The sequence below is a fragment of the Durio zibethinus genome, chromosome 12, assembly GCF_047325235.1.
Source record: "Durio zibethinus cultivar Kanyao isolate XHJ-2024 chromosome 12, ASM4732523v1, whole genome shotgun sequence".
NCBI classification, from domain to species: Eukaryota; Viridiplantae; Streptophyta; class Magnoliopsida; order Malvales; family Malvaceae; genus Durio; species Durio zibethinus.
Window position 1 is genome coordinate 103,397 of NC_143173.1, and position 107,046 is coordinate 210,442.

The following is a 107,046-nucleotide window of genomic DNA, read 5'->3' on the forward strand; positions in this document are numbered from 1 at the left end:
CATGAAACTTACTTCTTAAGGCCTTAGCCCTTAGCCTCATTTTAAGCAACTCGTATGTATGAACACTCAGCATCATGTATTTCCCGTCTCAGGGACTTGAGTGTGCGATTCTAACCACAACACCTCTCTACCGATTGGCCACTAGGGTCTAGCAACGTGCCTGCCTGTTAGCCCACTCATCCCTCAGGCTCGATGGTGCCCCTCCTACACAAATACCATTTCATGATCCTTTTGGCTAAAAAAAAAAAAACTGAGAGGCATAGTAAATGCTACCGCCTAACCCCATGGTTCAACGTGAAGACGCGATATGAGGCTTCTCAGCCCCAATTATCCCTGGGTTTACCATGACCCGAGGAAACAACGTGCCACACATGACCCTATGATGCCTGCCCACTTAGACACCACATGTACTTAAGAGTAGCTCACTTCAGACTAGCCAGGCTTGTGCCTGCCTGCTAGCCAAGAAAAAGTAAAGAGTTGGCACTAATCATCACCCTATAAAGAGTGTAAGAGCTTTTAGGCCTTCTATCAAGAATAGTAAGAATGTCTGAAATAGGGACACTTTTCTCATAAGCCATTTCAAGGCCTTTCTTCACCCAACTCAGGGCCCAGTGACCTTCCTCTTGATCACTAAAATTCCAGCATTCCACTCGTTGCTCCATTAACCCGCACATGGCTTCGATCGATAGCACCTGACTGGCTAACTGGCTCCAAGGTGCCAGCCCACTAGCTTGCACTTGCTCGTGCATCTTGAAGCCTGTGGCTCACACTGCCCACACACAATATTAGCAACATGTTCTTGTGCTTAAAATGTTTGCACATAGCTCTAGGACCACTATCCTACCATCATGACCTCGACTGTTGCTCAGCTTAAAGGTAGTCATGACAAAACTAAGGCACACCAGGGCCAGACCATGACATCGCGCCTGCTTCCTTCTTAATTAGTTCAAGTTTGAAATAATACTTTGGCTACTACATGTACATGACAATGCCATCATGGTTGGATTGAGTAGTTATTTACTTCATAGCATCAATCAAAATTCAAAGGTGCAAGGTTGGCGCACGAGCTTATTACACCCATCATTCTTCCCCCCTCTACAGAAAACTTTAGGTGGGGTTGCATTGCATGAGAGTGACCTGGTGTAAAAACTGAACAACATTACTCTAATAATCAAGTCAATTTACTCATTAGATAATGCAGAATGTTGACATGGGAAATAATTGAATGATGCAAATTTGCAGAAACAGCTCAAAAGAAAACATTATAACTTGTTCTGTTATTTTGAGCGTAACGGACTGCTTCATGCACATTGGTGGACCTATACCATTCACACGAAAACTGGAACTACCCCATAACCCATCCCTTACATTCTGAGACAGAGGACTACTGTTAATCTGAATAAAAAAAAAAAAAAAAAAGCAACTCCAACAAGAAGTACATTAAATTAAGCAGGCTTGCAACTTGATAGCGTATCAAAGACACGAGAACATTGTCCGTCTACCAAGAAACTCACAGTTGATGTTACCAGACAAATGTTTTGGTAACCGCAGCAAACTAGAATTTTATTCACATATTAACATGAAGATTCTGAGAAATTTTCAAGCACCAGAAGAAATATTTAGAAAAAAAAAATACATAAGATGTATGTGCTGATATACATTTTTTTTTCGTTTGCATATACTTATCTGTTTATTAAAGCCTTTCAGTAAACATGCATCCTTCCATCCACCCTCATACATGGCCAACAACAGTACAACCGCATTATTTCTTTCCTGGATATAAAGATGAGTGGATACAGTATGTCACTGACATAGAGATGCGAGTACATCCAACAAGGAAGCAGCAAATTTCATTTGGGTCTCCTCATCTATAGTCAAGAAGAGAGGGACATGCACAAAGAGTGATTTGGTCCCATTCTGCTCTGCAAAGCAAAGGGAGTGATAGTAAACATAATTGCACACAAACCGTCCTGCATCATTGGAAGTCATCACCTCATGTCCCTTCTTTACTAAGGCCTTTGTAATCTCCTCAACAGGAAGAGAAGTCTGCACAGAGGTAACAGAGGAAACTCTTTTAAGGATGGAGGTAAGATCTGAAAGAATATAGTATCACATGTAATTTTAACCATGCCAAGCAAGAACAGCTATAATTTAAAGACAACCATAGTACCTTTCGCACACGTGAAATTCCACCATCTGCAGGAATAATGGGTTCTTTCTGCATACAATACAGAACTTTTAACAAAAGGAAGAAAGTTGGAGAAGAAAGAGGTGTGACAAATTGCACATGCACCATGAAAGGGGCAAAGGGATATATCTAACCTGAGGTTTCCATCCCATCTCATCAGGGCAACGAAAAGTAGCTTCATTCATGGCTTGATGCTCAATAGCAAATCTATTTGCAGCACTATTAACTCCAAAATGTAGCTGAAGAAATATTGTAAGAATGGGAAAGAAACACGAGGTGTGTATTTCTAAGGCAATGAGTTTGATTGCACCAAAGACAAATCATTAAGATAACATTTGTTGACAAAATCATTTATAAACAATGCATCAAAATTGGCCTCATGTATTGCAAGTGTGCTTTGCTTGTGTACTGAAGGTAGCAAAGAAGTGCAAAGAAGATGGCTGGAAAAAAGGGCCAACCTCAGATTTACCAGATTGACTAATCATAGAACCCAATATCCCATAACATGCATTTTTACTGTGACCTGAGATTTTACGGTTTTCCACTATGGACATTTTTATAAGAATAGAGGAGAGGCTGGGTACTATGTGAGAGTTATAATTACAATAATAATACCCTTTTTTATGCATAAAGCAGGTAGCTAAATGCCTCTGCCCACTTCATGCAAAGCTAAATGGAATTATTCGATAAACTATTGATGATTTATTGCTGCTAGTGTGCTATAATAAGAGAATTTCGACACCATGAACAGGATCCATTTTCTGCCCTCCAGCGAGGCAGCCATGAAGTTGATATGCATGCATGAAAAAAGCAATTATTACACTGTAGAAGTAGAGTAACTAACCCAAATAATTCTCCCAGAACTTGAAGATTCAGAATCCTTCCCAACTAAGGCAGATTGTAATGTCTGGTATAGTGGTGTGAGTGCTCCTTGTCCTGCAGTCTCAAGAACACTACAACTGCCAAGAATAACAGCTTTTGGCAAACCTTTCTTTTTTGTATACTCTTTTAAATTACCAACAATTGTTTCAGTGGGATTCTCTGAAACTCCATGAAATTTCTTAAAACCAGTCACATGGATGGTTACTGCTGTTGGCCCTTCGGACCCCATCAATAACTAGTTGGATGATAGTGACAATGGGTTAACGGATGAAACTGATATTCTTATCCAAGCAGCTGCATTAAGCAACAGTGAACTTAAGTAACACAACCAGGAACTTATGAGCTAAATGAAACATGAAATCAGGAACTCCTCCCAGTTTCAAAATTGAGAATTTTCATGGTTATCAAATTTGAACTTCATTCCCCTAACGTGTATGCAAACCATATGTAGTTGTCAATAACGCTTAAGCTGTAATTCAAAATTATCAAAAGATAGTAACAGGGCAATGAGAGCTCGAGTTTTAGCTTCAAGATTGAACTCATCAACTGACCTTCCTAACAATGAGATATATTCAGACACTAAAATTCTGATGACTAATACTCCATAAAACTATGTGTAACTTCATAAAAGCTTAAAAACCCAAATTTTTTTGAAGCCTTGATAGCAAATGGATACAGGATAAAGAAGAGAAGAGAGTGACTATTCAAGTTATCTGCAGAAAGGAATAAAAGCAAGCTGAGAAACAAAGTTAAAAATCAAAATTAGGAGAGCAAAAGACCAGAATACACTTTTCAAACCATCGATGAACAATCTAAACTCAGATAATCCGATCTAAGACCAATCAAATTAACGTATAAAATTGAGAATCCAACAAATATCGAAACAAAATAAACCCAATGCTTAAAACCCTAAAAGCCAAGAAAGAAAATTGATCAAATACCCAAATGAAAAGACATGAAAAGAAAACCCAGAAATCTACCTGCCAGAGTTACAACATGTGATATGAAAAAATTGACGCAGAAAAAGTAAAGTTTAGCTCACCTGCAATGTTGACGAAAAATGCAAGAGAGGAGAAAATATTACGATCCAACCACCAGTCCTTTTAAAAACAAAGGTAGGCCTAACTTATGAAAAAGATTCCCACTTTTTTTTCTTTTCTACTGCTACATCTATTTATGTCTTATTAGTTTATCAAAGACAAGGGAGCTAGTGGAGGGGTCACTTTCGAAGAAGAAAAATTGTATATACATTAGGTGATAATAATTAGAATAGGTGATGAACCTTTTATTGGTTGATGCATGAATCTTGATGCTGATGGTCATCATTCATGGATCGAACTAAGTTAAGTTACGTTCTTAGTAACATGATTCTGTACATTCTATTCTACCTAGCATACTACTTCGTAAACTATAACAAGAAAAAGAAAAGACCAGAACTTATATTTCTGTCTCGTCTCTTGTATTTTATTTTATCCAATGATTTGTCGTTTCGCTTCCACTTTGCTGTGCATGGCTTTGGCTTATGTTTGGTTTCTATAAGAGGACATGCTACTTACGTTTGAGGCCGGGAAATCATATATAAATATGTATATATATAAAATATGTTTGAGGCTGCGAAATCATATATATATATATATATATATATATATATATATATATATATATATACACACACTAGTTTTTATGATATGTGCTATGCACATAATTGTTAATCAAGTTTAATTATTATATAGATTAATATAATTAAATAACTTTAGTATTTTTTTATGGTAATGAAATTACAATAATCATTATAATACTAAATTAAATTGAAGGAAAGAAAATGTGAATTTAAATTCAAAAAGTAAATAAATATAATATAAAATTTAAAGTAAAGCTCCAATAAGAAATAATATAATCTTTAAATATATAATCGAAGATAAAAAAAAAAGAATATAACAAAAATTTTAAATATTTAATTTTTTTATTTTGATTTTTGTATTTAAAAGTTTTTTTTCTAGTATTTTAGTATTAAGTCTTTATCTTCATTCATTTTTTACATATATTTAAAAATTTTTCAATCCTAAAAAATTTTATTTTATCACAAACAAATTGAATTTTATAAATTTTTTCCTACTTTATGCTTTTTTTTAGCTTCTTTGGTGTGAATTTTTGTCTTTAGTTTTATGAATTCTGAGGGATTCAATCATTATTGAACTCATTGAAGCCTTGCTGTTTGAAATAAAATAACTATATTATATAATGCTTTGTTTTACATCATTGACTTTGATTTTAATATGTACCGATCTATTTGATAAAAATCATTTTGCAAGTTCATTTTACAGTAAAAAATGTATACTTACACGAATTTTATTAATTAAGAAATATTAATTTATAAACATGTTCTAAAAAAAAGATGTAAAGCAATCAAAAAGATATTTGTCTAAATTTAATAATCAATGAAGTTTACTTATGTATTTACAATGGATATTTACTAAAATTATTTTTAATCTCGAATCTTGATTTCTTCAAAAGCTACTAAATATACATAATTTACAAAAATATGTTACAATAAGGGTTCAAATAACACTATTCACTTACAAGGTATATTTTATCCTAAATCAAATAGCTTTTAATGTTATTTAAATATTGAAATATTTTTTGCTATTAATTTTGGTTCAACATTATTATTGTTGCTAACTAATGAAATATAAGAATTTTAAAATTAATAAGATATAACATTGTAGACAACTTTAAAAAAATATTAGCCGACAAGCCACGCCATGCTGTGGTCTTGTTTTAACTATGAAAATAAAATTTTTGGATATAAAAGAAAAGTTGTTAAAATGATAAGAGTTAAAGTCAAAATTTACATCATAATAATAAAAAAGATTATTCATAATTATGATAGATGATCACTTAAAAAGTTTGTAAAATATGGTGAGGCTATTCAAGCACTAAAAACTGAGGAGGGACATTTGAGTGCGGTGTATGTACATCACTTGGTACTAGAAAGAATTATATCTCGAAGGAATAAGCCATAAACAATCCAATTGAACTGCATCAGAGTGTAAAATATCACTATAGTCTCTGTTTGAAAACAATAAATTACCCACAAATCTAAAGATTTCAAAAAAGAGCATTTATGTGCAATGGACATTATTCCCAAACTTGTAATAGTTGAACACCAAATTAAACTCAACTTTTCTAGTTTAGAAAAGCCATCAGCAATTGCTGTCAAACTAGCATATGTCAAACAGAATTATTTGCAATCCTATTCCTTATACCAACTTTTTTTAGTCGCATAGTGCACATTGAGAAATATCAACAAGTTTTCATCTCTTTCATGTCTTTTCTCTTATAACGACAACTTAAACTACCTCATTAACTATTTATCATTTAGCCCTTGCATTTATTATTTCCTTATTGCATCTTCATTAACTGTCATTATAACTCTTATCATTTTAACAACTTTTCTTTTATATCACAATTTGAGTTTGTGAAAGTTGGTTTATCATGTCGGAATCAAATCATTTTATTGTTTTAGTAACTGATAAGACCATCAATGCCTTTCATCTTTGCTATACTATAATAATAAGTTTTATAATCAAGGTTACTGCACCACCTACTAAAAGGGAATTCTGTTATTTTCTTATGCCAATACAGAATTTCATAACATTTCATTTTGATTTCTTCCACCATGCAACAACAAAGTAATTATATAACTTATTGAGTTTGATGTACTGAACAAATGTAGTGAAATGCAGGGATAATAAATGAACAGATAGAAAGTGCAATAAATGGTAAAAATTATTGATCAAATGCAATCTAAAGTCTTTTGTATATTAGGCACATTTTTTCTTTACTTGTTATCCATGTGATAGTTGAGCGTTGGTTCTTTCTCATTTTTGTTATAACAAACAAAAATAATGTATCGTATCAGTTAGATTTTATTTTTTGTAAAATGTTATTCATATGTAATTATTTGTTGAATAGTGGTGTATTTTGTTCTTGGTTTTTTTACTGAAGATTCTTTAGAGAATAAATCTACAAGGCAGGCTATATAGGTAAATCAGGAAGCTAACATCAACAGGGAAGGTTTTCTATGATTGATAGGTCATATGAATTGTGTAACATATTTCGTCTTTCTTTAAGGCTTGTTTTGTCATTGAAATTTGAAAAACTCTCATTTTTTATTCTTTATTTTCGAGTTCATTCAATGGTTTAGGATGATTATAGGATTTTTTAGTGCTAGGTCAATGACAATCATCATTGATCCTTTCACCAATCTCTTGTCAAGACTTTCAAAAAACATGAACTGCATAATTCTCGTATGATCATCAATTGTTATTGGCAGTTGCCTCTATAAAAAAATATTTATAAGAGATGTAAAAGGAAAATATGTGTAAGAACACAACGGTATTTTGATGAAATAATTCTTACTTGGGATTAGGGACTTTTTCATGGTGTTAATGCATCAAAATTTTTCATCACATAGTATAACAGTTCTATTGCATTTAGTGAATAAGTCATAAAACCACCTTTGAGAAGCATTAATTTCAAGAATTCTTACTAGACAATTAAACTTGATGTTCTAGAATTATAAAATGTATAGTTTGTATAAAAAATGTTTATGCAAACAATGTGTAAGAAAAAATAATAAATTTTTAAAAGGTTACCCTTGCTTCACTTGAATCAACTTCAAACCATTTTTCAATTGTCATTTTGATTTGTTTTTCTCCTCTTATGTTGGTAATCTAGGTGTAATGTCTATTCCAAAGGCTAAACCTTGTTGTTTTGATTTTCAAATTAGTTCCCATTTGTGTGCCACATTATAAAATCAATTAATAAATTTAAAAAATGAATCATGACATTAGTGCACAATAATCATAACTAAATATAATGATTTCAACAAAACCTCAATTGCAAATTGCTTAATAGACAACAAGCAATCTAAAAAACTTTTATCCCACCAGATACAACACATTGGCAGTATGTCCCTATGGATGCCCAACATGTGATCCAACTCCACTACATTCAATCAATCCAAAAAATTGCTATTTAGTAGGGTAAATACAACAAAAAACAATTAGAATATACTTTCATATGTACTATAGAGGAAGAGAATCCAGAGAATACAATAAAATAAAAACATGTCATTAAGAAAAAAATGAACCTATTAATTAGGTGAAAAATTTAAGCTATTTTTATGAGCATGTTAAGTTTATATAATTTATTAGCAATTTATAGCGCAATAAACCTTAGCTATCATTGTCTTCCACATATGATAAGGAAAGCACACATTCAAAAATGAAAACAGCCTTGAAATCCAACTCGCCCTTCATTCGTTTAAAAAAAAAAAAACGATAACAATAATAACAAACTTGTTGTATCTAAAATGCTTTATAAAGATAGCTAGTGAAAATATGGATTGCACACATGCTAGGTAAAATATGTATAAAGACATTATTAATGTTGTCCTTGGTTTTTAAAACCAAGCTAGAAAGCCATAAAATGAGTGCCCATACTAATGGCCTTTACAGTAGCAACTAAAAGGATGAATAAGTTAAAATGATTCATTCACTAATTAAGATGTATGTAAGAAACCATGCAATATAATCTTAACTCAAAAAATGAGAGGGAAATCATAAAAAGCTTTTCATTCCTTGGATACAGTAAAAGTTCAATCAAGAAGATTGTGTCTGCATAATAGAAAAAATCTTGAAACATGAAAATGCATCAACTTCATTAGTTTTAAATACTATATTTTGATAAATTTCTCAAGAATAAGACCAATTTCATAGTGATAAAACTGACAAAAGATAATAATGCAAAATTATTATAACTATAATATGACTTACGCCATCTAAATATCAAATACCAAAAAAGAAAAAAAATCCAAAATTATAATTACAGATCCCATATTCTTAATGATAAATCCACAAAACAAACATAAATGTTAAAAAAAAATTGAAAAGATTACCTTGTTGATAAAATGTTTGTGTTCTTCAACTTGTTTATCGATCCAAATATCATCTTCTATTTATTTTCACTAGCTTTGCCAAACAGAATTTAAGCACAAAAGAGATAAAGAAAAAGAAAAATTAAATTAAAATGAAAAAAAACCTATTAACAAATAACAAAAACCATTGTTCACACTTACAGCAGCAAAAAATTTATTTTTAAGGTGATCTTTCTTGTATTGCTCACGAAACTCCTTTGTTTTGGACAAATTTTTTTCTTCTACTTTTAAAGATTAGAAATACAACAAACTTTTGTAATTTAATAAATCAAAAAAAATTTGCATGCAAAGTAAATATATATATATATACACTAAACATGCAAAGAAAGAAAAAATGGGAAAGAAAAATTACCCATTTACAAAAAATTCAATCTTAGATAAAGCTATTGCAAAAAATCCAATTCAATTTTGATTTTTGTCTACTTTTTTATTTGAAAGATAATAGATTATATTAGTTGATAGCACATGCAAAAAAATCCATACATAAGAGTAAAAGTAACTTCCAACACAAACTCAAACCAAATTTATACTGAAAACATACCTTCATCCGCATCAAATAAAAAGATAAAAAATAATCAGACAAACATTACAATCACCATTTTCACCAAAATCGATACTATCATATTTTCTCTGTCATACGCAAAACTTATCACAAGAATCATAACTAAAACACACATAGAAAAGCAAAAATTACAATCCTCATAATTTGTGAGGAACTTATCAAAAAATAAAATAAAAAAAGATAGTTTTGGCCAAATGGTGAAAGCCTGGGCTAATCAAGCAAATATTTGGATGGCAAAAGAGGAAAAGAAATAAGAAAAGAAGGAAAAATGAAGAAGGAAGAGAAGAGGGGTAGCAACTGGTGAATGGGAGAGAAAAAAGAAAGACAGGAAAAGAAAGAAAGAAAAGTAAGGTACGAGAAAAAAAATAGCTTTAGAAGCTTTTTTTCTCTTTTCTTTCCTAAATTTGCCCTCAAATTTTTTTTTATGACATTGAAATACTTTTTTAAAGTATGGTACAATTATGACAAGAATTAAAAAATATTTTATATATCGTAACATGTACAACCTAATAATATCTAGTTGGTTTGATGAATCTTGAAAATGTAAAATCCCAAGGATTAATAAAAAATTATGTAAATTATATAAATCTTTTAAAATCATTAAAGGTGGTGCTGAAATTGTGGTCTCTAGATATTATATCTTTTATTCATTTATTCATTCAATTGATAAATATTTTTTTATAGATTCATAAAAATCATATAGAAGATTGAAAGATGAATCATTAAAAAATTAAAATGATAAGGAATATTTTTTTTGGTTGAATTCTATCTATGAATTAAAGTTACAACTAGTTTAGTTACAATATAGGAGTTCTCTTTTAGGAAAACACAAACTACAAAATCTTTGTTGAAATAATTAAATAAAATGATAAATAATAAAGATTCTTTTTGAACCTTCAAATTGCTATTTAAATGAGTTTTTATTCATCAATTTAAATTAAATACTTATTTTACATTTTACATTGAATTGACCATTTCACCTTCAATCACGATAATTGAATAAAAAATGGCTTATTATGAACTGTTAAGAAAATCTACTTGGGGATAACTTTTATATAAAGGTATAGATTCTTATATTTTAAAAATAAACTTTGTTTTAAATCTTTTATTAAACTTTAAAATTAATAGTGAATATTTTTTTAATATTTGAATATCTTTTTTAATTAAAATAGAATAATTTTTTTATGTGATGAACAGTTAATCATATATCTAGTATAAATCATATAAAAAACATCATTTAATTGATATTATTATAAAATTTATGTTGATGATCAACATAGAGGATCCTCTTATGCATTACTGTTAAACTACCTCGGAATAAGATTTTTCCAACATTATTTGCTCTATATTACAGTGGTTTTCTTCCTGAGGTAGTGCTACTCTAATGTCTAAAGAGTTTGGTTTTCTATTATCAAATTGGCCATTCATTTCTTATGGATTTTATTTTTTTCACATCATTAGGCTCTTTGAATGGATTTTTGAGTCCACCAAAACAAAAGTTCTCTTTGTATTAAATGGAAAAGATACATCAATACAATGAATTACTTTATTTCTCTCACATGCATTAACAATATTTGATGTTGCAAAATGTGATAAGTGTTTCTCATCCTTCAATATATCATTTACATGACTGCAGAATGTTGGTATCTTTGGTAATTCCAGAAAGAATTTGACAAATGAAGACTTAAGATCCCTCATTGCTTCAACTTTAACTTGCCACATTGATCATCAACACGGTCCTCATTCATATTACGATATGTCCCCTCTGTGAAATCTTTGTCTACAATTCTTAATCTTTGTATTATAAAGATTCCATAATTTTCAAAAGGAATTTGCTTTTAGAGCTCTATTATGTAGTTTATTCCAGATTGGAATGGTTTCAAAAGGTGATAGGAGAAGGTTCAAGAGATGGAAGAAGATATACTCTTTGTTAACTAATGGGAATGAAGAAGTTTCATCAACTTATTAGTTTTTGTTTATTTATTCATTCTTTTTTTATGGATCAGGCAATTGCCTAATCCTTATATTTCGTTGGCAACTTACTTAATGATAAGCAACACATATTTAGTGGAATGATATTAATAAGAACTTGTTGCTTATGTTTAGAGATGGCAGTACTAATTAACTGTGCACACCTGCAAATCTGTTTTGGATTTCTACAAACTAATTTCTTGTTAAGAAATTTTTCAAGTGAAATTGACTGTTAGAGTTTAGAAAATCATAATTGCATTCATGCTGTAGTTAGCTATGTATGAAAGGTGTTTAGATACTACATTAATTATCAACAATTTAGTGGTCCTTTTATTTTTTCTTATCATTTTCTTGTAATTCCCTACCCCAGGCAAAATTGTGGGGACAAGATAGATGCGTTTCTTAGTAGAATATTCTACTTTAATGGAGGTTATTATTAGGAATAATGACTCAAATCTCATAAGAGATTTGTTTGAGATTTGTTTGAGATTTGTTAAATATTATTTGATAGACAAGAAGACTTGTAGAAGAAGAATTCTAAAAGGAAAGAGATTTTTAATAGGCAAGTTTGTATGGTTATAAATAGGTGAAGTCTCTATAAGGTTAGATATGAGAAAAAGATATAAGAAAGTTACAGGATTTTGTGGGGTAAACATCCCATAAGACTACTAAAGATTTACGTCTTATGGGTGTATATGTTTGTTTGTGAGTGAACTAGAGGACACTCAGAGAGTCCACATAAGTATGATGTATGGGTGTATATGGGTATATGTTTGATTATGTTGAAAGGATACATATGTGTATGTATTTGTTTGGGTTGAGAATACTCCATCGGATTAGAAGAAATTAAAAAGGTCTATGGGTATTGATTGTTGAGTGGTTGATATATTTTATTGTATGTTTGTAATTCTCTATAACGAGTGGATCTTATTTTTCATTCGTGAACGTAGATTAGGCTTTTCAGCCTGACAAGTGGTATCAGAGCTATGATGAATCGGGTTGGCATCGGATTAGGTTCGGGACGGGTTTTACTCATCCCGAACCTGACCTGACTTAATGCTTTAATAAACCCGAACCCGATCCTACCCAAAATTTTTTTTTGTTTTTTCATACCCGACCCTGACTCGATATTATATAAATCGTACCTGACCTGACCCGACCCGACCCGAAATTAATAAAATATTATTTTTTAAAATATAAAATATTATTTTTTAAATATAAATGTTTAAAAATATCATTATATAAATATATATAAATAAAAATTAAAAAATAATTTTTTATATAATATCGGTTCGAGTCGGGTTTGCCTAAAACCCAAACTCGACCTGACCCTTATTGTTTTTTAATCTTACCTGACCCGACCCGAAACATGAATTTTAAAAAAAAAATTGACCTCATAGGGTCGGATCGGAACCCGTCGAGGATGGATTGGATTGTCGTCCCTAATGGTGGTCCCCAACAAGTGGTATCAGAACCGAAGGTTCGAGATGTGGAAATAGTTGAAGGTTCAAGACATGAGAAGAGCATGGTTCGAGATGTGCGAAGAGGTGGAGCCAAGCATGTATAGCATGAAAACAAATAATTGATGGAATTTGAGTCAAGGTGGAGATTGTTAGGAATAATGACTCAAATCCCATAAGAGATTTGTTTGGGATTTGTTAAATATTGCTTGATGGACAAGACGACTTGCAGAAGAAGAATTCTAAAAGGAAAAAGATTTTTAATAGGCAAGTTTGTATGGTTATAAATATGTGAACTCTCTATAGGATTAAGTATGAGAAAAAGATATAAGAGAGTTGTAGGGTTTTGTGGGATAGACACCCCATAAGACTATTGAAGATTTATATCTTATGGCTGTGTATGTTTGTTTGTGAGTGGACTAGAGGAGACTGAGAGGGTCCACATAGGTATGATGTATGGGTGCATAAGGGTATGTGTTTGGTTGTGTTGAAAGGATACATATGAGTATGTGTTTGTTTGGATTGAAAATACTCCATAAGACTAGAGGAGATTGAAAGGGTCTATAGGTATTGATTGTTGAGTGGTTGCCATGTTTTATTGTATGTTTGTAATTCTCTACAATTACTAGATTTTGTTTCTCATCCGTGTGGACGTAGATTAGGGCTTTTTAGCCTAACAAGTGGTATTAGAGCTATAGTAATCTCCAACAGTTATGACAACAAATAAGGGATGTCTAAGCTGAATGCTCGAATGGAACAGATTGAGGTAAGCAAAGTTAAAAAACTCTAAGTTTTCAACTCATGCATTTTGTTTTACCTTCCAATCTTCAAACTGGATGCTTTGGAATTTTGATAATTGATTCTTTAACATCTTACCTACTTCAGGGGAGATATCGAGCAAACAGGATATTCTATCTTTCTGTTCCACAAGAAGCATTTCTGGACGTTGCTTTCTCAATTGCTGATAATGCCAAAACAAAGAAGAGTTGGAATCGTATAATAATTGAGAAACCTTTTGGATTTGATGCGTTTTCTTCTCAATGGGTTAAAAAATCCCTTATTTCTAAGTTTGAGGCGAAGCAAATTTACAGGTGCATATGCATGTTGTTTATCCTTTTGTATTAACAAACTGTTCCATCCATTATCATAGAATTTATACATATTCATTACTTTACAATTTAAATCAATCTTATTACAGGATAGATCATCGCCTTGGGAGGAACCTTATTGAAAACCTCACAGTATTAAGGTTTCCAAATCTAGTTTTTGAACGATTGTGGAGTCGGACATACATCCGTAATGTGCAGGTAAACCGGGTTTCAAAAGTAAATACTATTATTAGTCCACATGTGCTTTTATGAACACACTGTATGTTCATTACATCTCTTTTTTACTTTATTCATTGCACTGTATGGGGAAGGAGTCCGAACTTCGAACTAAAGATCAAATAGGTTTACAACTAACATTTTTTTAAGGAGATTATTACATTCAAGATATCCCCAACCCCTCAAAATATTGCTTCCCTTCAATTAGATATGATGTTTAATTAATGGCCACTGGAATCCACACATTTTTGGTTAGCGGACATCATTTACTGCAGATCCTTCTTCAAGAAATTGACTTTGGGAAGCGTTTTTTTTTCTTCTGGCATGGTTGGAAGCCTTGCAGATTGATGAGTTGTAACAACCACAGGGCTACAACCCGCAAAAGGGAAGTAGGTCCCAGTTGTGGTTGTAGCTGACGGGGCATAAGGCAATTTTCTTGCTTTAAGTTTCTTTGAACATATAGCCACAGCTAACAAGCCCAAGATAAAACAAAACTGAAAGCAACTTTATTTTCAAGTGGTAACAACCATTTGTCCCATGCAGAGCCCAGGTGTTGCAAGAAATCCTGAATAGTTTCTCTGCTTTCATGCAGGGATTTTCTTTCGCTTTCTGTTGAAACTCTTGCCCTCCATGTATATAGAGGGAGCTTTCCATTTCTCCATTTCAGATTATAAGTATTTTCTTTTCTGTCTTTCCAAAGCTTTCTGTAACTCTCTGGGGAGCTAACTAGTGGCAATATCGGCTCTAGAGAATTAAAGAAACAATGTTGGGTGATTTCATGCCATTCTTGGCCAATGCTCTTGTGCAACTAGGCTATGCAGGCATGAACATCACATTAAAGCTGGCCATGAATCTGGAATGAAAACTTTTGTTCTTGTTGCATACCGGCGAATCTTTGCCACCATTGCCATCACCCATTTGCCTATTTCTTGGAGCGGAAGTGATTAATTTGTTCATCAAGAACCTATTTCATTAAGTTACCACTTACCACATCTTTTGGCCATTTCATTTATTGTTTCTGAATTATAATGCGTAATATATATGTTATTCTGCTTGTTAAGAAAACTGTCAAGTAGGGGTGCACCCAATTAATGGGCTTTGAACTTTTCACATCAGCATTAGTCAATCTACTTTTTTTTTTTCCTTACAATTTTTTTTGGGTCTAAGTCAGAATTTCAAGTGGATGTCTAGGAATAGCACTGATGCTTTTATCTGTTTATAATAAATGGATGCAGAAAGGTTCCGTTTTCTTTTTTTAATGTTAGTTAATTAGATTAAGCTTTCTTGAAGTGCCTTTAATGAAATGGAATAGGACACCATTACAGGCAGTACAGTTCGTGTTTGTTTTCTAAGAAACAGCAAGGAAAGAATAAAGGATATGTTAGTACTATTTACAACTTATATACAATATATAATACTATAACTGTTCTGGAAAAAAAAAACAAAAGCCTCTGTACATGAAGCCGTAGTTTAAGTCACACAGAGCGCTCTGTTAATCGAACGGCTGAAAGGAGATGTATTTGATTTGCAACTTCTTCGAAAAAGTAAGTTTAACTCCATGCATGGCTGCCAAGTCATTTGGTCTATTGGCTTTTCGTTAATGCAATTTTCCAGCAATTGTCATCTGAAGTGACATTAATTGAGAGCTTTTGAGGAAAAAGGTTTACACTGATTAATAACATCAGTTATATATGTATGGTTGCCATGTATTCATATCATATATACATTTTAATTTTTTCCTGCTTTTCTTCCCTAGTTCCAGGCTGATTATATATATATATATATATATATAGTTCCAGGCTACTTATACATATATTTATGTTAATTTGTAGGTTTAATTTTCATACTTGTTATAGAAACCTTAATTTGTCACTCTTTTTTATGCAGGAAAACAAGACCCAAGATCACTAAGCGTATTCTTTTCAAGATTTTCTTATGCTCACTGACAGAGTAAGTCTTTTGTTCATGTTCTTTTCACTTCAAAAGTTGTTAGAAAGCTCAAGCATGCGCATCCTACTTTGTATCTTTAGTTAAGGTGGCCTTTTGCATTTCATTAGGACAATTATTGTTCCTTTTCTTCCTTATTATGAAAACTGCTGTAACTTAATGGCCAACTTCAAAGTAAACATGAATATATGCACAGCAACAGCAAACGAGGTTTTTCATTTTGTAGGGCTGGAAAATTCTACTGCAACAGTTTGCATGCGCATTGAACAATGTACTCCCAGCAGCCACATTTGTTCTCACAGCTCTTTACAGATACCGGAGTCATTTCTTCAGTAATCCAAGTCTTCAAATATTCATCAATTACTGGATATAGTCACCGGGGACCACCAAGCATTAGCTAGACTTCAGTTTTTTTTTTCCCCCTGATAATAGATGACTTTAATTAATTACTAGGCAAGAAGCTGTGGGAATAAAGAAGGCATCTGGGCACGCTAAGGTATTAGGTACTTTAGTATGTGTTGGTGGAGCCATGTTGCAATGATGTTACCATGGACATACCGTTGGCATAGGTGAATCCAGCATTCACTGGAAATATGCTGATGATATGACAAGTAAAAGCTCCAAAAATGATCAAACTTCTTCCTGGGTCCCTTTCTAGTAATGGCCAGTGCTGTTGCTTGGGCGGTATGGTTAATCCATATAATGCATACTTGTTCCTCTTATTGAAAAAAAAAATGTTGAAGAGCAACTTTTTGAAAGTTCATACAAAGTCCATATTTTAATTTGCATACATATAATTCGCTCAAAAATTTCAGGGACAAACAAGCAAGAACTTTGCAGCTTCCTACACATGCACAGCTCTAATGTGCTTCATCATCAGCATTGAATGTACAGTCATAGGCATCTTTTCCTATCACAAAATATCTGCTTGGTCATTGAGCTCCAGTGTGAGGCTTATTGCCGGTCTGTATGCGGTAAGCATAAGCGTGCATGCATGCATGGTTCACTTGGTTAAGAAGTTAGTAGATTTTGATTGATGAGTAAAATTAAACAAATTATGTTTGAATATTTCTGGGAATTGTGCGTAATGCAGTAACATTGCCTCCTGTCCTGGAGTATCCAAAAAAAGGGTCCTCTCTATGTGTCAGTGTTCGGCCCCTTGTTGCTTGTTATTGTAGCTGTTGGAATCTGGGCCCTGCTTCGTGAGAAGTTATATGTTGGAACGTGCGTAAACCAATGCAATTATGTACCATTCCGCTAAGTAATTGTTTATGTTTCCAGTTTAATTTTGTAAAATGTAAATGATTAATAATTGTAAGGATGATTGATCAGAGTTGTAGGGTCAGATCTGATTGTTGGTGGACTCAATGGCGTTCTGTGGGGAAAGGATAGGGAGATTAAAGAGATGAAAAGCAAGGATTTAGAGAGAGGTGATCAAGCACCATTAAGAAAGCATGACTTGGAACTGCAGTTGCATCCACATGAGAAAGGAAAGCATTGCTTAAGAAGAATGGTTGTGGTTGTGGGTGCCTGGGTGGAATTGTCATAGTAGTAATGAATGTATGCCTTTTGGTTTTGGATGCAGTTTGTTAGTGATGATGTATTCTGAGAGAAGAATGTGATGATGCGTCACTTCTTTCAAAATTTTCAAAATTCAAATGGTTATTAATGTTCAACTTCATTAAAAGAAAAGAAATTCTAATGTTATTATTTGGCATTCCAAATAGAAGAATTACTTGAGCTAGCTTCCAAAAATTATTAATTTCATAACAAATAAATAATTGTTGAGCAATACATAAACACAAACTAAATGTGCCATATCCAACATTATCAATTTTTATTAATGCTTTAAAAAAATGTCCCAATTTACCTGAATACTAAGTTAATACTGTATATGATAGTTAATCTCCAACACAAGACAATTTGCACAAGACAAACGACAGCGTTACAATCTAAGGGCTCGCAACGTTAAGGAAACAAAACCCAAAATCTCCGCTCCTTTTAAATACCATTGTCCATCTTTGAGTTGATCTTGATTAGATGTAAGTTTTAACCTTCTTTCTCTTCCTTGTTACTTGTTCGATATCTCGCCGTGTACAGTCCAAATCTCTCTCTCTATTGCCTTCTGCTTCTGCATGTTATTTTCTCATCTCTAATCTCTTTTTTCTGACTTGTGATTTTCTATGCTTGTGTTTACATTTCTGTGTATATATTACAGTCTTTTGCGTTGCTTTGGGCTGATGGGTCTTCCACTATTTGATTCTACATCTACATCTGGATCTGGATTTTATTAGATCTGCTTATTTTTCCAGTTGGATCTTCATTTCTATGAAATATACTACAAGTATCAGCTTTCTACAATATATATTGAAGATATATATTGTTTTCTGCAATATCCTCTTCTTGTGTTTGATTTGGCTTATTTTTCCCTTCATTGATGTGCTCATTCATTTCATTCGAAATATGATATTGTAGCTGATTTAGATCTGGTTGTTTAGATTGCTATTGCTTTAAAAGAAATTCTTCCTAATGTTATTTATCTCTTCCATTTTGGGCAGTGGCATACATCTATCTATAAATGGGAGCTTTCTTGTATTATATGTGGCTATATATAAGTCAAATGGTTTTTGTTCCTTTTTCCATAGTATTAATTGGATGAATAAATTGGGATTGACCGTATCTTGTTTTTTGGGTCAGCCAAGATAAAAGGATGGGGCTGTCTTTTGCTAAGATGTTCAGTCGGCTGTTTGCTAAAAAAGAGATGCGAATTCTTATGGTGGGTCTTGATGCTGCTGGTAAGACTACCATCTTGTACAAGCTCAAGCTCGGAGAGATTGTCACTACCATTCCCACTATCGGTGTGCCCCTTTCTTTGTTATTATTATTATTATATATTTTTTTTGTAATATTTTAATAATTCGACCATTAATAGTGATGCATGTTGCTACCTCACGCAGGGTTTAATGTGGAGACTGTGGAATATAAGAACATTAGCTTCACTGTTTGGGATGTTGGTGGTCAGGACAAGGTAATACAACAGGAACTCAAATTTGTGGAACAAACCATAATATTCAGGAATTTACTATTATATTGTTTTCCTGGCCCTTACTGCTTGATAGGAACGTTATAATTTGCCATGTTATTCAATTGTACAATAGCAGTTGCTGTTACAAGTTACAACTGTCGAATGTGCTTATGGACGGTCTTATGCTGATGACATATGCCATCATCAGCGTATAACATAATCATAAGCTGCATCTACTAATGCCACCTTGTCTTTCAAGTTTTTCCTTTGGTTGTATAAGGAGAAGCTATCTGCTTTGTGGCTGACACATAAGTTTTCCTCTTGCTGTATTTAATTTTCCTTGCTATTAAGTGTGCTTATGGACGGTCCTGTGCTGATTAGATTGTTATCCGTCAGCACATAACATATTTATAAGCTACATTTACTGCTGCCACCTTATGTTTCAATTTTCCTCTTCACTAAATGAGGAAGGCTGTTCGATCTGTGGCAAACATCACATGCTTATTTAACATCACATGCTTATTTATGTATGTATCTTTTCCTAGCAATCTTGGTTAGTGGTCTGTTGTGTGCTATATCAGCACATAACACAACCTTATGATATCTTGATTTATAGAGCATAGTAGCTTAATGCTTTGAGTTTTTTTCCTTAGGCTATTGGAGGAAGGCTATCTGCATTGTGGCAAAGATGACACAACATTTATGTACTTGTTTGTATGTATATTAATTATCTGTAATCATTTTTAACTTGTAAGCAGTTACAACAGTGTTTAGGAAATTGCTTTTCTTTTCAATTTCCTGATATGTGGAACCTGGTGCTGATAGTTGTGCTGAATGGTGCCAATGGTGATGCAATGCCAAGTCAAATCTGGCTTTGGTTTTTGTTGTATTTTTTTAATTTATAAGTGCAATCAACATTGTGTCTTCTTTTTAATAAAGTAATGGTGATGTTTTGTATGAATTGTTGGTTGCTTTTTTTAGTACTTGCCTTTACCTTTACTCAAATTAAGGGTTAAATATCTTGAGTTTGATCACATGTCATGTTTTGATATTTTTTATGGGCACTTTCAGATTCGACCTTTATGGAGGCACTATTTCCAAAATACCCAGGGGCTAATCTTTGTTGTTGATAGCAATGATCGTGACCGTGTGGTTGAGGCCAGGGATGAGCTTCACCGGATGTTAAATGAGGTACCATTTTCCTTTATGGCATGTTGCTGAATGGTATTTGGTATTAGGCAGCATGTTGTTTGAAATTTGGATAGTTTCCAACTTTGTCCACTTTTGATTACCATATATAACTTTAGTCACCCCTAATTTGTGTTGGGCACTGCCATTGTTGGTTGCATTTTCTTTAATGTATTGAATTTTAAGTAATGAGAGAAGGGTAGAGAATTGTTAGGGCTGTGGTCTACGTTAGCTGATTATACACATGTAATTACCTTTTCAATCATTTTGTTGCTTCTCATATGCGTAGGATGAGCTGAGGGATGCTGTGCTGCTTGTATTTGCAAACAAGCAAGATCTACCAAATGCTATGAATGCTGCTGAGATAACTGATAAGCTTGGTCTTCACTCCCTCCGTCAGCGCCATTGGTAGTTTATTATTAATTTCTCCCCAGTTTGTTTATCTACAAATGATTAGGACATTTATGTGTTTTGTACTCAAAATATTTTCTGATAGAATGTGGTCATTCTTGTGCCTCTCACAGGTATATCCAAAGTACATGTGCCACCTCCGGTGAAGGGCTGTACGAAGGACTGGACTGGCTCTCCAACAACATAGCTAACAAGGTAGGTTCAGACTGACATGTGCATCCATTGTGGATATTGTTCTGTTCTAATTTATTGCTTTCTTTTTATTTTTCCATGGGTCGAACTTTCAGTGACATCTCACGCAGCAATCGTGGAGGCTATTTTATTTTATGTTATTGTATTTTTTTCTTTTCCTTGTGACTTCTACAAGTAAAGATCGATATTTTTAGTGAACTAGATGTAGGCATTTTGCCTGCCTTGTAGAGTGTTTTCAAGTAATCTTTGTTCAAAGAGTTCAAAAATTCATTGTTGACGTGTCTATGTTCCCCGTACAGCGGTACTTTTCAATGGATGATCATTGGTTGATTCTTGTTAGCGTTAGAAAGCTTTGAGTTGACGGAGTAGGAAGAGGGAACCTTTTTAATTTATTTTGACGAGGTAATTTCATTTTATGTGCTCACATACATCACTTTCTCTGATCCGCCTTTTCATTTGTTTAACTGGGGATCCGAGTATGGGAAATTTTCCTTTGGATAGTGGTGATTATCCTTTATTCAACAACTTAAAAGTAACGCCTAATTAAAACAAAGTTATTATCCAGAAAATTCATTTGCTTCAAAATTTCTTGAATTCAAGTTTCAAGAATCGGGTTTTCATCTAATTGTTTTTGGTATTATGATTATATCAAATGAAATAAAATTCAATGCCTTTAGATATAAAAGGAATTTAGTGGATAAATCATGAGCTTGATTTAATTCGAAATTCACTCTTATTCGATGTCAAATTGATTTGAAATTTTAAGGTTCAATAAAAAAATCATGATCTAATTTAACAATTAAAAAATTTAAAATTTGATTTAGCTTATGAACATCTTGAATCAGATATTAAAATGTTTAAATTTAACTTGATTTAATAATAAATGAGTCAAGCTCAAAGGTCGATTAAATCCACCTTCAAACTCATGAATATCTTAATTTTAAGATGGCTTTAATTCATTCGTCCATGCAAGTGACTATGATATGCAATAAACAAATTGCATTTACAAGTTTTTTAATCACCAAATTTCATCGAAAATCAAATTAAGAAAAAAATAATTAGACAAACGTTGGTTAATATTTGTCAAATAGCTGATGATAGCAGACGTCTTGGTAGTACATAGGACAGAACAGGCCTCTATGACTGAGTAGTTTTGTTTTATCTAATGAACCAGTGGGTGGAGGGTGCAGTGCAGGTGTCCTTGCTTCATGACGACCTTTCTCGGCCCATTGGCCTTTCGCAAAGGGTAAAAATTCGTTCTGAGTTGTGGCCCAACCAAATGGAATAGTGTCATCTGTGCTTTTTGTGCACGTAAATTCGTCCGTTTCCGGTTTCTTTTCCTCATCAACAACAGAGGAGAAGTTGTAAGGAAACAGAGTTTGCAGTTTTCTTATTCTAAATCATGATCTTGATTTTAATTGTCGTTTTTGCCAATTTTGCAGCTCACCTGTGCAAGCCCACCAAACACGGTGAATTCAAGCCTCCCCAAACTCTAAGTTTTATGCTATTAAAGTCCCATGAATCATGATGTTTCTAAATTTTATTTTCTTATTTTACTTGTGCTGGCATGTACTTTTATTTGAAAAATCAGTCTCTCAGACAAGGTGATGGAGATTTTAATAATAGGATATTAGTGCATTGTCGGGTGATGTTCAGTGTTCTTTCTCGGAGATGGCAACATCTTTGGCACTTTTCAACTGGTAGTTTTAACATAGATGCTACAAAGTTAATTTCGAATATCCTGTTGGAGAAAAAAAAAAAAAAGAAGCTATGTACAGGCTGAAGAAGGAAAGGCGTCTAGACCTAGATTACATCAAGCTTCAAGCATAGACCAGTTATGGATACGCTTTAGCTTATATTGATAAATGGATTGACTTTGCATTCCAGAAGATAAGAAGCTGGAACTGGATTTCACATGTCTCCGTGGTTTCCCACAAGAATGTTTTTCATGCAATCCAATCCCTCCTGAATCATCTGGAATAATAAAGTTCCTGACTTCGCTTAGTTTTGTTTGAACAATAATGGAACCTTTTTGGTCCTACGATCACTATTGAGTTCTATCCGATGATAAATCAAGACCTTCTCTATCCTTACCACAATAATGTACCCCACGCACCTGAAATCAAGTTGCATTCCTGGAATACGCCAAACTCTATTTATCATATAAAGAATTTGTGACCCAAAAAAGTATACCACTCCTAGAAATACTCGTTTCCTACCCTTGTTGTAAAGATGAAAAAACAATCTTGATCAGCTAGCATAAAGATGAAGGAAGGACCATCATCTGTCATTTTGATTTGTTTTTGGTTTTTATTTTTATAAAATTTCTAATCATAGTTATTAATAAATAAGCAAGTTGTTGACAAGCCACCTGTGTAACATGGCTTTCATTAAATTAATGTTTCTAGGTTTTTTCTCTCCATCTGCTTCACGAAATTTTTGGAATATTTAACGTATAGTTTAGATGATGTGGACCATATCAATTGATTGGTCCAAGAATAAAGTACTGACTGTAACTTTTTTGAACACAATCATTTTGAGAACAACAAGCTTCCCATTGCAATTAAATTGTAAATTAGCAGATTTATAGTTATAAGTTTTTTAATTTCCCCATGTTTAAATTTTCTTACCAACCATTAAAGAAAGAAAGAAAGAAAAAGACGGGGGGGGGGGGTAAATATCAAGAGAAAAGCAAAGAGGAAGAGTTAGAGGTGAAGGAAATTTTAAATATACTTGTTCACAGAACATCAACAAACCAAGTTCAACCATTCATATGTAATCCACGCCAAACTGTTTTAATTTATTTTTAATAATGATATAAGTTGTTGATGCCATGAAGTTAAAGAAAGGAAGAGCCACCACAATAAGTTGTTTATGATGGGAACATTATTCACGTATATCATATTTTCGAAAGTTTCTTCAAAATTCTCCGGAACTGGACAGATTTCTATATAAGAAGTGAAAACGCAGATAGTGTATGCTGTGTCTACACAAATTGAATTAAAGGCCTAAAAGAAAGAACCTGCTAAGCTGAGTGAAAAACAAATTCATTGACATAAGTTGCAGACTGGATTGTTAGAAGCGTATCTTCAGTGATGCTAGCAGTTGGTGAGTCTGCAGGGAGCCCGTTTTCACAATTGTAAGCCAATGTTGTCAATTGACCCAGGTCATTGATCTTCTTGAATTGCTTCTGAAGTGACAACTAGTGGTCAGCTTGGAGCTTGTGTTTCATGTCCTGGTAAAGTTCCACACATTTGCCAAAACTACTTCTCAAACTAGGGTCAGTAGAATTTATACGAAATCCCAAGAAAGTATTGTAAGTTTTACTAAATTGTTTCATAGCTAGCTCCAGTGATATTACTGAGAGTAAAGGCAGGTCTGCTGATTTCGTGCGTGGATCACTTTCTAATATTTTCTCGCAGGTTTCCTGATTCTGAGTTTGGGAGCAAACAGTGGCCAGGACGTCTTGAATGATACCATAGGAATGACACATGAAATAAATGCTACCAGGAGAATAGCAGCAGAGAAAACATGGTTACCAGAGGCCATTTTCGTTTTTGAGGTGCCAAATTAGAGAGATTAAAGAATACTTTAAAAGGTCTAATTTGCATTTCTCTGAATATATCAATATAAGTAACAAAATAAAATATGTTACATGTATCCTAAAGTCAATTGGACTAAATTAATGAGATTCAGCATAAGAATAAAAATACTGAAAAAAACTATAAGATAAATAAATATATATATATATATATACACACGAATATAATTATATATACTTATTTATTAAGCGAAAGTGAAAGTGAAATTTTTTTATGAATTATTAGTTGTTAAATAAAATCATAATATGAAAATTATTCATTTTTACAGTGTAAATCTTCTGTACCGAATGCAAGAATTCCTTGAAAGTTTGATAAGGTTGAAATTTTGTTAAGAAACTGAATAAAGATTCAGAAAAGTCAAAAAGAAAATATTGTGTTACAATTTTTAATTATTACCAATCAATGTCACTTAATCAAAATCTCAGCTAGCGCAGTCTTGGTTTCCTTTCATAGTCAAATCTTAATTTGGAATAATTATGCATTCATTTGAACGATATAATTACTCCAGCGCTTAATTTTCTTGCAAGGAAAAGTTTTCATGGATAGTTTGTTCCGACAATCAAGGAAAATTTTACTGTCTCCAAATTCAAAAGATAATGTTACTGTTCAAACCAGTCAAAGATATAAGGATTCAAATTGCTTGGGTCATCATTATAATCCATGTGATATATATGTTACAGCAATTTGAGGTTGCAATAAATAAATGAAAGTCAATATGGTTTTGAAATTTTTTGAATGGTTTCCAGTTTTAATAATCTGTTTTCTAGAGGAGAAAAAAAAAAGTCTTGAATTCATTTTACAATTATCAAAAATAATTTTTATAATATGGGGTTTACTTTTCTAGTATCATTAGAATGAGAAAAATTAAGTGGAGAAATATTAGGCATTAAAAATAGATATAGTAAGTTGTATTATTGTATCATGTAAAATATTATATTTGTATCATATTTTATATAAAAATTATATATCATAATTTATATTGATATAAAAATATAAAATATAATTTTTTTATTTTATTAAATTAATTTATGATTTATTTTTTTAATTTTAAACTGTGTTATTTTTATTTTTTTTATTTAATCATTTTCATAACGTATTATTATATCATATTTTAAATTATCAGATCCAATTAAAAATTTTCTATTGAATTTTAATCAAAATAAAAAATGAATATCTGGCTGCAGTATGGTCGTAGCGGTTTCCATAGGAATATGAGGAGAATAAATGTTATAAAGAAAATTTTATATACTGAATCAGTTCCTCGTAATCCTCCGGGCTTTTCCATCTCATCCGGTGTAACAGACCCATGAATCCCTACAGTTAATTGCATGTGAATCTGATCAATGTCCTTTTTGTTGAAGATGGTCATGGTAATGCCCTCGTCAATGAAAATGCTATTGATGTTCAAATCCAACATCTCACCCTTAAAGGGATACTGTAGTACTTGAACCAATAGGCCAAAGACTATATATGTTGTTTTGTATGATGGTTGATTGATTTTTTTTTTTTTAAATTTTTTGAAACATGTTATTAGATGGTTTTTTTGGATAAACAAAATTAAAATGACCATGTCACTCTCAGGATATTGGGATCATACTTGAATAATATATAGTACAACAATGAATTGTCGACATTTTATAATCACCAAAGCTTACATTCATAAATTACACAATGTGTTCATACAGTACTTGTTCTATCCATAGATACAATCTAGAGGAGAAACCCATTCTCATGAAATACTGGATCAACCAAGATTCATTTTCTCCGTTTTAACTTTTAATATTAACTTCCAAACCCAAGTAAAGAACCGATCAACCTTTCCCCATACAGAGAATCCAGATTCCATACAGATGGAAAGGAAAGGAAAGCCAACGCCATGCTACAAAGCATTGAAAATAGTTGAACTATTTACCATTTTATTAATTTTTAAATCTTCTCGTTTTGGTTTGTACCCTTTAAAAAGTCCTTGTCCTAGTTTCTTTTTTTTTTTTTTTCAGTCCTTAACCTTCTTCTCTCCCAATAAACAGTACAAGAGTTAGTTTGATGCTAAACGGCCTTCTTCTCTCCTAATAAATAGTACAAGAGTTAGTTTGATGCTAAACGGTAGATAGAATTGGAAATTAATGAAGTTAAGGGAGTCCAACCTCTGTAAACGCTGTCAGAAAATTTTATTAGTGAGGAACTCCCGATTAACTTATGATCCTTATTGTCAAATTCATTGAATGAACTACAAAATTTAAGAAATATATCCCAGTATAGAAATATTCATTTATATAATTTAAATTCAAAACGTTTACAAACAGAACTAGAAATATTCATTTATATAATAAAGCAACCACAAGGACAATAGTCCTTAGGTTCCTGATAAAATCTGTCCATTTAAAAAGGGAAGGACAGAAAAACAACTACTAAGAAAGGCACAAAGAACACATTTACACCGCTAAACAACTAATTATGTGTATAGTAATCTATATCGCCACCAAAGGCCACAAACTTTAAGCAGCGGATGGGGCGCTAGTATAGTGAACAACGCCAGCCTCTGACAACGCTGCCAAAAATGGTTGCAGGCCTGTTTGCTCATCCTCATCAGCTTCTTCTTCAACAGAAGCCACAGCATTTCTGTAGTCGAGCGATTCATCATTGTAAATGTCCCTCCATTTTGTCACCAGCGTCTTAATGTCTTCCCTGTCCATGTTCTCTTCTTTGCCAGTATACCTCCACGGTTTGGAGCCAGCAGCACAGTAGTGAACAACCTTGGCTTTTTCTAGCTCAATGTTCTCTGGGTGGCGCCATAGCATGGCCATGACCAGGTTGTAAATTGGAGGGATGGGCCTGTAAATGTCCCTAAAGAATATGTTCAGATAATCCTGCAAAAACAAATAATAATAATAATAATAACACAAGACATCAGAATCAGGACTGAGAACGGGAAATTATTAAGTATCAAATTACAAAATTCGACGTGGAATTTAATTCTTACCTGCTCAGCAAAAGGGGTAGGAGCGATGACTTTGAGAGTACTCAAGAGGTCATCATAGACAGAAAGGCTGGGTTCATACACAAACATTCCAGCGTTGAAGTAGAGAGGGGGTTTAGGACCCAGCTGAGAAGGCCACTGGACCTTATCAGGGCACTGCTGACAGTAGCCAATCTTGTACTGTGGGGTGTGGCTCCAGGTTTTCTCACAGAAGCAATCCATCACAGCATAGAAGTAACCATCTTCCATGTCAAACAAGTGGTCTATGTTATCAAATACTAGGATGTCTCCGTCCAAGTATATCAGCTTGGAATACTCCACAAACTGCAATTTGAATTATATATATAAAGAGTAAGAAAGTTATTCAATTTGTAGGATCCGACAAATTTTTTACCAAAAAGGTCATCTTTTTAATCACACATTTTTTTATTTTTAATAACCCCATGAAAAAGGCCTAAAATTTTGATTTATGCCAAAATATAAGGATAGGAAAAACTCTTACTATTAATTAAGCAGAGGAAGCATATACACAGTTAGACATGTATTGCCATAAGTTTGGAAATGAGACTCGCTTGTTTACCTACCCAACTCCACTTCAAGAAAATGAAAAAGTGGAAAACGAAAAACATTTTTTCCATAGTAGTTTGGAAAATTGAAACATCGTATGACAACAAGGAAATACTTGTCATATTCTCGGAAAATCCAAAACAAACCAAACAAGTTTTTAACTGAAGTTCCAAAAACAACCTTAACAAAATAACTATTCGTAACACGTGGCACTATCCCCAGATCTTTCCCATGAGCCCAAAACAAGATAAAAAAAAAATCGACAGAAAGTTACGTATAACAGTACCACATGCAAAAACATACCTCCCAGATACGCAGCTTGGAATAGTTGATGACATAGTATGCCATGGCAAACTGGGTCTGGTTCTCAGGTGGATATACAGGCTCGATCTCCTTGACTATGCACCCCTGATCCACCAGAATCTTTCTGTGATCTTCTGGCACGTCCGGCAAGGTAGCCACCACGAGTGGGTACTTGCTCTTAACCTTCCTCAGTCCCTTGGCTAACCCCACCACGCCCATAACGTAGTCCCCGTTCCCTGCCAAGAACGTAACATAAGCCCTTTTGGGAGGAGGGGTTGGAGCCTTGGCTGTTATCTTGACAGCTTTGGTATTGGTGATATTTGGTGCCATGTTTGTAACCGGAATAACGGGTTTTCGATCACAAATGTGAAAAAAAATATGCTTTGCTTATAGGGTAAAAAGGGTACGAGTTTTTTTTTTTGTTTTCTTGTGTGTGTGTGTGTCTCGGTGTTTAAGGTGCTAAGAGTGATTGGTTGGAAGGAAAATGAGTGTAGGAATTTAATTTGAGAGAAGTGGCTGTATGGTATGTAAGAGAAACTTTGTTTGTGGCTTGAGTGAGGTTCTTAGGTAGGGGGGGAGGGGTGTTTATGTAGGAAATGGATTGGTTTACTGTAGTAAAAAAAGTATTTATGATGTTGTGAAATATAATAATTATAAAATTAAAGGAGTCCGTTTCTGTTCTGTGTGTTGCAAAAGTAAGATTGTGAGGTGTGACTAACTAATGACTAAGGTAGTGAAATCCACGTATATATTGATTCTTTGACCAACACTGTTAAGCTTACCTTATGGCTTAAGCCTTAAGGATAAAGAAGAGGCTAAGGGGGCGTTTACGGTGAGTGTAAATAGGAGTGGTTTTGGTGTATCTTTGATCAGTTGTCAGCTTCCAACGACTGATCAGATTGAGAAAATATTTAATCTAGCAATTAGTGAGAGATTAAATTTTGGAAATGGACGGTGCACGAAAGGAAAGTGGTAGGAAAGAGCGAATTCATTTATTAGCGAAATTTAATATTATATTGATACTAGAATATACCCTCCCTAATTAATATTTGTTCCATTCCATGTTCATTGAACAGGAGCGCGCCCCTATCAATTCTTTGATTAACACTTTCAATACTATATTTATATGGTTTTAGACGAGTTTTTAATATCACACATATCTAAGGCTACCTTTGTCTAACCCTAAATAATTTGATTTTTCCCCAAATTTGTTATATATATGGTACAAATCAACCAACTAAAACAAAGGAAAAAAGCTGAAATAAAAGATATTTTATTATTATTTTTTACTGCAATTATATATCTAGAACTCATATTTGATATATAAAATTATTGATAAGATAATAATTATCTTATATCATATTTAATTTGTATTTAAAGATAAAGATAAAGATTACGAAGATGATTAATATTTTCTTGACATAAAATTATTTAATCTTTCTCAAGTAGAGAAGATTATTTTTAATTTTTTAGATTAAATTTACATGTTTAATTATACTTTTAAAAATTATATAAATTTAAAAAAAAATAATTTTAATAAATTAATAAATTATCTTATTATAATATTTATATATATTAAATATAAAATACGATAATATTATTTAATTTAATATTATTCATAATATTATTTTATCATATCTTATTATAATTTTAGATATTAAACATAAATTAATTGTTTAATAGAATTGTGTTAATATATCTATCAACCAAACACTTCAATTTTAGAGGTGATTCTTAATGCAACGTCTTTTGTTTATTCATTAATTTTACCCTTATATTAAGGGTGGAAGAAAAATCATAGTCTCATGAAGTTTTTTTTTTGGGTTGCAAATGTACGACGCTTACTTTGATTTAACAAAAAAACAAAATGAAAAAAAAGTAAAGACGAAAGAGGCTTAGTTAAAATTTTATTCACAGCTTAACGACCCCCACCCGGCATCTACCGACTAAGGCCATATCCCCCCGCACAAAAGCCATAAGGAAATTATCCACGTAGATTTCGGATCACACGTGGCGCATTTCAACGTGGGTGGTTCGGGGTCCACTGTGGTATAGCCACGTAATCCACTGGAAGCCAGGTGGCCTCCTCAGAGGTGTTGTTGTTGTTATTCTATTTTTATTGGCAAAGTCACGTAGGGTCCACTACATCTTTTGTGTGTCGGTCCCTATGGGGTTATCAGATGCCATGTGTCAGCACTGTTGTCAGGTGGCTTTGTTTGAATCAATGGTCTAATGACTCCAATCAGAGCCATTGCCGTGACTTTTTTTTTTTTTTTTTTAATTTTCTAGTTAAGTTAGTTACTCCAAACATGGCCTACAATTACATTAAGATAATGAAATGTTTTATCACCTAATATTTAGCGATAATGTTGTTTTATTGATTTTTGACTAACCGACCAAATTTCTAAGATAATCTTTTTAAAATAATCTTCAATTTTTGACTTTTGACTTTTAGAACGAGAATATATTATAAAATTCTTGTGTTTTTTCTTAATCGAATTTGTATCGTTACTTTTGGTCTGCTATCCAAGGATAAAGGAAACTATTAAAGGGTGGGGATTTCTTTTTCCTTAAGTTTAGCCACTAACTCGTCACATCTTTGGCATAGTTTACGCTTTATATCACCAAAGAATTATTTTTAAAGGTGAAAAATCTAAGCGTACTTTTCTCTCTTAATTCTCCGGATAATGTGGGGGCAAGTTTACGTCAGACTTTCTTTGATAGTAACTTGTTAACTACTCTACCTATCTACATTAATTTGGTGGGCAAAATGTGAAAACCCCATTGCTTTGCCAACTGCTAACCCGTGGTCGGCATTAACTAATGACATTGTCAAATTCTTGGCTTCCTTGTTCGTTGGTTGGTGTCGGAACTTGGATTGGATGACACTGTCAGGATTACAAGAGGCTGTTGTTTCAGAGCAGGCCATTGCTTTTTGGATCCAATAAGGCCTTTGGACTCTACGTGTTTTTAAGGTATTGTCACACTGATTTAGCCCATACCATGACAAAAAAGTCTGCCGACATATCTCTCCATTTCCTTTATCCTTTAAAAATTGAAACTTTAGTAATTGCTCGAGCGTACAAGGTTCAATAAATTCAGTGAACTTTTCACTTAAAGATCTCAAACCTTTCTCCGGTCTATACACACCTAGTCTGCCAAAGCTTGATGGATTAGGACAGTAACCATGTAGTGTCTGTTAACAGTTAAGACTATATGTCTATCTTACATAGGCAAAGAAAAGTCCAATTCCACCGATGTTGATGTTGTGCAAATTTATACTTCAACTTTTGTGCTGAAGAACATCCAAACTTTGAAGTTCTGCTGAAGAAAATTTTTTTGGATATTGAATAAGATTAGTATTAATTCTATAAGGTTCTGAAAATGATAGCTTTAGATGCTAGAAAGGGGCTGATGCCACTGGCCTGGTTACAATTCCACATTCCAAATTGAGGGAAAACAGTGCATATATATATCAGTTAAACATTTTCTATACGAACTTGAGGGAAATATAAGGGAGAAATGACAACGCCAAAATTTTATGGTGATGAGATGAATGGTCTATGCCTGGAGAACAAGGCTTTTGCCAAGTATCATGTCATCAGTTGAGAATCAGCCTCCTTCCTGAATGTATACGAGTCTGCAAGTCCTTCCAGCAGGTCAAATTCAGATTTCCATCCCCGCACGTGCTTTGCTTTCTCAATTGATGCAAAGAAATGCTGCATTATATATATCATCTATATATAAATGAACAAGGTGATGATGATATTATTAAAACATGTTCCTTGATGTAGATTAATACAATGACTTGGTCTGTACTCTGCAGTCCATCTTGTTGCTATAACCATAAGAGATTGGGAGTAGTTTCTGATGTTACTATGGCAAGAAAATTACTCTGAAAAATTGTCTGATGTAAATTTCTAGTCACTTGGTCTGCAGCCAAGTTTGTTCCTAAAACCAAAATGGACCAAGTCACCACTATTTCATAAGAAAGTTGCAGCCTAAAGGTCTATTATTTTTTGGAAAACGTAACTTGATAGTTAATTTCTGATGTGACTATGGCGAGAAATTTGCAATGAAAAGTCTCTACTCTTGACCAATGCAGATAGCAATACGAACAGACGTTTTAGCATTTCTCACGAAACTTCTGCCATTTTGTAAATTTGAAAAATAAGCATATATGAGAAAGGTGAGCCAAATGAAATTTTCAAACAAGGTGTTCTGCCAGGAATTCAAGTTTCTTCAGGAACATAAACTCCATCCAATCAAATGGAGCCTTATCCTTTCAATTTCTCTTTCTTGCAAAGACTTAAAAGTAATTTATTTACTTTATTCTTCTGAAGTTGTGAATGAAATTTTTGTCAAGATTTACCTAATCGCGGAATGGGAATGCCTTCTTTTTACCTAAGTAAAACTCCTCGGGGTTCCGGTTCAGGAAATCCAGCTGCTTGGGTGGAGAATAGCAAATGCAGTAAGTAGTATTCAGTGGACTTTAATCTCTTCTCATGTACTCTTATCAATTCAGCAAAAAAAAAATAAATAAGGATGGAATTACCTTGCCACATGTCCTAGCTAATCCATCAAAAGTGACATATTTTTCTCCTGAAATGTTGAGTACCTGCTTTCTGGCTTTTTCATTACCAAGAACCTGGAGTTCTACAACTATGTTTCATCATTCTCACTCAATATCGCAAGGGATAAAAATCATTTAAATTGCTTATCCTACAACAGAAACTTTATTGGACAAGCACATTAGATTTTGGCTACATGGATCGGAAGCAACTTGGAGAAATAGTACTTGTGCTGACCATTATATGTGTCAGGACTCAGGAAGACTTAACTGACTGTCTAGGTGCCATATTGGATCCTTCCAAGTTCCAACTAATTACTAGGAAGCAGGTGCTATGCTTCTTATAAAACATAGTAAAACTTGCAACTCAACAAGATAAATTATTTTCTGAAATAGATATAAGAGACATTTAAAAGTGACATCCATGTGCAACTTAAATAGCAAACATGCAGTGGCCAGGAGGCTTGCAGTTTCACTAACCTTTACATGACCAAGTTGGGTTATTTGCAATCCAGAGTTGGGAATTGGAATAGGGTGCCCTGCTGGTGGAAGGACCATTCTTCAACAGGATTGTAATTCAAAGGGCCATATATGTAGACAGGCCTCAAAGAAGTCCAGCTATGACATGCTGCTTCACTCACTCTCTATCGCTCCCTAAGCCTAAGCTTGCTTTGCGTGTAAGTTGCAACTGAAATTTGAAATACATTTAGTAATTCAGGATTTGTTCTATGTCCTAACAAACAATGAGGTTAAGACAATGTCCAACCTCACTTTGGTTATATCCACAGGCAGCTTCCCTCCCATTCAATTGGAGTGTTGCATTGCATTGTAAAACAATGGAACAGTGCCACAAGCCAAAACAAACAAGCCCAAACAATCAGTTAGTTCATCAAACTCAAAACACTTTTTGTTTGGAAGGTCTAGGCGGCAGCGTGCCTGAATGACCTTGAGTTGGAGTCTAATCAGCAATCATAATTTGTTTTCCGAGCTCAAGGACTTCTGAGGTCAATAGTAAACTAAACTGGGGAAATGTTCTTGCCCAATCATGTGGTCTCAGTTTATTAATGTTGATTTTGTCTTCTTCCTAAAGCCCAAAAGAATGAGAAGTACATTATACTTGAAAAAAAAAATAAAACAAACCAACCTTTAGCTAATCAGAAAAGAAAACTACTTATTCAAAACCATTCCCTTCAATATAAACAAACGATCTAATTTGAGATGCTTGCCACAATAATCTAAATCTAATTTATTTAAAAAAAATTAAAAATGTCTAGTTTTATTATAATTAGTGCAGGAAAATAAATGGAGATACAATACTACTAAAAAATTGATTAATGTCAAAGAAGCTTTTAATTCTGCTATCTTAATCTTAGTAGTAATAGTAGTAGAAAAAGCTTTTCCATTGGGTCTAGGGTGGTAAATAAAAGACTTGAGAATTGAGTTTGTAGAGTAATTCCTCCGATATTAGGGACCTTCTTTCGTAAATAACCCTTATTTTAGCTGCATCTACAAAGAAAACCAAGACAAGCTCAAGAAAAATTTCTCTGAAAAAAATTGAAAAAAAATCAATTTTTGTATTGAATCCCTGTAAATTCGCCAAAAGATTTAAAACCCATCAAATTCTTGCATCCTCCCACAATGGATTTTAGTCAGGTGAGTCCATCCATCTCTCCCTTTCTTTTTCTGTTTTTACTAGTTTATCAGATTTCCTTGGTTTGTTATTACTTGTTCTAGGTATGACGCTTGTGGGTTTAGTATTATTGGTCTTATTCAATTGGTTGATTGCTAGATCTGAGTCTTTTGGGACCCTTTTGTATAGTTGATCATAAAAAACAGAAGAAAACTGACCATTTGTTAATAAATCTTCGTAAACAACCCTTGATTGTTCAAGGTAGATCCTGATATCCAACTTTGGCCTGCAAAAAATTTCAACTTTGTGTTGCTTCAATAATTTGGTGGAACAAAGATGGTGAATTGAACAAGCTTAATTACCACTGTTTATTAGCGTTGTGTATTTGTTTGGAACATGAAAATTAGATAGAAATGTTACTAATTCGAAAGCCAACTGTTTATTTGGGGCTTAAGAGTATTTGTTTGATTCTTTCTGATGATTTTAAATTTATTCCTTTGTGCAGCCTCCTGGTGAAAATTATGCCAACCCCAAAACGTGTTTCTTTCATGTTCTCTTCAAGGTCAATTGTTTTTGTGCCTCTAATCATCTTGATCTGGTGAATCTGATTTTATGCCCTTTGCAGTTTTGATGTTTAGTTTCTTGTTTCCTACAGGCTGCAGCGTTGGCCTTTTACATCCTTTCTGCTCTCTTTCTCGACAACTTTGTGATCATTTTTGTGGTGACTGTTCTTCTTTCTGCCCTTGATTTTTGGGTGGTTAAGAATGTGAGTGGACGTATATTAGTTGGTTTGAGGTGGTGGAACGAAATTAATGATCTTGGTGAGAGTGTGTGGAGATTTGAATGTCTTGACCAAGAGGTGAGTGTTTCCTTTAACCAAACCATATATGTAGTTTCATGTATAACATTACCAAGTCTCTTGGTTGTTCCTTGTTGTTGTCTACTTTAGTCCTTGGCCCGGATGAACAAGAAGGATTCATGGCTGTTTTGGTGGACCCTTTACCTTTCAGTAAGTTTATCCCTTGCTTTAGTATATACCAATAGAGTTATGTCCCAAATGATAAAGTCATTAATTCATTATTTAATTTTTCAGGCAGTTGCTTGGATTGTGCTTGGAATATTCTCTCTCATAAGGTTTGAAGCTGATTATCTCCTTGTTGTTGGAGTTTGCTTGACTCTCAGCATTGCAAATATAGTTGGCTTCACAAAATGTCGCAAAGGTTTGTTGTTTATTATGATAAACAATGCTTGGTTGAAAGGGTTATCTAGTATAACTTTTAGCCATAGTCTAGCTATTTTATGTAACTTTTTCACTAAATTGAGACAAGGAAATGGCATCCTGATTAATAACTTAATTATGACTTAGTTTAAAATAATTTATGATGCCAAGAAAATTTTGAGTAGAGACGAGTTTCCAAGTGAATATTTGTTGTATGTGATGCAAGATAGGTTCATTATAGGTGAAAGGTTTTCCCAGTTTAAATTTATAACTTAGTTTAAATATCTTTTGGATATTTAGATAGCTAGTTTTGTCTTGCCTCTTACATGTTTCCTTGAGCAAATTATGATTATCTGTGGATACTGTAATGATCTCAATTTTTAAGAGAGGAAGAAGAAAAATATAGTCCTTCATTTTTTACCTTTCATTTGGCTGCATGATTGGTGCTATTAGATTGCATAAGGAAATCGACCATCAGGGGTAGTGACTATACTTGGTGTAAACCCAACATTGGCTACCATATATTTGCTTTTCTTTGCACACATATTCTTGGTTTGTTGCAGGTTTCAACTTTTGATTTGTTTCTTCCTATATATTTAGTTTGAGTAATGATATAGGTGATGAACTTTAATTATCAAGACTATAGTTGGTGAGATTGGAGTGCATGTACCATTTTTTAACAGGCACCATGAGGTCCATTCAGTAAAATATTGGGAAAATTGGGATTTAGGATGCAACAGAATTTGCAATGTTTCTATCCCTAATTAATTTGTTTCTCTCCTGCATATTTTTTTCGGCTTATTTTTCACCCTGTAAATTAACAATAAAATATTGTTTTCAGATGCCAAGAAGCAGATTCAACAGTTTGCCTCCCAGACCATTGCGTCGAGATTTTCTTCCACTATACAATCAGCATTTAGTGTTGTCTGAATATTCAAAAGTAAAATACAAAGAATGACATGGAAAAGAAAATGCACTCGAAGAGAAGGAGAAGTTGAGAAGTGTGGCATGTAACCATTTTTGTGAACTAGGGTTACAAATCGGACGTCTTTTATGTTACCTCTAATATTTTTGTAGTATAATGAATCTCTCAGAAAAAAAGTGTCAATAATAAATCTTCTTTCACTTGCTATATATTAGTTGTCTGTATGATGTATTGCAGTCTTTCCTGAGATGTTATTGATTTTCAATTCTTTCAACTTCTCTTCCCTGGGCATCAAAGAGGCAAACAATAGCATTTACATTTTCCATTCTCTCTCTCTCTCTCTCTCATATGATTGATCCATTCTAGAATATATTAAAGCGTTTTCTTAAAAACGGTTTAATCCATTCTCTTTTATGCTTTTCCTTCTTAGATTCGGACACCATTTTCCTTTGTCATGGAAGGACACAGTTCTCTCTCAAAATCTGTATCACTTATCTTTGGATAAATATTAATAAAAAAAAAATTTTAAAAGAAAAGAAAATATATATAATTTTTATTTGGATAATTAAACTTAATTAAAAAAAAGAATTTTAATAATCATTTTTCGATAAAAAGTGAAAAAAAAATAATTCATTATAATAATTTTTTCAATTATAATTTTTTATTACCTGTGATTTTATAGCATTCATGAACTATAATATATTTGTTATTTTATCTGATCGCATAATTATTATTATATCAATGATTTTTAATCAAGTAAAACAGAAAAATATTTTACAAATATACATTAATGAATTTTAAGTTAGTCTGATATCTCGTAAATTTAAAAAATATATTTATTTATATTTAATTATTCATCAAAATCAAATCACCAAAAAATTATAAAAAATTTTTATATTAAAAGATATATATGAAATTTACTTTAAAAAAAAATATAACTTTGAACAAATTATAAGATAATTATCATCTATTTAAATTTTTTGATTAAATTTTTAATATTAATAAAAAGATAAACTTTAAAAAAAATAAAAAATTATTTAATTTTCACCTCTTTCCCTTTCTTTAAATTAAATATTTATTCAAATAAAAAAATAAAAATTTTATTTCCTTTACTTTCTTTTTCTTTTCTTCCTCTCTCCTCAATCTAAACACAAATGGTTTGTATTACAAACGGTGCAGTAGTACAGTCATATATTCATCAATCACCCCAAGTTGATTCTTGGCATTCAAAGTATAAATGACTGGGATCAACAGAGCCTGAGCTTATATTATGGCTCCTACCTGGACTGTATATTGTTTAACAATTTTCTTTATCACAAAGCAGTACAGCAGGACATTCCCTATCATGTTTGTGTTGGCCATTGCTTTTGTGCTTTACCCTAAACCCTAAAACCATAAATTTTATTCCATCTGATTCAAATTTGAGAGTTTCCAAGAGAAATTTAAAGTTGTAAGCATTCAAGTGTTTCTGGAAACTCTTTATATGAAACAATTGTTAAGTGTGATAATAGACTTCTTCTGTCACACACACATACAGATATATATATATATATATATATATATACAAAAATTTTCCCATATTTGTAAATTAAAGGACCAATATTTAGGTCCAACTAGGTTTTGGTAATTAGTCCACATGGTGCAATGCAACACAAAAACGATTAGATGCTTCTGCTCTGCCCTCCTCTTGTTTAAACTCATGTCAAAGTGATTCAATCATTAATACAACAAACATCCTTTGGCTTTATGGTTATAATGCACACTGCTAGAAGAGTTGTTCTACTTTCCATCAAACACTCCCTTCAATGGGTCCAAAACTACTCTACCGGGACAAAGATGCCCTTAACCCACCTATACAAAGGAGCAAAAGGCCCCGCCATATTAGCCACAAATGTCATCAAATCATTCTTTGAAAAGGGCTTGATCAATGACGCACGTGTTCTGTTCGATGAAATGCCTGAAAGAGACGTGGTTATGTGGACGGCCATGATTGCTGGCTACACTTCATGCGACCATCATGTCCATGCGTGGACCTTGTTCTGTGAGATGGTAAATAGGGGGGTGAAGCCCAATGCTTTTACTTTATCTAATGTGTTAAAGGCTTGCAAATCCGTGCAATGTCTTGCATATGGAGGTTTGGTTCATGGGATGGCTATAAAACGTGGCTTAGAGGGTTCTTTGTACGTTGATAATGCACTTATGGCAATGTACGCTACTTGTTGTGTTAGCATAGAGGATGCATGCTCTGTTTTTAGAGATATGAAAATGAAAAATATGGTGACTTGGACTACTTTGATCACTGGGTACACTCATAGAGGCGATGGCTATGGTGGACTTCAAGTCTTTAGAGAAATGTTACTGGTAAGCTGTTAAAAAAACAAGTGTGGAATTTACGAATTTATTTGGGTTTATGCTGCATTATGGAAACTTCCCATGTTTTATTTGTAGTACTAGACGTTTTATGCTTTATTACCTTGGTAGTTTAAGTTATCTAGTTTAGTTTACAAATGCTGCTCTCTCAAGAATGTGAAACAACCTTAATATATTGGGTTTGAATTAGCATGTCATGAAACTGTTTTAGTCATTGCTTTTGCATTTTTTTGTGAACAGGAGGAAGCAGAGTTAAATCCTTATAGTTTTTCAATTGCCGTTAGAGCTTGTGCTATGATAGGCTCAAATACTTTTGGCAGGCAAATACATGCGGCCATCATTAAAAACGGGCTTGGGTCTAATCTCCCTGTAATGAATTCTATACTAGACATGTATTGTAGGTGTGGTTTTTTATCTGAGGCAAATGGATACTTCCATGAGATGACTGAAAAAAACCTGATCACATGGAACACCTTGATAGCTGGTCATGAAAGACTAGATTCTAAAGAGTCCTTGAATGTATTCTCTCAAATGGAGTCAGAGGGTTTTAGTCCAAATTGTTTCACATTTACCAGTATTACTGCTGCCTGTGCAAATTTAGCAGTTTTGAATTGCGGGCTACAGGTTCATGGAGGCATTTTTCGCAGAGGCCTCCAGAAGAATGTGGTGTTGGCTAATGCCCTAATTGACATGTATGCCAAGTGTGGAAGCATAGCTGACTCACGCAAAATTTTTAGTGAAATGTATGATAGAAATTTGGTCTCTTGGACTTCTATGATGATTGGTTATGGGGCACATGGTTATGGGAAAGAGGCTGTTGAGTTGTTTGATGAGATGGTCAGGTCTGGAATTAGACCTGACAGGATAGTGTTTATGGCAGTTCTGAGTGCTTGCAGCCATGCTGGACTTATAGATGAAGGCTTAAGGTGTTTTGAATCGATGAGTAATTATAACGTCACCCCTGATCAGGAGATTTATGGGTGTGTAGTTGATTTGCTAGGCCGTGCTGGGAGAGTTGAGGAGGCTTATCAACTGATAGAGAGCATGCCATTTAAGCCTAATGAATCTGTATGGGGTGCACTTCTTGGTGCTTGTAAGGCACATAAGCTCCCAAATTTGGGAAAATTAGCAGCTTTGAAGGTGTTGGATTTGAGGCCAAATAAGGTGGGGGCTTATATGATTTTGTCAAATATATTTGCTGCTGAGGGTAATTGGGGGGAATTTGCAAGAACGAGAAAGTTGATGAGAAGAACCGGGAGTAGAAAAGAGCCAGGAAGGAGTTGGATTGAGGTAAGAAACCGGGTTTACAGCTTTGTTGTTGGTGGTAAGGTTGGGTCTAACACAGAGTGGGTGTATGAGGTTTTAGAGTTGCTTATTCTACATATGAAAGCAGGATATAGGCCTGATTTAGATTGTGTGGTACATGATCTAGAAGATGGGACTTGAATAGGAGAAGCAGAAGCTGAACAAAACCAGAAGAGTTTGTTATCTATGTAAATGGACTGAATTCCTGAACATAATCTGTTTCCAAATGAGCAGAGCCCTAAGTTGGGTAGAAATGGAAGCTTAGAAAATTTTCCTTTAGAGCAGGAGTCTTTCTGGAGAAGAGGGCCATTTTTGGTGAGCCTAAAGCCAGTAGATGGAAAAGAAGAAGTTACTGTTGAAAGGAGAACGCAGCCTGTACTTTCTTCCCTTGAAATCAATTTTTCAACAAATTGCTTAGGGAATCAGTTTGTTTCATCTTGTATAATCTTTCATTTTGATACAAACTCCTCTTCATTTGTTACTTCTTGCGTATAGCTGAGGTTAAATATAGTAAATTAAAAAAATAAAATGCTGTTAAAAAATTCCTGAAAAAACTACATAACAAAATCAAATCAAATCGAATCAAGCATGATTGAAGTTATCATAATCGATTCGATTCTAATTCCATTAAGCGCAAAATCAATCAACTTTTTCAATCTTATGCCTAAACTAAATATTTTGTCAAAAAAACAATAATAAAACTTAAATATAAACCGGTTTCTGGGGTTAAAAGTGGAAATTCAGACACCCCCTTAAACGCTAACGGTCTTAACCCCCATTTAAAAATAAACAGCAAAAAACATTTAGGAACACACTTAGCCGACGAAGAAACCCTGCCGGAGCATAAAATTACCGGTGGGCTGTCGTACGCGCTGTCGCCACCAACACCCAAACACTGCCGTCGATTTACCCTAATCTCGCAACTAATAAAGGTTTCAACGGTTTCGTGATTTTAATTTTGATACGAAGTTCTTTCTCTTTTCAAATCGGATTGTAATTCTTCCAACTTTGATTATCCACAGATATATATATATATATATGTATAGAGAAAGAGAGAGAGAGAGAGAGAGAGAGAGAGAGAGAGAAAGAGAAAGAGATTTTCTTAGTGTTCGATGAATTGGGAGAAAAGGGCGAAAAGGTAAAACAATTTCAATATCTCAGAGTGCAGCTAAAGAACATAAAGAGCAGCTTGAAAGGCTCCAGAAAAGGTTTCTTCTTTCCTTTCTATGTTTTTTGTTTCTTTCTTTTTGGGGCTTCTGAATTTTTATCTTAAATTCTTCTTTTTATGTTTTGTTAGCTCATTGCGGAAAGTTTCAACATTTTTTAAATTGGTTTTTACGGGATCCAGATTTCTATGAGTACTTGCAAGAAGATGGCAAAGAGCTTCTTGCGTTTGATGATGAGGATATTGATGTAAGTTAGGCAAATTATGTTGGAGTGTTTATTGTTTCAAATGGCTGCAGAAATTAAGGTGCAATTTCAAATGTTTCAATCTTTTTGTAGGATGATGTTGATGTTGATGTTGACATGGAAGATGCAGAAATCTAGATGTGTGATGAGACTCATGAGCATGATATCGCTGAGGAGGAGGAGAAACCATCCTAAAATGTTGTAACTACCGCAATGATTTATTTTTGGTTTAATTTAATTCGAGAGGATGGAAAACTAAGCGTGGTTCGTTGTCTAATGAAAGCTTTCAGGAGTCAGGACCGCTTGTCACCACGGTGATGATACTGGGGACACATCAGCAAAGTTTACTGTCATCATGTCCAGAGGGTATTTAACAAAACAATGTTGTTTACACTATCTGAAATGGATGGAATTCTCCGCAAATTGTTGAAACTTCTTGCTTCTGGTGGAAAGAAAGAGACCATAAATGAGCTAATGAACACATAACAATGGAAGAGCTACAACCAGTTAGTGAAGTCATATCTTGGAAATGCCCTACACATTTTGAACCAAATGCTGACATGAAAATGATATCATTCACTTTAAGGCGTCTCCAATATTCATCTATATTTTTGGCTGCTTTTCCAAGCCTTTTGAGGAAATAAATTAAGGTATGCAGAAAGGCGAAAACTATATGGGATTTTCTTCAAATTCAATGATTTCTTTGAAGTTGGTGCTTGTTTTATGGTCCACTTGTGGTTGTAGTCTTGAACAAGCAACATTAGCATTTGGAATCTAGAACCCTTTTGTACCTTTCATATGCTTGTATGTGTGAAATTCATTTATCAGTTGGGATAACTTGAGGCTTAATCTATTCCTATGTTGAGGATATTGTCTTAAATGTTTTAGGAATGAGGAATATGCTTGCGAGCAGGTACCGAATGCAGTGTTTCTTGGTCTTTCATTGCTATTTTATTTTATTTTATTTTTCATCTTTCATTACGTGGTAAACAAGAAATAAAATTTTCCTTTTTTCCCAGGTAGCACTTCACTTTTGTGGTATAGGGGGTGATTTCTCCCTGTTGTCACCTTTCCATTTCTTAGGGATCTTTGTGTTCACCTAGGATCTGATTGTTTAGATGAGTGTTTCAGAGAGATTCGCAAGGCCTATGTTTTGAACTGCCACTTCGTGAATGCGGTAAAATTATAGCACATCCAGTTTCTCACCAATTGTGTCATAGAACTTATTCGTGTGGACCTTCTAACTGCATATCAACATGCATTTGTTTTCATTAGACAGTTAGCAATGCTTCTGTGGAATGCACTCAACATGAAAACTAAGGTATCATTTGCACTTTTCTGCTTAGAAAAGTTTACTTCTGTAATCATCCTTGTATCACCTGTGAATTAGAGTGTCTTTGAGTAAATATTGCTATTTTTAAGACTCCTGTCATTGTCCTGTTTAAGCTTGTTAGCTGCATAATGATGTTTGTGTTCCATTATTTTGTTATAACAAGATCTATTGAATGCTTTGTCTTAACATTCTTGATTCGGTATCACATGAAGATTTACTAAGCATTTTGTTGCTCGTAGGATGAGAAAAAGATGGGTACTAGTCCTCTTTCACAATATGTTTTTAACTCTGCGCCAAAGTGCAAAACAAAGAAATGATTCAATGATGGAATCCAGGTCTATTGTTCATTCTCTTTGATTCATCCTATCTATATTATAACTGTTTTAAGACAACTACGTAAATAGCATGCATGTAATTTTCAGTGTTCTTGTGGGTGAAAGGCTATCTTTGGGAGTAAGCTTGATCAGATACCAGCTAGTGATGAAGAAGATGATATCAGGAACGATGAGGGTGCTTCTGTTTTTAGTTCTTTCTGGTTACCAGGAGGTGATTCCCGGTATGGCTTGTCATATTTGCCTCTCTTTCTCTCTCACACGATTGTGGAAAGAGATATGCATGCGAGTGTGCACTCAATATTTTCTTTCCCATCAATGATTTTTTACTGCAGTTGTTGTGTTAGATTGCCAAACAATATTGTGGTAAAGTAACACCATTATCTTCCAAAAGGGCCAAGCCTCATAAAAAGGAGGAGAAGAAAAAGAGAAAACAAGAGGAAGGGGTGGATGAGGATCAATATATTGTGGAAAACTTGGTGCCTAGTTCAGATGAAGATGCGTCTTTGAGTGACTCCCCATCTACTGGGGAAGATGACAATGAAGAGCAGCTGGATGGCACAACCAGTCAGCGGAGGAAGAAGCAAAAACCCAAGAGTTTTTCAAAGAAGAATGTAAGATCTCATGCAAATAAACCAAAGAAGAGAAAAAGAGCTAGTTGACGAAATCTTGTCACTGACCATCGGATGGTCATTTGTATGTGTTAGTGACTGATTTTTCTTTTTCTTTTATCTTGTTTACTTGCTAGTAGTGATCCATGACATATGAACTTTGATGAATGGATTAATTGAAGAAATGAATACTAACTTATTCTTAAATCATATTCTTTTATAGTTTAATATATATTATATAAGATTTTTGTTTGGGGGGTGGATTGAGTCATAAAAAGTAAATACCTCCCTCACTCCAAAGCCAAACCGAAACCCCTATTTCCCAAGGCCTCCTTTTTAACTCCCAGTCATTGGCTTTGGCGTATTGATTTATGGTTCCAAAAGGAAAGGTTATTATCTTAAGATGACGACCCATCAATCTTCAAATTTCAAGAATTAAAGTAGTCAAATCATGACTACTCTTTCACCCCCAAAATATACTCTAAATAAATAATCAGAGTACAATTATCACTTCAAAGGAAAGGCATCGATTACTTCCAAATTCCAATAGGCTGTGTTGAAGCAACAACGCAACATAAATCTCTCATGTCCTATCTGAAAATACACTATCACGCAATACAATGCAACATTGGTTTTCTGAAATTGTAATTTTTTTTATTTTGATTGATAGCTACTAATGACATTAGTTAAAAACACTGTAAAAGACAAGCACATCCAAAAGGTGAGGAGAAACCATGAAGGAACCCACGGATGAAGCCTTCTCCTATTGGAAGTTGAAACTCCTCTAGAATCTACACCTCCTTCACTTCCACAGCTCCATTCATTTCTTTTCCTTCTTCTTCTTGTTATCCTTAACTTCACCTTCAATCTCAAAAGCTGATACAGGAAAAGATCTGGACAACCCTGCAGGGGTCTTGAAAGTGATTTTGCCAGTCGCTGGATCATCAACATATATATCACTGATTGTGATCCAAATCAAAAGCTCCTTGGTCTTCACCCCAGTCAGCCTCTTGATCTTGCTTTGCTCAACAACAGCTGTGACTTCAGGTGCATACGAAACAAGCTTCCCAATCTTGTCAAACTTGTGGGTTATGCTCTTCTTTTGTTTGAGCCACACATAACCAGTGTCCTTCAGATACCCGCATTCCTCGATGTCTTTCAAGGGCAAAAGCCCTCTAGGCATGCCTACTTCCTGAAGCAAAAACTTTGATTTCTCTTGACAGCTCTCATCTCCATGGTAAATTTCTGACGCACTGGATTTCATCTCTTCCGTGACCAGAGACATCCTTTTCTAGACCTAGAAATTCAACTTGTCGAGTAGGATGCAAAGGAAAGAGAATAATCAGACAAACGGTCCTGATATAGTTGCAAGCTATTTATCCACCCTTCTGCTGCAAAGATATTTCCATAATGCCATTGTGCAGGCCTGGACAATGATTTTGTCTGACCAAAGTTGGGTTTGGCTTAGCCCGGCCATGATGGGCTGCTGCTTGTTATTCTTGCTAGTTTGTGTGTGAAGAGAAAGGAGTCCAAGATTCTGGTACCTATCTCTGCATCTATGACAGAGTTGGAAATTTATTGGTGAAATTAAAGGAAGAAAAAGGGTAAGCTGAGGGTGTTTGCTAATAGGAATACGGCATTTGTATTTTATGTGGGAGTGGAGGGGAGGGGAGGGGGAAACCATTTGTTGAAATGATGTATCACGTAAACATGTGACATACAACTTCTCTAATACTGGAATACTGCTATTCTATTGGAAAATCACAGATGTTGGAGCTTTATACGTAGCTAAAGTAATGGAGGATTCCTCCTCAGATGGCTGGCTGCAAATGAGGCTTATCAACTCATGCAAGTGATGCAACATCTGATTTACTCTAAGAAGCTTCAGAGTTTGTAGTACTTATCATTTCCATATGGCATCGGGCATTGGCAGCCCCATTACATTACGCTGTAAGCAGCTAATATTTCTACTACTAGTTGACTAGTTCTACTGGCCAGCTTGTCCACTTCTGATTTAGAACAGGACAAGCTTCACTCTCAATGCCTACACTACACCAAAGCCATTATCGCTAATTCAGATTTAGCACAATCACAAGGAATATAGAAAAATATAGATACACAAATCAAGTTGAAAACCCTTTCAACATATTTCAAATACTACTCAATATTTAAAAAAAATAAAAAAGAAAAAAGAAAAGCAAAAGCCTATGTGCCAGAACAAAAACCCCGACCCCTTGGCAGCGATGAAAAGTAGTAACAACTACAAAACTAGAGATTAAATTCCCAAAATAACCACTTCAATAAAATTTGAAGCCACCAGGGTTAACGCTGGGAGGGTTAGATCCAAAATTAAAGCCTTGCTGATTTTCAATCCCACCATCTCGGAGATTCTGTTCATCTTCTTCTTCAGCCCAGTATCTCTCCAAGATATTCACAGCCTTCTCATAAATCTCATGGTTGTCATTAGTTTGAAGGTATTCAATTTTATCCAATCCATCACATTCATCAATCATTTGAGCACATAGATTGATTCCACCATTCATTCCCCTTTCTTTATCAGCCTCACCAACCTTTAGAATGTTCTCCAGCCCCTCAAGGCACACAGTCACAATCCGTGGATCTGGACAGATTAGTAGATCGCAGAGTGGCTTAATGCAACATTGGCTCGCCAGGAATCTGCAAAAAAAAAAACAAAAAAAAACACAGATTGTATGAGGTTTGCGCATTCAAGGCAGCCTCTTTGTCTTCGAATGTCTCACGTACATTTATTGAAATATTTAAGAACAATTATCAGGTTACTCAAATGAGGACCAGATAAAATTATTTTCATTACACATTACCAGAAAATTATGGCCAATAGAGCTGTTATTCACTTGTTAAATATTATATGTTGACAACCTAGATGCATGACCTAAAAATTGATAAATGGTATTATCATCATATTCAGGATAAAAGAAACAGTAAGAGAAAAGGCTAACAGCATTTATTATCCTGTTAAACTAGCTAATTTAGTTGAGCAAGCTGACAGCTCATGTACCCATCATTATCTGAGTATACATATGGGCAACATCATGTTGATCTTGCATTTGGACAATATCAGCCTACATGCATGTGTGTCTCTTGTGAATCTATGTGTGGAGGTTTGCCGGCGTTCATGTGTCTTTTATAAGCATGCATGAATGTGTGATCTAAAAAAGAAAAAACAGAAACGTAACCAAAAAGGGAGCAAGACATACTGAATCTGCTCATGAGATCCTCCAGATGTGGCATTTGAGATGGCCCATGCAGCCTCCTTAATGTCCAATTCTGCATGTTGGAGAAGGTGTACAAGAGGAAGAATAATATTGGCCTCAATAACAGCCTGTGCCACAGAAAATCAACAAATAATCAATAACAATATGAGTGCCTCTAATTTTAAAAGACACTGCTTCAGAACTAGTATTAATTGAAGTTACACTCCAAATAAGCAACGCTTCAATTGGCTGTGGACTAAAATTAGCAACATGTTATTGACACCTTGGAATTTTTTGCCAACATATAAAAGCCATAATTGACACTTCATAGGCAGCCAAACAAGATGATTCTATCATCATACCTTTCAGGCCACGGCATGTGTTGAGACAATAGAATCTTCATAAAAAGAATGGGCACAGAGAGAAACTATACCTGTATTTAAGCTCTATTCCCTGCTTTTATATTAGAGATTGTCCAACAAGCTTCTTTCTTGATGTTTTTTTTGTGATTTTGTACGAGAAGTTGATAGAGATGAGGTAGCACCTTGTTGTCAATCACAAACTGAAAAATATACCAGAAGTTACTTTGCAGCTTTTAGAGGAAAGAGAGAAAACCACTCCACAACTATTGTTATCTTTGCATAACAATTACATTAAAGTTTTGAATTACTGATTCCATTTAAAAAAATGTAGTTTGTTTACCATATCCTAATAATTAGATTAGAGATGATCTATGAGCAATCCAAATGAAACAAATAAGTGAGTCCATTAAACAAAAGACAAGAAGAAGATCAACCAGCATCTAAGAACAACAGTAATGATGCCAAGACTGCTGTGAACATGCATAAATGTCTTCATACCTGAGTCTGATTATCATCACCAGTGACAATGTTTCCCACTGTCCGAAGAGCAGGTATAAGAACTGTAGGTGATGGATGACTGGCACAAATGAATTTTGGTCAGCACCATTAGTCAAAATCTTGCAACAAGTATAAAACCCACAAAGTATATAGACATAAAAAACCTGTGACAGAAGCAAAAACTATAGGCGGTAGCCAAAATGAGAGGGTGCATGATATCTATGCTTAAAAAATCCTGAGAGGGATGGCAACATAAGTTATTTACATTCATGTATTCCGTAGACTATTCAAAAGCTTACACTAGAAGTTCCACCAGTCGTGGGCAGACCCCAGCTTCAGTCACAGTCTGAATTTTGTCATTTGGGCCATCTGAAAGATTAGTGCCTAGCAAGCATCTGTCAGAACTTCTTCATCATTCATCTAGATAAGTTCCCGTAGAATGGGTAATGCAGGTTTGACCTGAAAATAACATAAGGATTGTTATCACAACCTCCATGAGTTACCAAAATTTATGGTTCCAACAAACAACAATAAGCAAACTGTGAAATCTTATCCTATTACAAATTCCACAGAAGCCTCCCACTGTCTCTACCTGCTGAAATGGCGTTGGTGGCTTGCCATGGCAGAAATTAGATAATGTCCACGTAGCATTCCTCAGCATGGATAATTTGGAGCGTTCACTTAACTGAGCAAACAATAGCATAAATGCACCATTATCAAGAACTAGATCTCTACAGCTATGTGAATCACCAGCAACATTACCTAAAGCCCAAACAGCCTGAATGGAAAATAGGCTAAGTGAGGATAGCAAACGCATCACTTGCTGTTGCAAAGGAATAGTTAATAGAACGCATGCACACAGAGTAAAATTTGGGATGAACAAAAATATCGACATAAAACAGGATGCAAGAAATATATAGCATATGGATATAAATTCCAGAATAAGTTAATTTAAATGGGAGAAAAACAAAGCAACTTAGGAAAGGATGCAAAATATACAGCTGTGTCAGGGAAGGTACTTGCAGAAAATGTAGAACTAAAACATTAACGATCTAAGCTATATGGAAAGTAGGAGAGCTTTATCACCCTACATGGTTACAGAAGATAAAGATGATTTATTGAAACAAGAACTTACCTGCTCTCTAACATCATCACTAGCAGAGCTAAGCAGCTGGACAAACACTGGGAGAGCACCATGTTCAATAACAACCCGTGTGTGCTCAGAAGTGCCAGAGGCAACATTGGTCAAAGCCCAGGCAGCCTCAAACTAAATCAAAGGGAAGTTAGACTCAGCAATATAAACAAATTATTTCAATTTAAACAAAAGAAACAAAACATTGTACTTGCAATGGGGGCAGATCCTGCCTTCTGAGAAACTCCACAAACCAAGGGACAACTCCAGCTTTGATTACTTCATCAATTGGAGGACTGCGCTCTACAAGGAAAGTTAGATGAAAGTCAACAATGTAAATGGACATATTCATTAACAAAAGAACTGTTGTAGGAGTAGGAATTAGGGAATATAACTTACCTATTGACAATAGCTTCCTAAACTCAGTTGTGGCTTCTAATTGTGAGGCAGGATCATCGGACCACACCCGTTGTACCATCAAAGGAATACTTTCCAAATGTTAGATATCATCAGGAATATTATGTTCAGGATCCAAAATGAAAAGCCTAAATTTCCATTTATCCAAAACAAAAGAAAAGAAAAGCCTAAATTTCAGTCGATCAGGACCATAACAAAATCCTTTCCTACACTTGTTCTACATTGAAGGAGAATTGATGTTTGGATATCCTAACTTCAAAAACATTATGTCAATAGAGTAATAGACATCTAACTTTTCCCAACACCCGCAAGATGAAAGAGATGAAAGAGATAAGATCTAAAATGCTAAGTCTTTCTCCTTACCTAAATCAATTTTATCAGCAATAAAACTAAACAGCCACCAGTTATTGGAAGAAAACACTCCTCTACATGCTTCACAGAGAATATCAGAATATTATCACCCTACTTTAGAAAAAAAATTCACAACCTTAAACGCCCTCTTTCCACTTTTTTTACAATTAACAAAAACAGGAAGCTAAGACAAATCCTTCAACCAAAAGACAACTCAAATCTCAAAATCAATACAAGAAAAAAATAGCTACCCTATTAAGTAGGCGTAAAAAATTTAAATATTTTAAATAAAAGGCCCCTTCTTTTATCAAAATATGTCTACTTCTAACATTATAATCACATACCAGTAAAAAATTATTAAAAAAAAAAAAGGAAGAAGAACTGAATCAAGTACAGTAAATAATTATTAAAAAAAAAGGGAAGAATAACTGAATCAAGTGAGTTTAATATTTCCATTGAGTTAAGAGCCCAAATCTTCATCAAATATTTTCACTTTTCTAACTGAAGGTACTAAAGAAAAATCCTTCCTTTCTGATCTTAAGAATTAATAGTTCTATTGAATAATAACAGCAATGATAACTAAGATAAGTAGAAACAATAAGCTTAATAGAATCAAGATCCCAAATTTTACCATCAATCAAGAATTCAAAAAGAAATCCAAACAAAAAAAAGCACCTTTTTCTCAATAGCGGCAGCATTTTGTGGCGCATCGCGCAAAGGCTGCTGAGACTGAAGTACAAGGCCTTCTCTCCGTTTTTTAAGGAGATTGTCTTCGCGCTTGTTCTTCCTGATCTCAACCAAATTGTCCTCTCTTCTCCTCCTGGCTTCTTCTGCATCCACCCTCGTCTTGTAATCCTTCTTCCGCAGCTCAGTTCGGGTCCTTGGCCGAAGAGACATTTTCGTTTTTGAATGCTTGCTTGCTAGCTTTGTCTTGTGTGTCGTAGAAATGACACTGAAGAAGAAACGAAAGGGATATCGTAGGAGGGCAGTGGTGGCGGGTGAAGGCCGATGGAGATTTGAGAAAAGAAGAATCGATTTTTCCCCTTTTTTTTTTTTTTTTTTTTTTTATGCTCCAATGGTAACTAGATTTTAACAAAACAAAACTAACAAAAAAAAAAAAAAAAAAGGAAATTAACACAAAAACTTTTTTATTTGAGTAAATAAAACGGGGGCGTTTTAAGTAGCCCAAAAGTTCGTCTACTGCCTCAAAAAACCCCATTATCTGTTCGCTGCTAAAGAGAAACCTAAAAAACTTTGCCTGTGTCTGCAGATCAATCCTAACGATGGCATGGATGCAAATTCTGAACAACACAAGGACAATTCCTATTTCAAATCCCTATGGGTTCTCGAGATTCTCCTCCAAGTCCAGTCCTTCTGTTGGTAAGATCTCTTTGTATCTTAAACAATAGCAAGAACAGTAAAAAGGAAACAAACCCATGGCTCTGTTCGCTTCCTCGGAAACTAATGTTGGAATATTTGTGTTTTACTTGTTAGTTTTGTTGGTTTTGCCTCTTTAGGCTTGTTTCATTTGGCCGTTTGGTTAGCTGATGGGCTGAAGTTTATATTTTGCACGCTTCTAGTATTGTTCAGAAGAACGAGGAAATGAGAATAAAGTTTGGATCTTTTTTTAATGGTTCACTGAACTTGAATGAATAGCTAAATGATGCTAATTTGAGTTGGCTTGGTTTTTTATTTCTTTTATTTTATAAGAAAATGGATGAGAAGAAGTAGAGATAAAAAAAAAGAGATTTGGGCTTTTTGATTCATCTTATTTAGATTATTAGGATTCTCAAGCGATGTCAGTTTAAAAATAGCTACGTAGACCTTCCTCATTATGAACTTGGTTCCGCCTTAGTAATAGGCTGAAGAAAATTACCTGAGCTAAGACAGATGACAAGGGTCTTTTTTATACTGGTCTTGTAAGGAGGATTTATTTCCCGAGAAGTAATTCTATTTTAAGTGTCATTTCTTTGGGATAATTGTAATCTTAAAATGACGAAAAATGAATTTGAGAAGTGATCATGTTATTGTTGCAGTGAAGGTTGGAATACCAGAATTTCTGAGTGGAGTAGGGAATGGCGTTGAAACTCATGTGGCAAAGCTGGAAGCTGAGATTGGTGACTTTCAGAAACTGCTTGTCACCCGCACTCTTAAGCTCAAGAAACTTGGAATTCCCTGCAACCATGTAATAATTCCCAACTCACACTCTAAACTGAAATCGTGTTTAATATGCATGCTTATGCTTAGCAACTGCATGAAATACTTATGCATCCCAGTTTTATGCAGTTATAGTTGATTATCCAGTTATGCAGTATCATTAATATTTTATCTGTACTTTTCTTTTTTTTGTTTATTGCTCCAACAATGTTACTCCTGGTTTAGGAGATAAAATTCTAGCATAGTGCTTATCAAGCCGGACACTGCATCTAAACTTTTAATGATACTGTTCTTTTATGGCATTATTCTATTACCCTTTGTTTATTATTTGCTTAATATACTAAATTAATTTGAGTAGTTCATTAACGTGTACTACTTAGGATCTACCAAAGCTTAAGCTTATGGATGTGGGCTCTGACGAATCGTTTGAAAGATTAGGATAGAATGTAATTAAAGTTGTTATAATGGGTTAGCATCTGCAATTTAGAGTGTATTCTGATCTCTTAGATAGGACATTGTTGGGATGGGCAGTTTGTTCATTGGCAATGGGTTAGGCTTTACTTTCTTGGTATGAGCAGGTGATTCCTTTTAAACTTGTATCATAAACTTTGAAAAGTTTTCCCCTCTATTTTGTTAATTCTCTTCAAAAGGGGAAAAACATTTTAATAGGTTGTAGAGAAGATGCTTTTAATGTTTAGTTATGGAGCATGTTTTGCTTTATCATGAACCTAACACTTTAGATCCTGTAACTACAATTACTAGTTGTTATTTTAAGAGTAGAATCTTGGCATATATTCTTGATATTTGCTGAGTTGAATTATATTCATGAGCAATTTCACTGCCTTATTGTGGCAGTTTCATCCATATTGCCTAACAAAATTTGACACCTTCAATAATCTTGTTATCATATGACGTTTTTATTTATTTGTTTGATTTGGGTGTAAAAATCTCTGCTATTAAAGGGTGGATTAAGAATATATGTGTTTGTAGCATTATCATTTCATTTCACAAGGACTCAGTTAGTCACTCATGGTTTTTGATTTTGGTCTTGCAGAGGAAGCTGATACTGAAATATGCCCACAAATATAGGTTGGGGTTGTGGAGGCCAAGAGCAGAGTCCATGAAGGGCTAATTAAGCGGTCTAATCCTTCGGGAGGTATATTAAGAAAAGTATGGCGAACGGATGAATGTTTCTTTGTAAGACTGAATAGTCTGAGATTTTTGGCCTCCATTTGTAACCATCGGTCACCTTTCTCCTCGTTTCAATGGACATAAGCTTAGTGATTTAGGTTAAAATATCCAATGCTTGGCACACTGAATTTAGTGAAGCAAAATGACTTGCTTCATATATTCTTCATTGATTTCTTCTTTTCTTGAGCTGTCCGCTTCCCCTATCTGGTGTTTCAATATTTCGATTCCATCTATTTACTGAAATGTTGTTAGCATCTATTAACAGGGAAAAAAAAAGGAAAGGGTATGAAAACAAATAACAGGGTACTTTAATAGCAAATCTGCAGTATTTCTGTGAAAAACCATAGCTGCTTGGATGATGGGTTGAGCAGGTTCCAAACCCTCGTATCCACAAGCATCAATTCGGGCTGCTAAGGGCTGTGTATCATCCAGGCGTATATCCCTGTTACAGCCCTTTCCTTTTTGCCCTGAAGATGGGCAATTTCTTGACATATAACTGCTGTTTGCAACTCTAGCCTCTTGGGAGAAGTTGACTATTGATAATAGTAAAGGCTGCTTTGGAGGAACTAATTAGATACAACTCTGCAACTCATTCGAAAGCTTTATGAACTTGAATCAGATCAACATCCAGGACCTTGTACATACAGGATGGGCAATGTTTTAGTAACTTTTAAGCTAGTAATTAAAGAAGCTGATTATGGAGAGCTCTTGTTCCGAACCAAAGAAAACAAGTGGTGAACGAAGACTTGAAACCTCAGCTGCTTGTGGGTTACTGTCCAAGCCACCAGGGATCCACGTGTGGGGAATGTCCCAATGGAGCCCCGACGGCTGTAAAGATGTTGAGACTCAAACTTTTTTTTACAAGACAAGGAATCATAATTAGGACATTGTGTGCCAAAGAGTGAGGCTCCGAGTTTCATTTACGCGGCAGCACCACCGCACCACCCTTAACTTCACATTTGATGATTGCCAACTCATTAAGATAATTTTACTATTTTAACTTTAGAAAAAAAAATTTTTATGAGATTTTAATTAAATATAAAATTTTTATAAATTTAAAATTTATCATTTTTAACAAATATATTTTTGTTGATACCAATTATTAAAATTTTTTAATAATTCTAACTAAATTGAATTTTTTTAAAAAGTCTCTTTACCTATTTGTCATTATAAGTTTTTTCAGTTAACATATTAAATTTTAACAAAATTATATAATATTTAGTAGTATTATTTATATAGTTTCGGGAGTTTCAACTTCCAAATATTAATCAAATATTATTTTTTATCATCTTTCGTAATATCAAGAAATAAAATATTTAATTAAAATTTCATAAGATTTTTTTAAAATTAAAATAATAAAATCAACTTATTTTTTATTAAATTAAAAATTTATAATTTTTCAATAATAATATTTTTCATTACACTAATTAATAAAAAATTTTAAAAAATTTTTTATAATGTTTCTTAAATTTCCACTCTTATAAATTTTAGAAATTTTATATAACATTTTAGAAATTTATTTATGATAAGTTAAATAATTTTTTGAAAATTCATTTTATATAAGTTAAAAAAATTATTAGACATGAATATTAAAAACTTATAAAAAGGATAAATAATTTTACTTACAAAATTAAAAAAATAAAATTTAAAAAGCAAACTTGAAATGCATTTAGAATTTCCCAAACCAAAATTTAATCTTTGGATGTGGCCTAAATGCCAAGAAACACCTTCCTCTTTGACAACATTTTGTCCTCTTCTGCTTTTGTTTTTGGGCCCCCAACCCTATATGTCCCTCTTTTATTGTTTGGCCTCCTCCCTATTCCCTATGGTCGTTGCACTTTTCGACAACTCAGAAGCTGTACCTTGTTTATTTGTCCTTTACTGCTATTCCTTTACCTTGTTTTCCGTGATTAAGTCAAGATTATACAAAGGAATTTGGATGAAGCAACTTCCAAGCCCAATGTAAGGGCATGCAATTGGTTAATGAAGCCACTCAACCAAAAGTACTTAGAAATTAGCGAAGCTCTTTCTATAAGAAAAAGAGAACTTATCAACTGTGCAACACCTTAATTTTAATATGATGTTTTGGTAGAATTTATATATGATTATGAAATAAGTAAAATTGCATAGAATTTATATTTGATATATTTTTAATGTATACATTTTATATATTGTTATTAAATCATATAATATCATTTCATTAATAAAAAATAATAATTTTTAAAATAAATATATAAAAAAATTATTCATTAATAAAATAACGTCATCTAATTCATTTTATAAATGTGATAACATTATATTATTTATTGATACTATATATAATTTATATATTAACAGTACATTAAATATAAATTCAATTACATTTTAATAAACTTAACGATATATATTTTCAAATTTTTATTTCAAATACCAACTGTGAGCGTATGTGAGTTGAAGAGGCAGAGATAGGGAAGACGATAGTAATTGGTGTTTACAGAAAATCATTGTTACAAGCCCTTAAACTTTTGAGTTTTTGCTAGATTAATTATATATGCAAAACGTGGAGAAAAGTAAAATAAATAAAAAATAATTAATCTAGTAAAAACTCAAAAGTTTAAGGATCAAAGGTCTTTCACCTTATATATTATATTCTATTTAATCATCAATACCATCTATTGAATGATGGCTGTGATTTGCAGCCATTTCCTGGAGAATAATGCATGCAGTACTAGAACTAGAATATACAGTGGTTGATCCGACATTTATAACATGACAGCGGTTGTCACATGGCATAACCATGCCAAAACCAGGTACCACCAAGAAAGTACTGATCTGTAGCACGCCATGCTGGAACACTTACATATATAACAACTTACAACTGCAGGGAAAACAACAGGAAGTCCGATAATGAAATTTCTTTTGCCACCTGCTCAGCTCACCCTTCTGCCCTTTGTTTTTTTCCATGTTTTGGAGGTGAATCATCATTCATCTATCCTCTATGAACTATATATATATATATATATATATATATTATGGAATGGAACCATTTGAGCATGCATGATCTCCTAATTAACAATCACAACGTTTTTAATACAGGGGCAACATTTATGCAAATTTGGGTAATAGTCATTAGGGCATTCCAGTCTCATCACGTCACATAAATTATTTTCGGTTTTGAGTTGCTTAAGTTTTAGTAAGGCATATACTTATCATAAAATTGTATTTCAAATTTATGACATAGAATTTTTGATCGATCACTATCAATATTTGAAGGACTCAAGTTTTTAATTTTATTTAATGATTTCCATGTGTGTATGTAGTGTGTGTATATATAAGGTTATGATTCGAAAATTGTAAAACATCAAACATCAATTCCAATTTAATTTTGGAATTCAATGTGGTAGAGGCCATTGGTTGGGGTAAAAAATTAAGGATACATAGTAAAATTATGCAAATAAATATTGACATTAATTTGGTCACCAAAGATGAAAATTCAAGCTCATAAATTCTTGTTTAGTCTTTTAAGAAACCATAACAAACAAGAATTCACAAGGAATTAATTTCTCTGTGAATTCATACTTGCAAAATATATAGTGGGCCTCATGCTCCCATGCAAGTTAGGTCAGTATCATGCATATGCACCCACAAAATGAACAGCTTGAAGAAAAAAAATAAAAACATATCTTGGAAAAATGGAAACAATTTAAACCAATTGAAGAAAAGAAGTTTATGGCTTTATTGCATCCCAATATGTAGTGAATGGAAAATTACCTCAATAAAGGTAATGTCGGACAAAGCCCCGATCTCTTCCTTGCAGGGCACGTAACCCTGCAAAGAAGGGACAGCATTAATTTTCTTTGGCAAGGAATTGTAGTTTTCAATCCATGCATACGTACCAATGCATGCGTGGCCTGGCTAGCTTCACACGGTCTGGTAATTTACCTAATTCAAACACTTCCTTTTTTTTTTTTTAATCTTATTTTGTTCCCTTGATTTGGTTTGCCCAACTTACTCTTTTTTGTTGTCCTGTTTGAACTCTGAAAAATTGGGAGCACCTGACCTAAAGTTTATGCATATGATTTCCTACAATAAGTGAACCTTCACGGCAACTTATTGCCTTTATTTTGTGTGGTTTAGAGTTAGGGTTCCTACTTCCTAATTATAAGAGAACATATGCATAAATTGATGCTTTTTTTTTTATTTAAGTTTCTTGCATTTCTTGATGCCAAGTACAATATTTTTTTTATTCATAAGAGATAAATTCATGATTTGGAAAATTATCATATTTTTAATTAAAATACGTGTACAAAGATCGATTAAAATACAATCAAATTAATTAGCCCTTAATTCTACATATATATAGTATAAAAGCAAAATCCAACAAATAAACCAATTATCAACTTTTAATTGGAGGGAAGTTGATATAAGCTTGAAGAAAAACCATTAAAGTACAAAGTAAGATTCATACATGAAATATAGATCTGATCTCACTTTTACCATTTAAACATGAAATGTATAGTGGTTTGAAGATCTCTACTTGACCATTGAGGTAATGTTTTATTGGCTAAGATTCAATCTTAATTTAAAAACTTTGATTTTTTTTTTTCCTTTTGGAAAGGGAAAAGAATCAAAAGATGGTAATTATTCAACTAATTGGCAGCCGATTACTTGAGGTAATGATGGAGAAAGAAAAGGCAGACCGGATGAGCATGGTTGCATTCATATTGTTGTTTAATCAAGGCACATGGGAGCATGTGATCGAAAAAATGGGCATTAGGCAAAGCATGAGTCAATGAAAACATGAAAAAGTAGTAACGTGATTTGTTGGACAAAAGAAAATCTACAAAAAAAAAAAAAAAAAAAAAAAGCCAAAAACCAAGGCATGTGGTCCTTGATTTTAACCAATTTATAAGATGTCCAAATTGCAAATAGTGGCTCTCCCAAAAAATGGCCAAAACTTCTGTTGATGTGGACGCCACTTGCACATGCCACATGTCTCAATCCCAAAATCGCACGGACAGCTTGACTTTCACGTTAGCACACGTGTTAGCCCTTAAATGCGAAGAGGAGATTCCTATGATCGGTGATCATTTGCCCCTTCTTCAAACATTAAATTCAATTCAAACCTCGTTTTACAACATTGTGGCAATGTGGACAAAATTGCAAAGTAATGCAATTTCAATTCAAAAGCTAAGCTTTATTTTCTTTTGTCTTTTTCTGGGTTTTGGGCAAATTAAATTTCCATTTCTTAAATGGCCTGTAAAGTTTTGAAGGGGGGTTCATAGGGCACATGCATGCCATTTTGAGGGGTGGGTGCACTTGAAAATGTAGGGCCATGGAGGAACATCACATGTGCTTCATGAAGAGCACATGTTGTTGTAAGGCTGTTTTGGTCATAAAGCCTCCCATTTGGCCTATGCTATGCAAATGCAAATATACACACACACACAATAATTTTTATGTACTACTCTTTTGGGGTTATATTTAAAGTTATATAAAAGTGACAATATTTTTGCCGTACAAGATTACTGGCTACCAATAAATCTACATTGATTCCCCTTATCCTTTTGCCGACACAAATTTATTTTTATTTTTGCTTCCAAATAATTAACCAAAGATGTGATTAATTAGCTAATAGGAACAACTTGAAAAGACTTGGCATTTTTTCTCTTTCAATTCACTTAGGCTTAGAATTAAGAAATTATTAAATCCCAAATCTTGTATTTTTGGTCTTTTTTATTTGGTTGACATGAATATTACTATGAGAGTGAGTGTGTGACGGTTGAGACAGACATGGATTTGACTTGATGGACTCTAAAATTTAATACAACAAAAATAATTATTAACTTGGTAAATGCTAGTTAGTATTTATGACATTTAATAAACACTTATAAAAAAAAATGACAACAATTCTTTGCATTACCCTTCCACCCTTGTTTTAACTACAAATTTACTTCAACATTCATTCTAAAAAAAAGAAAATCCATTAATTGGTATCTAAATTCTTCGATTATTCAATTTTTTTGGCAAATGCTAATAACAAATGGCGGATTATTATTATTATTATTATTATTATACCAAAATCAGAACTTTTGTATCATGGAATCAAAGACTAGCTGCCAATGGCATTTTACGTTTTATTAATTGATTAATTAATTAATTGATGCTTAACAAAACCAAAAAAAAAAAGCAAAAGAAAATTTACTGATAAAAAAAAAAGAAAAACTCGTGTATACAAGAAAATACACGAATTTAAAAATCTCACTAAAAATCAAAGTTTTCGAAAAATATACTAATAATAAATAATAATAACACCTTTTCACGATTTCTTACGGGTTGACATTAGAGCCAAGCCGATCAGCAGGCGGCTGCGATCCACCGCCAACGCCGTCGGCGAGAAACTCGGTAATAGCCGTCATGACCCGAACTTGCATCTGTAAAGCCGCTATGTAATCGCTAGTTTCTTCTAGAATGTTCGAGAAAGATAGTTTCCGGCAACCGGGAACAAGCCTTCCCAAAACTTTCAACTTCCTTTCAAAAACCGGCAGTTTCCTCTTCTCTCTGTTAATCTTCGGCTTCTTCAACCTTGTATTTGCGATGACCTTCGCTTTCCTATGTTCCCTCATCTTAGCGCCAGAACTGAGTCGACTGGTGAGAATTGCTGTGCTCCAACGCGTGGTTCCCTTGGCGGAGACGGCCAGAACTCTGTCCGCCGTTTCTCGAACTTCATTGGGGGCAGCAGAAGAGGATGTCCGACGAGAACGACGAAGAGCTTCGATGAGCTTGGAGGAGTAGACCTGTTGCTCTCTTTCGGTTCTCCATCGCTTGATTCTTTGGTTGACTTGGTTTCGATGAAAAGATGCTGGCGTTTCGTTCGTTATCCTCCGTTTCTTCCTTTTAAACTCTGGTGAGGTGTCAGGGCCAGGTTCGAGGTCGGATAACAACGAAGCCATCGAAAGTTAGAAACTTCAGAGTAATTGCAGAAAAGGAGTTGGAAATAATGAGCGGAAAGAGAGAAAAAGAGAAAGAAAGAAGGTTTTTAATTTTATTGTTTTCGACAGGGAGAGAGAAAGAAAGGGGGGAGTTCATTTGAGAGGCGGGCGGCTGGATGACTTATAGCCTCCCTGGCTCTGTCTTTTTTTTCTTCATTTAATTATTTTTTAAATATTAAAAAAGCCGGTAAATTTTATTTTTTATTTAAATAAATTTTAATATTTTTATTATATTTAAATAAATTATTATTTTTAATTTGGTTCAAAAAATTTTTTATTTAAAATAAAAGATTGATTTATATTAATAGTTTATTTAAGTAAAAATTAAAAAGTAAGGTTTTATTTAAATACAAATTAAAGTTTTAGAATTTATTTAGGTGTAAAATAAAAAATAAAAAATAATTTAAACATAATAAAAATATAAAATTTATTTAAATAAAATATTGAAATTCAAAAGCTTTTTATTATTTTAGTCATTTTTTTACTCAACAATATTTTTTTCTTCTTCTGCTATTACACAGTAACATACTAACATTTACTTTCATTTACTTCTTTTTTTTTTCCTTTAAATGCATTTATGTTGATTTTAAAAAAGAATTCGGCTTGGAAAAAAATAAAAATTTATGTTTTTATAGATTTGAGTAGTAGATTTAGTGATATTATTTTTTAAAAATAATGGTATAAATTATTTCATGAAATATATTGGTTAATGAAACTATGATTTTTTTTTTTATCAATTTCTCTATTTTATGTTGAAAAATATTTATCAACATAACTAAAAATACAATAACAAAATTAAATTATAATGTCAGGATTCAACATTGATCTATAATATATAATGATAAATTAATAGTTATCATGCTCTACGTTGGAGAACAAATTACTACTGCTAGTAAATTTTTTTTTCACATGGATTGATACGAAATAATAGTAAATACAGTATATATTCGATTATTTATTCATCACATTACTCACGTGCATCATTATGTCATTCAATAAAAGTAAATATTTTTAACTGTTGGCCCCTTTTCTTTTCACCGAAAATTGCAGGACACCACCCACATTTTTTTAAAAAAATTTCCTTTTAAGAACACAAATATTTTAAATTCAATAGCAGAAATTAGATATATTCGTTATTTGGTAATAAAATTAAGAAAAAGACATGGAACGGTATGTCTTCTTATATTGCAAGACCAGTAAGTTGAATTATTATTATTATTGTTATTATTATTGTTTTTGTGCTGTTGTTAATATTATTATATTTGTTTTGGGGTTATTTTGTTGCTTAATTTCAATGGGGTTAGATGGCGTGGAAATGGTTTATTGGATAACAAAGCTAAGTGTTGGCCTTCCACTTATTGGCTTTTGGTGTGGGGCTAATGGAATTTGTTTTTATTCTGAAAAATGATTAGTGGGTGATGCACAAATGCAAGAAAAAAAGGACACAGAAAAGAGAAGGCATGTGGTTGATTTCATGGCACTTTCTTTCTTTCCTTTTATATTTTAGTTTTATGGAGGCTTTTGCTCACCTTCCTTTGTGGGTTGTGGACAGGTTTGATTCTTACTTATCCTAATTTGTCTTAACTACTTAATCACAGAGAAGCCAATTAGGCTTCATTTCAGTGTCCTCCAGCAGTTCAAATAAAAAAAAAAAAAAGATTCTCAGAAGAATTTGATTGAAACTTGATAGCTAGATCAATAATAAATAAATTAATTCAATAAGACAAAACAATTAGGTTTGTTTGCATTTATACTTCCCAACATGGTTTTCGAATTAAGTAACAAAATGTTTAATGATATATATATATATTAATGTAATAAAATATTAGTTTTCTTGCTTAATTAATCATCATAATTTTACAAAAATGTTTCAAAAACTTTCACCTTTGGCTGTCTCCTTTTTTTCCTTTCATTTAATTTATCTAAAATGGTCAGGTGTTCCATGTTTGACCTGTAATATAACACTTTTTCAGCCTAGGCCTTTGCACTTTATTTATTTATTTATTTTTCAATAGAAAGATTATTGCATTATTGCTAAAATTTTTTACAGCACACTCAACTCATATCAACAGAACCTTTTGAACCACAATTATATTACTTGCAGTTGAGAGGATGATGATCTTGCCCTTGGGTGTCGGACCATCGCCAAATCTTCTCGAAAACATTAAATTTTGTGACACAAATGATGACGATGGTGATGTTTTCAGAGAGCTTAAAAAAATTAATGAAAAACGAATGTATTGTTGTGACATGATATGATTAGAGCTTGGTAAAGATTGTTTTAATCCATTAGAATTCGGATTGGGATTGGGATTGGGATGCTATATCATATCATTGTCTTCTTCATCAACAAACGAAAATGATACTGTTTCAAATAATTTATAGCACGGCCATTGTTTCACCAATTAAATACAAGTTTGCACGCCTGCCTGCCTTGCTCATCATTCCATCCTTCTGTATGTTTGAACACCATGATGATGGTGATGATCACCTTCATAGCAAATAAAAAAAAAAAACAAAACAAACAAAAAATTATAATTAAGTCTGGTACCTCAAAAGGGCCCAATATTTTACACTCAAGTATTTTTTTTAGATTTTATCAAAATCTAATTCATTCTCCAAAACATTTTAATGGTACACTCATCAAATTAATTTGATACATTCAAAATTTTATTTTAAAATATTTCTCACAAAAATCCTATCTTATTTGATAAAAACAACTAATACCCTTATCAATTGGATTAACCCTAGACCCTTACGAGCGATGAGAAAAAAAAAATCGTAACGGACAGGTAAAATATAATGTGACAAAAGCAAAATGATAGTAATTGGAATAAAAATAGGACATGGCCCATGGTAATAGTCCAACACAACATGGTGGGCCTTGCGCCTTGAATCTATGTTGCTCAAACTGTATATTATTATTATTATTATAGTTATAAGCTCCACTCAGCTGAATGCATAATTTTCGTGCTAGTATGCGCCTTCGAATGTCTTCAAAGGGATAGCGTGGTCAGGATCTTAGGGGAAAACTAGCTTAGCTGCAAGCTACTTGTTGAAGTTTTGGGCTTCACATCATACACAAGTTTGATTTCTGCAGCCCTAGACTCCGGAACTTCCTCTTGGAAGGGCACCTCAAATAAAAGTGACTGGTACAAGCAGACCTCATCTTCTTTGCAATAATACACCTGCGAAGACCAAGACAATTTCATTACTTGCTCCAAACCAAAAACCCTGGAAAACTCAGATTGTTTTTTTCCATAGGACACTACTTTCAGCCATACTTTTGTTTGTGGTTTTTACTCTTTGTCAAATATATATTTTCAAAAAATTGATTTCCAAAGTTTTTCCATGGTTAATGTAATCTATAAATAATAAACTTGCAAAACAGGTTCAGGCAACTTTGAGCAGACATTGAATAACGAAGTTCCATTTAGACAACAGAGAACACATGCAGGCAAAGTGCGCAGATACGCATTTGCAACTATTGAGCCTTTTCTTCTGGTTTGACCAGCTTGGTATAAAAATAAGGGGCAGGGAAGAGGGTGGTGACTGAGAAAAAGTTTTCATTATTTCCTATAATTATTGTGCTTGATTTTCATAGGCTTATGGCTAACAAAAGCTTCCAGTTACAGGAGTCGAGTTCTTCCTTAACCAAACCCTTTTGCTTGCAGGCTTTGCCCCAAAATTTGATGTCAATCTCTGTCAAAAACTTTTAAGGATGCCGTACTGCATTAATGCTCAGAAAATAATAGAAGGGCCCCACAAACTGATTTCACAATACCCCAGGCTATGTGCTGCCGCTGTATGATTCGCTAGCAGTCACGAGCAGTTATTGAACGTCCTAGGTGGCTATGTCTAAGCATGCAAAGGCACAGAAGCTGTACTGATAAACAAACACAGAGCTCTACGTCTCCTAAAACTGTTTTTGATTCCAGTTGTAAACAATCTTTGCTTTCAAAATGAGGAGTACCTTGCAATTAATTCTCCCTGTAAAAGCTGAAGAAGATGATCTTCTAAAGTGAAGTGTCGCAGATCCCTCTGGACTAAGATTTCCATCCAAGGGATCAATAGACACAGCATTTTCAGGTTCAATATCAACAGCAAATTTACTCTGTGCTTCCTGCAATTGGAATCAGGAGGCAAAACATTGAGGAATATACCTTAGACGATCATGCTACTATTTTAATGTGACAAAGATAAGACAAGAAAAAAGTAAAGAAAGGGTTAGAGCCCTCGGTGAGTCATGTGTGAATTAACTTTGGGGGAATTTGGGGGGGGGGGGGGAGGGGAGAGGGGAGGGTGAGATAGAGACCTTGGAGAAATGATATTCTTCAGGTAATGATACTTTAAGATATAAGTTCCCCTCACTGGATGAACCGCCATTAACAACAATGGTCTGTGTGTCAGCTGATGGTCGCCTTCTAAGGCGTCTCAAAGATTTGGATTTTGGTGTAGGCGGCTGAACTCCTTTCAGCTCTAAAGTAAAGATTTCAGCATTTGCCTTGTTTAAATCTAGATATCTGATCACACTGTTGTTTGTATCAGCAATAAAAAGTCTTCCTACAAATCAAGAGGGAAACACCGTCAATACATGATTGTTGCAGTACAATTGAAGGCATCAAAGTTGCACTTAAAGCAGAAGAAGATAATAAAGGTCATATGATAAAGATTTCATCTACTCTGATAAGAGCACACAATTTTAGGTAGAACTTAAATATGTCAAGCAACTGACCAACTCTGTAGGGCAAGTTCCTCTCCATTGCTGAAACATTTTGGTTCACCTAACTGTAATTCATACTTTGTCTCCAATATATGCTATAAAACAATGTTTTCATTCTTCTTGCAATAATTCACGTAGTTCTTGCATTCAAGCAATCTGAGATAAGGACTTGAATGTTGACACTTGACACTAAATTCCAGGACTAATCGCCCTGTGGGATCCTCATATGAAGATTTTTTTATTCTAGGATGACATCATTCAATGGGATATATAGCTCAACTCTAGAACTAAATAAACATTATGGTGACAACCTTCACACAGAAAAGCTTCTTTCAAATTTCTGATGTGTGCAATGAAGTTTCACTTCATAATAAGGTATTAAAAAGATATACTATGGTATAAGCTATACGAATGGGAAAGAGCATCACCATTTTCTGCTTCAATGATCCCTGATGGCTCAGAAAACTGCAGGAACATAATAAATCTGTTAAATCATACTATTTCCAGATAAAAGCGTGTAGAAAATTTCAATCATCACTTGCTACTGCATAACCTCTTCAGATACAGTTACAATTTTGCTGTTCTAACCTGAGCAGCAAGGGCCTTTCCATCCTTGAAACCAGCTTTGCCTGCCCCTGCCAGTGTGATAACTCTTTTACTAGCTGGATCTAGTTTCTTGATCTGAAATTTTAAAACCAAAATGAAAGCTGAAAGTGCACGTAATTAGCCTAAAGCAATTCCTAGCACTTATCAAGTCATAAATTTAAATATAGTACTAAATTTAAACATTGAGATATAGTAAAGTGGAAAACTTTGAGTTCTATTTCTAAATCTAAATATACTTGCTAATTGCTAGGTTTGAATCATACCAAATGTTACTTTCAGGGTTTTCAGTTCAATGCAAGAAGAAACAAAGTTCTATCAGAATTTGTGCATTCCTACCTGGAAAGCCCTTAATTAAACAGCAATGCAAATTGGAATCAAGATCATGGCATTTTCACCACTGAAGAAGGCTGTGTATAATAAGGCCATTAAGACGAAGAATGCAGGGGGATTAAATAAAAGAGGCAAAATTAACCTCCTTTTTCCTAGATGACATGATGTCAAGTAGCTGTATGTAATAAACCTGTTCTCTAAATAATTTTTTGTTTACCAATTGATAGCTTCTAAAATTTGGAAAAACCTTTGTTGACTAGTGTAATGAACGAGGTTCTTAATTCTTCTGAAGAATAATCCTCATGTTTCCTGTATACTGAAAGAATAAACATTTTGAGGACACGATCAGGATAAAAGGAAATCCTTAGTTCATCCGCAAGCCAAGAAGCCTTTGTTCCAGGAAAGCTTTGCATGTAGCATAAGTACTACTCAAACAAGTGAAGCACCGGTACTCACTTTCTAAGCTTTAAATTGTGCAATTATGTAGAGCATTTTCACAGCCTTTACAAGGCATGTAAAGTTTTAAATAATAAAATAATAAGCATAAGTTAACACTGGATTTCAACAGTGATTCTTTAATTCTGGAAAAATGGACATTAACCTTAAATAATGAATCATGATTTCTATGTGGTAACATATCTAGAAGTTCAAGCATGATTTTTGAATGAATGAAATAATTAGCATTCATGAAAGAATAAAAGCAGGGATCTGCCTTGTGGTTGTAACTATCTGCTATATAAATCTGACCATCCTTTGCACATAGAACACCCAGGGGATGCTGAAGAAGTACATCAGACCCTACACCATCATGGTCTCCAAACTGTAATGGTCAGTATGCAAATATTATCAGTAGAATATAATACCTCAACAAAATTCCATGAACTTTCTCAATGTATAAACTTTAAATATTATTGACTTCTTTGTGTACTTTTTATCTGCTCTGTCACTAGACTTATCTTGTAACAAACTGGTTTTTAAATTAGAATACCCGAAACAAATTGTCAGAGAAAACTGGGTCACCACCAGCTAGCAATCTTGATCCTCCTGTTTTCAGATCAAGAGCTCGAATGGAGCTACTCTCACTATCAGCTATATATGCCTCCATCAGATCTGAAAAGAAACATCGAAGTAAAACAGTCCTTGAAATGATCAAAGGTAAACTAAAACATTTTAATAGTGTTTGAGAATGATGACAACTGTCAAAGTATTCCAAATATTACCAGGAGACAGTGATATTCCAGAAGGTTGTGCATAAGATGTGTTTGTAGAGCTACCCAATGAAAAGAAAATAAAAATGTTAAAGACAAATTCATGTAGCATATAGTATTGGTATATGTTTGATATGAACAAAAATTGCAGTGTATGCTAGCCAACTCTAGAAAGTACATTCACAGAGAAAGATGGAAAATATGAAATATGAAGACCTAAAAAGGAAGGACAGGACTAATAGTTGCTCCTACTATCATTATTTGTGCATTACCTTGACCCGTTTAAGTTCCTTTCGAAGCCATTACCACTAAATGCTTTAGTAACTCCATCTTGTGTGTTATGCTCCCAAATTTGATGCTGGCCAGCCATTGCAATGTAGACCTTTTCATTGACAGGGTCAAAGCAGACATCCCAGGGAGAGTTGAGGAGCTGAAAGGAGATGGATACAAGACTTGAATTACAAGGAAAGAGAAAAATCAAGGAGATTTGAGGTGAAGTTAAAGTGTTTATATATGCATCAGGGAGCAAATTAGCATTATGGAAATAATAAAATCAAAACAATATCATGCATCCAACTTGAGAAAGGACATTGATTGTGTAACCAATGAGTCATATGAATCCAGGTTAAAGATAGGTCCTGGAACTCAAGGTTTTGTCGTCTTGCCTGAGAAGTCCCCTTTTCTCCTCCTGTATAGTCAGAACCTTTCATTCCATTTCCAGCAAGAGTTCGCACCTTCTCACTAACAAAATCAATTTCCCTACAGTAACATTCATTAAACAACAATAGTGGATTAGTGCAATTCTTTTAAAAAGTTCATATTTGAAGGTAAACTAATTAGCATTTATTCATCTTTATTTTTGGATAATTACAGTTATTCATCTTATAGTTATGAGAAATAGGAATCTTGGGGAAAGAGAAAACTTCAACAGTAAAGAAATAATTTCTTTTAAAAATTTTGTGCTACAAGTACTCTGCATAACAAATAGTTTTAATTCCTTTATTTAATACTCTAAATTTCGTGCTTTATTTCTTCCATGTAGTGGTCAGTATCAACCAAATTACATCACCGTTCAGAAAAAGGAGGGCAAACTCATATGAAATAGGCCTGAGTTCCACTAATATGTCTTTCTGCTAAACCAAAATTATGGATGAGCTGTTTTTTAGGTCACAAAAAGATTGTTAAGTTATAGACATCATAGGTGGTGTATCAATAATGCCATTCAACATCATAACAACCCAAATCTAGTGATCAAGTATGAAAATGGGGTAACTACTGCTTGGAACTTTGGACAGCTCAAATATCCATCTTTACTGTTGGGCAGCAGTATTAGCTCATGTACTGTTTGTTTCAAATTTTACTAGTGCATAATCATGAAAAGACAAATCCTAAATTTATCTCACTGACCTAAATAGCCTCTCCACTCGTCTTGATGAAATTACAGACAATGTACATAAACCAATCAGAAAACCTAAAGTCCTCATTTCTTAACTATCTCAACAACAGAAAGTAAAAACTTATCAGGCTTTCAAACAGTAAAATCATAGAAAGTCACCGCACACCTTAAAGCATGATTTTCAGTATCTGCAACATACAGAAGATTCTTCTTTGCATTGTAAGCCAGGCCCTATAGAAACACGTAATACAAGTTTAACAAAGATGAAGCAACAAAACCTCAAGGAAAAGGAAAAAGAAGAAATATCCTATACTCTAGACTGTAAACACAGTGGTCAATGATTGTAGCTGTAGATATTAGCTTACTCCTCACCTGAGGGTGATTAAATGTAGCATCATCAAAGAAGCCATCACGTAAGCCCTCCTCTCCTGTGCTTCCAATTTGGATAATAAAGTTCCCATCTAGATCAGTTACCACCTGAAAACATGATTTAGTGGCATTGTCAAATGCTCGTATTTCATAGCAGGTTCACATAGGATGCCACCATTAAAAAGAGAAAATAAAAGAGTTAAGATGACAGCATCATAGCAACTTAAATAGTTCGATAGCCTGGCAATGCAATATGGAATACAAGTCAGAAGAAACTAATACAACTTTGCAACATATAGATCTGCTAGTATCATTCTTCCTAACATCAAGCACTTTTCCTTATGTGATTCTTACTTTTGGAAATATGCATAGGTGTCACACGTGCATTGACGTGCATGTGAATGAAGCACTTTTCCCTAGGAACTTGAATGCATGTCAACTTGCATGTCATGTCATACCATACCAGTGAGTAAGAGAGATAGAAAACCTACTATGCGGTGATGGTTACTATCTGAGATGAACAGCCGGTTGTTAAGAATATCCATTGCCAGCTTTCCAGGAAACTTCAAAGGAGAAGTAAGCAAGCGAGGGTCATTGTCCTGTTCCAGGTTCAATGGTATTGATGTGTAGTCCAACAGCTTCTTTTGACCATAAAAAAGAAGAGCTGCCTCCACCAAATAGTCAAGATCCTTGCAAAAAAATAAAAAGATAAACATTTTAGCTTCATTTCTTGTTTATATACCAGAATGTTTAATATATTTTCAGTGAAAGAAATGCATCAACATTACCTTTCGGTGGCCTTCACCTGATATTTGTGCTAATAGCTTACCATTGGGTCCAACAATGGCAAACGTAGGCCAAGAATTTACACCTAACTCTCGCCATAAGTACATATCCCCATCATTGACAACCTAAATAATAAATCTCCATGCATTAAGCTTCTTTAAACATAAAGAATTTAGGAGAAAAAATATCCAAGAAAATTATTAGTAAGTGAATAAATTTTTACATATATGTATGTATGTGTATATATATATATACATATATATATATATATATATAATACAAACTAGATATAAGCAAATAAGAGTCAAGACTTGCTCATATTAATTATATCTCTGAACAAATAACTGACTGTCTCACAGTTCATACAACATTTAATAATTTTTGTTTTCCAGCAAGAGTTTCATGAGGTTTTGGAGAGAATAGCCCACAGAGAGATTATTTTTCTTATGATCAGGAAAGCTCATATTATACAAGCATCAAATTACATTACTAACAAACATGGACAACTCTCAGCTTGGTATTGTCTTTAATTAATCCAAACAAGAACCAAATGTATCTAATAGTTAAAGTATAGACATCAGATAAAGAAATCAGCTCTTATATGCAGGATGAATTAAAAGACTTTGTTTTACTGAGAAAAATAACTACCTTAAAATTAGTTCTATGTTACCAAACTATTTAGAGAAAGTTTATGATTCTGCTTAATGAAGAATCCAAATTTTCAACTTACAGGATGTGTGATGCCATAGCGTAATACTGCATTACGGATAGCTTCTAAATCCTTCTCATTATCAAACTTCGCTGAATGCACTCCAACAACAGTGAACTGTAGAAATACCCACAAAAAACAATCTCATACAGGAATATGCTTAAAAATTTCACATCCGCTTATAACTTGGAAAAGTAATTATAATCAGCATATCAGTATTCAGTAGTTAGATTGCATACAATATTTATATCCTTGTCTTCTCCCTGTTGTCTCTCGAATCCCGATACTCTTATTTTACCAAAAATGGTTTAGGTAGATATATAAGTGCCACTAACCCAATTATACAGACTCACCTTGGAGAACTTTTATTAAACTGCAGTTATTTTCCCTTCTAAGTTCATTGAATCCCAAAATATCAATCTTCATTCTAGCACCTCAGAAACTCTCTTGTGTGCCATTTTCTATTCTCAATTGCACATGCATTAAGTTAGGGCAAAAGGGCTAGTTTGCTGTTGTTGTTTGCTTGTTTTAATTTTAACAAAATCAATACCCTGTGCTTCCCCCTCCTTGTGGGCAAGACACCTCTTTCTCTTACTAATTTCTGAGTAATTAGTTGTTTCTCCAACCTTGCTAGAAGAATGGCAACTTAATCCAGATAAAACAAAAATATTAATTTATAAGAAAATATGCTAACACCATGAGAAATTAAAGCAGCCAACAGACAAAGAAACATGTTAAATGTAATGAGAGGAGAGGATCTTACAGGCTTATCTTTGTATTTCTTCTCCAAAAATTCTAGATCTGGTAAAACATGCATACAATTTATACAACAATAGGTCCAGAAGTCCAGCAAAACTACTTTTCCTTGCAAATCCTGCACAAAATGTTTTAAATTGTGGGAACGAAATTATATTTCTCACATTGAATTAAATTATTCCAAAATACAAGTTTAAATTTCTGCTACATTGAAGATTTGCCATTATCCAAGCCTGTTTTGATATCCCAAAAGGAACTCATCTCATAATATGGAACTAAATATAGATTGAAGTCTTTTCTTGACATGAGCCACAACCATATTAGTTGTGAAGATGAATATTTTTATGATTAATAGCCATTTTAATCTCCAAAACTGGTTGGCATAAATATAATATGACAAGACTGAGATTCAATGACTTGGAAGCTTGCAATCAACAGAAGTATCTTTCTCCCTAAACCTTTTCACTTTTCAGCTTGAAACCTCTTACATACTTTAAAGCTTACATTGCAAGTAAATCTATAGTTGGCATGGGTTACAAAAAATTTACCCTTTGAAACTGAAGTGGTGCTGTATTCAGCCAATCAAGCTTTGCAGGAAATTCTGGGACAAAAGTAGCAGTTCCCCTTACAAAGTAAAAGAGGATACATTTAAACAGATTAAGCATAAAATTTATGAAAGACAATTAAGGGAAATGATGGTTTATGAAGCAGAAGCTTATGAATGACATAAATGATAAGTGTGCATCATTAACAATGGAGAAAGAGAACTTCTTACCTGGATTCCAGATCCGATATATAGTTCACAAATTGTCGAATTCTTGCAGAACGAGTTTCACCTATAACAAATCAAAAGGCAGTTGGTTTAAGACTATGGCTTAAAAATAACTTGAGCATATTCCATAAGGTCTTCATAGCAATTACTGTTCTCATTAGAATATATTGAGCACATAAAAGAAAAAGAGAGAGAGAGAGAGAGATAAAATATAATTCAAGATATTAGACGAGAAGCATAAGAATATGGCGTGACCACTGAGAAGAATTACATGACACATACTCTACCTTCATTGGGCTCAAAAAATGGGCTTTTCGCTGCAAACAACATATTCCAAATAGCTTTTGGAGATGCATATTGCATTGCCTGCGAATAAAGTCAGAGCCATGTTACACATACAAATCATGCAATGCCAAGAAGAAAAGACTACCAAAAAAAATAAATAAAAAAAAAGGTTCTAATGCTATTCCTAGGCATTCAGATGGATATAATGCTTGGAGTCTACAACAATTCCAACAAGATGCCGTTTCCAGCATTGTTGTTCCACTAATCCTTATACCTTCCAGTTTGTCACGGCGAAGTAGAGACAAGATAAAGCAATGCCCAAACTTCCATATCTCAATATTTCTCGCCTAGAACCCTGCAACCTGTCCATAAATTATTTCTGCAACCTCAAGCTTAAGTACTTCCATTAGCTCACTTTGCTTTATTTATAACAGAAATTTGATGACAACAAATTCATGCTGATGGCCGAAACTTGTTATTATTAAGTATGTTAAATATGGTAAGCTAATTACAGATCTTACATGGCATGAGTTTAATCAAGCCCTTAATCTAGATTTTTGGGAAAAGGTATTAAAAGTGATAAAGAAAATGATTTTCATCTAAAAGGTGAAATACATTGTAAGCTACATGAGGAGACTTTATGCAAACTAAAATAACTTGATAATGAAGAATTATTAAATTTTAACTGATAAGGGACAATGAATCATGTGAATATCCAAGTTCAATGTTTTGCACACATATGGTTGACATCTTACCCCTCAAGAGAGAAGACCCCATCACTAGGAACATTCACACCAGGGGTTGGTCCATTATAAGTTCTTTCATTGAGAACTATTGATGGATTTTGTTCAGAAACTTGCAGAAACTGCGAATTCTGCTCCATCTCATCTGCAATGATATGCTTTTATTAGAACTCTATATTTCAGAATATACATGACTTAGTTATTACCCAGGAAAAGAATGGCTAGAAGGATACATCAATGCTGCATAGTTTAGTGAGCTTTTCCCCGTTATTTCATCAAAATTTAATAATCTTAGCTTTTTGGTGCACAAGGATGGACTTTATTGGAAATTGAAAATTTTCCACTACATAGGATACCCATTACAAGAGAGTGTATCTTGTGCTTTCTTAAAAAATGGAATGCTAAAAAGCATCACTGTTTTACACTATTGATGGTACAAAATGTCATTTGCAGCTTATTCTCAGGACTACAGACTATAACCACCTGAGCTGCCACTGAGAATATCATCAAGTGAAACACTTCCTATATCATTTCTGATAATTGATGGACCAGCATCTTTTAGAGTCTCTTCTGTCAATGTAGTTGTCACAGCTATGCATCTGCATGCAGCAGAGAGTGATTAGAATTTACCATAAAGTTACTCCATTTCTGTATGATGAGATAAGCAAATGGTTCACAAGCAAGACCTGAAGGACCAATCTATCATGTTAGGAAAAGGGAAAAGTAGATGATTTCGGTACAACATATTAATCCTGTATGCAAATCATTTTCTTCACCTAGGTTGAAAATGTAAAAACACTATAAGCACATCAAATCAAACATGCATATGTGATCATTACCTCATTTTTGCTGCTTTAGCAGCCAGTACTCCAGCCAAAGCATCTTCAATAACAATACACTGGCAAATGATAGGCAGATGACATATTCCTCAGCAGAAGAAATTCAATGGCACTTTAGGAAACAAAAAGTTTAACAACTGAAGATCTGCAGGATACTGTTATAGCATCTACATGAAATTCTCCAAACAAGAAGTAAAGCTGTTGAAATGCAGCTAACAGACACTCAGTAGTAGCACCCATGAGAGAAACAGGAGGAAGTAAGACAAGAACTTATTCATTGACAATGTTCTAGTAAGAGCAAGAAACATAGCAACATCAGTGAGTTTGTAATACTTTTTGGCACATAAATAAGAAACAAAATACATTTTCTCTTTCAGAAGAATACAAATAAAATGCTGCAAAAAGATATGCAGCAACATCACCATTGTCATGCAGAGCAACTCTTTTGGTCAATGAGAAGGGAAGGAAAATCCTTGCAATTGATAGAGGGGAGAGAATTATACATACCTCCTCAGGGGGAACATCCAAGATCTTTGATGCAGCTAAGAAAATATCTGGAGCAGGTTTCAGATTCTCAAAAGCATCTGCTGACACAATTGCATTGAACCTGATATAAAAGTGCCAGAACCATAATAAGAAGGAAAGAATGATGTTTCAAAGCGAAAAATTATAACCCACAATCCGTTTATACGTCCAAACAACTAGATTAGAGTGGCTTACATCGATAATGGTAATCCAGCTGCAGCTAAGTTTGCATCAACCTTGATACGATCAGCACTGGATGCAACGGCGACTTTTAGGCCTTTGCTCTTACACTGTTACACATATGATCATAAAATGTAGCAACTGAAGTGACATCATTATCTCACTTATCACCATTGTCTTACGTACCTGAGTAATAAGTTCAAGAGCACCTGGGAATCCTATTCCAGAATTTGGTTTTGCATACTACAAGAAGAAAATAGCTTTTTTAAGGTTTCTGAAAATTTGTTCACTGAATATTGGCATTGTAAGATTTTCGTTTCATAATAAGAAAGAATAACTGTAAAAAGTAAAGAGTTAATCACCTTATCTAGATATATCTCAAAAAATCTCTTTTTTGCTGCCTCTGGGTCAAATTCTTTAATACCCTTAACAGAAGCAACACCTCCTAAAAAGTTTGCTTCACCTGGTATATCAGTAAGGTAGAAACATGCAGGTAAAGTTAACAGCTTGACATGACATCAAAATTAATTACCAACAAATCAGCAGACTAATTTATCACAGATTTACATATTTATAGAGACGCATAGAAGTATATTTACTACCTTTAATCAGAATCAATCAAATTTGGGGAAGACTATCTATAAAAGAATAAACTTAAAATAGCAAGGAATCAAGCTAAAAAGTTTACCCATTCCAGTGAAAGGCACAAAGTCCTCCACAGTAACTTGGACTCCCATTTCTGCAAAAACATCAACAGCTGCCTTTCTAGAGGGGTTCTCACTATTGCACAACACTCCGTCCATGTCAAAAAGCACAGCAGATACCTTTCCCCATTCCTTTTTACTAGTTTCTTTCACATTCTTTTCTTCCACCTTTACACATGCCTTTACCACCATTTTCCTGGTAAAATCTCTGCATTTGGATCTCCATTGGAAGAAGGAGCTTGTTCCTGAGATGGGTTTTGGTGATGAGAAGAAGAAGAGTTTTGTTGGGTGAGATAGAGAGGTTGGAGTTGACAGTAGTTTCATGGCCATGGCTTAACTGAAATTTCCGTTTGAGTGGCGGTAACTGGTAACGAGTTTTTGAGGATTAATTGGTTTTTTGCTGATGTTAATTAAAAGAGCTGTCCATTTGAGGTTTGAACTTGGGCTTCTTGTCCATGTAACTATTTCTTTTGTGGAAGAAAACTTTGTGGTAGTGTTACTGAAAACGATGGGATGGTGTTTTGTAAGTGGTGGAGAAAAAAAGAAATTGTTTTCTGTTGAATTTTCATTTTGTTGTTGAGGCGCTGAATAATTGGTGCTTTATCCACTTGGAGAGGTGACCATTCTTTTATCTCTGTGGATGAGCCCAATTCCAGTCTTAAGATCAAAGTAGAACAACAGAATTATTGTATAATTATGTTTGGTCTCAAGTCCATTATGGCCTAGCCATTTTGGATCAGAAGTAGGGACAAAAAATTACTTTAGGAATCCAATTTCTTGGACTTTGCCATAAATCCAATTTATAATGCAAAACAGTGTAAATTTCCAGCACGCAAATGGTTGCATGCACTTCATTTTTTTTTTTTTTTCGAAGAGAAATGGTAATAGGAAAAAAAGATAGTAACTGCATTAATGCCATTATAATTGTCATTCAGCGATTACAATGCTATTGCTTCAACTGCATGCTAGTTTTATAAGCACTTAGTTTCCTATAATGCAAACATAATCAAAACTGTATTAAGAAATATATACCGCATAAATCTCACTCCATTACCGGAAATGTTAGTTTGAATTATGTTTTGACATTTATTTATAGTTACCACTCTCACTTCCACTAACCAGAAGAAGTGTGGATGCCCTTCCAATAAGGCCAAAAATTTGTGACTACTCCATTAATTACCCTTTAAAGCAATATTTACTAGCTAGATCGAATAAATTTGCAGAAGGAAGACTTGGTAGGTCTAGTTTTATTTAAGTAACTTTATTAGTAATCATGTGATCTTATTATTGATCACGGCATAGGTTAATCATGAAGACCAAACTTGTGCAAGAAACCTAAATAGAGTTTGCAGTAGCAATCAACAGTTGTTTCCTCATGGTTTTCCCAGGATTGTTCAATAAATGTTACTGCTGGTGCATTTTCTTCACAACTTCCTCAAGGTTATATAACAGTTCAGCTAGGGGTTTTTGTGTTTAAACAAGGAAAAGTCTCAGCCGCTATGCAACCTTATCTGGAAAGAGCATAGGGCCCTTATTCTAGAGTGATATTATAGGAGACAACAATGGATGCAGAGGTGGTCCCTGGAATCTTAATTTCTTAATGCAAATATTGTCTCTTTAATTTAACACTGATTTACGTGACTTTGTTCTTCAATGAAATTTCACAGAAAATTTTATGTATGCCGAGGATAACTGCCAATTGCTAAGGACCAGGATTTGACTCTTCCAGGTGTGTTCCATGAGATGATGATGATGATGATGATGATGTAATTAAACTGCCAATTCCTCAAAACCATTTGAAAAGGCATTTTTATTTCGACGTGTTCTGTCTGCGGATATGAAGATTGGGAGAATTGATCAATTCTTATGAGTGATGATACTAAGCTATCTTCGCAAAGAATTTTAAAAGTTTTATTAATGATTCAAGCATTAAAAAGAGGGTTTGCCAATTAAAAAGAAGTCAGACATATATCATATTCCTAATAAATTGATATGAAAAGAACAATGTGATAGGAGTATCACATTTAAAATCAATCTTCGTATATATGCATGTATTTTATTTCTTACAAAAAAAACTTTTAATGAATATTTATCACCTCTTTTTTTTTTTTTTTTGAATCAATGATTCTTGATACATTTGTCAAATTTATTAAACTATAGTATGGATTTCTTGCTTTTATAAAAGAAAAAAAAGGAAATAAATGATAATTTGGCTCATTTTGCATCACTTAAAAAATTTTTAAAATGAAATTTAGAAACAGAAAAATAAGTGGTACATGCTTATAATTATATAAAAGAATTATATCCAAAATTTGCTTATAATGTTTTTGTTTGGTGTTAATTGTTGGCGAAAGTCAATGATTTCAAAGCTTTGTTATAGATCTCAAATCAAATTTGACCTTAATAATTAAAGACGTTTAAAAAATTATTAAAGATTTGATTTCGAATTAAATTTTTTTTTATTTATATTAAAATTTTATATAAAAAAAAAAAACTTGGAAACTCAAATGGCAACTTGGCATCTTTACGTTGAAGGCCAGAAAAAAAATGGCAACTTGGCAAAATCCAATTGGTGGAACCAAGCTTCTAATGGACCCACATACAAAAGCCCGGCGCCACCCAGCTAATCTAATGACCACACAATCTATACGCCCACCGGCGGATTAGGGAAAAAATCAGACCCACTTTCAACAATTCACCTCTCCAACACCAATTCTTTGTGCCACACAGAAAAATTTACAATTTTTTACCTGTTTGAACCAGTTCATTTTTACACTCGAAAGCTTCCACTTTTAAGGAAATTTTTTATTTTTTTTTATTTTTTGATTCATTTGACGCTAAACCCAGGTGGCATTTGGCATCCTAAAAACTGAACCACTTCGTTTTGGCACTTAAAAAGTTCCAATTTTTATTTCTTTTTGATTTATTTGAAGCTAAACCCAGATAGCATTTGGCATCTAAAGAAACTAACCCAAGAGTGGAAAAGACTGTGACTCAATTTTCTTTCTTCAAGGCTGCATGAATTTGGAAAAACTCAAAAGTGATTATTGGTGCTTCAAATTTGGGCACTTGAAGAATAAGAAAACGTTAAATAAGCAACAGCGAAAGGTAGCATGGCAATGGTCGCGGTTACAGGATTTCAGCTCTCTTTCAATTTCTTTAACTTCTCTGTCACCGGAAGAGAAGGCTCTATGTCGAGACAAGCTGCTTCTAGAATTTGCCATCACTTCTTTTCTAGCCGATGGTTGAATCTCACCTCCCCTTCTCCTACCACTCATAGGTAACGGTTTTATTTTGTTGCTCTTATATTAAATGTGACAAATGAAAAAACAAAAGATTATAATTTTGATGCAATGTCTTGTGACATTTAGTAATGATGGTTCAAAGTTGAATTATTTTGTAATCTTTTCTGAAAAAGGTGTTTTTAGTAATTGAGAGAACTGACTGAATGAGGCAGCTAATCATGTTTTGTTTGTTTTTCTGTTTAGTTATAGTTTTGACAGCTTTAAATCTAAGTGTTCAATAACAAATACTGATGTCCACTTCAACCATGTGGCTATCGAGGATGGGGATATATCAGCAACAGAAATTGGTTGTAATTGTACAACTCCAATAGTTCAGCACAAATCTGATGTTCTTGAGACTGAATCTTTGAGTATACTAACTGGGGATACTTATGTAGATAATCTGTTGACAACACTGCCAGTATGTTCCTCTTTGTATTTATTAGTTTAGGGTTACCTCGAGTTTAATATCCTCTTAACATTTTCCTATCTTTCTACATTTTTCTTGTTAGGTATTATCAGAGGGGGAGCAGAAAGCCCTTGCAGCAACCCCAGTGCACCCAGAGGGATTGTATGGTAAGACTTTCCATTTTCATCTAATCAAGGCACAATGGAGTAGATATAATACTCTTACAGGCTTACACTGATTTTTATTTTTAGTATTTAAGCTGTATGTATATAACAAAGAGTTAAGAAGGTTAGTTGTTGTAGCCCTCTGTCCCTCCCTGTGCTTTAGGGATTGAGTTTCTATAATGTTGTCACTTAGAGCATAAACCCATTTAAACTAATTTTCCTAAATTTGTATTAGGAGTGTCAGGTTCTGTAAAGTTGTTACACTGTTTGATTTGAACACATTATTTTAAATGCAGCCAAATTTGTTTGTTATGAACCAAAGTGTCTTGTAATTTTGTATCTTGTCCAATCGTTTTAGTGCAATTGTGGTCTTATCAGCTTCTAACTTTAAGATCTTCATATTTCAGCATTTTATGCAAGTTGCCTGGAATTTAGTTGAACAGCTTTGGATTTTGCTTGGCCATCTGCTATCGCATTGCTTCATCCAAGCCTTTTACCAGTGGCAGTCATGGGATTCTTCACTAAGGTACCAATTAGCCTAACAGCATAAATTCACTACATAGAACAAGAGATGCTAGAGTACTTTTAACAGAATTTATGTTAACAGCTTGTTATAATTGTTGGAGGCCCTTTGGTTGGCAAACTTATGGATCATTCTCCAAGTGTACCTTCATATATCCTTTTGAATGTTGTGCAGGTACTTCCAATAGCATTTTTCTTTGTTCAAGATAAATGTAAAATTAATACTGCTATAATTTGTTTTCTAATTTTCTTTGCATCTGCCAGGCTTCTGCTGAGTTGTTGTCAGCAGCAATGGTAATTCATTTCCCATAAGTCTCCCCTGATTCTGCCTGCGCTAGTGTTAGCTGGGGCTATTGAGAGGCTATCTGGAGTGGCGCTCGGCATTGCTATGGAGTGTGACTGGGTTGCGCTGGTAGTACACTATTCTGTGCATGTTGGTTTTCTTCACAGATAATATTGGTTATACATTTCTTGGAAAGTGGAGCATCAATTAAGCAAGAGTTCTTGTGCTTGCAGTCAGCTGGGATAAATAGACCAATTGTACTGGCACAAGCAAATGCTGTTCTCAATCGATTTGATCTGCTCTGTGAGATATTTGATAATCTAAATATCTTTAATATTTTTGAAATGTTGGTCCGTGTAATTATCTTTTTATTTCAAGCGATAATAATTCTCTTTTTACTTATAATCCGTAGAGCATGAATCCTAAAACAAATGCTAGAAAATTTAAAAATTTGCAGTTACCTTAGCAATCAAGTAATGGAATGTTTCTCATGATAATTATCATTGTTTAAATTGGTGAACAAGACATTTATTATCATCTATAATTGCATAGCTGGCACATCATTGTTTGGTATTCTTCTCTCTAAATATGATCCAGTAACCTGCTTGAAGTTTGCTGCTGGTTTGATGATGTGGTCATTACCAGTTATGGTAATTGCTTTTATGCTTGTTCTCAGTATGTTTTTTATTTGGAGAATGGTCTACTTTTTCTTCTAAATTCTAACACCATTCCTCAGATTGCTCTGACATAGTTAATGAACAAACTTTCTACTGGAGTTCTTGACTGTGCTAAATTTTCACAAACCTGTTGTGGAACATCTGATTTGGGGGCTCTTCCAGATGCTGATAACTTTGGTTAAACTTGTTCACCGGATAACTTTTGAAATCCTAATTTTTTTCTTCATTTATGACCAGTTGATTCAGGTTTGGAAGCCATTAAGCTTGGATGGAGAGAATACATGCAGCAGCCTGTCCTTCCTGCAAGCCTGGCGTATGTGCTCCTCTACTTCAATGTTGTTCTCACTCCAGGCAGTTTAATGACGGCATTTTTAACTCAGCATGGTATTTTTCTATCTATTACAACCTATTTAGATGCAATTCTCTTTAGTGTCTATTATTTGGACCCTGTTTTGAGGAGAATTTCTCATTTAGATTGAAAAAAGCTTCATTAAGATAATTCTAGCAATAGAAAGTTACCGTACCTGGAGAGATAGAAAATGCAAAAAAATGGTTACAGACAAGAGGGGCTTGTTACCATCATCATTTGGAGGACATGCTAACAGTGTTTTGGTCTAAAATTGATCTCTCAAAGCATTGCATGCACTGATATACCTGAAGTCACTCCATGTGTATAGTTAACTGTAAACTACAGTCTTTTTTTATCTTCATTTGCTGGATGACTTCTGATTACTCGAATATATTCTCTATTTACCTGAGGACAAAACCTTGTATCCTTGCAGAGATTCATTTCTGACTCCAAAGTGCTCTGTGGGTTTGTTTAACAGGTCTAATCCATCTGTTGTTGGGGGGTTTGGCGGAATATGTGCTCTTATGGGTGTTGCAGCAACCTTCTTATCTGCAACCTTAGTGAGAAGATTTGGCATTTTAAAGGTTTGCTCTTGTGTTTGGTTTGTTTGCCGGAATTTTCCATTTGGGGGTGGTTCTAATTGCCATTTTTCCCTTCAAACAGGCTGGAGCAGTTGGATTAAATTTTCAGGCTTTACTTCTCACCATGGCTGTTGCTGTTTACCAGAGTGGATCTCTTTACCAGAGGAGTCCTCTTCTTTTCTTCTTATGTTTGATTGTACGAACAACTTTAACATCACTAGACCATTGACTTTTAGTTGAAACCATATTGCCTTGGTGAAATAGGAATTTAGAAAGGCACGAATGAATCTGGTGTACAGCATTGGCCGTGGTTGTAGATCAAATCGAAATCTAGGCTCAATGACGGCTGGATATCTTATTTATCTGTGAACAGCACCAGAACAGACAAATGGATTCTCTAAAGGTCTATTAACTATTATTTTGGAAGTATTGGAACTATGGAGCCATCACAATCCATGTTGCTGTCTCTAAGGAGTTTGATTGCTCTAGCTAAGGCAGGAAACCTGCCGTCAATGTAGGAAATCCCTATTAGAAATTATGAAATGATCATGTAAATTATGAAAGAGAGAAGAAAGTACACCAAACAATCTTAGAATTAGCATAATAACTTATATATTGTCACCTCCTGTCTGCAGGTATTATCAAGGTTGGGACATATGTCATATGATATTGTTGGGGCCCAGATACTTCAAACAGCTATCCCATCATCCAGGGCAAATCTTATTGGGATAACAGAGATTTCTGTTGCAAGTTTAGCTGAGTCTCTAATGTTGGGAGTTGCAATAATTGCAAATGATTTTTCTTATTTTGGATTTCTAGCAATGCTGTCACTTTTATCAGTAGTTGGAGCCGCGTGGATGTTCTGCCAATGGTTATTGAATCCTACGGTGGAACAATGAAGCCTTTTCTCTTTTGATCCTTAATTTTAGTTATAATGTAAGTACATAAATTTTCTATTGTGTGTGGGTATTTTCCTCAGGTTTACATAAATTAATATATTTGAGATTAAAAAACCTTATGGTTTAGTTAGTGACTATATGTTACCTGATTATTTTTTGGATTTGCTATTTTTATAAAGCAGGCTATTGCTTTTACTGTTCATATGATTGTCTAGTCACTTCTTTTCTTCAATTTACCAACAGCTGCTGTTATTTCTTGAGTGCAAAGGCAGTCTGAAAGAAATATGAGCTATGATATATTCCATATCTTCAACACTTTCCTCATCCATTTACGTACGAGATGCCCGAGGTATGTAGTTTGATCTCACATGGTTGCTCAGTGTTTTTATTGTTGTACTTGTTTATTTTTGTAAAGTCTTTAGTAGTCCTTTGAAAAATTTAGAGTCAAGAAGATGAGCAGCTGATTTTGAATTTTTATATTGCTAACATTGGGTCCAACCTGTATAAATTTGTAAAAGCATTGATCAATTCAAAATTTTGTTCATGAAAATTCTGGTATTCTTATTATTTGTCTTTGTAGTTCAATATGGTCGTAATTAATTTTCTTCTTGGGGTTAATGTGCATGAACATGAATTGAGAAGGGAACATTTAAATGTAATAAGCCATCGTTGTTGAAAGCATATAACTTAATATTGAAGCTAACAAGGTGAAATGCTAATTGCTCTCGCTTCTTATCTATCTATTTATCTATTTATCTATCTTGTCTTAACATGTTAATGTCAACGATGATCATGCATGCATGTATACACGAAATTTCTACGTTCATCATTCATCATTTGTCAGCTGATGGTTAACATTTTGGGTTTCTTCTCACTGCTAATTGCCATAAAACAGGTGATTCTTATCCGTTGGTGTTAGGAGGATGTTATTGTATCTTGTGTTACATTAAACAAGCAACTAAAATGCCCTAGTTATAGTTGCAGAGACCAGTTAAGTGGATTGATACTCACAATGTTGAGTTGAAATGCTTACATAATATTTATTTATGGTGTGTTTAAGCAAGATGCGCCGTTGCTTATGGGGGCTATTGGGTTTCGTCTAGGGTCATCAGCACGTACCCGTCATGCAGACGTAGGGACCCTCAAATTCCAATATCGCTCGCTTTGTATCCACACAACAACAATATACAGTATAACAAGCCGTTCAAAACATTCCATTCCATTTCCACCCGTGGAGAATTATATAGTATTTCTTGAAATGAACAAACAAACACCTTCAACCATTCCTTTCCTATTTCCAAGTCTGCTTTAACTGACCTGATCTTTGAAAATGAAAACTACTACGTAGCCCAAAAAAAAAAAAAAAATCCAGTGATTCCTCTACGTATTGTTGTGTTATTATTCGTTCTTGATAAGATGGATGTCTTTCTTTTCATTTCTTTTCTTGTCTTTTGATTTCAACGGAAGGAAAAGGAGGGGAAATGGAATGGTTTACTCCTACAGTGTCTATTATTATTATTATCTAATGATAACCTACTTACTTCTCTTCTCTTCCATCAGCATGAATGTTATGTTTTTCCTTTTCTTGTCATAATTTTTTTGGTTACTATCTTCTCAACTAAAGGACGACAGGAGCTTAGTTAAAAGAGTAGATTGATGCTTGCTCAAAGTCCTGCATGAACAAGCCAGGTTGCTGCTGTTCAGCCATTTCTAAACTCAAGCAAGATATAAATCTACCCACAGCTCTCCACAACTCAAATTAATTAACCGCATTTGGTCACGAGAGCTACATCTGCAGCAAAACATCCAAAATTAAGAAGTGATCTACCTTGAACTGGTCATGACTGACATTTATAGAAAATAAATACCTGCTTGTTGGCAATGGCATCAAATGATGGCGCTTCTTTTATTTGGTGCTTTATCTTGTAAATGTTCGTATATATACTTTTTTTCTCCTTTTTTCTCTTCTTTAGAGATGGTTACTGTATATTTAGGCTTTTGATAGAGGTGATTGTGTTTGATTATACATACACACGTACGTATATTTATATATTTATATATTTATATATTTATATATTAGCTTTTTGTATGTAATCTTGGCCTAAATGGTCATAGGAAATGTGAAAGCCTTTTTTGTTTCCTTTTAATCTCAGTTCATGAATTGGACTCATTTGTTTTTTTTTTTTTTTTGGCAGAGGGGTCTTGGAATCATTTAAAAGCTTGTGACACTATATGCAATGAATGCAATCCATATAGTAAAGTGGTGTAATTAGTAATCTTTGAAATTACTCGATAAACAGAGCATTATCCAAAACAATTTTATAAAATATTTATGTTTCATATTTTTTATCAGTAGAATAATTGATATAAACCTGTTTTCTTTAAAAGGAAATTTGATGCTCAGCCCACCTAAACAAGTAAAATTTTTCTGAGTCTAGAATCTAAGAGAGTGGTCAAGGATAAACAACACTTTAAGCTCAAAAACAAAGAAAGGAAAAAGCATCTGCTGTCTCATTAATCATGATAATCAACCTCAAACTTAATTGTTTTACACAAACATAAAGTTGCTTCAGAACTCACAAGTCAGTAAACATAAAGATGCATCAAATTTTTTTAACTCCTAGTTGGTTGTTTAATGTTCTTTTGATACCGTAACAGTTTCCAGAAATGATAAACTGTTTGCTACAGCTACCACGATCCTATGGCGCCCTGAGCAGGATTCTCGAAAGCAGAGAATTCCCAGTAGGTCTTCAATGAATATGGCTGGGAAATTGTCACACCTTCTTCAGTGATCTTAGCTATCTGCAATATCAGATTTCAAATGCTTGAAGCATCAATATAGATAAAATTATGCCTTGATTGTCAATGATCGCAACAGTTTAGCCAAAGAATAGATTTGAGTAAGAGCCATCCTGAGAAATACATAAACCTAAATTGCAACCTTACTAACATGGAAGTGAAACACGGTAGAAATAGTGACACTTCATTTTTCATTGGATATACAAACAACTAACAGGCAATCATAAAATAGTTTTTCACACGTAACAACTGCCAATGAGCAAGTTTTCTTCATGATAAAATTAGAGTCTATCAGAATAGTAATTTCAATAGAGACAGTTGTTAACTAACAGCAAAAGCTCAGAATGCCATGTACTCTTGCATACTATTGTAGAAACTGCTATCTAGTAGCTTGGATTAACAGTTTTTATTCAAAACATGGAGTCAACATGTTAAAAGAGAAATGACCAAACCTGAAGCTTGTTAACAGCTGATCTATCACGATAGAGCAGAACGCGCATGCATTTCTCCAGTAATTTAACACCATCTTCAAAGCTCAAGTTCTCATGCCACTCTTGCCGAAGAATTGGCCGTGCAAGGTGATTACCAAACCCAGTTGCAACATGATTGTCCTCAAAGTTTACACCAATCATATTCACCTGAAGAGTCATAGTTATAAGCATGGTCAATTACAAACTTAAAACTAAAAGTAGCTCACTTAGGACAAAGATATAACTTTAAGCCTACCATTCCAAGATACTTTTGTCCATTTTTAACTCCACCAAGTACAAGGGAGTTCCATAATGGATTGAACTTGTTACGCCTATTATACATGACTCGAGTCAAATAATTGTGCACCTCTTTAGGCCCCAAAGAGTTGCCATCATCCCACATATTGTCATACAAGCTACAATAATCAAACATCCAAAAGAAACAATTTTACATCAAAATTTAAACAATAAAAACATGTGTTACCAGCAAAACCAAGCGAAAATTGTGGAAAAAAAAGGAATAATAAAACTCATGAAAGAACAATCAAAACAATAGTTTATTACTTCTCAGTCAATACTTACATAAGCTCATCAAGATAACGCAAAATCTCTTGGAAATCACTGATTTCTCCACTTGCACCCAGAAGAGAATGCTTGCCAATAGGCTTCATTCGCTCCACACTCTTGTACCGCAGCGTGGACCCATATGAACCTGTCAATCAATAGAATGCAGGCAAGAATCAAGTGTATTCAATTACATAATGAAGTTTCTACAATCAAACAAACATATACCAGTCAGATGGACAATGAGTATCAGATGGGGGCGTATTATCTTTAGAGCAATACTGGGGGTACTTCAACCAGCGTACTTCTAGCTCAAAACAAGAGAATACAAGGGCAGAGGAAGGAAAACAAAAACGAAAACATGCAAAGCATGCATGTGGCAAATGACATATAAGCAAAAATGAATTTCTCATTATAAGCGTACATCTTGTTTTTTGGGACATCACAGATTTGATGAAGTTCATTTAAAAAAAGAAGAATACAAACTTGAATTTGAATGTGAAAGAGAGTGAAAGTTCATTTTAACTGCAGCCCATTTCTCTCTTAAGGTAATCTAGCAACTACGCAAACAGATTCAACATCTCTTTCACCTCCCTCAAGGGAATTCGGTTACTGACTTTGCAGAATAGAGTTAGCAGCAGAGAAGAAATCTAATAAATGAAGTCCTAATTATTCAAATGATGCTACAAAACAAACACATACCATCTCCACGTTCTAGCAATATGGAATCTACATGAAGTACTGATCATTGAGAGCATACTATCAAACAAGCATCCTATCAAACTGAACCCTCTATTCTATGACAACATTATATACAGCATTAAAAGGTTAAAGAAAAAGAAGCATTCGATAATCCACATTTATATCACAATCCAAAAACAAATGCACAAAAAAAAAAGACTTCGGATCAATAATGCTTAAAGCTAATTGCTTCATATTTTAAATCCAAAAACACCACAAAAGGCCCAAATCTTTAGCCTTTCACTTGCATACTTTATTCAGAGAGCATAAACTACTTTGCAATAGCATGACCGATTCAAACACATAAAGTAAAAAAAGAAAATTTCAGAAAACAAAAGGTTTATGGAAGTGTATGAGGGTATGAGCTGACCTCCCATATCAGCAGCCATCAGAATCCCATCTTTATACTTTAAAGCCACAACTGATGTTCCAGTCACGTATGGGTACCTACCCAAAATCAAAATTAAGAAAAAAGGGAAAATTTCAAATGCCCAATAACCAAAGAAAACCATATATCAATTGGAAATCAGATAAAGAACATACAGAGTCCTTTGCGTGTCAGATTCAGGGCCTAGTAATCTATTTTCAGGTTGCTTTGAAGCCATAAACTGCATAAGAAAAAAAAATAAAAACAAAAAAGAGAAGAAAAGAAAGGGTAAAAATAAGTGTTTTTTTTTTCGAGTGGTAAGTGTTAGATTAAGAAAATAAAAAATGGGTTTTAAAGATAATTAATGGAATGACTTACATTCATTCTGATTTAAGGGTATAGATCGGTCAACTGAAGACGAAGAAGAGCAAAATTGATGATCTGATACTATAGAAATAATAGTAAGAAGCTTGCTTCTTTTCCCTTTGCCTCAAGAAACTGAAGATATGGGTGATGGGTTCGAACTTCCATCTTATATTTTTAGGCCTCAAGGAACTCCTTTTGTGAAAACGGGTCGTGCTCCAATACCGATTGGTGTCGGATTAGGACCCGTGTCATTTTTTCCTTTAGTTTTTCCGGCACCAATTAGTATACAAGAAGTTTTTACAAGTGGTAAATAACTACTTAAAAAAATGATAAATAACTAACGTACGAGAGTACTGCTATATGAGTACCTTGAGCCAGCAGCACGTCAGCAACCGCTCCAAGTCTCATAGCTTAACAAAACAATGGTACCCTGCTCAGTTTCTGACCCAACCTTCGGCTCCCAACTTTCACCATCCATTCACACCCTGCTACTTCGCTAAGTCTCCTACATTGAATGTATTGACTACTAAACACCCTTTACTTTTACTCTTTCATTCCTCCTTCACATGATCTTAAGCTGTTTCTTTAGACAATTTCAGCGCTGCCCACGAAGGTAAAGTTTTCTTCTTTTTCTCTTTATCTTGTAATTGGGTTTGCCTTATCTTCTGGGTTTCATCAAGTTATGATTTTTATTGAAATTTGCAATATTGAGTCATGCTTGGTCCTGTATGTATAGTAATCTCATATCAATTTGGAGTTTTAGCACTAATGTTTACATCACCTTTGGAAAAATAAAAGTAAATTTTATTGTGTGTTAATCTTTGCAAAAATACTGCAAGTAACTATGAAGGGAACTGAAATGTCTCGCTGATATTCCACTGAGAGCCAAATTCAGCTATGTAAGTTCTCTCAAATGATGCAGAATAGAGGACCATGAAGGTCTCGTTGGCACAATATGATAGTCTTGTATCTTATATGTTTGAATGTATTTTAATTTTTTATTAAAATTTGAGGTTATATTTTACGATTAAATCGAATGAGATAGTGAGAAAAAGTAGGGTAAGGTTGGGTTTATTCTGATGGGCCTAAGCTTTATTTAAGGTCTCAAAACCCAAAACTTATAAATCCACAAATAAACGACTAGAAAATCAAAATAAAGTTGTTCTCACGGTCCCGGCTCAGGAGCTTGTCGACCGAGAAAATTTAACAAAGTAAGCCCCTCTCTCTTCCTGAATAATCCAAAACAAGACAAGCCCCTCTCTCTTCCTGAATAATCCAAAACAAGACCAACTCTACCTCTAATCTCTTTATGGCGAGCAAGCACGGCCGCGATCAAGCTCTGGTATTTCATTTTTTCTTTTTCCTTTTAATGGGCCTTTTCTTTTTCTTTGCAAGTTTCAGTGTTTTAAGCTTTGAACATCACTTGTTGCTCAAAATCTGTTACTTTTTGGCTCTCTGACGATATTTTCTATGCTTTTTTTTTCTTTAAATTGTTCAACCCATTATGAACATTGAGATTTTTCAAGTGCTATTTAAGTTAATTAGATTAAAGTGCTGATTGTGTTCAAGCTTAAGCCTTAAAGGTTTGACCTTTGGAGCTTTTACAATTCTCAAATACTATATCTTATCAGTTATCATCTGGGTTCCCTTTTTTTCATCTTTTGCAAAAAAAAAAAAAGGTTACTTATTTGCCATCTACTCTTCGTTGTTCTACTGATTTTTTTTCCAGGATTTCCAGGGCTTTTTAAATGACTTGCAGGATTGGGAACTTTCACTTAAGGACAAGGACAAGAAAATGAAATCACAGGCTTCTGATAAAGAAGAATTGGTAACTTTTCAACCCTCAAAAATATTTTGTAAAGTATGGTACTAATTTTAAAGGACAAAAAAAGTTATTTTTTTCTTTAATGTGATCATTCATTTCATTTCCTTGGGTATGACACTTTGATGTGGAATCTTACATGATAACATTTTCCCAGAAGACCAGTGAGAAAGGAAGGCCAACAGGAAAAAGGCCCCTAAATAATACTTCGACTACCGGTTCTGGGCATTATGATTATTTGCATAATTATGATAAATTGAGCAGTTTATCAAGTGGTTTTGTGACTGAAGAAAATATGCCCGATGCAGCTTCGGAGAAAGAACTGGTGAGAAGTTTAATTTTTATGACATTTTCCTTTTGGGCATGTTTGATATGTTTGATGTTGACTAGAGTACATTATTTTCGAATTGGCAGGGAAATGACTATTTTAAGAAAAAAAAGTTTAAAGAAGCTATCGACTGCTACTCAAGAAGCATTGCCCTGTCTCCAACGGCTGTAGCTTATGCAAATAGGGCTATGGCCTATCTTAAGATAAAAAAGTAAGTTTGACACTCTTTTGTTGATGTGCACTTATATTCTGAGAAAATAATCTGAACATTTGGTAGGCTTCCCTAGTTTCATAGTTTTCTTTAAAAGGCCAAATGTTTTGTGATTGAATTGTTGCATGATTTATATATTTGATGAGGAAAATGACATGAATGTGATTTTTGTTTTCCCTCTTTAGGTTTCAAGAGGCTGAGGATGACTGTACAGAGGCCTTAAATCTCGATGATCGCTACATAAAAGCATACTCACGACGAGCAACGGCTAGAAAAGAACTTGGGAAACTTAAAGAATCCATGGAAGGTATGTTTAGTGCAAGTTCTCTCTTGAATTAACTCCCAAGTGGATTCTTTTGTATGGCTTCTATATAAATTTGATAGATCTTATATGGTGAAAATAGTTGATTGCAGATGTTGAGTTTGCCCTGAGGTTAGAACCTAACAATCAAGAAATCAGGAAACAGCACGCAGAGTTTAAATCCTTGTATGAGAAAGTAAGCATTTAAAGTCATTCCATTTTGTTCTATATTCATTCTGGAATATAACTTACTAAAAGTTCAGGAACTCAGATTATCTAGAAAAGCCATGGATGATAAAACTGGTTTAGAATCATGGATGGAAATCAGGCTATGGTATTCTCTATTATAGAATTGTGTTGAAGATTTGCAGCCTCTTCTCCTTTTCTTTTAGTTTTCTTAACAAATTGATGGGATAGTTGTTAGAAGATTTTCTGTTTTGTTGTTATTTGTTTGTTTTACTATTTCATTCAATTCAGTTCACTCATTGTTGTTTTATCAATCCCAGGAGGTTCTTCAGAAGGCCTCTGGGGTTTTAAAAAGGTCCATGCAAGGAGCTCAGGAAGTAGGGAAGTCAGAGACAAAAGAGAATGGACTTGGGATGCATTCTGTCTCAAATAGTACTCAAAGAACAGAAGTGGCTGCAGTTCAAGGGTATCAAACTAAGGTATTGGAAGTTAGAATTTCTTTTTTCCTGTTAACAGCCGCTACTTTTTATTGAAGATGTTTATATGTTGAGGATGAAATGGATTTGGAGTTTCATTGATCCCTGCATAGAGTATGCTCTGTGCTCGCAAATCAATAGAGTTCTTGAAACTGAATTTTCATTTAGCTGGTAGACCATGGCAACTATATAAGCACGTGTTGATGCCTTTTATCTTGTTGAAGGCATAGAATTTCTTGGTTGAATGTAGCTATATTCATGGCTGCCAGTAAATAATGCACTTTACTGTGCTGATGAAGCACTCAGCATACGTTGAAAGACATAGATGGGAAGGAATGAATTGTTTGTGTATTATTCTTCATAAACCAGTTTTGCAATATAGAATGATATATAACTCGTAGATTATTTTCAAATGAAGAGATGAATCAATGTTGACTTTGTTTATGTCACGAAGCCTAAAGTTTTGCAAATGTAATTTTTTAGTCTAGAATAGGAAAATTTTTATGTTTTCATTTAGCATGATCTCTTTTGTTAGGTTTCTCAGTGTGACGAGCAGAAGAAACCTGAGAAGGGATCTGTAACTTTGGAGGAAATAGGAGAAAGAAATATCAGGCCCGGAAGCAGGACAGACAGTACTCAACTAGATGCTAGGCTTGTTGGTTCGGAGAGCATTAAGGTAATAGCATATGTAACTATATATTATTCACCCTGAGACTTTTATCAGTCATACTTTTGTTTGCTTCTGAGAAGGCTCAGGTTTTTCTCAAGTATTTAAAATAATAAAAACTCTATATAAAGGTGCATATTTAACTCTGCTCTCTTATTTGTAGTTTTTTGGGTGCCAAAACTCGAGGTTTCTGATTCTAGTGCTTATAGATTATAGACTCCCTTCCCCAGAGGTGGTCCACTGATGGGTATCCCATCAAAATTTTATTAATCTTTGTTAAGCCCCCCTGAATTACTAATTGTTGAGTAGGATTTTATTTTTAAAGCATGTAATTCTTGGTTTCTTCCACTTCTATTGTGAGCATTCACAAGCATGGTACCAAGTAAATTATGCTTGTAAACAACTATATTATCGTGACTTTGAAATATTTCTAGTTTTATTGTAGTTGTTTTAGCATTGGTTTAGGTTTTTCTTTGGATTAGTAAGGAAGTCTGTAGTGTACTTGAGTGAGCAATTGAAGTTGCATTGCTCTAAATTATTTGAGGTCGATAATGCTATAGTCTGTCTTTAGGTGTCGCAGGATTCAGTGCACTGTTTTTTCATTTTTAAAATGAATTACTTTAGCATTTCTATCCTATTAGATGTTGCATTATATTTGTCCGTTGTTATTCACGTCTATAACTAATAGAACGCATCATGCTATTTATGCTTTCTTTCTTTTTTTTAGTCTTAAATTAAATTGAGGTTGACCGCACCCTCATTTAATTTTTCACAGAGAAATAACAGAACTAGAAAGCAAGAGCTGAAGGCTTCAGTGCAAGAGCTTGCTTCTAGAGCAGCCAGTCGAGCAATGGCTGAAGCTGCAAAAAACATTAGTTCCCCAAATACAGCATATCAGTTTGAGGTTTCCTGGAGAGCCCTATCTGGTGATCGTGCACTACAGGCTCATCTTCTGAAGGTATGTATTAGTTGGTATTATATTGCTTATGGGTCCTTTGTGTAAATGTTATTCTTTCTTTTTAAGTTTTTTCATTCACACTACAACTGATTATTTTTTGGTAGGTTACGTCTCCAAGTGCATTACCACAGATCTTTAAAAATGCCTTGTCTGCTTCTATGTTAGTTGACATCGTGAAATGTGTTGCTACCTTTTTCAGGTAAATAGAGTTCTTTTATGGTGTCTACTTCCCGGAACTCGCATATCAGTCAAAATTTTTTGTAACTTGACCAGATTCTTCCTACTGGTTTCATTTAGCAGGGAGGATGTGGATTTGGCTATTAAGTATCTAGAAAATTTGACCAAGGTTCCAAGATTTGACATGCTTATTATGTTTCTTTCACCTACAGACAAGGCTGGTATGTTTATGTGAATGTTTACCATCTATACCGTTTTTTTTAGTGGTACAATACCCTCTAGAATGTTTAGTAGCATAGGTCTATTACCTAATTAATATAAAGTTTGGATAACAGAATCTTTGGTTTACAAAGAAGCTCTCTTTCTTCGAACTATAGACGGTAGAGATGTAAATCAATATACTGACTGAGTTGCCATTGAACAGACCTTGTCAAGGTATGGGATGAAGTATTCTGTAATGAGGCAAGTCCAATAGAGTGTGCAGAGATTCTTGATCACTTGCGTTCCGTGTACTGCCTCGAGAAATGAAGGATGCACTTGAAGAAATGTTTTCGAGTAATCAAGTTCCTTCCTCGGAACTCGGAAGGTGTTTTCCGTAAATGATTCATCTGAGATAAGGAAATACTTGCTACAGTTTCTTGGTTTCATGGTGAAGTAATTAATTAGGTGGCACGAGATGCATGTTGCTTTTTGTCATACTTATGTCCCATCGGTCGAGATTTTCATGAAGGTCCATCCATTTTGAACCAGTGAAAATCTAATTCTTGTAATGGATGGATGCTTGTGAATGTTAAAATGTTCGGTTTTAATTGAAGTTTTCAGTGTTCAACATCTTTCCTATGTGGACTATTTGAGGTTAAGGATTGCAAAGTATTAAATTTGCTATTTTGTTGTTTAACAGAGGAATGCAATTTATTTTGGATGTTAATAGAGTTTTTTTTTAGATGTTTACTAATTTACAACAACGATAATCATAACTACTTTACGTCCCATAATCTGAAACTTCAACTTCAAGTTCAACCAAGTACACTAATTGACAACAAATAAATAATTTATAAGTGAAAAAAAAAAAAAAAGGTTTATTGGCTCTATAAAATGAACATCCATATCATGACTGGCGCAGATCAAATGTTAGTACGAGATCCAGTCAATAGAAAAACTATTACTCAAGCTACAACTAGCCAAAGGCCAATGTCTCCATCTCGTTGCTTTGGCTGGCCACTGTCTCAAGCAGAGCATGCTCTTGGTCTTGTTATAACTCCAAAAGAAAGCTCCTCCTTTTTTTTTTTTTTTGGTGTTTAAGAGGATAAAATCCTACAACAAGAGAAAAGAGAGAGATGGGGTGAAACCTCAACCTTTTATGTCTTCTTAAGATTTTCTTAGCCCTTAAACTAAGAAGTTGAAGACAAAGCTCCTCTTTTAACTATCGAACATCTTGATTCTTTTCCAACTTTATATCTTTTATCATTTTCGTTTCCAAATTATACCTGAATGCTCCTCTCTTGTACCAAATCAGTAGTAGCTCCTTTAGTCATTCTGGTTATGTAATGATCATAAAAGTCATGATGTTCATAAAATGATAAGGCTTAATTAACAATGGAGTCGGGGTACATCTTAATTCCAAACATGATGAATTCAGTGCACAAACACCAAACCGATCGGATAACCTCCAATCCAACTCTAACATTAAAAATAGTAGAATTTTGACAATCGATTGTTGTCTAGTATGGTATGGATGAGAGTGATGAAATAGATAAGAAGAGAAGAAGGCACACACCACAGTCCACTTCCCTTATTGCTAGGGACCCACAACCCTCAGTAAGACAACCAATGAGGTAATGAAACCTGTCAAATGTCATGTCACTATTAATACATAGAGAGAGATTAGAAGAAGTACAGATGATCTATAAAATACGGGCTATATTCAATTAGTTTTAAACCATAAGTGCAACTACTACCGAGTAGTCTAACCCAGTAACTCACTCCTAAGTAAGAACAAATCAAAATCTGACAAAAAAGGGAAAAAAGAAACACAACCACTGCTGCAGCAACAACTTGTAATCCCCTTCGGAGTTTTATCAAATCAAAATCAAATGCTTTAATAAATGAACGAAAAATCTTCACCGTTGCGGAGCGTGTGAACACGTTTCTCTCTCTCTCTCTCTCTACTATCCTCTCTGCTAAGTGTGAAAAGGATTCCGCATCCAACATTCTCTTTCTTTCTCTCTCTCAGGTCCTCTTGGAAAAGAAAGCAAGGTCTGGTCTTCTTCATTAATGGAACTTCAACTAAGATTTGAAAGCCACTTTTTCTAAGCTCAGATGTTTTCGCAAGCTTTGCTCATTTCCTATCGTCTCAACTCTTTCTCAAAAGTGTCTGCTTTTTTTCTCTAATGGCGGCGATTATTTCTTGTTTTCAACGTCCCAAGTTACCCAAAGCTATAGCCTTTTCAGCTAAACTCTCAGGGTAATTAGTTCTTTAATACTATCTTTTGTCTATCTTTGTCTTGGATTCTTGAACTATTAGTTTCCTGGGGATGGATTATTGGAGAACAAGCAGTAGAAAACTTGCATGTCTAGTGTTAGTCTTAGATCATTTTTGCATATTTTAGGGCATGATAGAGATTTTTACATAAAACCCAGGTTGCCTAAATCTTTCAAACTAGGAGTTTGATTTTTTCTTTTGATTTTGTTACCTACAGTTTCGTGTGAGAAGACCATGGAGGACTTGTACAGGCTTAATGATCCTACAATCTCGTGTTCAAATGATATTGTAAGGGTTAATAACTTTGCTGCAGCTGTTGCCACTGATTTTCTCAGTCCAGTGGATCATTTACTTCAATTTGATCATCAAGCAGCTGATACAGATGCCACTGGATCAGATGTGTCTGATCTGATCAAAACCCAGATCGCCAGTCACCCTCGTTATCCAAACCTAGTATCTGCTTACATAGAATGCCAAAAGGTGGTTATTTGTTTTAAACTTTTTTTTTGTTGATTTTTTTATGTTTAATTATCATAATAATTTGTTTGGATGCCAGAAAACAACAGTAAAAAGTTTATCTTGATTCTCCAATGCTAGAGAAACTGTGTGGTGGAGGGCTTGATCCAGCTTTTATTTTCTTTAGCAATATCCTTTGAGCTTTTTTATATATATATAGGTTGGAGCACCGCCTGAGCTGGCCTCTCTTCTGGAAGAAATTGGCCGAGAGAACCACCGGATAAACGGTTGCAGTGATATAGGAGCTGATCCAGAACTTGACGAGTTCATGGTATACGTAAAGTCAAAGATTCTTCTTCTTTTTTTTTCTTGGAAAAACAGTCCTTTTACCTTGGAAAAGGTTATTCATGTTTTGTTTGGTTCTCAAGAAAATGTAAGGGAAAGGGCATAAAACTTGTTGCATGAATTTCAATATATTCTAGGAATAAATAAGTGAATAACCTTTTGTCTTGTTGGCGCTTTTTTTTCTTTGTTTGAAGGAATCATATTGTGAGGTTCTTCATAGATTCAAAGAGGAGCTATCAAAGCCGTTCGATGAAGCTATAACGTTCTTGAGCAACGTCAAATCACAGCTAAGTAACCTCTGTAAAGGAGCACTGACAAAAACCTTGGATTATCGCTATGGTAAAGTTTTTAACTCTGCATATTCTCATCTCGAAGTACTATAATTGGTTAAAAGGGTAATGTTGTTTTTTGCATTAAAAAATTTCAATCAATGTGGAGATCACTAATGGGTTCGACTTCAATCTCCTGTTACTGTGCATGTAAAGAAAATAGTTTTTTTTCGCTTCTCTCTGATTGAGTTGAAATGTTGAAAACCCTTAAAGTAAGATCCATGGACTGTACTATCTATAATTTTTCTTCTGTTCCCTTTTGTCCACTTAACTATTTTCTTGCTAAGCTTTGGTTAGCTTGTGTTTCATGAATTACTCCTTTACACTTTAAGCAGAAAGAACAGTTGCATGGTCGATCTCTAATTTCCAGGTTCTGGTTATACCTCCCTGGGCAATAATGAGCTTTAGATATACCTATGATTCGCTAGTGAATAATAATTGATATTGAGCCTTTATTTCTCTTCCCAACACTGCCATGTTTGTGGTTTATAGAAATTGAATTTTGCTAATGAGTGCATAAGGTTACTATATAAAGCAATATTTTCAACCTGATATATTGAAAATTATAAATAAAGTTGTTGACTATTGCATTTGTGAAAAGATTATATACATTCATTTAATACAAATATTTCACACACTCACGTAAATATAAGTTTCGAAATTCTATCATAGCTCTTAAAAATTTTAGTACTTTTCACTTAAATCCCGGATAAAATAGATATGCCCTTGCATCATTTGAATTCAATACTTTAGTGCATGTAACACTGTGCTTGCATTAAATATGAAACTATTATTATAAATAATATAGTAGTTAACCTGAAAGAATGTTTTAAGGTCACTGGTAAGCAAAACCCAGTAAGTAATTAGGATAAGATAGTGTTCAATAAAAAAGCAAGAACAAAATTAAGTTATACTGTTAAATTAATTCTTAGTTTGGGAAGAGGACCAGGGCAGGATTAATTTAGTTTTTTTTTTTTTTTTCTGCCTGGGTTTGTTTTACTTGACCTTATTATAATTAGGTTTAATATCCATCTAATTATGGCTTAATTTTTATATTTCTCCTAAATTAAATGGTTCAGGAGTACATTAGCTTAAAATTTAATCAATTTTGACTCTCCATCCCCAAATCTGTGTGTTTTTTAGGTCAATTAGTTGAAGCACTTACACACAATAACATTCAAATGGTTAATTGAACTAAAGTTTGATTTACATATTTAGTTCACAGAACACGAGCCTTGGTGATGCACGAGTAAATGAGATTCATTTGTTTTTCTAATTTTGATTTACATATTTACCTGTAGGGTTGCAAATAATTGAGTTCATTTCTCTACGTCTTGAACTGTTTCATAACAAATTAGATTTTGTATGTTGACATTAGTCCTTAGTTTTTTCAAATTTTAATTCATCATTAACGTACGTAGAGGAACCCTGGTGTATAATATTACAGATTCCCTTGAATACTTAAATCAAATTGGGAAAGCACCAGAAATTGCCTGCTTTATATATGTATATGAGTACATTGTGTACATCACCCACTTTGTCTTGTTCAGCAACGTTATCTCTTAGTGTATGTCAGACAATAGCAGGTATTCATTGCACTGCACATTATAATTTGAAACTTCATTTATTCCACTGAACAAAAGCAAAATCCATGTTGGTCTTGGCGTTATGATCAAATTAGTTCTCTGTCTTTTTGTTTTTCTTTCCTTTCTTTTTTAAATTAAAAAAAAATAGAAATAGAAATGGAAAGCATATATGTATGGTGAAGATTTTTCAGGCTGTAATTCATGTTATAAGCAAAGCTTTTCTTTTTCTTGCTTCTATTTTAGTGTCCATGATACTGCTGGCCTTTTTCCAGCAAAATCTTGCATGATAGTCTAAAAGTATTTTATCTGGTTGTCTATGTATACTTATATTTCAGTTTATTGTCTATAATTAATTAATTAATTAATTTCTTTTCAATGTTTCTGCAAATTGGTCTGTTCATGGTGAATTTTGCTTAACTATAAAACGCTTTCAATAATACAGGAAGTATCTAATCTAATCTCAATTTTGCAGCTCCATCATGTAGTAGGACCATGCTGCTATTAGTTTGAGAAAATAAGCCTGATTATGATTGAATGAAGTAGTCATTTCACCAAGTTTTTGAACTTCAATGACGGATAAGTTTGTAGATATTTTGTTCACTGACTTGTATCCTAGTAGATGTCCTTCATAGCTAAATGTTTACTAGATATTTACATGTTTTATATATATATATATATATATATATATATTCAGATGAAACTGCTGGGACTTCAGAGGAAGAGTTAAGTTGTGGGGAGGTGGAAGCTACTGAAAATCAAGAATCTCCAGGTGGCCATCTTAGCCAGGACATCAAAGGAATGCTCATGCGCAAATACAGTGGCTATCTGAGCAGTTTGAGAAAAGAATTCTTGAAGAAAAGAAAGAAGGATAAGCTACCAAAAGATGCAAGGATGACACTGCTAGATTGGTGGAACAATCGTTATAGATGGCCATATCCTACGGTAACTGCAGTACAACTTAATTACTTAGTGCCTTTTGTTTTGATCTTTTTTTTTCCTGCAAATCTCCCTTATAATGCATGCTTATGCCATATTAGATGAATTTCAATGGAGTTTTGTGAAAGGAGAGTGAGAGAAACAGAATGCTAATTCAATTCAAAAGACTTGAACATTTCACTCTCATTAGGGTTATGTTCACTGAGACTATTGTCGATAGAGCATCGAATCCTTCTATGGAAAGAGTACTGCATTGTCCTTGAACCCTAATTCAGCTATATATTGAAACTATAACCACAAAAAGTATATATTTTTGTATTTTATTTATTGAAACCATAGCCACAAATAAGTATATTTTTTTTGTATTTTTTTCAACCCAATTAAGTCCTAAACATTGACTAAAGAAGAATGTTTTTAAGATTTATTTTCATCTATTAAGTTACAAAGGAAAAAGGAGGTAACTAATACTGCCCTACTATATGGTTGAAAAGGATGAAAAAGCTTCATTATTGTTTTTCTCACATAACATATTTTTCTGGCTGGAAACTTGTGCTACAACGTTTAAGAAGGGTGTGCGGTGTTGCAGGAGGAGGAGAAGTTGAAATTATCAGAGATAACAAGACTAGACCAGAAGCAAATCAACAATTGGTTCATCAACCAGAGGAAGCGGCACTGGAAACCATCCGAAGATATGAAATTTGCTCTTATGGAGGGCGTAGCCGGACACATTGGAGGACCTATGTACTTAGATACTGGAGTTGGAACTGAAAGTGATGGTATTTGATAAAAAAAAAAACTTGATTTTTAAATATCCTTTTTTACGTGTAATATTATTTAGATCTACAACATAATTTAGTCTGCAATCCAACGCAAATATGTAAATGTTGTTATTCTTAATCGTTTGTGTAATTTTTTGAAGTTAGTAAACAATATTCTAATTGATTAGTCTCACGGCACTTGCCATGGAAAAAGTTCATATTAAACATGATAATTCTCAATGCATTGAATGGTACAGATATTTCAATATTAATTCAATTAAGTCTCTATTGTGTGCAAGCGCTAAGTTCATAATTAATTTCTGTAGAGCATGCAAGAAGCTCCTGAAAATGTTGCAAAAAAAAAAAAAAGTACAAAAAGAGATAATGTGGCTTCCCCCTTAAGCAAAGTGGTGCAATTGAATAAGATACTTTACTGGTATAGGAGTGACAAACTGAAACCCTGCTGTAGTGTCCTCGATAACTCAGTGGTGAGTCAAATATGAAATTGGGAAAAGCAGCAGTTTCTGGTGTTTCCCTTGTTTGATGAATTTGGTTTTGGTCCTGATGACTTTCCTGACTACTGGTTTTGGTGTTACTTTTCAAAGTTTCATTTAAGGAGCCTTGATTATAGTTTGTATTTAGTGTCTCTCAACATAAGCATCAGCTTTTTCTTTAATGGTTTTTTCTGAAGTGTGTAGTCTTGTATGTAAGTAGTAATACAAGGCAGTCTTGGATTCTATGGAGTCATGTCTGCTTTAACTAAAAGCATTTCTTTATGGTTCACTTTTCTTCTAAACTTTTGTTTGCTATGCCTTATGGAATGCTTTCAATTATACATTGTGCTAGCTGTGCAAATGAATAAATATGTTATTCTGTGCAAGTTTCTTAAAAGACATGCTTAACTTGTATGTAATATTAGTTTTCTATCAGAATCAACTGTAGTATTATTCATCATGTTGATTCACACAGAATTAAATGCAAACCATTAATTGATAATAGTATATTTTGGTAAAATATATATAAATAACACTGATGAAAAAGGTTCGTCTTCCTCGATAAAAAGGTATTGCGTTTGAATCTTGCCAATAGTCACTTGTTAGAGTCATCTCGAATGTACGATTTATAATCACCTATCTTAAGTTGTCGAGTACAGTACATTTTACCTTGACTTAAGAGACTGAACAATTTATTTACCCCTGAATTTTTCTTACCAAGAAAAAAAACCACTGATAAAACAAGTTTCATTCTTGGTGAGCTCAAAGTCATGTACATATAGTATCATAAGTTGTCTCAAATCTTTGGTTTAGTGGTTAAAGTCATTTAAAAGGACATCAAGGGCCTGGTTTCGAATCAGGCCTGTCTCCTCCCCCTTACTTGTACTAAGACTTTGTTCTCTTGATGTAACAAAAAAAAAAAATAGTATCACAAGTATGGGTTTGGCTACAGTGATTATGCATTGGATAAAAAATACTCCTCGTCTTAACAAAGCAGAGTTACAATCATAATAATTGGTAATCCTATAAGAACTGATACTGCTTCATGGTGCCATATGGCACATATAATATTAAACCTTAGACATTGAGAATTGAAGCATCTACATATATGTTCACCAGTATCAGAATTTAGGCTTCTGAAGCCTTGAATTTAGTTTTCAAGTTAAGAATTACTCATTTCTTTTGATATATATTACATGTGGCAAAGTGAAACAGACCTCCTTTGCCAACCCCTCCCCCCTCCTTTAGAACTTTAAACCGACTGAGAGAAACAAGATCAAGAAAAGTGAAAATTTAGGATTGTTGTTCATTAACTCTATCTATATACTTGCACTCTGAAAGCTAGATAACTATCTAGCTAGCTACCATTACTTTCCTCTTCACTATTTATAGGGCCTTCCACTTTGCAATATTTATTAATCCTACCAAAAAAAAAAACCTGTTTTCTTATGATGGAGGGAAATTTCTAATAGAAAATTAAATCTTGTGTATCTATGAAACAGAATTATCATTCCATGATTGCAGGTACAACAATGAGTACCTTGTCCTTGTCAATATTTGTTGGCTCAGGCAAAACAAGGGAAGAAAATGGAAGAATATAGAAAAGAATCAACACAAATTTGTCTAGTTAGTAAATGTCTGTAGCGAAGAACTAGGACAGATTCTGATCATCTAATGATTTCACTGGCCAAAAAACCATTTTCAGTGATCCTACAAAATCCCTAGAGTAGATTGCACAAACTCCTATGCTCTTATCGATGTTAACAGGAAGTCCGATTTTACTCCTAATTTGATCTAAGAAACCAAACCATCAAGGTAAATACTTGAAAATAACATACAGGAAAAAGTTTTCTCACGATCATACCATGAATGCATAATCATTCACAATAGGGCCGGAGATATGTAAAAGTTTAAAACACAGGCATCCTTTCACTTTCAGATTTTACTTAAGAAAGTATCTCATCAAGATAGAGTTTAAGGCACGGAAGAAACAGTATCAATCATGTACCTACATTTGAAATAATTAATCAAAGACAGAAAAAATTGACTTTGGAATTATAATTTTTCCAAAAGGCTCACGATTCCCATATACTTATAAAGGTATACCAACCTGCACAACTAGATGATCTTAATTATGATTGCAAATGGCAATGACTGACAAAAACATGACTGCAGAATCCAACAAAAATAAGGGCTTCTCTAAATAAACATTTTCTCCTCTGCTATCCCTAACTCCTCTAACTGCACTATCCAAGTAGATAAGTTTTATCCAACATTGTAAAACAAACAAAAACTGCAAAAAGAAGAACTGCAAGATAGGGGGCATGATATCAGCAAAATTGATCATATTGCATTAATCTTGTTGATAACAATATTGTAAATGATATACTGTTCTTTCTCTAACTGATTGAGATGAGAAATTTTGAAGTCAATGGATAAATCATGTAACGCAGCTGCAATACTTACGTAATCATAAGTAGAATTCTCAGAGACAATTTTTTTTTTGCTTTCAATTGGAGAAATCAATGATACAATAAGACCTTAGGATGAAAGGTGAATAAAAATGCCTGCTTCCTTGCTTATAGATAGATATCCTATATATCATGGCATGCAAAGAAGAAAATTAAAGACCAATCAGTAAAATATGCATCACCTTGATAACATTTCTTGAACCAGACCAGGCTGAACCGGATATCCTAATTTATTAAGACTGGGGATTCAAGGACAGAGAATGGAAAAATGTTGCTAGTAGATAACTTGTTAGACAAGCAGCAGAAACATAGCGAAAAGCAATTCAAATTAAGAACACCTTGATGAGCGTGATAGAAGAACACCATGGCGAGAGTTAAAATGGATAGTCATGGTTCAGGAGCGTTGCTCCTCAATATCAAGCTCCTCCACCAGGTTCACATGGTTGAGGGGACTGAACATTTCAATGTCAAAAAACTTGTTGGGAAGTTTTGTTGGGCCAAGAGGCTGCTCAATGGAGTGTTTAGTCATTGGAAATTTACGTGCAATGACCACAGAATTAATAACATCATCAGTAGGATGGAATACGGAGAGGACCTCAAATCCTCGCAGATCGCAAGGATCAACAACTGGATAAAGGAAAGTCCTAGAACCATGCGCACTCCTCAGCATCAAAAGAGCCCCAGGGGCCATGTACTTAGCCAAATGATCAATGATTCGAACTTTCTCATCCTTGTCCATCCCGACAAGCGCCGCCAAGAAAACAACTTCATAGTCTTTCAAAGCATTTGTAACATCCATTATGTCTGAGGTGTGAAAGAATATCCGTTCGGATAAATCAGGATCGGATGAAACTAATTGAAGAGCCTTGGAATTAGCGGAAGGCTCAATATCATAGTTGTGGAAAGAGGCGGTGGTAAGATGGAAAGAAGCCAACACAATTGAGGTGAGAGGAAGCGGACCAGAACCCACAAAGGCAACTTTGCTAGGGACATTTGAGCAGTGTTTGCTAAGAATATCGAATTCAAGTTGGCTAAGCTTAAGATAGTTAGAATAGTAGGGGAAAATGTTGAGATGGTGAAGAGGGTTTTCATAGGATCCTAAGATGGTTGAGAAATGGTTCTCCAAGAGTCCCTCGGCTTCTCCACATAGTCGAATCAACTTAGACCTCATTTCTTGAATTCTTTTGCAAAGCTTGGAAACATCGATAGGGCTTGGTGGCATGCATGTGAGAACAAGTTGTGTGAAGAGCATGTTGACATCCTTCGAAGGTTTGAGACTCTCAAGGCTTGAGATTTTCTCGTACAACTCACAAACTTTTTGTACCAAGGGATCTTTCTCGCAAACCATGTCGACACTATGAGGTTATGGGAAAGACTCAAAATTTCAAGGTAAAAGTTAAAACTCTTGAGAGAGCCAGAGATAATCTCAAAACCGTCCATGGAGTCATTATTTATAGGCAATTGTGGGGCCCACACCACGCGGAGGTTTGGCCTTGTTTATTACTATTATTATTTTTATTAGTAGTAGTAGTAGTAGTAGTAATAATAGTAGCAGTAGAGGTGCTTTGGATAGCTTTTGTTATTTGTAACTTCAATTTTTACCTGTTTCTTGGAACGTTTACTAGGTTTTGTTTGTCCTAAATGCAAAAACTATGACGTTCTATCAAAAAAGAAAGAAAGGGTTTGGGCAGCTATTCGATGTCTTCAATGTTATTGGCAGATCAGGCAATCTTTACAAATAGATAAGGAGAGGGGAAAGTAAGAGAGATCCTTGTCCTTGTAATAATAACGAAGGAAACAAAGATTTGGCCGCTGAATTCATAATCTATAGGTTAAGATTTTGTTTGGATAGATGATGAGATTGATTATGGTAAAATTAAAAATAATAATAAAAATAATTGTAATTATAATTTAAAAAAATTGTTATAACTGTGATTAAAAAAAATTTAATAAAAAATTTATGCTGAATGAATATTATTAGAATTAATATTTAGATTTAACTGATAATGCGATAAGTTTAATTTTACTATACTAAAAATGCAATGAAATTCAAATGGACATTAAATTTTGTAGGGTCAAGTTTATGCCAAAAGACAGTATATATCAACTTAAAATCTAGGCTACTAAAAAGATGCAGAAAGGTTTTGATTTCACATCGGGCATACTTCAATGAAAGAATCAGGCATAATTATACCAATGCTGAGGCCTAATTTTTCCATGTTATTAATGACAAGGTATTAATGTTACGGGTGTGGAAATATTTAATTTAATAGTAGCATTTATTTAGATAAAATCTAAATTTTTTAATATAAAAGAAGTTATAATCTAAAATAAGTATGGAGATTTGAACATTAAATTTTCAAATTCAAGTTAATACCTATCAATAACATCGGCTTCTATTTTCTCTCTACCCTTTGATTAATTAACACCATCTTTCCATGATTTTAGCAAAGGACAATATTGTTCAAAGGTTTTTTTTTTTTCAAGGTTCAAAATTTTTCAAACTTCATCAATCATCATTAAAGAATATATATGGATGATTAATAAAAAAAAAAAATGCTTTTCTGATTGTGATTTAAATTTCCTCATGTGTTGTTAATTTGTAGCAAGAATAATTTAGCATTTGAAAAAAAAATTGCAATTTATAACCCTAAGTCCATAATATTAATTGACAGAGGACATTCATTAAATTAATAAACAAAAAAACTCAAATTTCACTCTACATTTCAAACGCTTCCGTGTTAATTTCAACTTCAATCTTCAACCCCAAGATTCCTTACCTTTCACACTATGGATTCCCATAACTTGAGGTTTCGCACTACACTATGTATATATGGAATTTCTTACCATTCATACATTTTGTGATTTGCAAGAACCAAAACAAATAATAATGAAATACCAAAGCTATACGTGAAGGAAACCTCCTTTTATTTGAAGAGTTAGATAAATAATAAGCATCATCACTCAATTCACACTTAATGTTATCAAATTAAATACGATATTCTATCCTCTTATTATATGCTCAAGGACAAGAATTTTGGGTCCACCACCAAATTCTTTTTACTTTTGGACAAGTGTTGTCATGTTTGGTTTTTTGGATTATAGCTTGTTAGACTATATATAATCCCAATTTATGGTTGCCATTGTCCTGTTCCAAAGATATTGCTTAATTACAAGCATACATCCTAAAGTTAGAAACAAGCATACATTGATAGTTACCAACGGTCAATCATAATTGAAGAATGTAGAAGCAGAAGAGGTTTGTCTTAACTGTGGACGATATCTCATACATTTTGGTTCATCAATCAATCAAGGAATTTAAGAGGCATGCGTGTTTGAATTGGCCTCATCAGTCAAATATCAAAATAAAAAAAAAGAACTATTTTAAAATTTTTGATAATTAGATTTTATTAATTTATTTTCAAGTTTTAATGGTTATAATTATATTAATAAAATAAAAGTTGATAACTTTAATTTAATGCGATAAAACATTGAGAGTTTATTTCTATTTTTTAATAAAATTTGAAGACTTATTTAAGTATTATTTCAAAATAAAAAATAAAATAGTTGATAATGTTTTTACTTTCTACAAGCTGATAATTATAACGTTTCAATCTCACATCTGAATAATTTTAAATTTTATTTTGATATATATATATATATATATATATATATAGACTTAAATTTAAACTTGTGAGGTAAAAGATAAATTTTTAAATCAAAACATATAATATTTCGTAAATTGAATGTGGTTTCCACGATAATAATGCTGCACAAAAGCCAAAAGCATAAGTAGTGAAATGAAAATGATGCAAGAATATAGGAAATTTCGATGGACTGACCAGCAAGAAAGCAAATTTTCATGTTTTCCCTCTCTCTCTCTCTTCCTTGTGATAGTTGAACTATCTAAAAGACAAGATGCCCTTACAGAAATTGGATGGCCACTTTTGAAGACATTTTCATGCCATGGCATCAATGCAATATTCTTTCCAATTCAAAAAATTTCAATCCTTTTGCAATATTGAGATAATAAAGTAGT

At 33.9% G+C, this 107,046-nt stretch overlaps 16 protein-coding genes and 4 pseudogenes across 44 annotated transcripts; 11 read left to right on the forward strand and 9 right to left on the reverse strand.

The window, feature by feature from the left end:
- Positions 1-1,436: 1,436 nt before the first annotated feature.
- On the reverse strand, positions 1,437-4,253 carry LOC111298003 (uncharacterized). Of its 2 annotated transcripts, none has more exons than XM_022892663.2 (5): positions 4,113-4,253; positions 3,033-3,364; positions 2,323-2,427; positions 2,171-2,218; positions 1,437-2,046 (listed from the first exon to the last, which is right to left on the reverse strand). In XM_022892663.2, the coding sequence occupies exons 2-5, from the start codon at positions 3,297-3,299 to the stop codon at positions 1,804-1,806; spliced, it is 663 nt and encodes a 220-aa protein (XP_022748398.1). In that variant the 5' UTR covers positions 3,300-3,364; positions 4,113-4,253; the 3' UTR covers positions 1,437-1,803. The 2 variants fall into 2 exon arrangements, with proteins under 2 accessions (XP_022748398.1, XP_022748399.1); XM_022892664.2 differs by having other exon boundaries at positions 4,051-4,130.
- Positions 4,254-13,815: 9,562 nt separating this feature from the next.
- LOC111296202 (inactive glucose-6-phosphate 1-dehydrogenase 4, chloroplastic-like) lies at positions 13,816-14,538 on the forward strand. Its single transcript, XM_022890363.1, has 4 exons — positions 13,816-13,830; positions 13,950-14,155; positions 14,263-14,371; positions 14,485-14,538. Exons 1-4 carry the CDS (start codon positions 13,816-13,818, stop codon positions 14,536-14,538), a joined length of 384 nt encoding a protein of 127 aa, XP_022746098.1.
- Positions 14,539-15,152: 614 nt separating this feature from the next.
- LOC149515482 (WAT1-related protein At1g09380-like) lies at positions 15,153-16,994 on the forward strand. The gene is made up of 7 exons (XM_089741560.1): positions 15,153-15,210; positions 15,581-15,633; positions 15,702-15,769; positions 16,277-16,339; positions 16,447-16,668; positions 16,790-16,839; positions 16,906-16,994. The coding sequence occupies exons 1-7, from the start codon at positions 15,153-15,155 to the stop codon at positions 16,992-16,994; spliced, it is 603 nt and encodes a 200-aa protein (XP_089597686.1).
- Positions 16,995-16,996: 2 nt separating this feature from the next.
- LOC111296603 (WAT1-related protein At1g09380-like) lies at positions 16,997-18,630 on the forward strand. Its single transcript, XM_089741561.1, has 5 exons — positions 16,997-17,020; positions 17,152-17,310; positions 17,466-17,560; positions 17,669-17,884; positions 18,555-18,630. The coding sequence occupies exons 1-5, from the start codon at positions 16,997-16,999 to the stop codon at positions 18,628-18,630; spliced, it is 570 nt and encodes a 189-aa protein (XP_089597687.1).
- Positions 18,240-21,491, forward strand: LOC111296604 (ADP-ribosylation factor 2-B-like). Of its 3 annotated transcripts, none has more exons than XM_022890997.2 (7): positions 18,240-18,378; positions 19,034-19,194; positions 19,294-19,364; positions 20,433-20,552; positions 20,839-20,957; positions 21,074-21,155; positions 21,248-21,491. In XM_022890997.2, the coding sequence occupies exons 2-7, from the start codon at positions 19,047-19,049 to the stop codon at positions 21,248-21,250; spliced, it is 543 nt and encodes a 180-aa protein (XP_022746732.1). In that variant the 5' UTR covers positions 18,240-18,378; positions 19,034-19,046; the 3' UTR covers positions 21,251-21,491. The 3 variants fall into 3 exon arrangements, with proteins under 3 accessions (XP_022746732.1, XP_022746731.1, XP_022746729.1); XM_022890996.2 differs by having other exon boundaries at positions 18,371-18,430; XM_022890994.2 differs by having other exon boundaries at positions 18,377-18,473.
- Positions 21,492-27,008: 5,517 nt separating this feature from the next.
- LOC111296264 (galactinol synthase 2-like) lies at positions 27,009-29,201 on the reverse strand. The gene is made up of 3 exons (XM_022890466.2): positions 28,602-29,201; positions 27,735-28,055; positions 27,009-27,621 (listed from the first exon to the last, which is right to left on the reverse strand). The coding sequence occupies exons 1-3, from the start codon at positions 28,929-28,931 to the stop codon at positions 27,250-27,252; spliced, it is 1,023 nt and encodes a 340-aa protein (XP_022746201.2). The 5' UTR covers positions 28,932-29,201; the 3' UTR covers positions 27,009-27,249.
- A 5,463-nt stretch (positions 29,202-34,664) lies between these two features.
- On the forward strand, positions 34,665-37,219 carry LOC111297721 (Golgi apparatus membrane protein-like protein ECHIDNA). Its single transcript, XM_022892360.2, has 6 exons — positions 34,665-34,824; positions 35,307-35,363; positions 35,457-35,660; positions 35,751-35,810; positions 35,895-36,021; positions 36,862-37,219. The coding sequence occupies exons 1-6, from the start codon at positions 34,810-34,812 to the stop codon at positions 36,948-36,950; spliced, it is 552 nt and encodes a 183-aa protein (XP_022748095.1). The 5' UTR covers positions 34,665-34,809; the 3' UTR covers positions 36,951-37,219.
- Positions 37,220-38,052: 833 nt separating this feature from the next.
- LOC111296374 (putative pentatricopeptide repeat-containing protein At1g56570) lies at positions 38,053-41,149 on the forward strand. The gene is made up of 2 exons (XM_022890651.2): positions 38,053-39,306; positions 39,556-41,149. Exons 1-2 carry the CDS (start codon positions 38,692-38,694, stop codon positions 40,759-40,761), a joined length of 1,821 nt encoding a protein of 606 aa, XP_022746386.2. The 5' UTR covers positions 38,053-38,691; the 3' UTR covers positions 40,762-41,149.
- Positions 41,150-41,632: 483 nt separating this feature from the next.
- Positions 41,633-44,536, forward strand: LOC111296204 (nucleolar complex-associated protein 2-like; annotated as a pseudogene). The gene is made up of 8 exons (XR_016326236.1): positions 41,633-41,828; positions 41,918-42,033; positions 42,124-42,680; positions 43,050-43,351; positions 43,453-43,515; positions 43,603-43,698; positions 43,786-43,919; positions 44,090-44,536. The product of XR_016326236.1 is annotated as a nucleolar complex-associated protein 2-like (transcript).
- A 274-nt stretch (positions 44,537-44,810) lies between these two features.
- Positions 44,811-45,649, reverse strand: LOC111296151 (uncharacterized; annotated as a pseudogene). The gene has a single exon (XR_016346772.1). The product of XR_016346772.1 is annotated as an uncharacterized LOC111296151 (transcript).
- Positions 45,650-46,356: 707 nt separating this feature from the next.
- LOC111296152 (importin subunit alpha-4-like) lies at positions 46,357-51,379 on the reverse strand (annotated as a pseudogene). Its single transcript, XR_016346771.1, has 10 exons — positions 50,975-51,379; positions 49,931-50,019; positions 49,743-49,834; positions 49,535-49,666; positions 48,992-49,222; positions 48,699-48,858; positions 48,400-48,478; positions 47,973-48,101; positions 47,543-47,667; positions 46,357-46,982 (listed from the first exon to the last, which is right to left on the reverse strand). The product of XR_016346771.1 is annotated as an importin subunit alpha-4-like (transcript).
- A 123-nt stretch (positions 51,380-51,502) lies between these two features.
- Positions 51,503-53,833, forward strand: LOC111296242 (uncharacterized). The gene is made up of 3 exons (XM_022890439.2): positions 51,503-51,679; positions 52,336-52,484; positions 53,511-53,833. The coding sequence occupies exons 1-3, from the start codon at positions 51,583-51,585 to the stop codon at positions 53,586-53,588; spliced, it is 324 nt and encodes a 107-aa protein (XP_022746174.2). The 5' UTR covers positions 51,503-51,582; the 3' UTR covers positions 53,589-53,833.
- Positions 53,834-59,807: 5,974 nt separating this feature from the next.
- Positions 59,808-60,726, reverse strand: LOC111296729 (transcription factor bHLH149-like). The gene has a single exon (XM_022891165.2). It carries the CDS (start codon positions 60,577-60,579, stop codon positions 59,956-59,958), a length of 624 nt encoding a protein of 207 aa, XP_022746900.1. The 5' UTR covers positions 60,580-60,726; the 3' UTR covers positions 59,808-59,955.
- Positions 60,727-63,399: 2,673 nt separating this feature from the next.
- LOC111297266 (haloacid dehalogenase-like hydrolase family protein) lies at positions 63,400-73,330 on the reverse strand. The gene is made up of 21 exons (XM_089768845.1): positions 73,314-73,330; positions 72,833-72,913; positions 72,561-72,639; positions 72,277-72,337; positions 72,050-72,125; positions 71,509-71,619; positions 70,767-70,862; positions 70,039-70,161; positions 69,742-69,939; positions 69,254-69,358; positions 69,048-69,112; positions 68,151-68,244; positions 67,758-67,915; positions 67,498-67,547; positions 67,266-67,387; positions 66,990-67,097; positions 65,930-66,022; positions 65,770-65,806; positions 64,934-65,181; positions 64,592-64,741; positions 63,400-63,806 (listed from the first exon to the last, which is right to left on the reverse strand). Exons 3-21 carry the CDS (start codon positions 72,634-72,636, stop codon positions 63,651-63,653), a joined length of 2,127 nt encoding a protein of 708 aa, XP_089624971.1. The 5' UTR covers positions 72,637-72,639; positions 72,833-72,913; positions 73,314-73,330; the 3' UTR covers positions 63,400-63,650.
- A 289-nt stretch (positions 73,331-73,619) lies between these two features.
- Positions 73,620-76,121, reverse strand: LOC149515483 (protein SUPPRESSOR OF QUENCHING 1, chloroplastic-like). Of its 2 annotated transcripts, XM_089768846.1 has the most exons (7): positions 75,534-76,121; positions 75,208-75,308; positions 75,032-75,088; positions 74,861-74,955; positions 74,648-74,747; positions 74,141-74,199; positions 73,620-73,900 (listed from the first exon to the last, which is right to left on the reverse strand). In XM_089768846.1, the coding sequence occupies exons 1-7, from the start codon at positions 75,877-75,879 to the stop codon at positions 73,768-73,770; spliced, it is 891 nt and encodes a 296-aa protein (XP_089624972.1). In that variant the 5' UTR covers positions 75,880-76,121; the 3' UTR covers positions 73,620-73,767. The 2 variants fall into 2 exon arrangements, with proteins under 2 accessions (XP_089624972.1, XP_089624973.1); XM_089768847.1 differs by lacking the exon at positions 73,620-73,900 and having other exon boundaries at positions 74,154-74,285.
- A 2,082-nt stretch (positions 76,122-78,203) lies between these two features.
- On the forward strand, positions 78,204-83,267 carry LOC111297899 (solute carrier family 40 member 3, chloroplastic-like; annotated as a pseudogene). Its single transcript, XR_016346773.1, has 11 exons — positions 78,204-78,829; positions 79,038-79,254; positions 79,346-79,409; positions 79,814-79,932; positions 80,014-80,103; positions 80,193-80,340; positions 80,445-80,514; positions 81,126-81,272; positions 81,716-81,821; positions 81,901-82,754; positions 82,961-83,267. The product of XR_016346773.1 is annotated as a solute carrier family 40 member 3, chloroplastic-like (transcript).
- A 1,938-nt stretch (positions 83,268-85,205) lies between these two features.
- Positions 85,206-88,329, reverse strand: LOC111296015 (proteasome subunit beta type-4-like). The gene is made up of 7 exons (XM_022890003.2): positions 88,037-88,329; positions 87,835-87,899; positions 87,662-87,738; positions 86,569-86,698; positions 86,243-86,402; positions 85,969-86,154; positions 85,206-85,519 (listed from the first exon to the last, which is right to left on the reverse strand). Exons 1-7 carry the CDS (start codon positions 88,040-88,042, stop codon positions 85,406-85,408), a joined length of 738 nt encoding a protein of 245 aa, XP_022745738.2. The 5' UTR covers positions 88,043-88,329; the 3' UTR covers positions 85,206-85,405.
- An 822-nt stretch (positions 88,330-89,151) lies between these two features.
- On the forward strand, positions 89,152-94,046 carry TPR5 (Tetratricopeptide repeat (TPR)-like superfamily protein). Of its 20 annotated transcripts, none has more exons than XM_022889992.2 (12): positions 89,152-89,366; positions 89,754-89,852; positions 90,004-90,171; positions 90,261-90,385; positions 90,571-90,692; positions 90,800-90,882; positions 91,193-91,351; positions 91,884-92,024; positions 92,791-92,973; positions 93,078-93,172; positions 93,274-93,371; positions 93,575-94,046. In XM_022889992.2, exons 1-12 carry the CDS (start codon positions 89,334-89,336, stop codon positions 93,676-93,678), a joined length of 1,410 nt encoding a protein of 469 aa, XP_022745727.2. In that variant the 5' UTR covers positions 89,152-89,333; the 3' UTR covers positions 93,679-94,046. The 20 variants fall into 20 exon arrangements, 19 of the variants coding, with proteins under 19 accessions (XP_022745727.2, XP_089624978.1, XP_089624980.1 ...); XM_089768852.1 differs by having other exon boundaries at positions 89,153-89,366; positions 91,893-92,024; XM_089768854.1 differs by having other exon boundaries at positions 89,153-89,366; positions 90,007-90,171; positions 91,893-92,024.
- Positions 94,047-95,261: 1,215 nt separating this feature from the next.
- Positions 95,262-100,232, forward strand: LOC111296001 (homeobox protein knotted-1-like 1). Of its 2 annotated transcripts, none has more exons than XM_022889964.2 (6): positions 95,262-95,406; positions 95,850-96,112; positions 96,309-96,419; positions 96,628-96,772; positions 99,043-99,290; positions 99,871-100,068. In XM_022889964.2, exons 2-6 carry the CDS (start codon positions 95,867-95,869, stop codon positions 100,066-100,068), a joined length of 948 nt encoding a protein of 315 aa, XP_022745699.2. In that variant the 5' UTR covers positions 95,262-95,406; positions 95,850-95,866. The 2 variants fall into 2 exon arrangements, with proteins under 2 accessions (XP_022745699.2, XP_022745698.2); XM_022889963.2 differs by having other exon boundaries at positions 95,377-95,614; positions 99,871-100,232.
- A 2,786-nt stretch (positions 100,233-103,018) lies between these two features.
- On the reverse strand, positions 103,019-104,441 carry LOC111296000 (nicotianamine synthase-like). The gene has a single exon (XM_022889962.2). It carries the CDS (start codon positions 104,353-104,355, stop codon positions 103,402-103,404), a length of 954 nt encoding a protein of 317 aa, XP_022745697.1. The 5' UTR covers positions 104,356-104,441; the 3' UTR covers positions 103,019-103,401.
- Between the last annotated feature and the right edge of the window lie 2,605 nt (positions 104,442-107,046).

Excerpts from the sequence above, each read along its gene's own strand:
- LOC111296374 (XM_022890651.2), top strand. The coding sequence starts at position 38,692 with ATGGTTATAATGCACACTGCTAGAAGAGTTGTTCTACTTTCCATCAAA. Across the intron at positions 39,307-39,555 it reads TCTTTAGAGAAATGTTACTG|GAGGAAGCAGAGTTAAATCC; the intron begins GTAAGCTGTTAA and ends TTTTGTGAACAG.
- LOC111296603 (XM_089741561.1), top strand. The coding sequence starts at position 16,997 with ATGGCCAGTGCTGTTGCTTGGGCG. Across the intron at positions 17,311-17,465 it reads TTATTGCCGGTCTGTATGCG|GGTCCTCTCTATGTGTCAGT; the intron begins GTAAGCATAAGC and ends ATCCAAAAAAAG. Across the intron at positions 17,561-17,668 it reads GAGAAGTTATATGTTGGAAC|AGTTGTAGGGTCAGATCTGA; the intron begins GTGCGTAAACCA and ends ATGATTGATCAG.
- LOC111298003 (XM_022892663.2), bottom strand. The coding sequence starts at position 3,299 with ATGGGGTCCGAAGGGCCAACAGCAGTAACCATCCATGTGACTGGTTTT. Across the intron at positions 2,428-3,032 it reads GTTCTGGGAGAATTATTTGG|CTACATTTTGGAGTTAATAG; the intron begins GTTAGTTACTCT and ends ATATTTCTTCAG. Across the intron at positions 2,047-2,170 it reads GAATTTCACGTGTGCGAAAG|ACTTCTCTTCCTGTTGAGGA; the intron begins GTACTATGGTTG and ends ACCTCTGTGCAG.
- LOC111296264 (XM_022890466.2), bottom strand. The coding sequence starts at position 28,931 with ATGGCACCAAATATCACCAATACCAAAGCTGTCAAGATAACAGCCAAG. Across the intron at positions 28,056-28,601 it reads CCAAGCTGCGTATCTGGGAG|TTTGTGGAGTATTCCAAGCT; the intron begins GTATGTTTTTGC and ends TTCAAATTGCAG. Across the intron at positions 27,622-27,734 it reads CTACCCCTTTTGCTGAGCAG|GATTATCTGAACATATTCTT; the intron begins GTAAGAATTAAA and ends TTGTTTTTGCAG.
- LOC149515482 (XM_089741560.1), top strand. The coding sequence starts at position 15,153 with ATGTTGGGTGATTTCATGCCATTCTTGGCCAATGCTCTTGTGCAACTA. Across the intron at positions 15,634-15,701 it reads AATGGATGCAGAAAGGTTCC|GACACCATTACAGGCAGTAC; the intron begins GTTTTCTTTTTT and ends GAAATGGAATAG. Across the intron at positions 16,669-16,789 it reads ATACCGGAGTCATTTCTTCA|GCAAGAAGCTGTGGGAATAA; the intron begins GTAATCCAAGTC and ends ATTAATTACTAG.
- LOC149515483 (XM_089768846.1), bottom strand. The coding sequence starts at position 75,879 with ATGGCCATGAAACTACTGTCAACTCCAACCTCTCTATCTCACCCAACA. Across the intron at positions 74,748-74,860 it reads GCTGGATTACCATTATCGAT|GTTCAATGCAATTGTGTCAG; the intron begins GTAAGCCACTCT and ends CTTTTATATCAG. Across the intron at positions 74,200-74,647 it reads TGGATGTTCCCCCTGAGGAG|TGTATTGTTATTGAAGATGC; the intron begins GTATGTATAATT and ends ATCATTTGCCAG.
- TPR5 (XM_089768848.1), top strand. The coding sequence starts at position 89,334 with ATGGCGAGCAAGCACGGCCGCGATCAAGCTCTG. Across the intron at positions 90,883-91,192 it reads TTAAATCCTTGTATGAGAAA|GAGGTTCTTCAGAAGGCCTC; the intron begins GTAAGCATTTAA and ends TATCAATCCCAG. Across the intron at positions 93,372-93,574 it reads TTCACCTACAGACAAGGCTG|ACCTTGTCAAGGTATGGGAT; the intron begins GTATGTTTATGT and ends GCCATTGAACAG.
- LOC111297721 (XM_022892360.2), top strand. Across the intron at positions 35,811-35,894 it reads GGTGGACCCTTTACCTTTCA|GCAGTTGCTTGGATTGTGCT; the intron begins GTAAGTTTATCC and ends TTAATTTTTCAG. Across the intron at positions 36,022-36,861 it reads CTTCACAAAATGTCGCAAAG|ATGCCAAGAAGCAGATTCAA; the intron begins GTTTGTTGTTTA and ends TATTGTTTTCAG.
- LOC111297266 (XM_089768845.1), bottom strand. The coding sequence starts at position 72,636 with ATGCAATATGCATCTCCAAAAGCTATTTGGAATATGTTGTTTGCAGCG. Across the intron at positions 72,338-72,560 it reads ATTTTTTGAGCCCAATGAAG|GTGAAACTCGTTCTGCAAGA; the intron begins GTAGAGTATGTG and ends GATTTGTTATAG. Across the intron at positions 65,807-65,929 it reads GAAAGGCCCTTGCTGCTCAG|TTTTCTGAGCCATCAGGGAT; the intron begins GTTAGAACAGCA and ends ATGTTCCTGCAG.
- LOC111296202 (XM_022890363.1), top strand. Across the intron at positions 14,156-14,262 it reads GAGGCGAAGCAAATTTACAG|GATAGATCATCGCCTTGGGA; the intron begins GTGCATATGCAT and ends ATCTTATTACAG. Across the intron at positions 14,372-14,484 it reads CATACATCCGTAATGTGCAG|GAGTCCGAACTTCGAACTAA; the intron begins GTAAACCGGGTT and ends TGTATGGGGAAG.
- LOC111296000 (XM_022889962.2), bottom strand. The coding sequence starts at position 104,355 with ATGGTTTGCGAGAAAGATCCCTTGGTACAAAAAGTTTGTGAGTTGTAC.
- LOC111296242 (XM_022890439.2), top strand. The coding sequence starts at position 51,583 with ATGGCATGGATGCAAATTCTGAACAACACAAGGACAATTCCTATTTCA. Across the intron at positions 51,680-52,335 it reads CAAGTCCAGTCCTTCTGTTG|TGAAGGTTGGAATACCAGAA; the intron begins GTAAGATCTCTT and ends TTATTGTTGCAG. Across the intron at positions 52,485-53,510 it reads TTGGAATTCCCTGCAACCAT|AGGAAGCTGATACTGAAATA; the intron begins GTAATAATTCCC and ends TTGGTCTTGCAG.
- LOC111296001 (XM_022889964.2), top strand. The coding sequence starts at position 95,867 with ATGGAGGACTTGTACAGGCTTAATGATCCTACAATCTCGTGTTCAAAT. Across the intron at positions 96,420-96,627 it reads CAGAACTTGACGAGTTCATG|GAATCATATTGTGAGGTTCT; the intron begins GTATACGTAAAG and ends CTTTGTTTGAAG. Across the intron at positions 96,773-99,042 it reads AACCTTGGATTATCGCTATG|ATGAAACTGCTGGGACTTCA; the intron begins GTAAAGTTTTTA and ends ATATATATTCAG.
- LOC111296604 (XM_022890997.2), top strand. The coding sequence starts at position 19,047 with ATGGGGCTGTCTTTTGCTAAGATGTTCAGTCGGCTGTTTGCTAAAAAA. Across the intron at positions 20,553-20,838 it reads TTCACCGGATGTTAAATGAG|GATGAGCTGAGGGATGCTGT; the intron begins GTACCATTTTCC and ends TCATATGCGTAG. Across the intron at positions 20,958-21,073 it reads TCCCTCCGTCAGCGCCATTG|GTATATCCAAAGTACATGTG; the intron begins GTAGTTTATTAT and ends TGCCTCTCACAG.
- LOC111296015 (XM_022890003.2), bottom strand. Across the intron at positions 87,739-87,834 it reads TCTGACACGCAAAGGACTCT|GTACCCATACGTGACTGGAA; the intron begins GTATGTTCTTTA and ends GATTTTGGGTAG. Across the intron at positions 86,699-87,661 it reads GATGGCTGCTGATATGGGAG|GTTCATATGGGTCCACGCTG; the intron begins GTCAGCTCATAC and ends ATTGATTGACAG.
- LOC111296729 (XM_022891165.2), bottom strand. The coding sequence starts at position 60,579 with ATGGCTTCGTTGTTATCCGACCTCGAACCTGGCCCTGACACCTCACCA.